Below are 144,179 nucleotides of genomic sequence, written 5' to 3' on the forward strand. Positions count from 1 at the left end.
ATTTAAAGAATTTGATATAAAATAGAATGAAAACATTGCATTAATATCTTTATATTAATTACGTGTTGGAATGATAATATTGGCTGGCAATACGCTGTCTCTGACACTCCTCAAATTGCTGCAAAGTTACACAACTCAGCTCACATCCCTCCCAACAGCATTGTAGAGTAGAACACAAATGAGGGCCCTATTTGGAAACCCATTGCCCTTTCCCTAAAGCCTTATCTTCTTTGCTGGAAACCTGTCCCCCACTCTGGAACTTGATCCCCTGTTCTGGAAATCTATCTACCTATCTCTCTCTCTTTCTGTCTCTCTGTCTCTGTCTCTCTCTCCCTGGTACAGGCTCTCCCTTACATGCTTCATGCTCAACCATGAAGAAATAAAAAATTGGAAGTATAAACACACACACACATGCATGTGCAACAGGAATGAATGTTTGGCTCTTTTTTCCCCTCTCACATCCTGCATCCTCAATCTTTCCTTATCATATCTGATATGTGCCATTTCATATGGCCTGAATTTTCTCTTCACCTTTTTCTTGAGCCAGAGATCCCCTAGCTTCACAGTCTTTCCACCCACTCGGATCAATACCCCACTGTATGCTTGTGACATTGGTGGAAATCCAGGTGGCATTTGTGGAAAGCCCATATCTCCTCTTTCTTTACCTCACTGTCTCTGTGAATGGGAAGACAGAGACTCAGAGATGGTTTATTGGCTTTAGACCATCTGCCCACTACACTCTACTCAAGTGTGTTTTTAAAATTCTCTAAACTGGAGTCATTTGTAACAAGCAGGGGAAAAAAATCCTTACATATTTTTCATTAACATATACTGTTAACTACGCCAGTAAATTATGGATAATTTAATTTAATTTAGATTTAATGGCAACATTTTTCCTCACTAATGAAATGGTTATTTGTTTTTAGGAAAATATTTATTGAAGTGGAATTGTGTGATCTCTCACATCACTATTAAACCTTGTTAAACCTTTTTTTTTAATTTCAATTTGCGTTTAATTAAGATTCATTAAGCATTTTATTAAATCTAAATTAAATTCTAATGGAAACGGGGTTTGCCAAGGAAAGACAGTTGTGCCCTTCCTTCCCTCTCAGTTCTTTTAAAGTGACACAGTTACAGGAGGACTTGGGATGAAGTGGGGTCCATTGTTATTGGTAGAATAGGAAGAATGAAGGGTTTGTCACAGATTGATCATGGTACAGCTGTCGCTGACTCACCATGAGACCTTGGATAAGTCATCTCATTTTCACGGTGATCGGCTTACTCCTTTATAAGTTCAGAATTACAATAGTAGAGTGATTGTAGAGATGGAAGGGCAAGGATCAAATACCAACCAAATGAATATTTATGTCTCCTTTTCCTGTCTCAAGTATCTATAACTCCTTAGAAAATGGAATTAAATAAATATATTCTTTGAATAAGAAAACTGAGGAAACTAATTGTCACTTTTTTTTTAATTGTCACTTTTAAAAGCAGCTATATATGTGGAGTCATCCATCTAAAGCCTGGGTTCAAAAGAGGATGTAGGTGGGGGGATGTAGGTGGAGTAAAAGCAGGGGAGTATGTTAGAACTTAATGATCTGGGCCTTGGAAAAGGCTGGAACAAGGATACAGGAGCTGTGGGTAAATCCAAGTCAAATGTGGTGAATTGTGTCCACCTGAAAACTCATAAGAGAAATAGCCTCCCCTTGGGTCTGAAGTAAACTCATGACCCCAACCTTGTGGAGCAGTTGGCTAAAGTGAAGCCTGTATTATGTATTCCAACTTAGTGGAACCCAGAGGTAAACCTTAGTGCAATGTAAAGTCCTTGAAATGGACAAATATCATTCATCCAGTAGATTAAAGCTGAGAACCACCTATGTGCTAAGCTATAGGTGTTAGGGATATAGTGGTCAACAAGACCTTCCTGACCTAATGATAGAGACATGCTAACAACACACCCCAAAGTATAAGTGCTACCATTAGGTTATGGATAATGTGCTGTGTTAAAAAGATTCAATATGCCAACTATGAAATACCTACTCTGTAGGACTTACCAACTTAGCATCTCTTTCAGAGTTTCTGTATTCCACCTTAGGTCTCTATTGAGCTTTTGACTCAACCCAGTCCTTGATTTCATTCTCGCCCAAAGCTCCGAGAAAAAGTCTTTTTCCCTAATGCCCCATTAGTTGGATAAGGCTCTATCATCCGCTCAGGTGTGGTGGTTAGGATTAATAGAAGGATTCACCTTTGATTTGACTTTTATTTCTCCTGGAATGAGTTCTTTAGAGGCAGGATTAAGTCTTTCTTTTTGATGTAGCTCATCCCGGAGATTGTAAACATTTGCCATCTTGTTATCTGAAGATAGCTTTCCACACATATGATCCCAGAGGAGATTCCCACTTCTCAGTACTCTGCCCAGTTCTTCAAACACTCAGCAATTAGAATTAGAAGAAAACAAGATACTCAGTAACCAATATAGGCCAAACAGAACAAGAGGTAGCCCCTGAATGACTCCTCCCTTAAAGCAAAATCAAGTTTCTTTTCATCAGCCTAGCACACACTCATGCGCATACATGAATGCATATGTGAGCACAGAAGTTTATGTACCTGCATTCTCGCTTTGCTGGGTAACTTCTATTTGGCCTTCCTGATCCACTTTCCACCCATTCCTACTGTGACACAGAAGTTTGACCAATATTGACCAACCCAACGGGTTTTCTTGACTTCTGGCTTCTGGTTGGGGCAGCCAATGGGGAGCTCCAGCAGGACAGTTCAGAGAAGAATAAGAGTGAGGTGAAAGCTTGTATTCTCTCATCTCTCTTACTGTGAGTACCGAGCTCGCCACCTCTGTTCACTAAGATTGCAGCTCCTGTCACATGGCCGTTTCCCTCCAGGGTGCTGTTCCCAACCCCTTCCCTTCAGGACCACAGCAGGTAACAGAGCTCTGCTGCTGCTATCCACAGAACACTGTCCCGCCCTTTGTGATTTGTCCACAGCCTGCCTACACCTTTGTAAATCATCCTTGTATTAAACTCATTTTAAGTTGTCCAATTTAAACAGTGTGCCATTTGCTTTCTTCCATGATCCCGACTGATAGACACACATAGAAGCGCTCAGATTGAAGGTCCCTACTCAGTGCATAACTGGAGAGCCTTAACGGAAACCAGGAAAACTAATTGTCCTAGTGGCCAGTCAAGTTACCTCCAACTGTGTTACTAGTTGACCTGAGATATAATAAAAGTGCTGGAAAGATCGGCAGATGTGATTTAGTCCTTGGTCATGCCTTTCTGTTCCCAGAAGCAAGCCAGATTCTGTACGTTTCTAATACCTTCCTTTGTCTTCATTCCAGAAATGGAGACGACCAAGTGGCCCAGATGGAAAGCAGAAATGCAGACAGAGCGTTGTGGAAGAGGAAACTTAAAATAACAGAACAACTTAAAGAAAACAAGTGAGGATTTATTGGAAACAACTGCCTTAAAAGAGAGAGAGAGGAAAAAAAAAAAACCCAACACTCCCGGCATAAGAAGAAAGAAGATGAGACGACACAAAAGCAAGCCAGATGAGAATCACAGCAAGGAAAACAAGGAAGAAGGAAGAAAGAAGAAAGGGCATAATTATGCACAAAGTGGGTCAGGAGAATGAAAGTCTGTGGTATCCTAGCCTCTGTCTTTCTTTTACCCAGGAATGGGGCCATTGCAAGTTGTATGTACCTGAGTGTGTGTTTTGGTACTAAATAACTCCTAACAGTAGGATGGGGGGTAACAGAGAATGCTGTGAACCTCTCCTTACCAGTGTGAATTGGCAGGAAAACCAGGCCATCGCTCCCTGGGGTGGGATCATGACTTTGTGAAGACAATCACTAAGTCCAGCCTGACACCCTGCATCACACTCACTCCTAGGACCAGCCTGGGAGAATGTACCAGGAGGCCTGGTCAGCAGTTCCACTTCTCACACTTACTAGCTATGAGACGGGAGAAGTTGTCGCATTTGTTTGTCTCAATTTCTTTATATGAAAAATGGCAGACAACTCATAAGGTAGTTCTGAGGATTAAAAAACAATAATGATGTAAAAAAAGCATTGTATTTTTATCAAGTATAAAATTAGGACTTAAGGGCTTCCCTGGTGGCGCAGTGGTTGAGAGTCCGCCTGCCGATGCAGGGGACATGGGTTCGTGCCCTGGTCCAGGAAGATCGCACATGCTGCAGAGTGGCTGGGCCAGTAAGCCAAGGCTGCTGTGCCTGTGCGTCCAGAGCCTGTGCTCCGCAACGGGAGAGGCCACAACAGTGAGAGGCCCGCGTACTGAAAAAAAAAAAAAAAAAATTAGGACTTAAAAAAATAGTTTCCCTCCTTCCATCACCTCCTTTTCTTCCCTTTTACTTCCTTCCTTCTTCCCTGCTGTTCTTCTTCCCTGGGTCTGGTGTTAAACCTCCATCTAGATAGTTGATGCTATTGCTGTTTTTGTTGTTGGTATCATTATTTTTTAGTCACCATGATTGTTGCTGGTGATGTCGTTATGCAGTTTTCTCCTTTCTTTTTTCAGAAAACTCCTGCCCTGAACTCCGAGGATACCTACCTCTCTCCCAAGGACCTCGTTTAGGGAATATTCCCCCATCAAAAACCCTGCCCTGTTTCCTCTACCTATATCCTGTATGGGTAGGGTTGATCGGGGCACTGGTCATTTTCCCAATGATTACAATGTTATTTCTTTCCAGGAGGTGCACCCAAATGAGAACACCGAGGCTCTCTCCAGGCTTTTTCACTCCTCCTGGAGTCTTGGGACAGGGTCTTGGGTTTTAATATACTGTTTTGCCCTAGTTTTAAGCCAAATCCATTAAAGGTGGATCAAGCAGCAGAAGAAAAGAATCCAAGGTAATATCCCCAAAGATAAGGTTTAATTTAGTTTTGTTTGTTGATGGTGTGTGTTCTTGCTAATCAGTCTGTCCATGTCTGGAGCTCAGGTTGAATTTCACTGACAATCTGACTATGGATAGCAAAGACCATCTTTTCACAGCAACCCAACCTGAGATGGCATCCCCCCCTCTAGCTGACTGGATGAGGTGATGAACTTAGAGGCTCCAAAAGGAACTCTTTCAGCCAAGTTGGACACATTATTTCTTTTTCCAGCCCAGATGAACACTCTCATCTCTCCACTCTGATGATAAGCCCTATTAAGGCTCAAGCTTTCATCTGCCTGTGTGGTATCAGGATTTGGGGGACATGAGGCCTCAGTCCTTGTGTTTGGGTGGCATGTGCCTGTGAGACTCTGCTGATGTAAACAGGTTTTATAAAATAGACAATGATGACAATAAAGATAAAAATATAAAAACAAGTTGTATAGGGCATCTACTCTGTCAGCATAAGGGATTCTGGAGAGATGATGTCTAATTCTCCTAATACCCATGGTAGTTAGGGAGTGTTATCTCATTTCTTAGATAAAGAAAGAGGCCCAGGGAGGCTGAACATCTTACCCAAAGTCAAACATTCAACAGCTAGTGAGAAACAGAACTAAGGTTTTCTTTACATTTTGTGTTTGTCTCTATCAATTAAAATATTTTCAGGCGGTATTATTCTCCTTACCATACATTAAGTACCTGTCAAGGCTCCAAGAGAAGGGAGAAAAGACAAAAAGACAAGGGACCCAGGGGAGCAGAATGCTCACTAGTCTTGCAGGGACTGTCCACTCCAGTGGAAATGAAAGGAAGACCTACAGGAGATAGCACTCAGCTCCGCCGTGTGATAAGATATCTTCCTGCCACCTGATTTGCAGGGCAGAGGTTTGATCTCCAGTCCATACGCTTCATCCGTCTCCACCATGTCTCTAAAGATAACCTGGAGCCTTCCTCTTGGAGAGTTTTTCTGTCCTTTCCAGATCTTGCCTGGTGAGAGGCACATGATAGGAGGGTAGAATAGGGAGATGGGGATTTTGGACCTTCTCTTACTCTTTCCACTATTTCTGCACTCAAAAGTTAGGTGTACTCAGTTTATAACTGTCATCACTGCTCAGTTCATTTTTTTCTTTTTAATTCAATGGTGGTGACAAGTCCTTTATTTATTTATTCTCTCCCTGTGCTTTCACATAGATCCACAGCTTTCACCTCACTCTCTAACAAGGGTTGGAATGATCTCACATGGTCTAGACATAGGATCCAGAGTGCAGTATCATTGAGATTACTAGGCACTCATCCCCCAAAGTTGTCCATCCATTCTTTCATTCATTAATTCATTCAGTAAATATCTATTGAGGGTGAAGTGATTGAAAACCTAGACTTTGGAATCAGATTGGCTGAGAGTGTATTCTAGCCCTGCCACTTTATAAATAATATAAACCTTGCATAAGTTAATAAACTTCTGTAGGCTCTCTTTACCCCTTTGGTAAAACAGGGTTAATACCAGATACGTGTTAGAATTAAATGCCTGTCAAGCACTTAGTACACTTGCCTGGCCCACATTTCGTCAAGTCAGAGATGGTTTCACCTCTGGGGAAGGCGTGTGTGTATGTATGCATGTGTGCACGTATCTGAGGGAAACAGGGAAAAAGTGGAATTTCTATGTGGCTCCACCTCTGTATGGCTCCTCATATATATTTATGTAGCCTTGGACAAGTCCTCTAGACTTGCTGAGCCTCAGTTTCCTCATTTCATGGGATGAGACTTCAGTTAAGTGTGTAAAACTTTCTAAACCATTCTTTTTTTTTTTTTGCAGTACGCGGGCCTCTCACTGTTGTGGCCTCTCCCGCTGCGGAGCACAGGCTCCAGAGGTGCAGGCTCAGCGGCCATGGCTCATGGGCCCAGCCGCTTCGCGGCACGTGGGATCCTCCCGGACCAGGGCACGAACCCGTGTCCCCTGCATCGGCAGACGGACTCTCAACCACTGCACCACCAGGGAAGCCCTCTAAACCATTCTTGAATCAGTGTCATTGCTTAATGAAATACTGTATCTACCTCTTGTCTTAGCCATCAGGGCTGGAGATCCAGGGACCTGCATCAGGTTTTCCAGAAGCCATTATGAATTCTCTCAACTACAGCCAGGAACATTGTTCAGTGGAGACAATGTGTGAGGGGGAGAGGAGGTATAGTCATAAGACATTCATTGACTTTTCTGAGAAAAATGAGCTCAGGGAAAGCAAATGCTGGACATTTTTCCCTTCTGACACCTCATCTTTCTTTCAGATTAAGCTAAACTGGCGACCAGGCTTTGGCCTGGAACAGACCCCTCCTCTGCTAAGCCAGATTTAGAGGAATGAGAAAATCATCCAGGATAAGGCAGCAAGAGTGACTCTCATGCTGGCTTCATCCAGGGAGAAGGAATTCAGATCTTCCATCCTTTCCAGGTATCACCCAGAAAGCTAAAAATTAAAGACATGGCTTTAAGTCTAAGTGAGTCCATTATGGAAAGTTCTCCAAAGTCCAAAGAGATCTATTCGATTTTTTTTAAAAAAAATTTTTAAATTTTGGAAAACCATAGATTTACAGAAATGTCTCAGAGCTAATATAGAGAGTTCCTGTATATCTTTCACTCCACTTACCCTAATATTAACAACTTCCACAACCATGGTGCACATGGCAGAACAAACAAACCAACATTGGTAAATTACTATTAACTAAACTCCAGACTCTATTTATATTTCACCAGTTTTTCCACTATTGTCATGTTTTGTTTTGCTTTGTTTTGTTTGCAGGTGGACTCTCAACCAGTGAGCCACCAGGGAAGCCCTATGGTCATGCTTTGTTCCAGGATCCAATCCAGGGTGCCACATTGCATTTAGTCTATTTGATTTTTAATGTATCAGTATTTATCTTTTGACTTAGAGAGTTATGTGTCTACTAAAATAGTCTGAAATTTGAGCTCTAACTTTAACATCCTCTTTTCTAGAACAGTCTATTCCTAGAACAGCTTTATCCCAGGGATGTGGTCAGGATGCTCAGATTCTACCTGATATTCTTATAAGATACTGTTCTGACTTTTTACTCCTCAGGTAGGTGGTTAACTAGTGAATTTCCTTGCCTGAGGAATGCTTTAGCTGTGTGCCAGGCAGCATGTTAAGTGCTTGTACAAACTATCTAATTCAACTTTCATAGCATCCCTTAGAAGTTGGTACTATTATGATTATTATTTTCCAGATGAAAAGATTAGGTTCCAAATGGGTAATAACTTGCCCAAGAGAAAACATTTAGTAAATGGTAGGACCAGGATTGAACCCAGTCTTCTGCTTGGAAGACACATTTGCTTTCTCTGATGTTTCCATTTTAAGGCCTCTGCTTTGCAGAGCTCTGCCCTAGAACTCTTATAGTTTCTCTTATGTGTATATGGAATGGTTAACAAGACTCACATACGGTACCCTTAGATAGAATTAGCTCAGGATTAAACGCTTCAAAGTCTCAGGAGGAAAATGTCAGTGGATCCAGGTGATGGATCTAAAATAGCAAGTAGATCTTGAAGTGATCCAGAATGCAGGGTGTAAGAGCTTATCTGCATGAGATCCCTCCCTCCACATATACATAGTTATAGAAGCCTGACATTTTACTTCCTGAATGAACAGAGGGCTATGAACACGTTTCCCCCAGTGGCTGGTAGGTATTTCTTTGGGAAGAGAAAAAGCACAAATAACTGGCAAAGGGAAGATCAGAATCAGGGTGTAGAAAATCTGAGCTGAGCACAGAGTGTAGGACAGCAGCACTCAAGGAAAAACCAGGGAGATTGCACAATCAGGCTCAAGATATTTAATCAATTTTGGTAGAAGGTGTGTGTGTGTGTGTGTGTGTGTGTGTGTGTGTGTGTGTGTGTGTAGCTGTGCACAAGACCAGTTTGAAGAGACAGAAGTAGGTCAGATATAAACATAGCTCTTTAGACATTTACAGGCACTAATCAATTCATTCACTCATTCATAGAACAAACATTTATTAAATACCTTTGATGTGTCAGGTCCTGTGCCAACACAGATTTCTGGTCTTGGTCTGCTTTTCAAAACTTTAACTAGACCCCCCCTTGAGTGCATTTATACATGAGGCCCCAAAAATTTCATCTCTCTGAAAAATAATAACTATTTTTTCATTTCTGTTAAAGGAAAGGAGAAGCTAGTTTCTAGGGGACACACAGTATCAGGGAAATCAGTGGAGAGCGTTTGCAGGGAAGTTCCAGTCCTAATAGTAGGAAGAAAACACAGCACTGCCATCTTTCAGTGTCCAGGACTCTTCAGGGTGGAGCACGTGTAGGAGTTCCAGATCATTGGCGGTGTCCATTACTGCATCTTCTCTCTTCCTTCTTGACTATCACAATAATTAAGTTGAAAATGAGAACTGCACATCTAAGCGTCAGGGTAAAGTGAGGGATGGGCTTGGTGTCTGCTGGGTAGACACATGATGAACATTGTCAGGAAGATCCAGAGCAGGTGTGCTCTGCCGAGCATGGACTATCACCGCTAACATGGACAGCGCTAGTACAGAAAAAGGACGGAACTATGGGGCCACAGACAGGAAGGGCACATACTCTTGGGAAATACCCACTGCAGCAGTCAAGAAGGGAATAGAGTCACCCAAGAAAGCTTGGATGGTGAGGGACACGCAGAACACAGGATCCACACTGTTTCATTAGACCCTCCAGAAACAAAAGATGTGCCCCAAATTCCACTGGCCTGTGGATTGTGTACAGAGATGGGCACCTCAAACTGCTCCCTGGGCAGAATGGTTGGGGAGGCTATAAAGAGAGAATCTTTTCAGCATCTGAAAGTCAGGTATGACTTGAAGGAAGGTGAGAAGAAGAAATGATCATGGCAGAGACAGAGATGCTGCGTGGTGCAGGGAGAGAACATCTGCAGTGAGTCTGCTCTTGGCTTAGAAGGATGCTCTGACAGGGCCCACACCGGGAAGGTTTAGATGTATCTGGAGTTTTCTGCTTGGCTCCATGAGATGGAATTGGTATCAAGGAGAGAACTGTTCAGCTGGAAGTCAAAAAATGTTTCCGTCTCAGGAAAGGAAATTTGAGCAGGGCTTGGTATTCACAGGAAGCAACTTATGCCCTGTAATTTGTATAAAAAGGGAGAGTTGGCTGGGGGTGTGAGTGTCCGGCTGCAATTGCCTTTGTCTGTGAGTCGTGGTAAACCTGGGAAGGAGCCAGCATGGATTCAGCTGGGCTCCGGGGTCAGGGGATCAGACTGATTGATCAGTGATGTCAAGATCAGTGACCCTAGCACATTTCTTGATCAGGAATTTACAAGAAAATTGATCTGATATGGCTTTTGATTTTTGATGATCTTGGCCATTCCTTGACCAGAATCTCTGTGGCTACAATGGGGCCTGCTGGGTTCAGCACTGGAATATGACCAGTAAACTGGCCGACAGACAAAACTGAGCAGAGGGTATAGCAAAAGACAGCAGCTGCAGAGATTCATCACGTGTGTTATTTCTCACCATTCCAGCAACTCTGCCAGACTTTGCTGATCCATTGTGGTCTTTCTACTGAACCCAGGCATCACCTGATGATCCTTATTAAGACAAAGCTCAAGAGAGACACCATGTATTATTCATGGTAGGCTGTGAAGATGAAACCTGTTAGCCATCTGGGGGACAGACGCAGGTAGGGATAATGGGACACTGCCATGCAGCAGGGGACATTCATTCATTCATTCATTCATCTCTGTATTGATTAGTTTAGAAAATAATTACTAAGAATCTATGATTCTACTACTGGGCTATCTACTGGGCTTCCTGCTAGATACTGGGGACTATAAAGATAAAAAAGCTTGGGACTTCCCTGGTGATGTAGTGATTAAGAATCCACCTGCCAATGCAGGGGACACGGGTTCGATCCCTGGTCTGGGAAGATCCCACATGCCGTGGAGCAACTCAGCCTGTGCACCACAACTACTGAGCCTGCACTCTAGAGCCTGCAAGCCACAACTACAGAGTCTGTGTGCCACAACTACTGAGCCCCTGCTCTGCAATAAGAGAAGCCACCACAGTGAGAAGCCCGCGCACTGCAATGAAGAGTAGCCCCCGCTCACTGCAACTGGAGAAAGCCCGCACAACAATGAAGACCCAATGCAGCCAAAAATAAATAGTATAATAAAATAAAAACTTTTTAAAAAAGTTATCTATCATATCTATTGTAAATAATTCACTATTGTGGGAAAGAGAGAAAGAAAGCACAGATCATTTCAAATAGGATTTCAAACATGTTGCAGGAACACAGAGGAAAGTGTGGCCAACACCACACAGGGCTTCTTTGAGGTGGTGACATTTGAGCTTGGTCATAAATGAGTGAAAAAATGAATGAATGGGAGATGAATAAATAGTATAGTTTGTGTAGTTGGCAGTCTAGAGGAGAGATAGTCAAGGATATTACTTCTTTTTGAAGATTTCATAGGCTACATTTGTTCAGATTAGATAATCTGTTCATTCTTAAGGTAAACAGACTGACTGATAAACACAAATGACAATCTAGTGAGAAAGGAGGAGATAATGATCCAAGGAAAGAGGAGAAGAGAGGAAGATAATTTATTTTATGAAAACATCTCAAAATGGCCAAAGAAGGAGTTAATTCAAAGTTGCCCTCTGTTGGAAAAAATTAGGAAGGGAGAAATATTTTTTCCACATTAGGAAGAGAAGCCATCTGTTGATTTTTTCTCTCTAGTGTCCTCCCGGTGTCCATTCACTCTTCTTATAGAAATTCTACCAAGATTGCTTCCTGGGGAACCAGTTCCTCACCACTCTAAGCTCATGTGCTTTGGCTCCAACTCTTATTTAAGATGTGACCTAGGTCTGACTGAATCAGGATATTGGCATTAGTTATGTCTTACTTTTTTATCCAGCCTGACAATCTCAGCATTTTAATTGGAGTGTATAAATCATGTACATTTATAGTGTTTATTTATATGATTCATTAAATCTACTACCTTGTTCTTTGTTTTCTGTCTTATCTCATTGTTCTGATTTTTTTTTCTGCTTTCTTTTGAGATAACTAAGTATTCTTTATGACTCCATTTTGTTTCCTTTAGGTATAAATATCTTTTTATTATTTTATTTTAGTAGTTGTTTTGGGGTTTACAGTATACATCCTTAACAAAAGTGATATTATACACGTCATGTATATTATAAGAACCTTAAATGTAAGTGTACTTAGATTTCATGCATTTATAAGGCATGTCTCCTTTATATAAGTTATAAACCATGTACTGCATGGTTATTTTGTTTTAACAGTCAATTGTATTTTAAGGATTTACATAATAAGAACAAAATCATATATGTTTATCCACATAGTCGCTGTTTCCTATACTATTATACTTATTTCTTTGTTTAAATTATGTGCGGTAGGCAGAATAATGCCGATTCCCTCCCCCCCAAAAAAGATGTCCATGTCCTAATTCTTAGAACCTATCAATATTTTTCTTCCATGGTAAAAGGACTTTGCAGATGTGATTAAGTTTAGGGACCTTGGGATGAGAACATTATCCTGGATTATTTGGATGGATGCATTCTAATCACATGATTCCCTGAAAGTTAAGAACTTTTCCTGGCTTAATTCAGAGGCTGAGGTCAGAGGTAGGTATGATTATAACAGAATAGTCAGAGGGTTGTAGCATTAATGCCTTAAAGATGAAAGAGGAGATCACGAGCCAAGAAATGTAGGTGACCGTTAAAAGCTAGAAGAGACAAGGAAGCAGATTCTTCTCTTGAGGCTTCTGAAAGGAGCACAGCCCTGCCGAAATCTTGATTTTAGTCTAGTGAGACCTATTCAGATTTCTGATTTACAGAATTGTAAGTTAACACATTTGTGTTGCCTTAAGCCACTAAGTTTGTGGTAAATTTTTTTACAGCACCAACAGAAAAGTGAAACATCATGTATTATCAGTGGAGATGATACTGCCTCCAAGTGGATGAAACTGATTTTGGGGGGTGGGGGCAAAAAATATTGCTTTTAATGTAGAAAGCCAAGATATACATGCAGTGCATGAACAAGTATACATTGTATCTGTGGTATTAAAATGTTATGAGGTGGCAATTAGGGAAAAAATGTTCAAAAGACTCCTTAGGGGGATGATAATGAAAAACAGTTGAGAAACACTGGTTTAGATGCATATTTCCATCTGGCGTCACATTTCTTCTGCCTGAAGTCTTTCTTTTATCATTTCTTGTAGTATAACTACCATTTTCAGGTGACAAATTATTTCAGTGCTTGTATGTTAAAAAAAACCCTTTCATTTTCCTTCGTGTTTGAAAGACGTTTTTGCTGGGTAGAGAATTCTACACTGATGGGTTTTTCTTTTTCTCTTTTTCCTTTCAGTACTTCAAAATGCTGCTCCACTGTTTTTTTTTGTTTCTGACATGAAATCTGCTGCAATACTTATGTTTGCTCTTTTGTGGTTAACATGACCTTTTTCTTTGGCTACTTTACAGTTTTCCCTTAATCACTGGTTTTGAGAAATTTGATTATGCTGTGCTTTGGTGTAGCTTTCTCTGTATTTCTATGTTTAGGATGCATAGAACTTCTCAGTTTGGGTATTTATACTTTTAATAAAATTTGTCATTATTTCCTCAAATATTTTTTCTCTACCCTCTCTCCTCTGTTGAGTACTCTGTATCAATGTATATTAGGTCACTTGAATTTTTCATACAGCTCACACATGCTCTTTTCATTTTTTAAGACTTTTTAATCTGTCTATTTTGGGGACATCATTTCTATTTCTTCAAATTTACTATTTTTTTTTTTCAGTTACATTCAATCTGCAGACACTGTAGAATTTTCTCTCAAACATTTTAGATTAAATGACAAATTTGATTTGGTTTATATTTATATCTTACCTGTCTCTATGTAATTTTTTTAAAGGTATGAAGTAGAGTTATAATAACTTTTAATGTCCTTGTCTACTAATTCTCACCTCTGTGTCAGTTCTAGTAAGTTTCAATGGATTGATTTTTCTCCTCATTATTTTATGTTTTGTTTGCATGTCTGTTAATTCTTAATTGAATGGCAGGCATTATGAAGTTTACTATTGTTGAATGTTTGATCTGTGTGTATTCAAGTAGGTAGGTAGATAGATCTTTTGAATCTTGCTTTTAAGATATGTTAGACATGACCACAGCAGTGTTTATTGTAGGGCTAATCTTGCCTCATTTCTGAGGCAAGACCCTATGTTGAGAAGAAAACTGAGGACCTCTTTGAGTTCAGCAAGGAAGAGTGCTATAACTTATCAGCTGCATTTGTTATGCATAGAGGATGGGAATGGCAGGACATTTACTCATTATTTGTAACTCATACTATAGAAATTAATGTGCTAAAGAACAAAGAATGAAGTACCAGACAAAAATGAATACCTTGAAATTTCCCCAAGAAGCTGGAATACTCCCACTAGGATGAGAGCAGGAAGGATGACTGAAGATATTATCCACATTTTAAAGAAAGTGAGGTTCAACAATGTTAAATGACTTGTTTAAAGTCAATAAGATTTAAATGAAAAACCAAAGTTTGCATCACATTTAGACTGATGTTAACTCCATTTTAAAAAATTGCCAATGTAGTAAGAGAGATGGCAGAAAAATGACTGAGTTACTGGGTTATTTGTAGCCTTACAGGAGTTTTTCACTGTCCCCCAACTACATTATGTGGGTCACTGCTTCATTCAACCATTCTAGGTTAGGGCCAGACCTGGAAAAGGGAAGCTGAGAAGGTAAGAGATCAGCAATGTATGGGTCTGATGGGTGTGTCAGGACTTATAAAAGATAAAGACATAAAGGAGATGCATAGGCACTATTTTTAAAGGTACATCAGAGCTCAACAGGAAGGAGTGTGCTGAAAAATTATCAGTATATGCTTTGAGCATGGTGAAAGGGAAATGAAGGAGTGTAAATAGAGGTCACAATGCCAACAACTTTCCAAGGATCATGACTAAGACCTTGGTGGTATGAAATCCTGCTGGGCATATTTTTTGTTGTTGTTTGTTTGTTTTAAGTCTAGAATCTCTAGGTGAAACCATTCTTCCCACAATCTGAGTGTTCTTAGTGAGACTGTTGATGTCAGTCCCTCACTCCCTTGTAAGTGTGATTAGTCCGTGAGATGAGCATATCTTCATAAAACCAAGCAGAACCTTTCCCTGGAGTGGATATACAGATGCAGAGGGATAGAGGACCATCTCCATCTAGATCTAAGGTCAACCCAAGGCAGAACATGGGGTCCTGGAAGAAAGGAACATTCCTACATTCAAACCACACACATTGTCATCTCACTTTTTGTAGGGGTCTTTCTTAAGAGCTCCCAAATTTGAGAGCCATTTGGGGAAATGTGATTGTGGAGCACATTCCCATAACCTTGCCCCAGACTTTGCCAACACTACAACTGACATTAGAGCACACGTCAAATCAGAGACAATATAATGTAGCCTATAAGAGTTGGGGGTATACTGTTTAAATGCTCTTTGGTCTTTGATAAGTTTGCTTATTTAAAAAACTTGTTTTTAAGTATCTACTATATTTCGGGGACCATTTTAGATACCTGAGATAAAACGATGAACAGGACAGATAATCTCAGCTCTCAAGGAACGTCTATTCTGGTTGGAGAGGCAGAAGTCATGTAAAAAATTCATTAATTCAACAGTTACACATCTCTGTGCCTTGTTTTCCTCCCTCATCTGTGAAATGGAGGCAGTGACAACATCCACCTTTTTCATAAGAGTCAGATGTCCTAAAATGGAATTAGTTGGAGAGATACCAGCTCATTTATCACTGCTTACCATTGTTCCCCATGTACACTCTCCTTAAGAAAGGCAGGATTCTAGTGGTCCAGTTCAATGAGTCACTGGATCTCAACATGCCTGTGTCAAAGAGTCCTGCCAGAGACTGGCACAGGACAAGGCATCCTTCCTGTACTCTGAACACAGACCCCAAGCCGGGTGTACCTAGTTATGGTCCTCCACGCAGTCCTCCTTCATTTTTTTTTTTTTTTTTTTTTTTGCGGTACGCGGACCTCTCACTGTTGTGGCCTCTCCCGCTGCAGAGCACAGGCTCCGGACGCGCAGGCTCAGCGGCCATGGCTCATGGGCCCAGCTGCTCTAAGGCATGTGGGATCTTCCCAGACCGGGGCACAAACCCGTGTCCCCTGCATCGGCAGGTGGACTCTCAACCACTGCGCCACCAGGGAAGCCCCCCTCCTTCATTTTTGACTTGCATATCAGAGAAGGCGAGAGACACCCTGGGCATCAACCTTGCCATTCAGCCCCAGCTCATTTGCTGGTACTGCTTTCCTATGTCCCTTACCTGGAGGGCCTGGGAGCATTGTCTGCAGTGCCTAGAGGTGTCTAGATGTACCTCCAGGTTCAGACATTACTATCCCTGCTTTTCTGGTTTTCATTTCCTTTTCTTGTCTGCTAGGCTTTTGAAATACATATTGCAGCCACTTGTTGCCCTGTTTTCTAAGCTGCCTTGAACTGCTGCCAGGAGCAGTTGCCAGAGGAGCAAATGACTAAGTCACTCTCCTTTCAGCCTCTGGCAGGACTGGGAATTCACTTGGAGATGGGGGTGGGTAGCAAAGGCCCAGCCATCCTGAACCAATCAGGAAACCACAATAAAAGTCCCGACCAGGGACTCAGTCACTCACTCTCAAAGCCCAGAGCTGAGCTCAGCCTGCAGGTGACGACCAGTCTGGGATGCTCTGGTTTGCTCCTGCGGAACCACATAAGAGGCAGAGAAATTGGGCAGAAAGGCAGACCCATCAAAGCCGCCTTCAGGGGATCCCAGGGTCAGCAGGGAAGAGATACTCACTGTGTTTATGAGCCAGGAAAGACCACAGAAGAGCAGAAAAACAACAGGATATGAATCAGAGAAGGCAAGGCCAGGTGAACTAGATTATAAATAATAATAATAAAATAGCTAATGCCAACAGAAAACTTACTTTGTGCTGGACCCTATCCTAAGCACTTTAAAAGGACTAATTTATTCAGTCCTTCCAATAACCTTATCTGGTAGGCTCTATTATTCCCATTTTCAGAAAAGGAAACAGGCAGAGGGAGATTTTAGTTGGTGTACTTGGTGATGGCCCAATGTTTCCCCACTGATCCTCTCTTACCTAGACCTTTACAACGTCCGCCTCCTTGGTCATCCTGCTTTCTATATGCTTTTCCCAGATGGTTCATTGGTTGATATGTACCCAGAACTTGTACTGAGTTTTACCACTAATTACATGAGGTTGGAAGTGGATCCTTCCCTGATGCAGCCACCAGATGAAATCTCAACCCTGGCTGACACTTTTGATTGTACTTTGAGACGCCATGAAGCCAAGGACCCATCTAAGTTGTGCACAGATTCCTGACTTTTATCCGAATGCACCTCCATCAACATTTAGAAGGAAATAAAGGGGAGATGCTGTACTCATACTAGATAGCCTTGATCATTTTGTAAAAGCAAGTGCTCAGGTTATTTGCTGAAAGTGAGATAGGAAGAGGCTTCCTGGAGTGCCAATACTGTCAAAGGCAATGAATCATCAGTAGCTTTACATGGATCTTCTCCTTGTGAGAGCTTTTTATTTCTATCTGTATTTACAGATAAAGATTAAAATGGTCAGAGAGTTGAATTTACCAGCTGATTGTCACTTAGGTCAAACATGGCAGAATTCGGAAGCTGACCCAGGTCCTAGAGTCACACTGATGTTCTGGAAGCTTTTTTGGCAGATGGCACAGGGAAGATGCGTTCTCTGCCAGAGCTGTTTTGCTACTTTGTATCAAGAGTGCTTTAGAGACTCTTGTAGGGGGCATGGTGGGTCTAGCCTCAGAGGAGGAGAGGAGGGAGTGGGATATAGACACAGGCAGAAGAAGAAATGTTCTTTTGCTGAAAGGAACTGAAATAAACTAGTGTAGTCAAGGGAAATCTTTCAGGAGGTGGAAGACACCCAATGTACAAATGTTGTAGCTACTGGAGCATCTGCACACAAGAAACCATGGGCTTCCCAGAGACTTCAAAACAGACAGCTCAGTAGAGAGAGTGGTAATGATGGGGGATGAATGACTGTCTCCAACTACAAGGCAGATCATGGAGTAAGATGGTGAACAGGCATATGTAGGCCAGGGATATGGGAAACCTGCCCAATGTACTCCAACAAGCTTAATGTAAATGTTCATAGATTGACAAAATCTTTGTGACTTCTGCATAAGGCATCACCAGCCCTGAAAGAAGAGCCTTCATTTACGCTTCCATCTTTATGAGCCAAGCGGTTGATACCAAGTTTTCAGGAAGAATTTAGGCTTTGAGTTCATTGTTACCACTGCTAGCTCAATGCCTACAGCGATCCCAAGCTAAAATGGTATGATGCCTAATGGTTCAGAATTTGCACATCCGTCACAGGGGTCTACCAGGAAGGGTGCAAGAGTTTCTTAACTTTCAGCTGAAGAGTGATGGTGTGCTCACCTTTACTTTCCAGGTCTGGGTAGGTAGGCTGGTAGGGTACCACCCCTCTATGATACTAACAGACTGCTAAGAAGGCAGCAAGTATACTTCTTTTATCATTTTTTTCCTTCTCAATGCCTGGCTGTGTGCTTGGCAACTAGCAGGTGCTTTATGAACATATGTTGAGTAAATGAATGCGTGTGGGTTTGATCATGCTTGTTCCATGGTTCAGTCGCCTTGCAGTCTCTTGTAGATAAACACACATTTCGAATTAGACAGCACATACGCATTTCAGAGACGAACGGTCTCGGAAGTCCAACCTCCACACATACACCCTCCTCTCTCCTGGCTTCACTCCCCACTCACAGAGGAAACCAACCTCCTCTCCTACTCCCCCCTCACACAGGAGGGAGGCCAGCTCTAACGGCCTTGGCCCCAGTTTGCTTGTATAATTAATGTGGGATTTTTCCTTCTCTAGTAAAAAATGACCTTGTCAAGCCAGAGATGACAAAATCTTGGTTACTGAGCGATTGTGGGCTCCCTGCTGGGATGGCATCCCGGGCCCTGCAAAGAGAAATCTAATAAAATCTGTGTCAGGGGCTCCCTGGGTGCCAGGTCCCCTGCTGCCTGACCCCACGATCCCAATTTATTAGCCAAACCCAAGAAAGCAGACAAACCTCACTGGCTCCAGACAGGAGACTTCCAAGTGGGAGCTAGTGTGGCAGCTGGGACTAGGTTTCAGCAAAAATGACAAGGGAAATGACAGGAGGTGCCAGCCCGGCCGGGGAGTCTGGGGAAGCCCTATTCAGAGCATCCTGCTGTCTTGACAGGGCCGATTTTAACCTGGTGGAAGAATGTGTTAGAATGGCCCATTGGGAAAGGAGGTAGTTTCTTCTCTTTGCACTGTTATTGACTGGGCCATGGACCACATGTTTTGCGTTAGTCATGTTCCTGGGAGTCAGCAGGCGTCAGTAGAGGAATAGCCAAATAATACTATTTGCAAAGGGAGTTTCCATTTTGTAGATTGAGCACTTCTTCGTATGCCAGGGAGTTTTAAATATACTGTCGCTACTTACCCCCCTGCACAGTCAAAATTCCCTGTGGTGGGAGATACTGTTTATCATCACCCACTAGCTTCACCCCTTATTAGTTGAATGATCTTGGCTCAGTTAACTAACTTCACCTACAAAATGGGATAAGAGTATCACTCTCGTAAGTCTGCTTGTGAGGATTACAATATAAGAAAGCAGAATCAATCCACAAAAAACAATAGCCTTTCTCTATAGTAGCAAAAATCAACTAGATGAAAAGAAAAAAATAAAAAAAGAAGAAAGAAGAGTCTATTCCAAATAGCCATGAGACACATGAAGTATGTCTAGACACACATGAAGTGTCTAGAAATTAGCTTAACAAAGAATGCACAGAACATCTGGAGAAAATGTTAAAACTCTATTAAAGGATATAAAAGATGATTTGAGGGATATTCCATACTTATGAAGGAGATGTCTTAATATTGAACAGATATCAATTATCTTCAAATTGAACTGTGAATTCAGTGTAGTCTCAATAAAAATTCCAGCTAGATATTTTTAAGGATCTAGAGACAAGATGAATGCATACAATTGTATATGGAAATATAAAAGTCCATATATAGCTAAGTGAGTTTTGGAAAAGAAGAGCAAATAGGAGAGATATGCTGTACCAAATATTGAAATATATTACCAAGCCATAGAAAGAAAAACAATATGGTGGAGGCCCCCCAAATGGATACATACATGGGTGGAACAGAAGAGAAAGCTCTCAGTTCCCCATCCAGGGATTGAACCCAGGCCACGGCAGTGAAAGCCCAGAATGCTAACCACTAGGCCACTACGGAACTCCCAAGCAGGTAAAGTTTTATCCATCAGGTTTGACTGATGGTTCTGGAAAACCTGACTCACTATATGGATTAGAGTGGATATGCCTTCACTATAAATAAAAGGGTCCCCAAGACGGATTAAAGGCCACAAGATAAAAGGCCAAACTCTAAGGTTAATCACAGAAAATACTGTTATTGTGACCTAGGAGTGTCGACAGATTTCTTAACCAAGTCTTAAAAAGCCCAAATCATATACTGTCAAAAATTAAGAATTCCTGAGTATAACACATGACTGACATGATTAACAGACAGTTAACAGATTGAAAGAGATTACTTGAAAATTGCTTGCAAGTTTTAAAACTGAAAAAGGGCTAATGTGTAGACTATACAAGAAACTCCCACACATATCCAGAAATAGAGAACAAAGGCAAAAGTCATGAACAGGCAATACATAGAAAAGGCAGTGCTAATGACCAATTAATACATAAAGAGATATTGAAAGTCTTTAATATATAAAGAGATATTGAAAGAGATATTGAAGTTAATATATAAAGAGATATTGAGTGAAAAAAGCAACAAGATACTATTTTACCCCATCATAACGACAAAAATTAAGATAGCTGGGTCATGTTGGGAAGGATGTGGGTAAACACCTTTTGTTTCTATAAACTGTTGTCAGAAGAATAGACTGATGCAGCCATTCAGAATAAAACTCCAGCAATTCTTTGTCTACTCCATTAGGCTGCAATCTCACTCTTGTTTTTACAGTATATTTGAGAGAAAATGTGACACAAGTCCACAAGGGGACATACAGAAGATGTTCATCACAGCCTTGTTTGAAGCAGGACTTGTCAAACTATGGCCCTTGGGCCAAGTTTGGCCACACCCATTTATTTGTGTACTGTCTGTGGATGCTTTGACGCTACTGCAGCAGAGTTGAATACTTGCAACTAAGACCTTAAGGACCACAAAGCCAAAAATATTTATTATCTGAATCTTTGTAGAAAAAGTTTGCCAACCTTCAGATTAAAGTATCAGGGAACTATTACAGGCCACCTGGGAGTCCCACTGCTGAGGGAAAAGTTAAGTAAAATATAGTGGACACGTACTATGGAATACTATGTGGCTCTTATAAGCCATAAACTGTGTGAGTGTATACCTACACACATGGAAAGATCTTATAAAAATGATGCTGCTTGTATGAAAGCAAGAACCAAGTTCACAGTACTTTAATTTTTATGCATTAAAAAATACCTGTGTAACAATAACATTACACCTTTTTTAAAGACATACACAAGATCGAGATATAATATCAAAGACATTATGATTGCTAAAATGAGGAGTGGGGACACATGAATAAAACAGAGCACTCTTTGCATGAGTCTGATGATATAGGTGTGCTATGAAATGAGAAACATGATTTGTTTATGCTCCCTGTCTAAGATCCAGGAAAGTAAATGTGAAAAGTGCTTAGCACACCATGAATTTTCAGGAAACATTCATTGTCATCATCACCATCATCATCATCATCATCATCATCATCATCATCATCATCATCATTTTATTATTAATCTTTTAAAAGTCAAATTCTAACCATGGAGATAAAATTAGTGAAGAGCATGCATAAGACAATCCTGTCTCATCAGTGAATCCAGAACTAATAGACAGACAGTAGCTCCTTTTAGAGGAACCCTTTAGTGGTTACAAGGAATCCAGTTTATGGCTAAAACTCATGAATTGATGGGGAGGGAGAAAAGAGCTTGTTTACTATTGTGGTCATTGTTTCTGCTCACCAGCTATTTCTAGCTCTTTGCCTTCCAGATTGCATGTTCTTGACTTTTTTTTTTTTTTTCTTGTCTTCATTTTGGTTAGTTGGAGCCATGCAACCAGTTCTGGCTGAGGAGTTGTTCGTGTAAGTGACATGTGCCACCTTTGGGCCAGGCATAATTGTTCTTTCTAGACCCTCCAGAACTCTCTTTCCCACTGGCAGAGTGGCTAGCTGCATTTGAGATGGTGGTTGCTTCATAGTCCTTGGGAGGCTACAATGATTAGAGCCCCCCTGCAGTCCCACAATGAATATGTTGATTGAAGCTACTGAGGTTCTTGGAGTTGTTTGTTACCCAGCATAGCATAGCCTATCCTGACTGATACACCTTCCAAATCCTCAACATGTGTTGAGGCACTCACAAAGATCTAGACACATAGAGTTGGAAAGACTCAGAGGTAGGTGATCCATCTCCCCAGCATGGGTTGAGTGGGTAAATGTGTAGAAGAGGGGACCCAATATCAATAAAGAAGAGCCCACATCCCCCACAAAAGCTCCTATCATCTTAATTCACCTCTTATTGTTTCTGAGATTCTTCTGTTTGGGGCCAAATTCTCCATTCTTGCCACGTCCACCCCTTTGTATTAGTTCTGCCCTTATCACTCTTTCACATAATAATCCTTTAGGTAGGGAAGTATGGCAGGCAGAATAATGGTGTCACAAATATGTTCCCATCCTAATCCCCAAGACTTGTGAATGTGTTACATTACATGATAAGAGGGATATTGCAGATGTGATTATATTAAAGACCTTGAGATGGAAGTGTACCCTGGATATGTAACCACAAGCGTCCTCGTGAGAGGGAGGCGGGAGGGTCAGAGTCAGACAAGGGGATGTGATGACAAAAGCAGATGTTGCAGTGATGCGATTGCTGGGAGGAGGCCTGGAGCCAACGAACCCAAGCAGCCTCTGGAAGCTGGAAAAGACAAGGGACTGATTTCCCCCTAGAAACTCCAGGAGTTCATCCCCACCAATACTTTGATTTTAGCCTATAAACCTATTTCAGACTTCTAACATCCAGAATTCTAAGACATAGATGTGCAATGTTTTAAGCCACTAACTTTGTAGTAATTTGTCACAGCAGAAACAGGAAAATAATAGTGAGATTAATTACATTATTTCTTTGCATTTTCTGTTTCCAAATGAATTGCTTTTTGCTACACCTGGCTTCATTTTTAGCATGCTTTCCTGATACTTTAAAAACTTGGTTTCACTATCTAGTTTGTAATAAATGGGATCCCTGCAACTTTGGCTTCATTTTTATTCTGGGTGTGACCTAACAAAGGAAATATATAGCAAAATTAGCCCTACCCAGAGGTCACTGTGCAGACCAAAGCCACATGGACTGTGGGCAGCTTATTGATTTTGGGGCTTACACAGACTCTAAATCCTTTTCAGAGTTGATTTGGGGACTATTTGGATCCATCTTCCCAATCCCATAGTTGTTCAGTTGCTTCTTTTGGAATTAAATAAAGATTTTACCAATTCCTTCAGATTACTAAGTATGAATTTGTTAACTCATGAGTTGTGTAATTTGGTCAAAATGAACTACATGTAATAGTCTATGTTTCTGCTCTAATGAGAACTTTGACAAAACTTACCAGATTTGAGAAATGCAATGGCCTTCCCTTTCAGAGTTGACAACCAAAACATATGAATATCTAATTTTTCTTTATTGATTGGTATGTTCCAGGCCCTTTGCTGAGAACCAAGCAGTTATTGCCTTGTTTAATTCTCAAAACAGTCCTATGAAGAAGGGAATATTATTATTGATGTTTTATCGTGGAGAAAATGGCATTAAGAGATGCGTAAGCATCTCACAGCTAGAGGGTGAAGGAGCTGGGCTGAAACCTAGGTGTCTGAGTCTGCAGATGGTGTCTTAAGTTCATGCTGCAGTATCACCCATGAAGATATCTGTATGGCCCTCACTGGCCTCTGGCTTGGATTTGTCTGATTCCAGGTCCAGGGGCAGCCTGGAATGTGTGGACACTGTCCTTGGAAATGAAAGGGCTTGTCAGCTCATTTTTGATGGATCACATTTCTTAGAATAAGCATAAAATAAATATTTTCCATTTGCTGAGTGATATTATCATGCCTCTCTGGGCTAAGCTTCGGAGGGGAGAGAGGAAACAGGTTTCATGGTTAGAGCCTGAGAAATACCTCTCAGGCAGTCATGGGTGAGGGGTTAGTAATGGGTGATTTCGGCCCCTATTCATGCTTACCTGGCACAGGAAGCTCTGGTGGTTTGGCTCAAACTCTTAACAACAAGCTCCTCATGTGTCCCCTTGAGTTGCTGGTCTGGTGGAGAATTTGTCTGAGAGAATTTGTTCCAGGAGAGACCCAGCTGCCCTTGACAGGAAAGGGAGAAAAGAAAGACAGAAGCATAAATCTCTGGCTTTCTGCCTCTTTCTTCGGGATCTGTTCTCTTCAGCCCAGATGTGTGGAAATGAGTAACTAGTGAGTTTCAAAGCCTGGATGAATATCATGCCCCTAAGCAGACACGTGGGACCCCCTGAAGAGAGAACTGTCCCTTTGGGTGGCAACTATCCATATCCAATATTAAAAATTACATGAGCCATTATCACATGAAAAAATGCTCAACATCATTAGTCATCCGGGAAATGCAAATCAAAACCACACTGAGATAGCACTTCACACCAATTAGGTTGGCTATAATCAAAAAGACATTCAATAACAAGTGTTGGTGAGAATGTAAAGAAATTGGAACCCTTATACACTGCTGGTGGAAATGTAAAATGATGCAGCTGCTTTGAAAAACAGTCTTGCAGTTCCACAAACTGATAAACGTGGATTTACCGTATGACTCAACAATTCTACCCCTAGGAATATGCCCAAGAGAATTAAAAGGGGTTGGTTAGATGTAGTCTCTTGGGAAGTCTCAGTCATCTTGATAATCAGTGTCCCCTGTAACCCTCTGCCCTACCCCTGTTTATTTTATGCTGTATTCCCTAGTGATAAAACTCTAAGATGAACTACCAGATGCCCACCTCCTACCCCCTTCCCGCTTGGGCTCCCTTATCTAGTTGTTCTGTCTGCCTGGCCCCTGAAAGCATTTGCATTTGTGACTAACTCCTCCAATCAGAGAGAAGCATTTTGTGGGACATAACAGAGGGAAGAGGGTGCACTGACTGAAGCAAACGCACCTAGAGTTGGCAGCTCTCAGATCTGGCATGGTCCTCAAGACAGAGTCAAGAGTCACGAGCTATGAATGGCAGGTGAAACACTGGGAAACAAATTTCAGAGAGCAATAGTGGAGGCAAAAAAACAAACAAAAAAACAAACAAAAAACCCAAAAAACAAATGTTTCCAGCATAAAAGAGAGAAGAGTCTAACCCTCTGGGCCCAATCAACAATGAACCTTGGTGGAAGAGAGCTGTGAGTTCTAGGAATAGCAAAGTATGAAACCTCATACTCTTGAGTCTTGGGATTTAAACACTGGGACTTCTGAATGGGTTTTGATTCCTTGGAGGGCCTTAGGAAAAGTGGCAATTCTCTTTAAGGGTTTTCTCTATTTGTAATTATTACCTTCAAGTAGAGTGTTTATAGTCAGCCAAGAGGTGGTTCCAAGCAATTCATCAGACTTGTCTGCCTGGGTCTGAAATTAACTCACAGGCAGAGCTAAAATTCTGTCCCGTGGGAATGCTGGATCGCATATTTATCAACCTGAAAGTATCAGTGAAGAGTTAGTGGGTATCCTCTAATTCCACATGCTGATGTGTCTGACTGAAAGAATTCGTTCTAGTTGTTTTATTCCTTTAAGCTTTGTTTTCTTTGATAAATGCCCTCTCATAACCAAAGGCAGCTAGTATTCTGCAATTTTTTCTCCTTCCTAACCATTTAATAGTATTTCTAAGACTTACTACATACATTGTTTATTTGTGTGTAGGGGATGAGTTTTAAATTTATATCAATCTGATAGATTTGAACCTGTTTTATTGTTTTCTATTTATAATGCATTTTCTTTGTGTGCCTCTGCTCCCATTTGATTTCCTATTTTCTCTTAGAATATTCTAGCTTTTCCCCCTTTTTCTCGTTACTCTTTTGGAAGTTATATATTGCTTATTATTTTAGTATTTATCCTTAAAGTTTTTAACATTCCTGATTATCTTAACAAAGTCTCATGTTAGGCAACTTAACTCTTTTCTTGGCATCAAAAAGACCTGTGAAACTCTTTAACTGGGGTTTTTCCATCTTCATCTTCTATGCTACTTGTTCCCAGTATTTTACTTTCTCCCCATTATCAGCTAACCCCTAAAAAAAGGCATTATTATTACAATTATTAGATTTTAAAACAAATTTTAAAAGATTTCCATTAAGTTTACCAGTTTCTTTCTTAACATTGCTTTTTACACTCTACTTCTTCCTTGTTGAATCAACTTCCATTTTTCTGAATCATGAACTAGTAGAAGAAAGAAACAATTTATGATCTGTGCTAAACACATAATAATCATCCCCTGTAATTGTATCAGCATTTCTGCAGAATATGGATTATTATCCCCATTTTACAGATGAAAAAAGAAGGACATGAGAGGAAGTTGACATGCTTAACAAAAATCACAGAACTGGTACATTTTAGATGCAACCAGATGTTCTGTTCAAATACATCAAAGGAAGCAGCATATTTGCAGTCAAAATGAAATATCTTAGACTAATCAAGAAACAGTTATGGGGTTTGGAGTACTTGTAGGCAGACCAGGGTACTTAAAATGAAGTGATTTGTACAAGAAACTTACAAATGGTCCATTATCCCTGAAAACTTCATCAGCAGAGTGTTTTCCAAGCCTGAGGGTTAGATCCAGGCTGTAATTAATCTGGAGCGGAGAAGGGTGCTGTGATAGGGGAAGGGGAGGTAATGGTATTAAAATGGCCAGCTTGACTTTACACTTAACAAGTATCTGAATCTTACAAATAAGGAGAAAATGTTTGGGGGTAATCTTTTAAAATTCTTAGCTACATAGTTTTTTTTTTAAGAATTCTTTTAGAGAAGTTTTAGGCTTACAACAAAATTAAGAGGAAGGCACAGAGATTTCCCATATATCCCCTGCCCCTACACATGCATAGCCTCCCCCCATGATCAATATCACACACCAGAATGGGACACTTCTTTTTTACCAGAGATGAGCCTACACTGACCCATCATAATCACCCAAAGTCCCTAGTTTCCATTAGGGTTCACTCTCAATGTTGTACAATCTATGGGTTTGGACAAATGTATAATGACATATGCCCAACATTATAATACCATATAGAGTATTTTCACTGCTCTAAAATTCTTCTGTGTTCATCGTATTCATCTTTCTCCTCTTCTCACTGCACAGGTTTTTATTTTAAGTTTTTCAAAACATATCTGTGTCGGAGTGTAGGAAAAACACGTTACACCAAAGCTCGTTCAGGGTGGATACATGTTGGCTGGTGATGCTTGCGCAGATAACATTATGAAATTAGTGAAGAACAGAAAGAAGACATTAATAATTTGTCATCGTCTGTCATTGCCTTTGGTGGTGTTTGTTTGTGACTTGAAGCCTTTTGGGGGTAATTATAATAATAATTTTAAAAATTCAGCCAAATCAATGCTAAACAAGCAGTTCATAAACCAAACCCCACCAACTGTTAGACACGCAGCACTCAAGAAAACATGCTCAATCTGTTTATGGAATCCACACTTCTCAAAAGCATGAGGTTCACTTCTGCAATTAAAGCTAAATCATTAAAACTGCAGCCTGTTGCTGGTGACACCTTTTGCAGCTCAAATCCTCTTTAAAACAAAACTTGCAGTCATTAGAATGTTGACAACGTGCTGAAAACACCCACATCCACCCTCCCTTGGTGCCCTATTCTTTCTGGCTTGCACTTCAGCAAGTTGACACCTGGCTTTACAGGCAATTTTAGGAGGCTGTTGATTCTGGCAACCACCCATCCTCGGGTGAGCTCTAGCAGAGATTTTCTTCTTCCAAATGAAACATATATCTTACCTAATTCAAGTGGCTTATGTGTGGAAGTTTCAACATCTGGGGGGTACTGCTGCTCAGGCCCTTGAATGGTATGAGAATACCAGAGTCAAGAGCATTGCCATCACTGAAGGACCAGACCACACTGTGCTCCTAATTCTGGCCAACGTGTGACCTTGGTGACACGACTCAATCTTTCTCTATCTTGGTTTGTTCATCTGTAAAGTGGAATCGTAATACCTACCCCATGAAACTGTTACACAAGTTCAGGGAAGACAAGTGAAGCTCTTACTGAATGATCAGTAGATGTTAATTATCACCTAGTTTCTAGTAGGTGAATTAGCCCGCAGTTGAGGTCAGCATCAGATGGGTCAATGTCAAGGCAAGGTCAGGGCAAGTGGGTAAATGTTTCAGTACCAGAGACTCTTGTCACTGGAGTTTTTTTAGAACAGAATTGACTTATTCTCATCATATTAGTACTTTACTACCTTTACTACCAATGGTGATTGATAATATTATAATATTGATAATGTTAATAATTCTAAGAAATAACCGACTAGCTGCAATATTAAAATTTAAACAAAGTTAGGAGTAAATGTGCCCACTTGCTCATTTAATTTTACCCTCCATAGCAACACTCTCAGTTTATGGTGCCTCATCTCCCTGACTTTACAGACATAGCCATAGCTTCATCTATCCCCACGTCTATATCTACATAACTCATCTACATCTTTAAACATACAATTTGCCAAGGATCATGCAATACACAGTGACCTATAATTTGCTTATCTGGTAACATCATGAGCATCTTAACCTACTGTACACACAGATCTTCCTCATTATTGCTAATGATTGAACACTAGCTTTATCTTAATCTGAACTTTCACCTGGCAATATTTTTTTTCTCTGTGGCTTAATTACATTTGTATGGTGGTCACAAGAAAGTTGCAAATGAAAGAAGCATCAAAATATCTACTTCTTAAATGAAATGTGTTCATCGGTTTCACGAAGGTGAGAAAACTAAGCTGCTTTCTGTTGCTCAGGTTTTTGGTGTCCAAGCTTCTCCTTCGAGGTAGATTAATGCTCTGGTCTGCTGGGCCAGTGTGGACAATGCTAATGGACTTGGGAATGATGTCTGGGAATGAAGCTCCTCAGGTGAAAGCTCATCTAGGCTAAAGTTTCAGGCTGTCCATATTCAAAGGTTTGGGAGAACTCAGTGTGGCAGAGCTTAAACTTCTGTAAGTCCCAAAGACACTATAACAATCTACCCTTTCCAGAGTTTGCAAAATATGCTTACATTCAGAAATTCACTCTTATGTTCCCTTTATTTTACTTGAACTTGACAGATCCTGACTTCACATTTGGGAGTTGAAAAATATGGACCTAGTATACATTATGACTAATTCCCACTGAGGATTCTAGAGAGGGAATGCATGCACCAAAGTTAATATATGCTATCTTTGGAAAGGCATGAACAATAGCAACCAGAAGGTCTATTACACTGATGACTCATGAGGCAATGAGGAGGAGGAAGAAGAGGAGGAAGAAGACAGGAAATGGGATGGATCCTTCTAGGGCACTGTGCCGTCCAATATGAGAGCTGCTAGTCCTGTGTGGCTAGGAGACACTTGAAATGTCGCTGGTCTGTATTGAAATGGGCTATAAGAGCAAAATCCATACAATGATTTCAAAGACTTAGTATGAGAAAAGGAATGTCAAATATATCAATAATGTTTATATTGATGTCATATCGATATGATTATATTTTGCATCTAGTGGGTTAAATAAATGATACTATTAAAATTAACTTTACCTGTTATTTTCACTTTTTAAATGTGGCTACTATAACATTTAAAATTACACATGTGTTACAATAGCCAAGACATGAAAGGAACCTAAATGTCCATCAACAGATGAATGGATAAAGAAGATGTGGAATACTACTCAGACATAAAAATGAATGAAATAGTGCCATTTGCAGCATCATGGATGAACCTAGAGATTATCATACTAAATAAGTCAGACAGAGAAACACAAACACCATGTGGTATCACTTATATGTGGAATCTAAAATATGACACAGATTAACTTATTTACAAAAGAGAAACAGACTCATAGACATAGAAAACACTTATGGTTACCAAAGGGGAAAGGGGGGTGGGGGAGGGATAAGTTAGGAGTTTGGGATTAACAAAGATAAACTACTACATATAAAATAGATATACAACAAGGTCCTACTGTACAGCACAGGGAACTATAGTCAATACCCTGTAATAAACCATAATAGAAAAGAATAAGAAAAGAATATACCGAACATATATATATATATATATATATATATTTATATATATATATGTATAACTGAATCACTTTGCTGTACACCAGAAACTAACACACCATTGTAAATCAACTGTACTTCAGTAAAAAATTAAAATGTAAAATAAAATAAAATTACATATGTGGCTTACATTATATTTCTATGGGCAGTGCTGCTCTATAGCCTTCTTTCATGAAGAGATAAGGACAGTTTCCTACTTGTATGTAAATAGCATCTTTAGTAGAATAAGAATAGTTTATGCATTACTTATTTAAATATGTCTCCTAAAATATCAATTTCCCCCAAAGCTTTCCTCATATAGCCTTGCCCCTGCTACACACTCACGAATTATGAATTAGTGGATTCTAAATGGAATTAGGCTCGCCCCTTAGAGCATGTGAGATGAAGGGAAATTAATGTGACTCATCTGTAAGATTAAGTTTGATTTAGAAAACCAATGATTAACATGACAGTCCCCCTCTCTAAATATACAAAGTGGAAAATCAGACTAAACAATCTAAACGGATAGAACCTATCATTCAGAGAGGTCTTGGGTATTGATGGAACTGTGGCTGCTGTTACCACTCTGGCACTTGTAAGTGTACACATGTGTTATGGTTTTTCCATCCTAGATGCTTCCTTCACCCCCATGAGATGGTTCAATGGTAGGGACCAGTGGAGCTCTCTCCAGGTACAACTGCAAGAGCACATAGACTGCGTGGAAGTGACTGGGTTCCTTAGGTCAGGCCCGATTAAGTTGCCTGCCTCCAAGCTCCCCATCACCCCAGTCCATTGAGAACCTAGTCAAAGGACACTCTCTTCCCCGATCTTGTGGATCCTGAGCTTATTCTGTGGGTCCCCTTCATGCCTACACCTCTGTGTACATAGCAGTGACCGAGAAGCCTGGCTGTATGGTGTTTGGGGAGGGAGACACTCGGCTTAATGACATCCACAGCCTATTGCCAACTACTAAATTGCAGCACTGTGGGCCAAGACTGAGGATACCTGTTACCGTAAGACCTCTTAACAAGAGAAGGCACACCAACGACACATCTCTTGGTCAGAAACTACAACCAGAGGCAAGTCAATAGTTGTGGCAAGAGGGGAAGGTTCCAGGGCCCTAAAGACAGGTATGTTATTGCACAGACTTATCTTTAAATACTCAGGAAAGTAATATGCAATGTTCCCGAAAGCATAAATATGATGGTCCTGGGAGTCAGAGGCAGAGATTATAAAGGGCTGAAGCAGTATGTATGCTGGTGAAGTGGAAAGGTGAGCCTTGAGAGGGGTTCAAGCAAGGAAAGGAAGGTGGAGGTAGGAGGCAGTGCTATCAAAATAACATTGACAGCAACCACTGGACTACCGTGTCCATACTTTGCGTCAGAGACTATAACTGCTTCACATGTGCACATTGGCTTATATATTCTTTGGAACCACTCTGCTATTGTTCTCTCCATTTGAGAGACAAGGGTTCTGTGGCTCCAGGTGGTTGAATGAGTTGCCCACTATCAGAGGTAGTATGTAGTAGACCCGGGATGCAAACACAAGCCCGCTTGATTCCAAAGTCTCTGAATTTTGCACTATGCCAAGAGGGCAAGCCATGAACACAACCTGTTCTCTTACTCTTCACAAGGTCAAGGATTATGTGAATGCTGTCCACGTAATTACTGTAAAATCGCTTTTGGCTGAACTATGGTGAATAGCAAGTTGATTTTCACTTTGTAAATCTAGATCAGTGGCTCTCAACTTGAGACAATTTTGCCCCCCTCCCCCAGGGGACATTTGGCAATGTCTAGAGACATTTTTGATTGCCACCACTGGGGTGCGAGGTGCTACTGGCATCAAATCAGTGGAGGTCCAGGGAGTTGCTAAACATCCTACAATGCATAGGACAGTCCCTGCACCAAAGAGCATTACCCAGTCCCCAATGTCAGTAGCATGGAAGTTGAGAAACTCTGCTATAGAGGAATGGCTTGGCTATCTATGTAATCACCTGCCTGGTCCTGTCCCACCCAGGCCACTTTACAGCTTAGCTGGCCATTTATTCGTTCAACATATATTTATTAAGCATGAACTAAATGGCCAACACTATATTGGTTTCTATAGATATACATTATTTAAAAGACCAAATGATTTGATTCAATATTTGTCAAAAGAGTAGTTGAAACCCATAAGCTACACGTTTAAGGGGTGTGTAACGGAGAAACTTTCTGTGATGAAGTAGCTAACACACCAGTATTTTTGAGAATGCAATACATTGGGTTAACCTTTCAATGTCTGTAGAAAGATAAGGAAGAAGATTAAAGAATATGTCCATATCAGTTACTAAATTTGTATTTGCAGTTAAATCCACACTTACTCTGTATCCTGTCACTGTAATGTTTTTTGTCTAAGCAAATTTACTAGAAGGTATGAGAGCTTTCCTATAACATTGAGGGATTTGTTTGAAATGTATCTGCAAAAAATATTGACTTGTAACCTTCAGATTTCTGTGTTAGCTATTGAAAATGATATTTATATGTTGGCTGGAGTGTTTGTTACAGAGAATTGCATTTATTTACTTATAATTTAAATACTGCTCGTCATGAGTTGAAGTGTGTTCACCTATCTTGTGTTTGTCAACCCATTGACTAAGACATCACTAAGTTTGTGAGAAACAGTGGTATTAGACTAGCAATACTTTTCAAGGCTTTCCTCCCTGCATCCATTTATACAAGTAAATATTCAAAAATACCATAAGGAGATTAATTTTTAAGGTATCTCATAATCTTCCACAGCACTAGGGATTCAATGGTTAGTAGAAATCAGACGTGGTTCTGAACCCAAATGTCTGACAAGGGGAGACAAAAATCAAGGAAATACTCCCGCAAAGAACTAAGACTACAACTGTCATAGATGTAATGACAAGGAGATCCAGAGCACAATGAATGAATAAAATTGAGAGCATGGTCCCATCTGAAGGGTCAGGGGAAGCTTCTCTGAGGAAGTGGCAGGTGAACTGAGAACTCATCAAAGTGGGCAGTAGTTACCCCAGGCAGAGGAAAGAGCTTGTGTAAAGGCCAGGGGTCAGGGAGAGTTTGGTGGACGGTGTGTCAGGAGCTAAGAGAGTACAGATGAGCGAGGAAGTGTGTGATGGGCAGATAGGGGATGCTCATTTGGGGTCCAGGCAGGCCATGTTACTGAGTTTATGTTTTCATCTTGCCATCAGTGTGGAATCACTAAAATGTCAGCATCGGGGGGGCAAAGAGAGAAGTGTGCATTTTGAGAAGCTCTCTCCAGCCATGGGGTGGTGAATGGATCATCATAGGAGCAAAGTGAAGGCAAAGAGTCCGTTCGGGAGATAACTGTGTCAGTCAGTAGAGAGATGCTGATGATTGGGAATAGGGTGGTGGCAATAGAAATGGAGAAGAGTATGTGAATTTGAGAAAGGTTTGGGAGGTAAAATCCACAGGGCTTTATCTATAATGGTTAGGCTATGATGGGGGCAGATGAGGGAGATGGTGGTGTGGAGGACTTGCTCCTGAATTTGGGGTTTTTAGCTCATACACTGGCGGCATTAGAAACTATGGTTGATGATTCAGTGGATGAGTTCTGATGCACCTGAACTTTCTCCTATGAAAAGGAAAGGGGGAAAGACCTATTTCCCTATAATGGTGTACTTTCTTGCCAGGTGCTTGTTACGGCCTTTAATACAGAGGAAAACAGCCATCAGCTCTGAAACAGTAGGGGAAATCTGGGACATTTAAATATTTAACTCAAAGAATTTGAGCCCTGCCAAGTCTTAATCACAATGCCAACCTTTATGCCCCTATCTCCTTCTGTGCCAATAATGACATTTGAAACAGGAAGGAGAAATCTACTGAAAATCAAGATCACCCTAAGTGAGCACACTGGACAGTGCTTGCTGGGCTGTCTGCTTCAGCTGTTAATTTGCACAGGAATAGCTTCTGGGCTGATTCTGTGACGGGTCTGTTGCCAAGATCGGCCATTTAAAGCTTACGTGCGTATTTCTGCTTTCTGCACATGACTTATCACAAGGCCAAGAATGAGTGAATAGGTGCAGAAACCATAGCCCAAAGAAGGAGATGGGATGATTGCCAGAGGCCAAGGAAAGGAGTAGGGATGACTAGAGGAGAGGTGAGGGGCAGAGTCCTCTTAGATGGAGGCAAGGTCTCAGTGTGAAGCCTAGGCGAAGGGCAGCAGCACACCAAGGGGCTGCAACCTGGGTCTCTAAAAGAACGTTGGAGTCTAGCCTGGGTTCAAATTCCAGCTCTGCAAGTTCTGAGCCTTAAGATAAGTCACTTCACCCTCTGAACCTGTTTCTTTTGAAATCATAATGTGTACCTTGCATGGTTATGAGAATGGCATGATTTTGCCATAGATGTTGGGAAACCCCACACTTGCCTCCACGTCTGTTTAGCAAACATCTAGTTTTAAGGAATGAAAGAGTTCATATGAGAGCTTTCCTCTAGGTCCTTTTCTGGACCAAAACGATATGGGCCCCTAGATGTCCACAGTCTTGGGTTCAATGTGTTAGCTAATTTAGTAACTTTCTCTCTTGACTAAACACAAAGCAGCTGAGGTCGATATTTAGATGAATCTTCCAGTCTAACACACTCATCTTTCTGAATCAGCCGGGTGAGGTAATGGGGTGTTAGTCACATGCACACTGAGTAGTGAGGGGGTTTTAAGCTACATCATTTCAATTTTTATTATTTCATCTGTTAAAATTAGGTTTTCTCCTGGAATAGCTTAGTGACAATATTGCTGGCCTTTCTTCCCAAAACCATAAAGATGGCCTCTTAAATTTAGAAAACGCTGAAATTGTTGGAAAGTTTTATTAAACTGTTTAGAATTTAAGACAGCAGCTTACAGCAAAGCAGTTAAGAAATAAACAGCTTCTCAGGGTGTTTTCCAGTCCCTTCATGAAGCAATAACTCAAAGTCTTGTCACATTTGGAAAAGGAGACAGATCAGGTGTCTAAACATCCTAAGTGTCTTTAAGGAAAACACTTTTCCCTCTGGAACCATGAATCCAATGTTAACAACATGGTTGCTTGGTGAATTGTATCATAGCATTTTAGACCTGGAAAATACTTTGTAAGTCATCTCTCAGTCATTTTCCCAAGTCAACAAAATTTTTCTTTAGTTTATATAAACAATATATAGTTTATATAAACAATATATAGTTTATATTTACAAGTTTCCCTTGTAAAAATGTTAAAGGCTAATTGCATCCATTGCAATTAGTGAACCATAGTCTGTGTTTTGTTTCCAGTCTGCACTCCTATCTGTGTCTGTCTTGCCCAGGTATCTGAAAAGACAACCACTTTCTCACCGGAAAAGATCTTTCTTTCTCTCTGACAGGATTAGAGTCTCTCTTCTGCCAAAGTTTATCTTTCTTATAATGTCCTCAGTGAGAATTTTTCCTCACCTTTGGCAAAACCATATTCTTACCTGTACTGGGTAATCTTGTGACAGTGACCATACTTTTTCCTCTTCAGTATATTTCCTTTTGAATGAATTCTTCAGTCTGAGGTCATATTTTGGGGGGGGCGTTAAGTGGACCATCAAGGCTGGCCATTAACAAAATAGTACTGTAAGGTACCAAAGAGCTACTGTTAAGGAAACCTCACCTTACAGATGAGATAACCAGGGTTGAGAGAGGAGACACCATTTATCCAAGAACATGTAGGTACGTAATAGCATAACCGAAGTCCAAACCAGACCTCCTGATTCTCAGTCCAGCTTTTCCTCACTTAGGATGACATGTAAGCAAGTCTGCAATTGACCACCTTTTGTAAAAGAACATGGCTCTTGGTTCACAATAGACATTCACTGAAGTCTTATTGAGTGAATGAATGGATGCTGAATGAGTAAACAAGACTATTTTCTTAGGCATTTGATTTTAAGTAAAATATTCATGCCATGTCACATGGCAGCACTCATGATCAGCAGTCATTGGTCATATATGATTTTTGTGGAAGTTATCAGGGATAAAAATAAGGGCCTCTTCCTGGAACTGACTAGAGATAGGTCAGTGCAAATCAGGAAACATCTGATTCTGCTTTGATTCCAAATCTTGTTTGCCACGTTATCTAGTTGTGAATTTGGAAGTTAATTAATTTACTAACTCAGTCAAGGCCAATGATTCTGGAAAAAGTAAAACAGTGGTATTGGATTGAAGATAAGAAGACATATCTTCAATTTTCCTGCACTCAGTGGCTCCAGCTTGGCGGGGGCTTTCTATTCCTGCCCAGGAAACTGGGAAACTCTCTTTGTCACCTCCCAAAATTTCTCTCCTCTTTGGCTTCTGAATATCCATTGTTCCCACTGATAGTCAGGGGTATTAATACTCCTTTACATCCATGCACTCAGTGAAATCACTTGGAAATATTTTCCTTTATTTACAGAGGCACCTGCTTTAATACCTATAGACCCCTACTTCTCTCTCCGTAGAAAACAGGGGGCACACAACTGGATTTGTTAGAACAAAGTTAAATGAGGTTGAGGACTCCTCCATGGAAACTTATCCATATGGTATACTTCAAAACTACTAACAGAGGAGAACTCTTAAAAATACTTGGATCTTTGCTAACAAAGAAAGAGATGTGCAGTGTTGCTGTAAGTTGGGTGTAAAATGGCTTAATAAATGTTCACAGTCTGAGGGAGCCAATTATGGATAAATGGCTATGTTACTAGATAGATAAATGGATGGACTCTTGGGCAGAGTGATCTGTAAGCTAAAACATTTCTTATAACAACATAGAGCAACTGACTTGGCTTTTCAAAATGATAAGCCTGAACATTTTTCTTAAGGGCTAGGAAGGCAATGAGTTTGCCTAACTGAAACGTAATGTCTTTCCTAGAAAATGTCTGTTCTCTTTTACTTCTAGAAATTATATCCCATCCTCTTTGCCTGCCCTGTAGTTTACTGAACTATGTTTATCTCTTTATGGTGACTTGCCCATCTGTCCCCATGAGGCTATGAGATACTTGGTGGCAGAGACCATGTCTTCTTTTACATACTTTCTATTTTTATTTTCACTTTTTGTTTTGAAATGATTTCAGACTTACAGAAAAGTTTAAAGAAGTGTATAAGTAATTTCCATATGACCTTCACCTAGATTATTTGCAAATATTAAAAGCTGACATTTCCTTTATTATTCTATCAATCATTCTATCCTATCTATCTATCTACCTTTCTATTTATTTATTTCCCTTTCTATATCTATCTATCTATCCATCCATGCACACACACACACACACACACACACACACACACACACTTTATTTTGAAATGTTTGAATAAAGGATACCTCTTTGCCTCTAAATACTTCAGTGTGAGTTATCTAAGATCAAAGGCATTTTCTTACATAGTTCAATTATCAAAATCAGGAAATGATCATTCATTCAATACTATCATCTAACCTGCAGCCTTATTCCAAGTTCAACAGTCATCTCACTAAATCCTGGGACCAATTCAGTACCTAATCTGGGCGCGCATAGTTGCATTTAGTTGTCCTGTCCCTTTAATCTGTCTTGTCCCTTTGTTCTCCTTTAATTTGGAACAGTTCCTTAGCTTTTCTTTGTCTTTCATAATCTTGACATATTGGAACCGTACAAATTAGTTATTCAGTAGGATATCCCTTAATATGGGTTTGTCTGAGGTTTCCTCATAATTAGATTCAGGCTATGCAATTTTGGTAGGAAAACCACAGAAGTGATGTTATGTACTTCTTAGGACTTCATATCACGAGACAAATGATGTTGATTTGACACCCCCCTCCCCCATCTTTTGGTGATGTTTACTTTCATTGCTTTATTTAAGTGCTGTCTGCCAGACTTCTCCACTGTAAAGTTACTATTATTCTTTTTGTAATTAATTAGTATCTTGGGGGGAAATACTCTGAGACTATGTAAATATCTTGTTTCTCATAGTACTTACACCCACTAATTTTAGCATCCATGAATGATCCTTGCCTGAAACCATTATTATTGTAGTGGTAGCCAAGGGGTGATTTTCTAATTCCATCTTTTCTTCTCCATTTATTAGTTGGAATTCTGGCATGTCGTCTTCATCTATGTCCTCTTTGCCTAGTTCAGTCTGGTCCAAAGAAGGCTTTATTTTGTGAGTTGTTTTAGTAGTTACTTACTTGGTGTTATCATTAAAATATTTGAAGCAAGGACATTGTTTTAAAGAGGAAATTCTGCCAACATAATAGGATGTGCTGTTCAATAAATTTTAAATGGATTGCAAGTTAAGTGGGTCTTTAAAAAATTAGCACAGATAAAGGCATTTTGCAAAATTTGTCAAAATAAACTGGTCCAAGACCCCTTTCCAAACTCAGTAAAGGGTTCAGGGTCAAGTCTTCATTGTCTCATCTCTCAGTGGGAGGGTGTTGACTCTGTCAGAGATGGAAGACTGAGTCACATCAGGCACCATTTTTTGCTCATATGTCAGTAAACTGCCCATGTGATACTTGACACTGTGATGACACAGTTGAGGAAGAGTGGGCAATCGTCACAGACAATTCCTACTAATTCTCTTTTTCCTTTAAGTTCGTGGTTTTGTTTGTTTTTTTCTCCCTGATCCTTATACAATGGAGTTGATCTATATGCTGCCCCATTATCCTTTTACAACATATTGTCACATTCAGGCATACATAATGGGGGCCACAAGAGGGGTTAAGTAAAGCCATTTATATAGATGATGCAACTAACTCAGAGTCGCACCAATGCCTTCTTGCCTGCCCTCCCTCTCTTTTCTCAAGTTACTTGGACAGTGCTCCATTGTCCCAAACTTGACCCTAGCTGCTAACCAGTTTCCCCCATGACTCAGTCCAAACACTGCCCAAGCCTTTACCTTCACCCCTCTGGGGTTTTGCATCTGGGCAAGTGGCTCTTGTTCCTGGCCAGCCTTTGATCTTATTTCCTGGAATCCTCCACTGCCACATCTGTCAGTCTGAGGTCTCTGACCCCATCTGGCTTCTCTTCTGGGCCACTGGCCCTTTCCCAAAGACAGCCAGTTAATGAGTTAGGGTCACATTGCTTCCCTGTCTATCCTGACTTAAAAGGGGGGAAAATCCATTTCCCATTTGGTTCTTCAAAAGGGACTAGAATTTCTCAAAAAGAATCTCCACTGAGAAATAAGGATAAAACAGAGACCAAAAGATTAAACAAGTAAACATTTTTTTTTTCCTTAATGAATTTATTTATTTATTTTTGGCTGTGTTGTATCTTTGTTGCTGCTCACGGGCTTTCTCTAGTTGCGGCGAGCGGGGGCTACTCTTCATTGCGGTGCGCAGGCTTCTCATTGTGGTGCCTTCTCTTGTTGTGGAGCATGGGCTCTAGGCCCGCGGGTCTCAGTAGTTGTGGCACACGGGCTCAGTAGTTGTGGCTCGCGGGCTCTAGAGCACAGAGTCAGTAGTTGTGGTGCACGGTCTAGTTGCTTTGAGGCATGTGAGATCTTCCCAGACCAGGGATCAAACCTGTGTCCCCTGCACTGGCAGGTGGATTCTTAACCACTGTGCCACCAGGGAAGCCCCAAGTAAATAGTTTAAAGAGACCCCAAGTTTCACACCAAGTTTAATTTTGAACACAGGTTATATTAAGTGGCCCAAGTTAGAAAACAGGGACCCATAGTACTGATGACTACACCATTCTTCAATTTTATCTTTTAGGGAAAGCCTTTGGTGGGGGATGTCTTTTTGAATTATTGAATGTTTTCTTGTCTCAACTTCTAGGAAAGGGACAAAAGTGTAGCCTCACAATCTCACAGTCTCAATGAGAGCTAAGGATAGGCCTGTGGTGGTCAAAGACAAATCACCTGGGGCTCATACAAAGTCTGGAATACAGTAGGTGACCCAGTGAATGTGCACTTGAATTTTCTTAGAACATCCTCCTCAAAACTTTCGTAGATCCCTGAATTTCCAGTATTTAGGCATTGGGACTATAGCTTCCAAATTGGAGGACTAGAAAATAAAGTTATATGCAAATAGGCAGCTTTCAGTTGGCATTAGAAACTTATACCAACCTAGGTCCACATCAGGCAGCCTGGTGTCTACCCAGTACATTCCTTTCTAGGTGGCTGGAAGGACTCAGGGCACTTTATAGCTTTTTTTTTTTTTTTTTTTTTTTTTTTTTTACTTTATAGCTTTTTGTGCATAAATTCCTAAGACCTGAGATTGCCAAAGGGTTTTGAAAAGGCAAGTGGAAATATGGAAGCAGGGTTAATGTGGTGTGTAGTTGTCTCTGGTAAGCTTTCCAATGGCCACATCATTTTCCAGAAAGAAATCAAGCCTTTAATTACTGCCTGATTTCCACATTAATGTGTATTTTCTCTTATTTTCAAACAAAAACTTGGAGTCATCAGTTAGACTTACCGACACTGAAACCTTGGGGGAATTGTTCAATTGCTGAAGAGTTTCTTCATCTGTAAAATGGGATCATGGCTTATCATAAAATGTTGTTATAAAGATTAAGCAAAAAAGAAGGGACCTTGCAGGGAACCAGCTTGAAATAACTTGTAAGTGGTTTCATTCCAGAGTCTCAGGATAAGAACCCAGCCCAATTGACACACTGACTTCAACCTTGTGAGATGTTCAGCAGAGAACCAATCAAGCCCACCTGGACTTCCAAACTTACAGAACCATGAGATAAATGAGTCTTGTTTTAAGACATTAAAGCTTGTCATAAACCAGCACACATTCCTTCCTTCCTTTTTCTTTCACTTGTAAACATTTATTCTTGGCATAGTCTGTGTTGGGTACTGCTTCAGGCACCCTATAAAAATTGGGGCATTTAATGCACAGAACACTGCTAAGGAAGTGCGTTTCCACATCCCCATTTCCACAAGGATGACTGTAGGGTTATAGAATTTTGGAAACTATCTGGTCTCTCACCCAAAGCCTTCTGCAACACCATGTTATCTCCACTTTTCCCTCTTCCCTATAAGATTTGGATTTTCCTCTGCCCACATGGCTGAGTGGGGTTGAAGAATCTGAGGGCAGGGGAGGAGTGGGGAACATTACTTCTGAGGTTACCATGGAGATAACACAGCATCGAGATGGAAGCAGCACTTGGCGACTTCTGAAAACCTTGGATTATTGTCCAGCTTGCTTTCATCATCTTCCTCTTAGCTCTTCAGAACTGTATTTGGCAGAGTCAGCCGGAAGTCCTGCTTCTGATTTGGAGCTCAGGAGAAGAGATTGTGATAGCAATAACAACTAACACTTAAAACATTTATTCTGTTGCAAGAATCAATTAATCTTCAAATCTATCCTCTGCCTTGCCCAGAGGACTGCCATGCCAAGTCATATTGGAACCTGAGACAGAAGCCAATATGTGTGTCCTGGATTCAATGAAAGCAAACACATCAACAATGTTTTCAAAATTGACTTCATTGCTTGTCTCATTTTCAGTTGAGAGAGTGCCATGTTGATGATTTTTCTTCACCAAGTGACAATCTTACACAACTTTTAGTTAACTTAAGCTGAAGTAAAATGATCATAAATTATAATTTGGTATCAGTAAAACACTTAATCTGAAAATAACGTCAGTTTTAGTCCACTTACACTTCAAGTTTCAAGATTTTCCCAAATATTTTAATGTTCCGCAAAAAAATTAGCCACTAATAAAATATATAAAAACATGTGTATAGAGACACACATTTTTCCTGTTACCTCAAGCTCCATATGACTCAACAGAGAAATGGTCTTTATTTAAAATATTGATATTTGTTCATCATTGATGTGTTTGGATAATTCTGATTTCTTAAAAAGATATTACATTAAATTATTATTTATCTTGAATACTGATTTCTTGGCATCCCCTTAAATTTGACACCTGAGGTGAGTACCTCACTTGCCTCACCCTAGTCCTGGCCCTTGCTCAGGGCACACACACAGCTTCTAGAGAAACATCTCTAGACTTTTCTGTATGTTGAAGAAAATCCTGATATTGGCTGTCTTATTCTTCAGGGATGTATTGACAGAGTTTGACATTTCAAAACTCTCAAAGTGTTATTGCCTTCTTGGTAACTTCAGTCTATCCTAGGCTAGATTAGAAAAACACAGGGCTTTGCAAAGATTCGGTGTGAAAAAAAAAAAATCTTGCAAAGACCATAGTTGCACTAGTGTAGCTGGACTTGTAACTTTAGTCTGAGACACACTCAAACTAATATTTAAGGGGATCCAGAAGACTGCTGAGGGCCAGTTTACAAGCCGAGTAAATGAGCCTCCTAGGAAAGAGAGAAGGCAGGTGTTCAATTTTCCACAATGTTAATTATTTGACCAATGGTGTTTTTATTGTTTTAATAATAATAGTAAAAAAGCATCAGTGCAAATATATTCTGGGTCATAGAGACAACTACTCTCTACTTATATATTACTAGACACTAGATACCTTTATTTCCCTATACTCCCATTTGTGTTTTTATCAAAAAAAAAAAAAAAAAAAAGATGAGAGGAGATTTAACTGCATAACTGAGGTGTCCATTTTCAACTGAAGGTCAATTAATGTCTGCAATCCATTTGTAAGAACAAAGCTTCAGTAACAGCTCAAACAGGCAAACGATGTGAGAGAGTGGGATGGATATTGACTCATCACACAGTGCATTGTAGTATCAGCTTGCCGGAACCGAAAAGATGCTGTCGAAACAGAGCAATCAGTGTGCCATGTTTAGATTTCAAATGGCAATTTAGTTTCAGGAGCACAATACAAGATGCACATTGAATTAATATTTTAATTCAAATGTAATGGCTATTGTTGTTTTGCTTCTGTTCCAGTTGTGAATGGGTTTTGTATTATAGTTGTATATGAGACATGAGGATAAACAGTTAATACAAAGCTTTATGTTTGTATACATTGAAGATATATTGTGATAGAAATTATATCAGAACTTGGCATACGTGCAATTTTTTTCTTCCTTCAGACAAAGGCCGTTATGTTACCCAAGTGTAAAATTCTGAGGCTGAAAGCAATGTCTTGGCTTCATAGTGAATACTTGGGAAGGAGAGAGAAGGTGGTTCTTAATCCAGATGAGCTAATAGCTTGTGACACACAGACTTTCAGCCATGATGGAAGAGACATTTGGGGGCTCTGAGTCTCCTGGACCCCCTTCAACCATAGCTGCAGCCTTTGCTTAAGGAGGAAACGGGTCTGAGCAGCTCTGTAGCTTGTTCACAAAGTGCTAGAGCGAAGTTAGAAGGGCTCTTGCTTCCTCCTTACACCAAACAGCCTAATGAGATTGTTAACAGCATTGTGAGAATCCATTATCACCGTTACATTTTAGCAAGAGGGTGTGTACATGCGGGGGTCAGGGGGGATGCAGCAAGCACACGTGTGGGCAGAGTGCAGAATTGTCACTGCCGCTACATTTCCAAATCCCAGAGCTGTGAATTTGGCTGGTCAGGGTCTGGGCTTCCAGCCAACTGCTAAGCTGTCCAGGTAGATGACAAACTAATTAGGGAACTGTGAACCAATTAGCACTTGGGCTGGGTTGGCTGGTCTGTCTTAAAGATTTCTTCACCGAATGTTTGGCAATAAGACCCATCTCCATGGCCCCTCCTCCCGCTGTCTAGATGGGTCATCCAATCTGTCTTGGAAAGGGGAGTGCTTTAGCCCTAGAGACATTATTAATGTTCCAAGCAAAGTTTCAGTCCTACAATGTTAGCTTTCCTTTGAAGGTGACAATTGTCTCCCGAGAGATGACCATCATGCTTTAGGGCAGGTGGACTGGGCCAACCCTTCCACAGTGAAGAGGCAAAACAAAGCAAGCCCTCCTGGGAGACTGGAAAGTAAGAATCTCCCTGACCAACATATTAAGAGGTCACTGTCACCTCTGATACAGATTCCAGAAATGGGTTTATTTTCTTATCTTCTGAAGCATCCTTGACCTCCCCTTCTGTAGATCATAGACACCTGACCTTGCTGCTCTCCTCCCTGGAAAGCTTTGCCTTTTGCCGTCACTAGTGCAGGTCCCCTACACCCATCCTGCCCTGTTGGCTTCTGTTGTCCTATGGCTGAGGAGGAGAGGGACTCCCCAGAGGGACATCTTCTGCTTAATTAATGTTTCCTGTTATATTTTAAGAGCTAATTCAATGCATCTGAGGAAATGGCTTACTTCTGATCAGTAACAACAAATAGTCAAGAAACACGTTTCTCATTTTTTTAGCAAGTATGTTATTTTGTTAGTATATAATACCCACTGAGTGGCAATAAAAAATGGGACAAAGGAACAAGGGACTCTTTCCACCACTAGAATCTTTAATAGGAATGAGTGATTCCTAGGAATCACCTCTGTGTGCCTGAATCTAGATGTTCTCCTGAGTGTGCACCATGGGGGGTTTGTCTGTGTGTGCCTGAGTGTGTAACCTAGGACCACAGTCTTACTTATGGCATGTCAGCCATTCCATCCTAAATGGAGTCTGACCCCTCCCATTCATAAGAAAAGGTGATTTTAAGAGACCTCCTCTTTGAGAATAGACTTACCATGGCGCTCAGGACAGTGTTTCCTTGGTTCATGGTCTGCGTGCATGATAATATGTTTGACCTCCCTTATTCTAGAAGAAACAAATAAACAAAAAATGATGTGTATGGTTCAAATGGTAATTCTCGCACACCTTTGTATCAGCAGCCTCTGCTGTTCTCATCTTAGCACCTTGACATGTCTAGACAAGCCAGGAGAGATTTGCATGATGGGGAACGGGACATTGGATTGAAGACAAAGAAGCCTCTTGGGATAGGATTTATTCAAAAGGTGGTTCCTTTTTTCTCCAGATCCAATCAGTTTACTGTGGAGCACTGTGCTGAGAGAAGGTCTGAAGTGTGTTCCAGACCCTCCATCAAGCATGCGTGACTCTGTGCACCACAACTGTCTTGGAGGTAGGAGGTGGGGATGGTGACATTTGTAATCTCTGCCTTAAGGACAAGAGAGTCAATATAAAAATAAAAGATTGGGCTTCCCTGGTGGCGCAGTGGTTGAGAGTCTGCCTGCCAATGCAGGGAACACATGTTTGAGCCCTGGTCTGGGAAGATACCGCATGCCACGGAGCAACTAAGCCCGTGAGCTACAACTACTGAGCCTGCGCGTCTGGAGCCTGTGCTCCGCAACAGGAGAGGCCGCGATAGTGAGAGGCCCGCGCACTGTGGTGAAGAGTGGCCCCCACTTGCCACAACTAGAGAAAGCCCTCGCACAGAAACGAAGACCCAACACAACCAAAAATATAAATAAATAAAGTAATTAATTTAAAAAAGATGCCTCTTTCTCTTTTTTTTTGCGGTACGAGGGCCTCTCACTGCTGTGGCCTCTCCCGTTGCGGAGCTCAGGCTCCGGACGCGCAGGCTCAGCGGCCATGGCTCACAGGCCCAGCCGCTCCAGAGCATGTGGGATCTTCCCGGACCGGGGCACGAACCTGCGTCCCCTGCATTGGCAGGCAGACTCTCAACCACTGCACCACCAGGGAAGCCCAAGATGCCTCTCTTTGAAAAAAATAAAATAAAATAAAATAAAATAAAATAAAATAAAATAAAAATAAAAGATTGATTAATGGGTTAGATCTCATTATAGTTCTTATTCATCACCATTCCCTGCATCCACACGTGCACATGCCGTGGCCTTATCATAGGTGGAGTACATTCCTCTTACCCTTGACTTTGGACTTGACCAAGTGATTTGGTCTGACCAATGACATGTGGGTGGAAGTGAGAGCTGGCTGATTCTGAGACTAGGACTTAAAAAGCCTTAACTATTTCTACTTGCCCTAGTCTGTCTCTGCCCCCACCATGGATGACACATGCCTTGGCTAACACCCTGGTCCCATGAGGAGGTTGAGAGATAGAACAGAGCTTCCCCAGCCAAGCTTCTCTAGCCAAGCCTAACCAGATCAGCTGAACTCCAACCACTCTGAGGCATGTAAGTCTTGATAGTTTGTTACACAACAGGAGTCATCAAGACAATCCACAAATAAAAACCTTGGTTACAAAATGAAAGTGTGACTCTGAGTACAGAAGAGTATCATTTCCCCAGTCTAGCATCAAGTGACTTACATCTGAGTCTCAGGGCAAGGGGACTGAAAACAAATACTTGCCAGTAAAATGGCAAGAGGTGTTTCATTAATAAATCATAATAAAGACTCGGAACCTGCTAATGCCAGGCAAAGCACGGTTTTAGCCCATATTGAAGAATGTAATACTTATGGGGCTGGGTGTAAGGGTGTGGTGCTTTCAAAATATGTCTGTAAATTCTTGACACTCTTACCACCAAAAGGTAGAGTCTAATTCCCTGCTCCCTTGATTACATGACAGTCTTAGTATTTAGAAGTGACTTGCTTCTAATAAATATTATATGTTGCTGTGACACCATGTGGCTTCCAAGGCTAGGTCATACAGTTCCATCTCCCTCTCTGTCTCTCTTCCTCTTTCTCCCCCACTGCAGTTACCCCTGCCCTTAGAACCCAGATACCAGGCCATGGGGAAGCCAACCAGCTACATACAAAGACCACATCCAGGTGGTCCAGCCCTAGCTCCAGAGAAAGTTCTATCTAATCCTCAACATTAATTGCCAGAGATGGATGTGAATGACTTTCCAGATGATCCCAGCCCCCTGTGATGCTGAGTGGATCTGAGGTGACCTGTTCTCTGAGCCCTGCTCAAACTGCAGAATCACGAGCAACATGAATGTCATTGCTTAAGTAGCTAGGTGTGATGCCAGAAACTCCAACTCTGTGCACCAGTGCCGAATCAAATCTCAGAGACAGAATTTTGAGTGAAGTAGAAAAGAATAGCTTTATTGCTTTGCCAGGCAAAAGAGGTCACAGTGGGCTTGTGCCCTCAAACACTGTCCCAACCCAGGGAGATTTGGTGAGGAGTTTTATGGCACTGGTTCAAGGCCGGGGTTGCTGACAAGGATCAGGGTGTGTGCAGGGCCTGAATTCCTTTAATCTGGCCTCAGGTGGTCTCCTGATGGGCTTTTGTGGTTCTCGAGGTTATCAAACTGTTATCTTCTCTCTGGAATGAAGAATGCTTCATTAAGTAGTTAACATCTCCATTTTGGGGGGGGGGGTTTAGTTCTGTAGAAGAGCTCAAAGATACTGATATATGTACACCTTGAGGAGGAACCAGGACCCTGTTCCAAGGCTACACTCTTGTTTCTTGACTGCTCCTGCCTTGTCTCTGCATCTACTCCCTTCCCTGGTTAGCAACTGTTTGAATCTGCCCTTTGGAACTCAGGGAAGGTCATGGAGACTGAAGCCTATTTCCTACAACCAAGAAATGGGGGGACACAGAAAGGCTTCCATGCCTAGGAGGGAAGACCCACAGGGTCTTGTTCAGTTTCGGGTTTGTGGGGTGATATTTTATGCAGCCACAGGTAACCAGAATGAGGGTGTTTCTTTTTGAGGGATAATATTGTCCTGTGGAGGACACAGCTGTATAAACCAGCAAGATCCATGATTGGACCAAGAGAAAATTACTTTCCAAGGGCTTGAGGAGGAGGTGGCCCTGGCAGCTTCAGCATGGACAGGAGATGCACCCATATTTCCCCATGACTTGAAGGCACCATGAGCCTGAGCAATGAGAACAAATGCTGTGGAGTAACAGAGAAGTCCATGTGTGTAAGAATCCAAAGACACCCTGGGGGGTCACCCCCAAGTGTGTGTACGGGCTGGTCTGCCCATACTCTGGACTGATGTAGTTCCGTGTGTGTGACCTGCTTTTCCTTCTGGGCCGCCTTGGCCTGGAAAGCCAAGCTTGCACATTTGTTATGACACTCTTGTTTCCCAAAGCCCTCACATACATCATCTGTTTAAGTGCTCACATTAACACCTGTGAGGTAGGTATTCTCATTCCCAGGTCTTGCAGCCTGTAAATGGCAACTCTGTCAGGAAATCAAGTCTTGGTTCACTCTCTGGACCATAGCTGCCCTGGCAAATCAAATCTTATTTTTAATGTAAGTCCAGAGAAGTCTTCTTAAATTAGCTCTGGGATGAATTTTAACCCTTACCCTAAACCCTCAATGATTCACCCATCCTGTGAGCTCAGAGCACTGCATAGTAAAATCCCATGAATTCAATTTCCATGAACGTAGTCTTTGGGGTGGGAACCAGATGGATGGTCTCTCCTTGATAACATAGACACACTTAGTCTGGCCCGTTGAACCAAAGGTTTTGTGTTAAGGCCCTTCTTCAAAATAATCTCTAAGGCATGCACTTTATAAATGGAGGCCACATAAGCCTAAGGCTTGGTGGTGGGTCTGCCTTGGTCTTGCAGGTGTCACCTTCATACCTGCCTGAGGAGCAGGCCTGCCTACAGGTGCTTAAGGTCCTTCTAACTTGGCCCCTTGACTCTTTTGCACTGTGTGCAAGGCCTTGGTTTGAGCACATTTATTCCTTCTCATTGGCCTTTCCCACCTTGGAATCTTGCTTCATAGGCAGATCAGCATCTTGGCTGATACAGATTCTGTCTCTAAGGTTCAGGAGAGCTCACACCATGCCTTAATGGCATTGACCACAGACCTAGGTCCCAGATATCTGCCAGGCAGCATGGGTCAATGGTTGACCCTGGCTTAGCCTTTCCATAATTATACACCCTGAAGAACTCCTGCAGTCAGTCTACAAGTTGGATTGTTTATTAAATAATCACTATTCTACTGGTGAAATGGTGCCTCTGCAGAAGCTGAACTTGTGGTGGCAAAGAGCAACCCCCATTCCATACCTCCAAATCCTCCTTCCTTAGTATAAGTGTTGTCACTTGAAATTGATGATACACAGTTCAGGGGATTGTCCTTAACTATTTGGAGTGTGAATTGGAGGCAGTTTACCAACATCTATCATTTTTTTAAAATGCACATAAACTTTGTTCCAGCAGCTAGATTTTCAGAAATGTATCCTACATCTGGGTGTCATGAAACATCTGAGGAGTCTTATTGTAACTTTGCTTGCAATGATCAAGTATTGGTAACAACCTAGATACCCATCAATGGAAACTAGTTGAATAATTGGTTTCATCAATACATGGGAATGTGCTCAGTCTTTACAGAGAATTAGGTGAAGCTTTACCAATATTTTCAAGTAAACACAAAGAACAAATGAAAAGAACAATGACATGATTCAGAAAAGTGTGTAAAGTAAAGCACAAAGAGCACACACACAGACATACATGTCAGTCCCACAGAGAAGATTTTGGAAAGATAAAAGAGAAACAACTGTAATAGTTACATCTGACATTCTGGAATGGGAAGAAAATTTACTTTCAGGATACTCTTCTTGATGTTTGAAGTTTTATTTAATTTCTTTCTTTCTTTTTTCATGTACGTGCATTAATTTTTTAAATTAAAAGAAACCAAAAGCTGAAAACAATATTGACATAGACAAGTTGGTTCAGGATTGTCAATATGTAAGGTATGAAAGCACAGATTTTTCAAAACTGAATCACAGGAAAGTCGAGGGATATTCACACTTTGGAAAACAAATTGCGTCCCAGTCCAGGGCATAGGGTTAGGAGTAGGTGGATGAGCTTGATTTGAAGACTTGAGGCCTGAGAATTTTGCTGCAAAATCGTTCTTTATATCTTAAGTTGGTCATGGTCCTTGGGTTGACCATATTCAATATTTTATCAAAGCACCTTTTCTTATATTATAGAGAAATGCTATATAGCACTATTTCCAAATCAGATTTGGGCCACTTTGTTCCAGCTGGTGAAAGCCAAGCTCAAACTGGCATACATGGTGCTGCCTGCTGGTCCATAGCTTTATTTCAGAATGTTTCCCACTTTCATGAAAAATACCATCTTTGTTTTCATTTACTTTTTTTGAGACTATGATTGGAATTTTACGGCTCAAAATTTTCCAGGGTGAAAATTTAGGTGTAGTCCAGGGGAAGGGAGCAGCTGCCAAGATCCTTGCCTCCTCCCTCCCCACAACCCCATCTTCTTCCAGGACGCCCCTGCTTACTCCTCCCACTTCAGTTGGAAAAATTTAACATTTTACCTACCTTGGGATTTGGGGTAAATTTTTATTTGAAAGATTGAATGCCGCTACTCAAACACATTTGGAAAATAGTCTTTTATTGAAGTTTGCACACAATGTTGTTTCAAAATAAATAGAACCCAGACAAATTCAGAAGCTAACGCTAGCGCTGAAAATGAGACGTTCCTAAATGTAATATAATTGAGATAAAGATGGCAATCTTTGGGCTTGAAAAGAGGTGACAATTTGAACAGAAGAAATATGAGGTAGGGTTGAGCACAGGGTTTCTAGAGCCAGAATGTCTGGGTTTGGATTCAGTGCTGCTAATTACTAGTGATGGGACCTTAGGAAATCACTTACACTTTCTGCCCTCTCGTTCTCAAATATACAACATAGAAATGATCATTGTGGTAGCGACAACCGTAGCTTTGTTGTGTAATTAAGTCAAATACCTGAAGGGCTTAGGCAATGCCCCACGCACAGTAAGGGTTATATAAACATTAGCTCTTGTCCTTTACCTTCTTCATTTGGCTTAATGCCATGTTCAAGTGTGAATCTGCATGAAATATTGGAAACATTTAATTATTTGGAGTTTTGTGATATGTTTTGGCTTTGGGGGAATGCAATCACTCTTAGGATATGGAAACAGATTATTCAACTTCTAAACATTTGAATCCCATACAGATTGTTCAGGAACACACTAAACAAGACAGATGAAGCCGTTCTGTCCAAATATCTTGGTAAGTTTTTTAAAATTTATTTACTTATTTATGGCTGCTTTGGGTCCTTGTTGCTGCGCGCAGGCTTTCTCTAGCTGCCGCGAGCGGGAGCTACTCTTCCTTGCAGTGTGAGTGCTTCTCATTGCGGTGGCTTCCCTTGTTGCAAAGCATGGGCTCTAGATGTGCGGGCTTCAGTAGTTGTGGCACGTGGGCTCAGTAGTTGTGGCTCGTGGGCTCTAGAGCGCAGGCTCAGTCGTTGTGGCTCATGGGCTTAGTTGCTCTGCGGCATGTGGGATCTTCCCAGACCAGGGCTTGAACCCATGTCCCCTGCATTGGCAGGTGGATTCTCAACCACTGCACCACCAGGGAAGCCCTCTTGGTAAACTTTAGATGTAACCGACATGCAGTGAGGTCTACAAATCAACTGTTCAGATTGATGAAATTTTACATATGCAGACACCTGTGTAACCACCACTCGGACCACAATGGAGAATGTTTCTAGCAGCCCCAAAACACCTGCTCCTTCCCAATCAATACCATCCATACAGGGAACTCTCTGACCTCTAGCCATATTTAGCCTTCTCTGTTCTTAAACTTCATCTAAATGAAGCATTCAGTGTGCTGTCTTTTTGTCTGGCTCCTTTCGCTCAGCACATCTGTGAGGCTCGCCTATGTCAGTGTGTGTCTCGACTGGTCCATGGTGTGGGTATACCACAATAATTTCATCTGTTCTGTGGTCGACCTTAGGGTTGTTTCCAGTTTTGGGCTTTTTGAATTAAATGGTTTTGAGTATTCTCATTTGTGTTTTTGGTGAACCTCAGCCCTCATCTTTCTTGGGTATATTTCTAGGAATGGAATTGCTGGGCCATGGGAAGGCTTTTGTTTGGTTCAATATATAGAGCTGACCAATTTTTTCTTAGCATCTCCTAAAGCAAGTTAGGCCATTCTCATCCCAGAATGGAGGCCAACCTTCCTGCAGCATCATGGCATGATGGGCTGTTCTGTGGATAAATTCACTGAGCAAAGAATCCTTAAGCACCCAGGGGAGCATTGCACTAACCGACGGAGGGGGTCCAAGAACAGACATCTGAGCTGGAGACCCTCAGACCTCAGGCTTCACTTCTGCAGTTTCTATGGAGCAAGGCTTCTTCTGGCAGGCCAGGACCCCTGCCTTCAGAGACGCCTCAGGCAGTGAGGGTGCACCTCTCCTTCCTGGCAAGGTGAAGTTCCGCATTTCTGAGCCAGACAGATGAATCATTTGTGAATTTATGACAGAAAATATATTCTTTAGACAGAGTCTTCCCTGATTATTGGAGCAAACTTGACTACTAGAAACTGCTTCTCTACATCAGCTCCTTGGTAACAGAGGTAAAAGTTTCTCGCTTTGCCTAACCCCCGATGGTCGAGTTTCTTGCTCTACAAGGGACTGGACAAATGCATGGTGAGTGCAGTGGAAGTGATTGCTCCTCCTTTTAAAGGTCTCCTCAATACTGCTTGTCATCCACACAGTGCAGACTTAGGATCATCCTCTCTCCTCCTACCTAATCCTCATGGCTTTTTTCCTCTATTCATCTTGTTTGGAACTAGACACATGGTATGGAATAAGAATAATAATGGTTAAAGCACAAATTCAGGGGCCATATACCCACATTCAAAACCCTGTTTTGGGCTTCCCTGGTGGCGTAGTGGTTGAGAGTCTGCCTGCCGATGCAGGGGCCATGGGTTCGTGCCCCGGTCCGGGAAGATCCCACATGCCACCGGAGTGGCTGGGCCCGTGAGCCATGGCCGCTGAGCCTGCGCATCCAGAGCCTGTGCTCCGCAACGGGAGAGGCCACAACAGTGAAAGGCCCATGTACCGCCAAAAAAAAAAAAAAAAAAAATTAAAAAATAAATAAGTAAAAAGTGTGTTTAAAAAAAATAACAACAAAAAAACAAAACCCTGTGTCTGTTCCTTAGTAGCCATGGGGTCGTCATCACATACCTGCACTGTATGTAAGTTTCCTTGTGTGAATAAATAGGTTAATATGCATAGAAGTGCTCAAACCCATGCTAGGCTAAGTCCTATATAATTAGGACTAATTATTATTTAAGAGCTCAGAGAGGACGCAGTGTTCCCTCCACAGGCCTGCACTGGTAAGCAACATGAAAAACTAACAAAAATTCTTTCTTACTCTGATAAAAAACTTATAATCTACTTTAATTTGCATTCATTTATGAACAATAAGATTAAACATGTTCATGATCTTTGTTTTTTTAAAATTTTATATTGGAGTATAGTTGATACACAATGTTGTGTTAGTTTCAGGTATACAGCAAAGTGATTCAATTTTACATATTTATATTGTTTTTCAGATTCTTTTCCATTATAGGTTATTATGAGATATTGAGTATAGTTCCCTTGCTATACAGTAGGTCTTTGTTTGTTATCTATTTTATATATAGTAGTATGTATAAATTAATCTCAAACTCCTAATTTATCTCCACGCTTCTTCCCCTTTGGTAACCATAAGTTTGTCTTCTATGTCTGTGAATCTATTTCTGTTTTGTAAATAAGTTTATTTGTAACATCTTTTCAGATTCCACATGTAAGCGATATCATATGATATTTGTCTTTCTCTGTCTGACTTACTTCATTTAGTATGATAATCTCTAGGTCCATCCATGTTGCTGCAAACGGCATTATTTCCTTCCTTCTTATGCCTGAGTAATATATATATGTACACAGTGGAATGTTATTCATTTTGTTTTTTATTTTAACTTTTAAAGCCATATAGAATTTATATTATTTTATGGCAAAAGTTAGGAAGAAAACTTATATTTTTTTAATTGTTTAGCCAGTTGCTCTCTGAATTGTGGTGAAGATCCAGAGATATAAAACCTCACCAGTTCTTTGAACAGTGGTGCACATGGCTTATCTCAGCGTGGTCCACTTTCTCTTTCTTCTTCCCTCCTGTCACTCTCATCCCTTCCTCCTGGGGTCTATCTTCATGCAACTCTCTTCCATTCCTGGGGCTTGTTTAGATCTTTACACCATTGTACACACCTGCAATGACTTCCTTCACTCTCCACCCTCATCCAACACTTTCTGCTAGGAAAATGAGACATCTTTTAAGATCCAGGGAAGGCACCACCTCTGTTGTGCATCCTTTAATGCTGTAGAAAATAACCTCCTCTTTGGGCTGCAAGCTCTTCATGAGCAGTGGTCCAATCATGATCATTTCTGTATCTTCAGCTCCTATGGTAAAAGGCAGATGCTAGAATAAAGTCCCCTCAATAAATGAATTAATGATTGATATCTAAGCAAAACATCATGCCTGTAGAGGTAAGCTACAGCAGGGACATTTATTGGTTCTCTTCCCAGCACTCAGGACTGGCTTCTCCTCCTAGAGTGCACTGATTGCCAACAGGAAACTCACCCTTCTCCCGTCCCCCCACTGTGCATTTGTGATGAGATTGACAGTCAGCCCAGAATGTGTAATTGACTTAGGACAACCAGCCCACTCTGGCCACAATGATAACTTCAGGACCCAGCATGTAACTTGGCCAGCATCCTTAGCCCAAGGGGACATGTTCTGAGGTCGCAAGGAGAGGACAGCCTGTTTTTTCAGAGGACGAAATCGAAAGGTGCCTTCCTCCTTCCCCCCCAACACACACTGGATGTGAAAGAGGAAAGAGGTAAACCTCAGAAGCTGTTGGTGGTCTTCATCAGACCTCAATAAGAGCTTTTCAGAAAATGTTGCCCAGCCAAGCACAGCCAAGAAATGATGAGATAGAACCCTATTCTTTAATATAACATTTAAATCCTGGATGGTACTGCAGCGAAAGTGGACTCCCTTGAACCACTGAGTTACATGAGCCTTTGAATTCCCCTTGTCATTTAAGCTACCCTGAGCAGAGGTTTATCTTAATTGTAACCATCAAAGCAAGATATGGTCAATTAATGCTGTAAGGACTAAAGCTAACCATCACCAACCATGGAAACTAACATTTCTAGACAGCTTTCTAGATACCAGGTCACTGTTAGCAAAGCAATTACCCATGTATTTTATTAGTTGTTTCTATAGATTAAATGTTTGTGTCCCCCCCAAATTCATAAGTTGAAACCTAACCCCCAAGGTGATGATATCAGAAAGTGGGGCCTTTGGGAGCTGATTAGGTCATGAAGATGGAGCCCTCATGAATAGGATTAAATCGTGTTCTTTTATAAAAGAGATCCCACAGAGCTCCTTAGCCCCTTCGACCAAATGAGGACACTGAGAAGGCACCTTCTACAAACTCCAAAATGGGTTCTCACCAGACACTGAATCTTGCACTTCCCAGCCTCTAGAAGTGTGAGAAATAATGTTCCTTTTTGCTGATTATAAGCCATCCAGGTTATAGTTATTGTTATAGCAGTCTGAAGAGTCTAAGATAGTTGCTTTGAATTCTGTGACATTCCTAGCCTAGTTCATGGCACAGAGTAGCCCTCAATAAACAATAATTTCCATAACTTCACTTTTACCCGATACACTTCAGGCAAAAAATCAACAATTTGATTTAGGATAATATTATAAATAACCACTTACAAGCATGAACTCTTATCCTTAACTTTAGAGAATTCATGGAGTTTAAGAAGGCATCAGATGGAAGCTATAAAAAAGTCGCATACTCCAGCTGGATGAAAACGTTAAACACCAAGTGATCCTTTTTGGAGAAATACAAGTAGTCACAGCCCTGGGAGATAGAGCACAGTCAGAGGAAACACAGCCACATCTCACCAATGGTGGTCCAGCCCATACCTGACCTGGAGAGATAGTGCTGGAAAGTCAATCATTAGACCTGGCCTTGTGGGCCTTCTATTCTAGTGGAGAAACCAAACAATGATGCTAAATGTGGTCATTTAACTTGTAATAAACTGTGTGCTTAGGGATGCTTCAGTAGAGAGGGTCATAGGAGGCCTCTCACAATGGATGGTTTGTCAGTTGAGATATAAGGTGTGAGAAAGGGTCAGCCAGGCAGAGGACACGAGGAAGAAGAGTCCAGGCGTCTGGGCCAACATGTATAAAGGCTTCAACTGAGACATGGAATAAAGAGACACACAAAATTCCATTGGCCTCCAGAGAGGACAGACATGGCAGTTTACAACTTGCGAGAGCCAGGATGTGGCTATGGAGAGGCTTGTGAAAGATCAAAGGTGGGGACCCCCAAGGACAGGGGTGTAGCTGGTACTGACGAATGCCTTTAAACCTGTGCCAGCGGTGACCACAGAGAGGGCTGAGGCCACTGACACCAGCATGACCCTGGCTTGGCAGATACTGACATTCCTTTACTATGTGGTTCCCACAGTGCTGGGGCTATTCATTAGGAATGAGCATTATTAGTGACCAGACTCAGGGGAGGGAAGAGGCCACATATGCAGAAAGTGGGAGGAAATAAGGCAAGTGGGAGAACAGGAGGGCAGACCACATCACGGTGCTAGGGTCGCAGGGTCAAGGGTGCAGTGTCCTCTGGTTCAGAGGCATTGAGTTAAACCATGGGTGCTTGAACCTAGGGACCCACTGTTGCTCCTAAGAAAGGAAGTGTTGGGATAATGGGGCAGGGGACATTGGGTTGGGGTCATTTCTTATGGTGAGGGCCTCACTTGCCTCCTCTGAGAGGTGCAGACAGTGTTTAGGGGTACCACCTCAGCCTGGGTATGATACTGGTCCCCAGAGAACTAAGTACCTTTCAATTACACTAATACTTTGCAAGAAGCTACTGTGTTCCAGGTACTGCAGCAAACAGTGCCTCTATATTGAGTGAGTACATAATGTGTTATCAAACATGGGATATTTTTTTTCTTTCTTTCTTTCTTTTTGGCCATGCCACATGTGGGATCTTCTCAGTTCCCCAACCAGGGTTTGAGCCCGTGCCCCCTGCAGTGGAAGCATGGATTCTTAACCACTGGACCGACAGGGAAGTCCCGAACCTGGGACTTTTAAGAATGATAGGAGGTGGGATAATTTCTAAACCCACTGGAGTTCCGGGACAACTGGCCATTACTAGGTAAACGGGTGAATGGTGGCCTTGTATGTATCTCCCTGCCCTTAGGGTGGTGTTTGTTGAAGGACTTAATGTGTGATGGGTATTAAAAATTGTTTGCTATCATCTTGTCCGTTAAGAGGTGAGCAAATGGCAGAACTGGAGAGTCAAGAATATACTGGGGGGCCTAGACTTAGATACTCCTTGATTCATATTCTGCCACCACTGTTTACTCTGAGTTGTTTCACCTCTCTGAGCCTCAGTTTCTCCATGTGTAAAATGGGAATATTGATTTTGATACCTCCTTTGCCAGGTGTTATGAGTCTGAAATGAAATAATGTGTACAAAGGGGTTAACATGGTGCCTGGTACATAATAAGCAGCAATAAATGTTAATTTACAGGATTAATTCTCAGGAATGGAGAGTGACCAATAAAAAGTTGCATCAAGACTGTCAAACACACCTTCAACAGACCTGTGTCGCCCATCCCTAGGACCTGGTAGATACTCTCATTTACAAACGACATGCACACACACACATACATCCCTCCCCAGAGCATTTTCCCCCCTGTTCCCCAGGGGAGAAGTCCTGATCCACTTTCCCTCCTAGGAGGCTGAGTGGAGAAGGCAAGGGGAGACCCGAGGTATACATAGCTCCAATTCAATCTTTCCAATCACTAGGGATTACTCACCACCAAGTGACAGATGAGAAGAACTTAGTAATTTGAAGGGCTGGGCAAAGAACACATATTCTAACATGTTGCCATCACTGGCTGGGAATTACTGAGCATTGCTCATTTCAGCATTCAGTGAATTGTGCTGTCCTGAACTGGGGTTGGCAGTTCTGAGGAAGTCCTGAGATTCACCCAGAGACTGAGACTCAACCCCAGAGATTCATACCTTAGCTGGGTTTTGGATCATGGCCGTTGGCTTCTGAGCTCTTCCAGCACCTATATAGCCATTCCCTACCTATTTCCTGTCTTCAGTACTTAGCATAGTTTCTGTTTCTTGGTCCAACCACAGAATGGAATAAATATAACAAGAGTGCTAGGCAGGAGGTACATGAAACACTGGAAGGGGCACAAGATGTTTTCTTTGGGTACCAGCAGATCAGCGGAAGCTAAACTGAAAAGAGGTGACATGCAAATAAGACCTTGGAGGATGAGTATGAGCAGGGAGTTTAAGGAACAGAGAGAAGGAGGGGCATTAAAACCATAGGAATGATATGAACACATGTATGGAGACAAGGTGTGTCTGGCAGATAGACCAGTGTGTATACATGGGTAACTTTTTTTTTTAATTTTTAATTTTATATTGGAGTATAGTTGATTTACAATGTGTTAGTTTCAGGTGTACAGCAAAGTGACTCAGTTATACATATACATATATCTATTCTTTTTTCAAATTCTTTTCCCGTTTAGGTTATTACAGAATATTGAGTAGCATTCCCTGGGCTATACAGTAGGTCCCTGTTGGTTATCTGTTTTAAATATAGTAGTGTGTATAAGTTAATGCCAAACTCCTGATTTATTCCTCCCCCCACCTTTTGCCTTTGGTAACCATAAGTTTGTTTTCTAAGTCTGTGAGTCTGTTTCTGCTTTGTAAATAAGTTCGTGTGTATCATTTTTTTAGATTCCACATGTAAGCAATATCATATGATATTTGTCTTTCTCTGTCTGACTTCCTTTGCTCATGCAGCTCAATATCAAGAAAACAAACAACTCAATCAAGAAACGGGCAGAAGGGCTTCCCTGGTGGCACAGTGGTTGAGAGTCCACCTGCCGATGCAGGGGACACAGGTTCGTGCCCCGGTCCGAGAAGATCCCATATGCCGCCGGAGCGGCTGGGCCTGTGAGCCATGGCCACTGAGCCTGCACATCCAGAGCCTGTTGCTCCGCAATGGGAGAGGCCACAACAGTGTGAGACCCGCGAACCACAAAAAAAGAAACGGGCAGAAGACCTAAAGAGACATTTCTCCAAAGAAGACATACAGATGGCCAAGAGGTACATGAAAAGATGTGTAACCAGTAGGAGGCTGTCAAAATTAGAGTAGCCCTTTTATAGTGAGGTTATAAAATACTGCTTGTACTTGACTCTCTCTTAGCCCACTAGCTGTGGAGAAACCAACAGCCCCACCATGAGGACACTTGACAGCCCCATGGAGAGGGCCGCTGGCTGAGGAACAGAGACCTCCTGCCAATAACCAGCACTAACTTGTGAGCAGGTAAGGGAAACACTTTGGAAGTGGATTTCCCAACCTAGTCAAGTCCTTAGATGAAGGCAGCCATGAACAGTAGCCTAATTGCTACTTTGGCAGCCAGAATCACCTAGCTAACCCTCTCTTGGATTCACAGAAACAGTGTGAGATAATGAGTGTTTAATGTTTAAAGATGCTATGTTTTGGGATAATTTGTTATGCAGCATAGGTAACTAATACATAGACCACCAAATTTACCTCTGTGTAACAGGGAAGAAAAAAATATGACTCTATGTTGGATCTGTTTCTTTTACTTTGACCTTTGCTTTCCATTGCTTTTGTTCTGTTTATAACTATAAGCATACATAGTGGTCTTCCTTGGGGAACCCTGCTTCTCTGCCTGAATATTAAACTAGAGTGCCTTTGTTCAGCTCACAGGGAAACACCCTGACCCTGCCCACCTGTGAATGACTGCAGAAAAGAAGAAATTAACACACCCCCTCTCTGAGGCTGGCCCAAATCAGGAGATATTTTGTAAGACTTATGACTTTTTACTTTACTTCCTCACCTCCTCCCCCCTCCATTCTATGAAAGAAATTAGCATCCAGACCCTGATAAGATGGTACTCTAGGGTGCTAGTCCACCATCTTCTCGGATGCCTGGCTTCCCAAATAAAGCTGCTATTCCTTGCGTCAACACCTCGTCTCCTGATTTATTGGCCTGTTGTGCTGCCAGCAGAGCGAGAGCTTGGACACGGTAACATCTACTTTGAACGTTAAATCAGAATAGTCCTATGCTATGTTTTTTAGTTTAGAGCTGCCACACAAAGGGACCTTCACCACGGATGACATTGCTGCAATAAATACAAGAACCCCCAAAGTGGCATATTCGAGGGACATGTGTCATGAGGCAACCTGGACCCTAGATGTTTGTCAATGTGACTCCACATCTTTGCTTTTCTCTACACAGACTACACCCTCCTCTGTGCAGGCCACTTCCTTTGGAAGGCTATAGGTTTCTTCTTCCTTATAACTCTAGTTGGCATACGGTTTGTATAGCAACACTGGCTCTAGCCTTGTATGACCTTATTGATTGAGAGTCAGTACCAATCTTATAGCATATTTCATGAGGCTCAATTCATTTCCCAAGAGTAAAGCTGATTGGCTCCACCTGAGTCAGGTATCTGCCCATGAACTTTGCAGTTGGGACCCAGAAGCAGAGTCGCCCAGTACTATCATGGCTATCCTGGTCTCTCTTTTAGGATGGAATAGGAGATCCATTTCCAAACGTGGTTATGGAATCTGGCAAGTACTTCAAATGTGTCTAGCATATGTAGCCCCAATTAAGAGCTTCTGAGAAAGCCTGCTGTGAGATGAAGATCACACACTCTCTCCATTTTTATTAACTCACTGGGGTGTGAAACACTCTCTTCTGAATGAGAAGAGACAGGAAACATCCTCCTCCACATGACAAAAGCCTGTTGGCAACAAGACATTAGGCTTCATGACTCAAGCCCATAGTTCTACAAAAGCAATTCCAAACTCTCCAAAGCAATTATACATCATATGATATCATCAGAATAAAATAAATATAAATCCCGGGATTAATATGAAGGCATAAACAACTGCTGACAGCCTATAAATTGTATTAGGAATACTTTGATAAACTCCTAGTTTTCTGTACTTCCTTCATCCTCATGACAATAGCTGTTGAGATTCAGCACATACTGGGGACATATGTGGTAAGTGTCTTGGTGGCAGGGGGGAGTAAGGAAGGTTGGGCATTAGAAAAAAAAAAAAGAAAAGAAAAAAGAAAAAGAAACAGAAAGCAGGAGAAGTGGATGGATGAATAATTACATTAAGGCAGTGGGGCAGGGGGCCCTGAAGAAGAAGTCCATCTCCAGAGGCCAGGGAACCCCCTTTTTCCCTTATGACCTCTCTATAAAAGGAGGTGGCTGGCAGTGTCTCCATGACTTTGTTCTTTGTGCTTCCCTCCAGCCCTCAGCCAAAAGGAGGCAATTCTGAATGGGTTATTTCTTTCAGAAACATTCACTGAACATCCATGGGCTGAAGGGTCACGATCTTGTGCAACTCAAAGACCAATGCAGGAGATAGTTGAGCAGGCAAAGTTCAATGAGACCATTGCTATATAATGAGTATTTTTAGGAAAAATTAAATGTGTGCCCAGGGATGTGGGGAGAGCTCTCAACTCTGTTGTTTTGACTCATGGAAGGGGCATTGTTAAGGGCATTGAATTGTGTCCCCCTAAATTCATAGTTGAAGTCCCAAACCCCAGTACCTCACAAGGTGACCTATTTGGAAATAGGGTCATTGCAGGTATAATCAGTTAAAATGAAGTCATTAGGATGGAGCCTAATCCGATGTGACTGAAGTCTTTATATAAAGGGGGAAATTTGGACACAGTGACTTGTATACGGGGAGGACACCGTGTGAAGGTGAAGGCAGAGATCAGGGTGCTGCTTCTGCAAGTCAAGGTGTGCCAAACATTGCCAGCGAACCACCAGAAGCTAGGGGAGAGATATGGATCATATTCTTCCTTAACCTTCAGAAAAAAACCCAGCCCTGCTGACAGAAGACCTTGATTTTGAACTCTATCCTCCAAAATGGTGAGAGAATAAATTTCTGTTGTTTCAGCCAACCGATTTGTGGTAATTTGTTATGGCAGCCCTAGCAAACTAACATAAGCTTTTTATAGGTTCTAAAGATTAAAAGAGGGAAGGTCCTCCAGGCTTAGAGGCCAGAATAGGGATGCAGTTGCTTGGAGAAAATCAGCTTTCAGGAACATGGCAAGATGCCTTGTGTTGCTGAAGGGAATGGTAGACAGTGGTATGAAGTATGGCTGTAGAGAAACACCAGGGGGTTGTAAAGTGACGCTTTCTGAGTTTGCAACACATTATTATAAAACCTGATGTAGAGAGAGGGATGGAGGCATTGGAATAGTTTGAGGGCTGCCCTTAGATGTGTCCACCTCATGCCTGGTATTAACAGATATTCAAAAGCTATTTGTTAGTGAATAGGCAAGCTTTGGATACTTCAGTGCAAATAAGCAAGACTTGGAACCCTGGCATATCCAGCCTCTGTCTCCATCCAGGTAGCCTCCTAAATGAATGTTGCTTTTGATTCCTAATCCCCAAATGAAAGAAGAGCCCTAAAAGTAGAACCCTACAATTATTCCTGGAATGAAACAGCCAATGTTAGCGCAGGAGGGTGTGGGTCCCTCTGCTCTGTTTCTCCCACGCTCCTCTGCCTTTCAACCTCACCCATTGGAACTATGGGTTGTCCAAGTTCACTCTAATCTCAATCATATGTTTTGGCACTTAGAGAAAAGTGTAGGTTGTGTTGAGAAGCCAGAAATGGTAACTAGAAGGGGGGAAAAGAGTGACCAGCAACTCGGAACTGCTCTCTCACAAGGATTGGATTTCTCCACCAATAGCATTGTGGTGGGAGCCAGAGGGGGGCAGCCTTGTAGCAAAATGCCCCGAGTTAAATGCATTCACTTCTTTCCCTGGCAACTTAGAAGGCAGCTAATTTACACGCTACCTCCTATTAGTTTTGGGGAAAAAACATAGCTAACAATAAGGAAGAGAATGCCATCTCTTTCTTCAGCTTAAACATGCCTGCTTCGGTGGTGAATGGTTGATCTCTAAGCTTACTGTTTTCAGGCTATAAAAGCTGTTGATGTCACTCTATAAAAGAACATTTGAACTTATTTACCTATCTAAGTTGAAATGTTTGGGGGAAATTAAAATGCAATGGGAATTAACAAAGTGAAGCTGTAACCTGATCGGTGAGGGCTGCAGGGTTTGCATAGAAACTTACTTCATTAGGAATCCCTCCTTCCTGCACCCCATGCACCCAGAGCAGCCCCCATGCACAGGAGATGTATGAGCTAGGCAGCACTCCAATAGCAGCCATCATTTCAGCAAAGCTCTCCCAGTCACTCATTTCTCGTGCACTGTTGTGATCCACATTCACTGGGACCCTTTGGCTCTTAAAAAGCTGCAGCTGCCCAGAGGAGGTGACAAGACATTGACAAATCTGTGTTGTTTTCCTCCTAAAAACTGTGTTTGTGGAGTGCCCTAGGTAGAAATGTGCTTCCCCCGCATCCAGTGTGCCTCTGTTTTGCTTGCTCTGAGACTGTGAGGCCCGAAGTTCTGACAGATTAGCTAAGTACCCATGCTGCCTTCTCCCTCAGGAGTGCTCACCCCACTGGAAAGGTTAAAGCATCTTCGAGACAGGCTGACCATGGATGAATTTGCCCAGCACAGTATCCTCTTGGCGTACTTTTAATGGTGTCCCCTTCATGCTCCAGAATGTCCTGGTTTAGATCCTATATCATATGATCGATCTATTCAAAGAAGTCTGTTCATGCTTTTTCGGATGCATTTTGTGCCCAACTTGGGGGGATATGGGAGCTTAGGGACTCAGAGGAGTTTGAGTGAAGCGTTCTCTTGGTTTAGGTTCCCATAAGGGCAGAACTGAGTCAAGGAATTGGGTGCAAGTGGTGTATTTAGGAGGTGCAGAAAACACCTGTAGGGGAAAAAGGGAGTAAGAAAAAGGGACAGCAGCCAAAAAAGGTGTGCTAGCAAACCACACTGTAGGCACCTGGAGCTTAATACTCTTGAAGACATGCTGGCAGACAATGAATGCCTCAGAATTCTTCCATGCGTGGGGGAAGAAGGCTCCCAGTGGTGTTTTTCTTGCACATCTTGTCTGCCTTCAGGAGGGCAAGGCAGCCTTCAGCTGCTTTGGAGAAAATCCATGAGCAGAGTTACAGACACTGGTGCATATTCTGAGCAAACTGAAGGGATATGGCTCAAGGCATACGGGCAGGCACTGATATTATTGGCTACAGGAAGAAAAGATGAAATAGAGGAAAAAACCACGAATGTTGTGGAGTACCCACATTCTTCCTGATGCTTCAGAATTTAGCTTGATAGACACATACACTCCTTTAGTGGCTCTTTCATCCTAATAGTGACATTATTTTAAGTACAATGTGTCATGTATGTCTCTTCTACAAAGCTGTGATCTCCATAAGGAGACCACATTCATTGTCCTCACCATGTTCCTTCAATGTAGAGTGATAATATTTGCTAAATGAATTAATAAATGAATGAATTGTGCTCATTTATTTCATATACTTTATCACTCTATATTTTCCACTCTATTTAGGAGGTATACATTATTATCTCCAACTTGTGGGTAAGGAAACAAGAAGAAACTTTCCCCAATATCACATTGCTAAGAAGTTCAAATCCAGGTTTGTCTAACCGCTAAGCTCTCCCTCTTCCAGCATAATCTTCCCATAAAGGGGAAATATTGATACACTAAGTCCCCTACATATGAACGTTCAAGTTGCAAACTTTCAAAGATGGGAACGCGTGTTCACATGTCCAATCACGTAAGTTAGTTCACACGTCTGCCTACATTGTCACGTGCATGCATCTTCTACAAGTGGTTGTGCTTTTGTGTTCTTTACTGTATGGTACTGTAGAGAGTGCAGTAGTACAGTGTCTTTATGTCAAGCCGAGGATGTCCAGAAGCAAGCGTAAAAGCAGAGGTGATGTACTTTTCAAGGCATTGTACTATAAGATTAAACATGTTTTCTTTCTTTTTTGTGTTTGTTTGCATTTTACGTATTATTTGTGTGAAAAGTATTATAAACCTATTACAGTACAGTACCATATAGCTGATTGTGTTAGTTGGGTACCTAGGCTAACTTTGTTGGACGTACGAACAAATTGGACTTATGAATGCACTCTCGGAACAGAACTCGTTCATATGTAGGGGACTTATCATACATAAAGATCTTCCCGCTTCTGCTGGCCTCTGTATTTCAGCAAGCTGTGTAACAAATCCCCAGATACTGCCTAATCCTGGTTCCCATTGCCTCCCATTCTCTTGGCCCCTCATTCAATTTATCCTCCTATTTCAGAATATGCCAGACTCAAGCTTGCTCTAACTACTTGAAGTCTTAGCCTGGAAAAGCAACATTTTTTTGTTTAAACCTTCAGGTAAGTGAAAAAAAGCCAAAGTTTCAGAAGCTAATGCCTACCTTTCCCTTGAGTGATTCTCCTCATCAAAGAAGTGAAGGCATTTCAGGATGTGTGACATCATTATTTTTTTTTCTTCATTGTTCAAAGTCTGGTCATGATTCAATGGGGAGGGAAGACCACAGTGTTGGGCTGATAAATGTTCAATAACCAGCTTTCTTGGAAAACCTAACCAACCAACCAACCAACCTTTATTTGCAGCATATGCAAATTTCCATGGTGTTGATATTCCCACTATGGCCAATTTCAAACTACCCACATGAAGTCATTGAATGTCTATGTCGGGAATAGATGAACAGCAGTACATTATTTTATAGTATTTCCACCACATGAATACAATAGATGTAAATAACCTTACATGCATAAATAATGGTAAAACATAGTGAATAATTAGAAAGCAATGAATTTTGAGTATTTATTATCTTTATTTTTAATGCAACTTATTTCATTGTGCTTTATTAATTTAATTTTTAATAATGGCTGTGTCTAACAACTGGTACCAAAAAATCTGAAAGTTTAACAAGCAGCTCTCATGACCTGGTGTAAGCTGACTACAGCACATCATTTTGGAGACTCTTTCTTGAACAGGTACTTCCTTTTGTAGACCCTGCTCAGATCTTTTTCCTAAGTCCATAAGAGGAAGGGGAAATTGGTCAATGACATAATTTAAGATTCTGGCTGAACAGCTAGAGTGAGAACCAACTATCTTCTTGATGTTATCAAAGTCTGAGAACCTTTTTGTATAAGTTAATGTTTGCCACGACCCTCATCCCTGCCCTGCCCTTTGGTATCCTGTGTGTCCAGAGGCTGACACCTGAGTACTGTTCATGTTGTCTTGCTTCTGCTTGAGCTCAGCCTAAAGGATGCAAGACAAATGAAGGCAGAAGAAGAGAAAATTAGGAAGATAGTGTATATACATATAACCACTCTCTTTCTGCCTCATGGCAGTTCGGACATGAGCCTTATATGACTCCTCTTGGGCAACCATTTCCCATGGCTCTCCCTGGACCAGTCCCAGCTTCCTCCTCTTGGCTTCCTCTGTAGCCATGACTGTTCCTGGGTTGCTTCATCAACCCTCAGTCCACATCTGTGTAAATAGTTCTTTTATTAAACTATTTTCAGCTAACTCCTTTGCAGTGTGCCTTGTATGTTACCCGCACTCTATATGATATACTAAGTACATTTATCCAGTGATATATCCTGCTGCGTTGGTCTGTAGGAAACCTAGTAGCCTGATTCCTCATATGGGGAAACACTTTTCTATGTGATATTCTCATTGTGACCACCCCATCACATCCAGGAGTTCCTGAATATCATTCTCTCTGCCCAGTTACCAGCCATAAGTAGGGAAAAGGGGGTGGAGTCAACTACCTTCTCCAAAATAGAGTTTCCTTTGTCCCCACATGCAACTTCATCCACTCAGGTGGGTGTACCATCAAGTCACCTTGGCTCATTAGCTGAACATGACTCATGCTTTGCTCTGAGAGCCAGGCCTCAGCTCCAGTGTCAGATACAGTCTGTCCTACGGGACCTGTAGAGAAACTGGGCACATGCTAAGGGCATTTCATAGTTCCTATCCTGTTCTTCTGGCACCACTATTCTCTCTGGGTCCTTGCCTTGCCCTTATGCACAACTTTCTCCAGCCTGACATCTTTCTTGGCCCAATGTCCCATCCCCATGCATGAATTTGGTTGTCAGAACTTCCTAGAATCAATAATAGGTCATCAGACTGATATGAATTGAGTGTGTACCATGCACCATACACTGTGCTAAGGATTTCACATGTACAGACATCTCTACCATGGAAACAATTCAATGATACTGGCCCCTTCATTATCTCACCCTTCCAATCTATCACTTACCAATCATGCAGGCCATTTGTCTGTTTACACTCAGATGCATTCCCTACCCTTTTCTCCACCTGCTCTGTGTTACAGGGAACTACATTTCCAGGCTTCCTTGACTGCTAGCTTCTGGAAAGGCACTGCCAATGAAAGAACTTGGCAGGATATAGAAGGACAGGAAAAAGGTAAAGTTCTCCCTCTCTCCACTTGGGGCCTCATCTCTGCAGCAATTGTGCTTCTGTTGTGGCACCAGCTCCCTCTGGACAGTCCGGTCCTTAATGGTCCCAGCAAGCCTGCCTCAGTTCCAGCTTCTCCAGGGTTCCTGGGATTCCTTCCTTTGTCTCTCCAGCCCTAGATGAGACAGTGGCTTTCTACAGTTGCTAATCTCTGTATTTCCCTTATCATCTCTTTGCTATTTTGACTCTTTTTTTTATTATTGTTTAACTTTATTTATTTTTTATACAGCAGGTTCTTATTACTTATCTATTTTATACATATTGATGTATACATGTCAATGCCAATCTCCCAATTCATCCCAAGACCACTCCCCATCCCCCACTTCCCCCCTTGGTGTCCGTACATTTGTTCTCTACATCTGTGTCTCTATTTCTGCCTTGCAAATGGGTTCATCTATACCATTTTTCTGGATTCCACATATACGCATTAATATACGATATTTGTTTTTCTCTTTCTGACTTACTTCACTCTGTATGACATTCTCTAGGTCCATCCACGTCTCTACAAATGACCCAATTTCATTCCTTTTTATGGCTGAGTAATATTCCATTGTATATATGTACACATCTTCTTTAACCATTTGTCTGTTGATGGACATTTAGGTTGCTTCCATGACCTGGCTATTGTAAAGAGTGCTGCAATGAACATTGCTGCAATGAACATTGTGTGTGTCTTTTTGAATTATGGCTTTCTCTGGGTATATGCCCAGTAATGGGATTGCTGGGTCATATGGTATTTCTATTTTTAGTTTTTTAAGGAACCTCCGTACCATTCTCCATAGTGGCTGTATCAATTTATATTCCCACTAACAGTACAAAATGGTTCCCTTTTCTCCACACCTTCTCCAGCATTTGTTGTTTGTAGATTTTCTGATGATGCCAATTCTAACCAGTGTGAGGTGATACCTCATTGTAGTTTTGATTTGTATTTCTGTAATAATTAGTGATGTTGAACAGCTTTTCATGTGCCTCTTGGCCATCTGTATGTCTTCTTTGGAGAAATGTCTATTTAGGTCTTCTGCCCATTTTTTGATTGGCTTGTTTATTTTTTTAATATTGAGCTGCATGAGCTGTTTATATATTCTGGAGATTAATCCTTTGTCCACTGATTCATTTGCAAATATTTTCTTGCATTCTGAGGATTGTCTTTTCATCTTGTTTATAGTTTCCTTTGATGTGAAAAGCTTTTAAATTTCATTAGGTCCCATTTGTTTATTTTTGTTTTTATTTCCATTACTCTAGGAGGTGGGTTAAAAAAGATCTTGCTGTGATTTATGTCAAATAGTGTTCTTCCTGTTTTCCTCTAAGAGTTTTATAGTGTCTGGTCTTACATTTAGGTCTTTAATCCATTTTGAATTTATTTTTGTGTACTGTGTTAGGGAGTGTTATAATTTTTATTTTACATGTAGCTATCCAGTTTTCCCAGCACCACTTATTTAAGGTACTGTCTTTTGTCCATTGTATACCCTTGCCTCCTTTGTCATAGATTAGTTGACCATAGGTGTGTGGGTTTATCTCTGGGCTTTCTATCCTGTTCCATCGATCTGTATTTCTGTTTTTGTGCCAGTACCATACTGTCTTGATTACTGTAGCTTTGTAGTACAGTCTGAAGTCAGGAGCCTCATTCCTCCAGCTCTGTATTTTTTCCCTCAAGATTGCTTTGGCTATTCAGGGTCTTTTGTGTCTCCATACAAATTTTAAGACTTTTTTGTTCTAGTTCTGTAAAAAATGCCAGTGGTAGTTTGATAGGGATTGCATTGAATCTGTAGATTGCTTTGGGTAGTATGGTCATTTTAACAATGTTGATTCTTCCAATCCATAAACATGGTATATCTCTCCATTTGTTTGTGCCATCTTTGATTTCTTTCATCAGGGTCTTATAGCTTTCTGAGTACAGGTCTTTGACCTCCTTAGGTAGGTTTATTCCTAGGTATTTTAATCTCTTTGTTGCAATGATGACTGAAATTTTTTCCTTAATTTCTCTTTCTGATCTTTCTTTGTTAGTGTATAGGAATGCAAGCGATTTCTGTGCATTAATTTTGTATCTTTACCAAATTCAGCTCTAGTAGTTTTCTGGTGGCATCTTTAGGACTATCTAAGTATAGTATCATGCCATATGCAAACAGTGACAGTTTTACTTCTTCTTTTCCAATTTGTATTCTTCTTATTTCTTTTTCTGCTCTGATTTCAGTGGCCAGGACATCCAAAATTATGTTGAATAATAGTGGTGAGAGTGGACATCCTTGTCTTATTCCTGACCTTAGAGGAAATGCTTTCAGTTTTTCACCATTGAGAATGATGTTTGCTGTGGGTTTGTTATTTATGGTCCTTATTATGTTTAGGTAAGTTCCTTCTATGCTCACTTTCTGGAGAGTTTTTATCACAATTGGTTTTGAATTTTGTCAAAACCTTTTTCTGCATCTATTGAGATGATTATATGGATTTTATTCTTCAATTTGTTAATATGGTGTATCATACTGATTGATTTGTGTATATTGAAGAAACCTTGCATCCCTGAGATAAATCCCAGTTGATCATGGTGTATGAACCTTTTAATGTGTTGTTGGATTCTGTTTGCTAGTATTTTGTTGAGGATTTTTGCATCTATATTCATCAGTGATATTGGTCTGTGATTTTCTTTTTTTTGCAGTATCTTTGTCTGGTTTTGGTATCAGTGTGATGGTGGCCCCCTAGAATGAGTTTGAGAGTGTCCCTTCCTCTGTAATTTTTTGGAAGAGTTTGAGAAGGATGGGTGTTAGCTCTTCTCTAAACGTTTGATAGCATTCACCTGTGAAGCCATCTGATCCTGGACTTTTGTTTTTTGGAAGATTTTAAATCACAGTTTCAATTTCATTACTTGTGATTGGTCTGTTCATATTTTCTATTTCTTCCTGGTTCAGTCTTGAAAGGTTATACCTTTCTAAGAATTTGTCTATTTCTTCCAGGTTGTCCACTTTATTGGCATAGACTACTACTGTAGTAGTCTCTTAGGATTCTTTATAGTTCTGTGGTGTCCATTATAACTTCTCCTTTTTCGTTTCTAATTTTATTGATTTGAGTCTTCTCCCTCTTTTTCTTGATGAATCTGGCTAAAGGTTTATCAATTTTGTTTATCTTCTCAAAGAACCAGCATTTAGTTTTATTGATCTTTGCTATTGTTTTTTTTGTTTGTTTGTTTGTTTCTATTTCATTTATTTCTGCTCTGATCTTTATGATTTCTTTCCTTCTACCAACTTTGGGTTTTGTTTGTTGTTCTTTCTCTAGTTCCTTTAGATGTAAGGTTAGAATGTTTATTTGAGTTATTCTTGTTTCTTGAGGTAGGATTGTATTGGTATAAACTTCCCTCTTAGAACTGCTTTTATGGCATCCCATAAGTTTTGGATCATCATGTTTTCATTGTCATTTTTCTCTAGGTATTTCTTTTTGATTTCCTCAGTGATCTCTTGATTATTTAGTAACATATTGTTTAGCCTCCATGTGTTTGTGTTTTTTATGGGTTTTTTCCCCCTGTAACTCATTTCTAATCTCATAGCATTGTGGTCAGAAAAGATGCTTGATATGATTTCAATTTTCTTAAATTTACTGAGGCTTGATTTGTGACCCAAGATGTGATCTATCCTGGAGAATGTTCCATGTACACTTGAGAAGAAAGTGCAATCTGCTGTTTTTGGATGGAATGTCCTATAAATATCAATTAAATCTATCTCGGCTATTGTGTCATTTAAAGCTTCTATTTCCTTATTTATTTTCATTTTGGATGATCTGTCCATTGGCATAAGTGAGGTGTTAAAGTCCCCCACTATTATTGTGTTACTGTCGATTTCCTCTTTTATAGCTGTTAGCAGTTGTCTTATGTATTGAGGTGCTCCTATGTTGGGTGCATATGTATTTATAATTATTATATCTTCTTCTTGGAAAAATCCCTTGATCATTATGTAGAGTCCTTCCTTGTCTATTGTAACATTCTTTATTTTAAAGTCTGTTTTATCTGATATGAGTATTGGTACTCCAGCTTTCCTTTGATTTCCATTTGCACAGAATATCTTTGTCCATCCCCTCACTTGCAGTCTATATGTGTCCCTAGGTCTGAAGTGGCCCTCTTGTAGACAGCATATATATGGTTCTTGTTTTTGTATCCATTCAGCCACTCTATGTCTTTTGGTTGGAACATTTAATCCATTCATGTTTAAGGTAATTATTGATATGTATGTTCCTATGACCATTTTCTTAATTGTTTTGGGTTTGTTTTTGTAGGTCCTTTTCTTCTCTTGTGTTTCCCACTTAGAGAAGTTCTTTTAGCATTTGTTGTAGAGCTGGTTTGGTGGTACTGAATTCTCTTAGCTTTTGCTTGTCTGTAAACCTTTTGACTTCTCTGTAGAATCTGAATGAGATCCTTGCTGGATAGAGTAATCTTGGTTGTAGGTTCTTCCCCTCCATCACTTTAAATATATCATGCCACTCCCTTCTGGCTTGTAGAGTTTCTGCTGAGAAATCAGCTGTTAACCTTATAGGAGTTCCCTTGTATGTTATTTGTTGTTTTTCCCTTGTTGCTTTTTAATAATTTTTCTTTGTCTCTAATTTTTGTCAGTTTGATTACTATGTGTCTCGGTGTGTTTCTCCTTGGGTTGATTCTGCCTGGGACTCTCTGTGATTCCTGGACTTGGGTAGCTATTTCCGTTCTCATGTTATCGAAGCTTCCAACTATAATCTCTTCAAATATTTTCTTGGGTCCTTTCTCTCTCTCTTCTCCTTTTGGGACCCCTAAAATGCAAATGTTGGTGTATTTAATGTTGTCCCAGAGGTTTCTTAAGCTGTCTTCATTTTTTTCATTCTTTTTTCTTTATTCTGTTCTGCAGCAGTGAATTCCACTATTCTGTCTTCCAGGTCACTTACCCATTCTTCTGCCTCAGTTATTCGGCTATTGATTCCTTCTAGTGTATTTTTCATTTCAGTTTTTGTATTGTTCATCTCTGTTTGTTTGTTTTTTAATTCTTCTAGGTCTTTGTTAAACATTTGTTGCATCTTCTTGATCTTTGCCTCCATTCTTTTTCTGAGATCCTGGATCATCTTCACTATCATTATTCTGAATTCTTTTTCTGGAGGATTGCCTGTGTCCACTTCATATAGTTGTTTTTCTGGGTTTTATCTTGTTCCTTCATCTAGTACATAGTCTTCTGCCTTTTCATTTTGTCTATCTTTCTGTGAATGTGGTTTTTGTTCCACAGGCTGCAGGATTGTAGTTCTTCTTGCTTCTGCTGTCTGCCTTCTCCATATAGGCTTTTTTAAAATTGGCTTTGCTGGAACTTTTTATAAGGAGTCTCAGACTGAACTTTTAAAAGGGCCAGGAAAACCATGACAATGGCTTGTCACAGATCTCAGAGATTTATGTGAATTCCTCCCCTTTCCAGGTCTCCCATATTACTTGAGATTCCTGCACCTGTTAGGAGGTGACCCTTCTAATTTATCTGGTAAAGCTTCTGGAAACCTAAGAGTTTCCAGTCTCCAAATTCATCTGGAGTCTCTGAGGAGGCAGATGGACAAAAGGGTCCTCTGCTGGTACCAAAGCTCTTGTTCTTCGTAGAGTTCAGGCAAAGCACAGAAGTCTTCTCTGGATCGCTTAGTTGCTGCTGGTGTTGGAGGGTCTCCTGCAGAGGCAGGGGGCTGCTGTGGCTCACCACAGGAACAAGGACACCAGCAGCAGAATTTCTGGGAAGTACTCCTTGTTTTGACTCTTCTTATATCTTGAAACTAATTCCCTGTATTGAATTCTATTGAAATACCTGACCTGTAATTTTCTTTCCTGGCTGTACCTTGACTGATATACTTCTCTACTTCTTTTCTTCTACACTCACACCTCTATATGTGTGTATGTGTGTGTTTACCTTATTGAAAACATCCTCTCCCATAATGATTTGTTCCCTTTATAGCATTAACTAGAAACCACTAGCTATAACTAGTCATAGTAATAACTATTTTTTCCCATTTCCTTGTTACTGTCTGCCTTCTCTGATAGGCTGTATGCTTTGTGAAGGCAGGCATCTTACCTATTTTATTCATTGCTGTATTTCTAATATTCCAGTAGATGCTTGGTTCATGGGCACTCATGTCCAATAAATGAATGAAAAAAAATTAATGAATCTTCATTTTAAGTATAAAGACACTCAAACTTAGAGTGATGAATTAATTTTTCAGGTCACTTGATTTTTGAGCTGCCAACCAGCCCAGGGCACTGCCTTCCTCATGCCAACTGATGTTTTTCTTATGGAGTTTAGAATTGTGACCCAGATTCCTCATGGAAGAAGCCAACCTATTTCATCTTAGACCTCCCACTCATTATTTCCCTAGCACTGTGTGAAGCCTTTATACAGTGTGTATTAGGCTTTTGAGCCCTCCTTCCACAGCATCCTGAGCCTTATTCCCCATTATCACTCCCATCCCTTGGGTGGGCCAAATTTCATTCCAGCCTTGATCCCCACCCCTTTGAAACTGACTCCCAAGATTCTCAAACAGTGAATAGTGTCTGGGAGAACTGAAGTATTCAGATACAGGCCCAAAAGAAGTTGTCTCCCCAAATGGCCAATTATCAGAATCTCCCAAAGAGATTTTAAAAAGCAGACTCGCAGGTCCAATCCCAGACTTACTTGTTAGGTGAGAACTGGGTAATCTGTTTTTAAGAGAGTCCCTTGTATTCTGTGAGTCATCTAGGCTTTGGAACAACTGTCACTGCTACCACAGGAGAACCAATGTAAGAGAAATCACTGGGTACGAGTGCATATAGAAACAAAACAAAATAAAACAAACAAGAGTTTTAGGTAAATGCGAGGAATGGGACAGTTTGATTCTCAAATATTGTGATTCTCTGGATCAGAAGGGAGGGATTGCCTGTGCCCAGGATTGCTAACCAATCATGTCCTGGGACTGCTTCCTGTCCCTGGTGTCCATCCTTGCCTCCTCAGCACTCTGTGTAGTGGAGCCCTGACAGTAACCAGGAAACACTAGAGTGTTGTCTAACCTCCCTGTTAAGTTTGTCAGATAAGTTATGGAATATCCAGTTAAGTTTGAATTTCAGATGAACAATGAACAGCCAATAGTATATATAAAGTGTGTGTGTGTGTGTGTGTGTGTGTGTGTGTGTGTATATATATATATATATCATATATATTACATTTAATTTGAAATTCAGTTTTAAATGGTTGACTTGTATTTTTGATTGCTACACCTGGCAATCCTATTCTCTACAGTGGTCAAACATTAGGCAGGTTGAAGCATTAACCAAGACCATACTCCTTTCTAAGAGGACATTTTGAACTGTTTTTGTGAGTCACTCATGGAGCCAGTTATGAGGAAGTCCCCTTTAATAAACATGGCCTCTGCTAGCCTTAGCACTGGTAGATTCCATTTTGTACACAATTTTTTAGTATATATGGCTGGCTGTTCTAAGAGCCCCAGGTCCACCCCAAAGATCTTGGAGGCAAATACTTAGTGCTCTGGAATGACTTGGGAGAGAAACTCCATCCATTTCAGAAAAGCAGTGTCAATTCAGCTAAACCAGCTCACTTGTTTTAGTTGTCCAATTTGTCTTTTCCATTTTTGGTTACTGAAAAGAAGTTTAACAAATTTGTCTAAGGGCATATCCCACCTTATTTTACCTTTCTCATAAATGTGTATCAAGCATTGAACATTTTCATGGGTGATGGGATTATTTTCTATTCTTGGAGAAGCCTCTGTATTTGTCATTTATTTATTCATTCAACAAAAAATTTTTTTGAGAGTATATTATGTGCCACGTGCTGTTCTAGGTGTTAGGAATGTTGAAGTGAAAAAACAAACATAGTCTTAAGGAATTTGTGCTATGGAGAAAATAAGGAAGGAAGGGGGATAGAGTGTGCCTCTGGGGAGGTAATGGGGTTACAATTTTAAAATATTGATTAGGGGCTATCTCACTGAAAGGTGACATTTAAGCAACAATCTAAAGGAAAGCTACTTTTAGGATTCTAAGAACTCTTTAGTGGGTTTGTTTAACCTTTATTCACTTTAAAATGTGTACATTTACCTAAAAAGAAGTACTTCACAAAATTTCTATCACTTACTAAGATATCAAATTTGTAAAATGATATTGGAATCCAATGCATTTAATGTAAATATCCACTTTTCCATTTCAAATGGACCAACTCAGGAATATATAGTGAATTACAGTTATTTCTGATTAATGTTTGACCAGGCAGTGTAGTATTTAACATGCACACTCTGGAGTGGGACCACGGGATTTCAAATCCTGTCCCCACCACTTAATAATGTTATTATATATAACAATTTGCTTTAGCTTTCTCTGCCTCCGTTTCCTAATCTTAAAATGAAATAATGATAGTAGTTACCTCAGAGTATAGTGAGGATTAAATAAGATAATGCAAGATCCTCTCACATAGAAAGTTCTTAATAATGTGCTGATAAGCTGACTCTCCAGAAAAAAAAAAAAATCCCTGATATGTAGCATTTGCCACTTTCCTTGATGTAAATATTCTTATCATGGTCAGTTTCAAGCTACCAACATTGTCGTTGTGGAGTTGGGGAGAGATGCACACAGGAGGCTCTAATGAGCTGGTGCAAGCTGACTGTAATGCACCACACAAATGACTCATGCTGCCGTATTATCAATGGTATTTATTTCTAGAAATACAGTAGTCTGAAGAAAGTATCTTTATGTACACTTATTGATGGCCTTAGAATAGTTTCTCAATCTTGGCATTTTGACATTTAGGGCTGGATATCTTTTTTTATTGTGGAGGGCTGTTTTGTGCATCACAGCATGTTTAACAGAATCTCTAACCTCTACCTATGAAACACTGGGAAATACCCTCCTGCCCCAGTTGTGAGACCCAAGAATGTCTCTGGGTATTGCCAAATATCCCCTAAGGGACAAAATGTCCCTGATTGAGAAGCATTGCTTCAGAGAAATATAAACATAAGCTAGAAAAATATATTTCTAGAGGAAATATTTTTAAAAGAAGACAAAATTAAAATGCCCATGTGGGGCATTTTATATGGCTGCAAATGCAGCAAAAAGAGGATTGGTTTCAGGTAACTATTGGTTAGACAAATTGAGACTTTGGTTATTATCAGGAGAAAAGATGGGCTCAGACGTTATAGTTGGGAAACAGCACGGCAGACTGGCTGGAGCACTGGAGGTGGATGGTTGTGTGATGCCCCCACTTCAGTAGCCTGTTGATATCATAAAGGTCTCAGCTCCTGCCTAGACTCTGTACCTTATTAGCTGTGTGATTCTGGGCAAGTCACTTAGGCACTCTGAGCCTCAGAGCCCATCATTAATGAAAAAATGATGAAGACTGACTTAAATGGGTTGTGAAAATAATAGTCAAATCTTATAAATACTTTTGAAGGAGGAAAGACAAGAGCCTTGTTAGCTCTGGGTTTTGGGGATTAGCAGTTCTCGGGTGGGGACTGATGGAGACAGGAAGGTCAATGGGAGAGGTGGGCTGGGAAAGCCAGTTGATAAAGTACCTGCCCTGTCACACATGGCTGCAGGTCGCTGCTTGGAAATGTGAGAGCAAAATGGGACCCCAAGCTAATGACTTTCAGGTGTGCTGGCCTGGCTGTCTGGCCACTGGGGAATCATGTCAAGGCCAAGGCTAATGCTCAGGACTGCCAAGGCTAACATCCAGGCCCAGGGTAAACCCACCAGAGCCTGGGTCCTGGGGCCTCCCACTAGACTGCGGCTCCTGATACCCACACCTGCCCACTTGTAGACACAGCAGGTGCTGCCCAACTGCCCTTGCTCCCAGAAGCTCCCATTCCCTGTCACCTGCCCAGCCCAGGAGTGGTGTCATTGTTCTTCCCTTCTCAATCCCAATCTGGTCCCCAGGGAAAGCCCTGCTGGCTGGAGTTAGGCACGTAGACAGAGAATCTCTCCATCCTCCTTCCTCAAGACCCTTGCTCTATTCTTTACACCTTACACCCTGGTCCATACCTCATCAGGATTCCGTGGTGTTCCTTTCTCCCTTTCATCAATCATCTATGGAGATGGACCCAACCCAAGCCGCATTGTAACCAAGCTCTTCTTACACAACAGCCTCTGATGGGCTGCATAGCAAAACTGAATGTCACAGATGCAGCATTCAAGACTCCCAAGGGCACGATGGAAGGTAGCCAGAAAGGTAGGCATGCAGACGGGCAGAGTCAGCTCAGTTCACAGATGCTTGCTGATACCACGTAAATTCCACCTGACCCCAGGCTTCCAGGAGGATCTGCTCTGACTCCACAAGTAAGACTATTGTGAAAGCGTTTTTGTTCTGAGCCCTACAGACATGTATCAGAATCAAGACAACACTGCTTATTTCTTAGCTGTGTAAGCATGAGATTTTTAACCACTCTGTGTATCAGTTTCCTCATCTATTAAGCTGTAATGGTATATTTTTTCACATGATTATTAGGAGGATTGATGCTCCCTCAGCATCGGAGCTCCCACTTTGGAGAGGTGAAACCCCAGGGCCATTTTGATGGAAGGCACAGTTTCAATACACTCACACAAATGAAGCAAACTCACAAGGTTTATTACTTACAGATCCCAGTACAGGGGTGCAAAGAACTGGGGGAAAGGCAGTCCTCCATCCCAGGTCATGAGTGAGCAGGAAATAGAGAGGAGAGTAGCAAGAACCTAGGGCGGTGGTCACTAATATTTAGTGGGCTCAATTCTACGTGATTATTTTAAAAGCTGTCCTCGGAAAATCAAAGCGAGAATTTGTAGGGGGAATCGTAAACTCCAGTCCTTATCTAAATGGCCAGATTCTGGATGTGAGCAGGGTTGCTATACTGTAACATGCCTGGGCAGCAACCCAGAATGGCTGTTTTCTCATCAAACCCTTTTGGCAAGATTGGAATTGACGTGGAACCTAGAACCTAATTTTAGTTTTAAAAATTAGGAAAGCACCAGACACACAAAAGATGCTCAGTGTTTTCCCAACGTCATCTCTCCCCTACATCGATCTATGAGGGATACAGAGAAACCTTGAAGGGAATAGTCTATTCTACTGAACACAGCTGGTCCCACAGTCCCCTTAAACCAGGTGAGGGCATTATGACAGGTGAGACCTGGGGTAACTGGTGGTGTTTGGACTAGATCACTCCATGGACTGTGCATTTCAGTATCAGTGTGTAACTCAAAGAAATGTTTGCCCCTTCCCAGAATTCAGCCAAGGCCAGTCAGCTCCAGTCCAGCCGTCCACCCCATTTTGAAATTCTCCATTCCAAATATGCTGTCCCCCAAAGTGTTGATGAATTTGGCCTTGATTACCCCAGATCAAATCTCATTCTGTCCCAGTTACAGTAAATAAACCAGAGCCTGTTTAAATGGATTTTTACTGCAGGGTGATCTTTTGCAGAGACTTTTTATTGAAATAGCATCACTGCTTTGAAGAAGGCCGGAGTTTCATAGAAGAAACTTGTGGCAATTTCTCCCCTGCACTGTTGACAGTCTTGGAAGAAAGAAGAGGATGAATGCTGAACTAAAATGAGGGAGGCTGAAAAACTCAGTGGAATCAACAATACTGATTCTTTCTCCAGTTCCTCATGCATGTCCAGGGTGTTGAAGAGATCATATTCTAAGAGAAATTAAAGAGTCATGGCAACTTCTGTTGTTGTTGAAATGCATTTTTTAATGGTATTTCAGAAATGAATGCGCACAATCACTGTGGTATGGAGGCAAGGTGTGAGGTAGGGATGTGTGTATGTGTGTGTGTGTGTGGATGGTAATGGAGTGATTATGAACTCCAGGAAATGACCCCTTAGGTCATCCCCCTTGTAAATGGCATTAGAATTCACTCCTGATTTGGGGGCCTCATTACATACCACCCACAGCATCTGTCCCTTAATTAATCCCTGTGCCTCAAAGCTCACTCATGTCCAATCTACCCAAAGATTTCATCAGCAAAATCTTTCTAATATTGTAGAAATTGTACAACACATTCTCTTGCTCAAAACCCCTTCAGGATAAGCTAGTGTCCAACAGAATAATATTCCAACTCTTAAACCTGGTATTTATAAGTCCTCCCAAACAGCTTTTCTTTACTTCATCCCCTGAACCCCAGCCTTCGACGTTTCAGCTAGAGGAGATCTCCAGGGCCTGCCGTATCTTTTATCTTCACTGTTGAACATGTCTATTTGCCAAAGACCTAGTTGCCCTGCTGAGAGGTTGCCCTGAAAATATTTTCTACTGAAAAAATATAGGGACTATGAAGGAAGTACACAAATACAAACATTTGTTTATGTTCTCTCCTTTTTATCCTTTGCTTTCCTGTGGTTCCAACATTTTCAAGAATACATAACTTCTCTGATGGAATCCACGAGCATGTAAGTCCAGGTTAGAGTGAGGGACATTGAAAGTGAGGATAATCCAAGTTTACTTCTCATTTCAGGGTCAAGTATTCTTAGAGACAAGGCTCATGCCTTATAAAGAGAGGACTGTGCCATCTTTGGGAAAGTATCAAATAGCTAATCAAGAGACTCAGGCTGAATGAGGGTGAAGAAGACCTAGCCTGACCCAGCTAGGAAGAGAGGGAGGGTCGCTGGTGTTCTCATCCCCACAGATCTGCTCCTGGAGTCACAACTAGCCTCCATGAACCTGTTCCTCTTTCAGAGAAAACCTTTGATGACAGCCTACTCTTGACAATGGCTGGCTGGCAGTACATGTTGAGTCCCAGTAAAAATCCAGCCCAGATAACCAGCATCTCTGCACTGACTGCAAAGGAAAATACTGCCATTTCAGAGAACCAGGACAATGACAAGCTGTAAATTGTCTGCTCATTGCAGAACTTTTTCCCCTAGCTCTAGGAGACAAAATAAGCCTTTTACCTGAAGTGAATCTTTTGGAAAGTATCTGTCCTGTGTTGAAATTAATTGGATCCTCGGTTATCTGAGATGCACTAAAGTCATTAGTTTCACTAGAATATGGAAATAACTGAGACCCACCCGTGATTCTGAGGGGTCACAAAACAACAGATGCCACCACACACCAGCCCTAGATTCTGAGAGCTGTTTCAAGGGCTGGGCATATCTCAGAACCCAGCCAAACACGGGGAACCTAGCCACAATGGGCTAGATCCTTAGAAGGAAGCCAGAACTCTGTCTAATCACTGAGCTGGGCCACTCACTTGGAAACCAAGAACAGGAAGATCCAGCTATGGGTGTCTGGATAGAGTCAGAGTGTGAATTCAGGTTTTCTTACCTTCAAAGCAACACGTACACATCCTACACTGTGGTCTCTACCTTAATTCTACAGTGCTACTGCTGTACCATGTGAGGCCATACCTAGAGGAATCCTTCACGCCCTAAGTCTGGTCCACAATACATACAGAATCATGACTCTGGAGGCTGTGTCTCTCTGCCTTTGGTTGATTTTAATATGATATGAGGTTCTGGAAGTCCCTGTTATTCATTTTATTTATTTATTTTAATAGCCTAAGTTCAACTCCACTAAGCAAATCAATTCAGCACCAAGGCTGAAATTTACAATATAGCCACCAATACTTAGGTTCAGCAAGGTGCATTAAGAGGCTAGTTAAACACCAAATGCAGTATAAATCTCAGGCTTATAGGTGTGCTGAAAACGTAAATAGCTTCCGAAGAGCTTCGATCAATACCAAGATATATGTGCTGACTCAAAGTGTGCGAATAATTTACATTTTAAATCAGCTCCGCCTTAGGACCCCTACCCACCCCCTTTCCTGGGCTCTGCTGTTTCTGTTAATGGCACCAAATTTCTAGTATCTAAATACTGAATTTTGGACGTCTATTAAGATATCAAAACCGAGACTGAGGTGGCATCAGGGTCTGCGTGTTGGTTGGAATCCAGAGATAGAAATGAGAAAGATCTGAAGAAGGGGATCACAGGAGATGAGATAAAGGTGGGACCACAGAGCATCACGGAAGGTATAAATAGGTAGCATAGAAAAAAGGGCAAGTAGCAGGTTGGTACTGAGAAATCTGGAAGCAGGTAGAAGGTGCCTAGTCATACCAAAAAAAAGATGTCTTGGCAATGCTTAACTGGGGCTAGACTGGACTTGCTCTAGAAGATCATGGATTCTGAGCACCAGCACAAAGTAAGGGTCTCACCGTGGGAACACCAGACATGGCCACAAGACTTGAGGTGGCGTGAGAAACAAGGCAGACCCAACGCTCACTGCCAAGCCAGGAAGTCATTGTTTGCTTTATGCTGGTCTTGGCTTTGAGGCTGAGGTGGGGCTGAGCTCACAGGTGAGTCAGGGACGCAGGGCTGAGGATATACAGAGAATCTGCAATCTCTCTTCTCCTGGAGCAATTTTTGCAGCCCCTGCCTTCCCTAGGTTGTGGGACAGAAGTATTTTCATGATTTTTCCCCCAAAGGAATTCACTCCGTACACAGCCCAGATTGCAAATACCTGGGCATGAAACTATTCTTTACCTGGATTATTCAGGGATAGGAGACCTTCACTGATCCTCATTTTCTTCCAGATGTTTGGCATTGATCACCTTACCTAATGGACCAGAGAATCTGACCATCTGGGCTGCAATCCCTGCTCTCCTGCCCACTAGCATTGCCACACCAAGCAAATCATCCAACCCCTGAAAACTTCCCTTTCCTCATTTACAGAATAGGAGTAACAGTGGAAGCTCCCTCAACGAGTTGATAGAAGGATTAAATAAAATAAAGGCATTGAGCTTGGCCCATAATAATTTCTCCACTCACTCTTATATTCAGTAGTATTTATTGGACAAACTCTACAAGCCAGACACTTTTTTACCCTTGAGAATACAGAGAAGAAGCACAACGAACCCTTGCCTTCATAAACTTACATTCTAGTTGGGGAGGCAGAGAATCAACAGTGAACAAAAGGACACGTGGTATGTCAGGTGGTGAGTGTTACAATGAAAAGATAAAACAGTGTAAGGCAGTAGAAAGCAGTGCTCTCTTAGCTAAAACTGTCAGAGAAGTCCTCTCCCAAGAGACTTTTGAGCAAATATGTGAACGAAATGAGAGAGCAAGCTATGCTGAGTTGTGCAGGAAGAAGGTTCCAAGCAGAGGAAACAGATGTGCAAAGGACCTGAGGCTTTCAGTCTAAAGAGCAGCAGGGTGGCTAGAGGGACTGGAGCAGAGTGAGCAAAGGAGCGAGGGGTGGAGACAAGTGAGCACGGGTGGCCTTGACATCTCCGGTAGAGACTCTGGTTGTTATTCTAAAGAAGATGGGAAGTAATGGGAGGATTCTGAGAAAGGCAGCTTCGTGATGTGATTTACAGATTGAGAGGGTAGCTGTGGCCGCTCTATGGAAAGTGATGTGGGGACCTCTTAGGACTTCCTTGCAGTTATTCAGGGGAAAGTTGATAAGGATGGGAATGTTCCTGCCTCGTAGCATTGTCTGGTACATTGTCTGATACAGGTTAAGACCACAAAAAAATGCTATCTATCTTTATTTTATTCTCATTAACTTCCCCTTAGGTGTATGTGTGTGTGTCTCTCTCTCTCATTTTGCCTCTGTGGCATAGGCAGGACCCCTGCCCCAGTCTTGCCAGTCCTTCTATCTGAGAGCATTCTCTTGCCCACCCCCTGTGGAGACAGTGATGCTGGAACATCAGAGAATTAGCCCAGTCTTAGGGAGCATCCTTGGACCCCGTGTGCTTTGCTAATGACAGGAGATACACATTGAAAAGCATAGATTTTCCTGGCAGGCTTAAGCCTCAGTGCAAAGCTATGGATCATCTTTCTCCCCATTTTCCTTGCTGCTCCCTTGACCCACTGGATGACCAGGCTAAACTATGAGTGGCCTGGAGTTCCAGGGAGAGGTCAGCAGGCAGAGGGCCTTTCCAGTGGACATCAATTACTGTAACTGCTGGGTCCTGAGGCCTCACTCCCACTACCCAAAGGAGATGTCATGGTCAAAGTAACAACCAAAGGAAAAAAGTGGGAATGGATGCATCCCAAAGACAATATTGTCAGGGAAGATGGTCTAGCGGGATGTGGATTGTTCCATTAGTCTGAAGTGCCAAACCCCTTTGAACTCATACGTCAGGTCATAAGCTGGCCCTACCTTCCTGGGCTTGATGCAATGGGGAAGGGCTTATTCCAGCTTCCTCAGCTCCTCCTGGAACTGACAAACAGCTGACAGGGATATGAGCACAGGTCCGTTCTGATTCGTTTCACTAAGTTTGGTGGCTGCTCCAAGAAACCTCCTTCATGCAGATGTCTGCTCCGCCACCTGTTTACCAAGCCTTTCCATGAGCCTTCCAAATAGTCCTCTGGCTCTTCTCCCTCTACCCCAACGTCCTGCTGCAGCTGAGTCTGTATTGTCTCCAGAATGGGTGAATACACCAGCTTCTTGAATGTTCCACCTGCTGTCACTCTTGCCCTGTTTCTAACGCAAACCTGGCCAAGCAACACCCCCCCAACTCCTGACTTCTTTGGTTCTCCAAGGGCCTCACAAGAAGGTACAATCATCTCTCGATATCCATAGGGGGTTGGTTCCCAGACCCCCACAGATATCAAAATCTGCACATGCTTACGCTCCCTGCAGTTGGTGCTCAGTATCCACAGGTTCCCCATCCAACTGTACAACCAAGTCTATGTGACTCATCTTGCACCTGTCACGACTCCACCCCTAGGCACTGTAAAGCACAGCCTGAATCCTCAGCCCCCAGGGAGGATGCAGTCCCCTCACACACTTCTGTGCCTGTACACACACCCTCCTTCCTGTCGTTTTCCTGACCTTGCATCCAGCTCAAAAGCCACATTCCCCATGAAGCTTTCCACGACGAGCCCAAGAAATGAGACTGCTCATTTCCTCATTCCTCTGGGTACTTCACACATTTTCCTACCTTTATTTAAAATTTCCCAGATTGTTTTCCAATTATCTGTGCATGTGGCGTTCTCTTGTATAAGTGTATCAACTCTCCGAAGGCAGTGGCAGTTTTATGTTGTCATGCACAGAGCATTTGTACTGTTGGTCGCAGAGAGTCCTATGAAGTAGATTTAGGCAAAATGGATGAGTGAAGAGTATAATAACCCAGTGAGTCACAGCTACAGTGGGGAAAATCCCAAGACACATTATAATAATATTAGCAATTTTTTTCCCATTATTGACTCATTTACTCTTCACATAAATCTCATGAGAGAGGTATTTTTATCCCCATTTTGCAGACATCAAACTGAGACTAAGTTAGGTTAATTGAATTGTCCGAGGTCTGACAAGTAACTTGTGGTGTGGAAACCAGAATTTAAAGCCCACTCCATCTAGCTTTGACACGTGAGCTCTTATCCTCAGCTGAAAATCACCCCATTAACAGAACGATATGGATGGTAACTCTGAAGTCATCTGCAGTCACCAAAGCTTCTGTTTCAGGTTTGCGATGAGCAGGGGACCAGGGCAGTGTCTCTAGCACCAGGGCCAACTTTTTTTAACACATTACTTAGAGAAGCAAGCAATTTCATATGAAAATGCTGAGTTCTCTTTATATGGCATTCTGTGCTTCAAAAACAGAAAAGTCTCTTGGAAGAGGTGACTTCAAGGTGTATACAATGCCAGCTGATAAAGAGGAGAAAGATGTACATTCGGGATTGAAGAAATAAGCTCCTTAGATTTAGAAGTGTGTATCAATTGGTCCATGCACATGTGGAGATAAGCCAGATTGGAGAAGGTTTGGGCTGGAAAGAAGTCAAGGTCAGAGACATGAAGTTCAAAGGCCAACGATAGGGTGCCTTGAAAGCCAGGTCTGAGCATGTTCATCTTGCACTTCCACTCTGGCCTCTCTCTGCTTTCTTGAGTGTGAATGGGACTTGTTCCCCATCCCCCTTACAGGACATTTCACAGCTAAACTCCATTCTTTCAACCATCTTGGCAGGTACAATTATTCCCATTTACTGGATAAAGAGACCAAGACTCTGGAATTAACTGAGTGGTGGTGAAGCATCATTCAGACTCATGTCCCACGTGTGTCCGCAAAGCTACACCACAGCTCCATCCTTTTCTTCCCTGCATCCTGCTTCATCTCTGTGTGCAGCTCAGCCTCTTTGTGCCTTCGAATCTCAGCCCAGTTAGGTACCACGATCATCCCATCAGTACACGTAAGCAAACTGAGGTTCAGGCATGTTACATCAGTCCTCTAATGTTGCACTGCTAGGAAGTGGCAAACACGTTATTCAAACCCAGAGGTTCTGCTCCTAAGAGCACACTCCTTGCCCCCCAGGACCCAGTAGCTGTGACTGTCAGATAATTATTATTGTTCTTAGTAATGAATGATTGCTCCGGGTGATGTCGGAAGTGCAGCAGCGAGTAGGCAAGAAAGATGCTGAGGCGGCCAGTCTGCCTGGGAGCTGCTGGGGCACCAGGGACTCTCGGGAGCCTCGGAGCTGTCAGCACAGCTCTCACTAGGGAGTGAGCACCACCCCGGCTTTCTCAGGCCTCTCTGAAATCCAGCCAAGGAGCAGGCCCTGAGCAAATGCTCAGACAGCTCCCCCAGCCTCCAGTCTCGGGCACGGTGCCCTTGCCCCTGGAGATGGAAACAGCCAGGCCCCTCTGACTCCAAGATGCCTCATTGCTCCTGACACCTTGGACTTCAAACCCACCATCACTGTCATTCAGCATCTACCCGAAGGGGCACGATGTAGGGACGGAGGGGGGAGAGGAAAGGGAAGGGACCTCGAGGCAGCAAAGGCAGGAGGGGGAGAGAGGCCGGTGGAAAGAATTAAGGACCCACTTGTGGGAACACTTGGCGTGCTGGGCTAAAAGCCCAGCTGTGTGGGATCAAAGGGGAGCCCCCAGCACAGCCCAGGGCCAGAGGATCAGCACCTTGCAGGGCTTGTTATGCCTTAATCTTCCTTCCTCTAAGCCTTTAAGGGTGAACTGCAGCCCCTGCCTGACAAGATGCTGCCCCGGGAGACAGGTCTCCAATCCGGGGTTTCCAACGAGAGGCCCCTAAGGGGAGTGTCGCAAATCTGGATTCTTCCACCAATCGTGAGGTGAACTCACATCAAGAAAAAAGAAGTCATTCCCTTTTCAATTCTCTTTCCTTCCCGAGATTACCTTAAAGGCAATGCATCAAATTAGTTCTAGAGTGTCTAGAACACTTAACTCCTTTCAAAGCTTTCGTTTAAACAAAGAAAGAGCCAGGTCTCTGGTAGGCAAGGGTGTCCAGGTAAAACATAATATCGTTGTCGAGTTTTCATTGTACTTGGACAGTTAATAGCTGCTCAGAACAGGAAGCATGCCTTGTCTCTCTCCAGTCATGATATAAAGTTTGTTTAAATCCTTATACTGGACGTTTTGAAAAGTGGAAGAAAATAATAGCTCAGGCTTTTGCAGATATTCTGAATGCCTTAAGGAGACTCAGGGCTAACTGAAGACAGGGAAATAGGACCCAGGATGGCAATCCTGGACAGCTGGCCTCCCAGGGCTCCGGGAATGTCCTGGAGACAGGACAGCCAGTCCCGGGGCTGCCTGGTGGAAAGCCAGCTCCTGGCAGCCAAGGGGGCCCCCTGAGCCCCTTTTCTCTCAGCAAACATCCATCTCTCTCCTCTTTGTCCTTAATGACCACAGCCAGAGGGGAGCGGCTTTGACTCCCAAGGAGGCTGTTTGTATCCAGCCTGTGAGGAGAGGCCCAAATTGGCATTCCACATCATAATAAAAAAATTCCCAGCAATTATTAAAAGATTCTTATCTCTTGCTCCCTACGTGGATAATGAGGTCCTTCTCTGCTGGACTGAGACAGGCTGTCTCGGCTCTCATTTAATGAAACAGGACCAAGTTTGCAAATGAGCCTGCCTGGCTCTCCCCCCTTAACCTCTGCTTGTCGACTTGTACATCAAACCTCCTGGCTTCTGTCCTTCCTTATTAACAGACTGTAATCTTAGCAGGGCCCTTGCCTTGGCACTTCCTCTTTGCCTGTACAGATCTGGTTTTCCCTGGACATAACTTGGGGGGGGGGTGGTTGGGAGGACAGGGTGTTGCTTTTGTCTTTCTGGGACTGAGGTTTCAGGGGCTCTGGGTGCTCCTGGTTTCATCCAACAAGAAGAGGGGTGGGCAGAAAGAGAGAGAAAGCTTTATCTGGAAAATCATTAGCACTTTTCTCCTGGGAGCCATTGGTGCTAAAAGCTGGGTTTGGTAATGCTTCTGATTGAAAACCTCTACCTGCAGCTGTGGGTTTCAGGGGTTCATTGTTATTGTGTTTTTTTTTCCCCAGACCCGGTCTACTCCTGAGGGTGGGATTAAGTCAGCTGAGTCATCAGGCTAAGAGTCATTGTGTTCTACTTTCCCAAGTCACTGTGTCTTGGTCTTCCAGGGACTTTCCTTTATTTTGACCCCATTTCAACAAAAATCTTTGAAATAGAAAAAACTCTTCTAAGTGGAATGCTTGACAGCGTTTTCTTAAAGGCTCACGCCCTGCTGGGGAAGGGGCAGTTTCACCGACTGGATTGATCCATTGGTCTCTTATGGATATCAGCTACTGTTGTCCCAACATGGGAACTGATGGTGTCTCTGCTCCCAGAAGGTGCCAACTCTCTCTGTCTGGTCAAGTGTGGCCAACACTATAGCTCTTGAGATAGATGGCATTTGGAATAATAGCCACCCACCATTCTAGGAGGGCTTCACTCAGCTTCTTCGAGATTCTGTTCCAGTTGTCTTGCTAGCTAACCAAGTATGCCAAAACTTAGTGACTTTGAACAAAAATAATCTTATTGTATGTACCTCATGATTTTGTGGGTCAGGAATTCAAGCAGGGCTCCATGGGCCTATTCTGCTGCTGCTTGTGGCGTTGCCTGGGTTCTCTAGGTGACATTCAGCCAGTGGCTGGCTTAGTCTGAAAATCCCAGGTGGATCCACATCTGGAGGAGGACAGGTTCTCTTAGCAGCCTGCTCATCTCACCTGGGCTCCTTTCCCTCATCATGCTTCCCAGGGACTCTCCAGTGGTCTCTCCAGAAGAGCACTGGATTCCTTACACAATTGCCCAGGGATCTAAGAGCAAGTATTTCTAGAGACAGGAAGTAGAAGCTGCTGGCTTCTTATAACCTGAACCTGGACCCTGGCTTTACATCACTCCCAAGTCATCCTGTTGGTCCCAGCTCCCATAGACTCTGCCTCGATTCCAGGGAAAGGAAGATACTTTAAGAGTAAGAGCTGGGCTCCCAGGCCGATGCCTTCAGAAGAAGGTACCGGCAACACACAGAAATGCCTGGAAAAGATACTGGACGTGGCCTCTTGATGGACATGACTGAAGGAGCAGCGGGAATGGGGCCAGCCTGCCAGTCCTTATATGAACTGAAGCTTAGAAAGTGGCAATCACAGGAGTATGATTCCCAGTATCTAAAGATGTTAGGGGAAGGACTTCCCTGGTGGTCCAGTGGTTAGGACTCCTTGCTTCCACTGCAGGGGGTACAGGTTCTATCCCTGGTTGGGGAACTAAGATCCTACATGCCACATGGTGCAACCAAAAAAAAAAAAATGTTAAGGGAAACCAAGAATCTAGGTAGATGGAGAGCCTGAGACCTAGGTTTCATCTTCCAAAGGAACTCAGAGCAAAGAGCTTAAATGAATGCCAATCTTTATACCAGTTATCCCCACAGATGGCCCCTCACAGCTTGGGAAATAGGGTAACCCAGAGTCAAAGCTGACACTCACAGCCAAGAGAGTCGAGCCGTGAGCTGCTGTCTTCCTTTTCTGCATCATGAGTCTCCTAGGGAGTCACCCAAAGCTAATGTCATCACTGCCTCAATCAAATGAGGTCCTTTTCAGGAAGTTGGGGTGTGGCATTGCATTGCCATTGGAGGTCTTTTCTGCTTATGTAAACATTACTAGAATCTCAGTACTTACTATGTGAGTCTTGTGGGGATCCAGAAACAGTAGCTTCCTACCAAGGCAGGAATACCATCTCCTCTTCATGTCTGTGCCCCTGCCCCTACTACTGTCATCCATTCTGCCGGCCACAAGCACTCCTGAGAGATAAACTTGAGATATATACACTGATTCTTCCGTATTTTTCCCAGCTCAACACCGAGAGCTCCCCATTCCACTTGATTATCCTCAGAGGCACACAAGAGGGGAGGAGATTTCAACGGTACCCAAACCTAGCTGTGCCTAAAAATAACCTGGGAAATTTCAGAAAAATATACAGAGTCCTGGGATTTCCTTAAAGAGATTCTAATACAGGAGGCCTGGGTTGGGACTCAGGAATCTGTAGGTCCCCAACTTCTCCCTGGTGATTTTGATTTGGGCCTGTGCCCTTCTAAATACATTTTATTAACTCCCAGCTATGCTGGGTCTTCATTCCAAAGGGATAGAGCCAATTAGCCCTCTCTGTTGTTGAGACCAGCTTGGTTATTGAGGAGACAAAGGCACAGGGTGTGTTTTCTATAGCTAGAGCCTGACCTATGACCTTAGCCAGCTGCCTTGCAAATGCCATTGGTCACCAGGGCAACCCAAACATAGACAGTTAATGGTTCAGAGCAAATGCATCTTCACTATTGGCGTGGGAGGAGGGAGGGAAAGACAACCCTCTACTAAGAACAGGCCATACGGAATCTGTCACTTCTGAACAGCATTATCATCTTTTATTCTGAACATATATGATGGAACTAAACACCTCCTTGGCACTTAGCTTGAGGTTTAAGACTGTCTGCCATCTCAGCATAGAGTCTCACACCTACCCCTTTCTTCCAAGGAGGTCTTTGTTTAAACCAAGATAAAATAATACATCCATGTTATATAGTGGTCCAGACACAGGCTCTGGATTTAAAGACATGGGATGGAATCTTGGCTTTAGTATTTGTGAGTGGTATGTGGACAAGCAAGAAAAGTCACCTCTGTGCCTCAGTTTACTTATTCTGCAAATTTCTGGTAAAATTAATACCTATCTTGTTCTTAAGATGAAGTATGAGATAGTACTTGTAAATAATAAATTTGGCACAGTGCCTGCTGCATGGTAAGGTCTCAAGAAATATTCACTCTTGATAAACCCCTTTCTCATACGTGGCTCTCCTTCTGGTCCCCAACCACAGTAAAAGCCACCTTGATACCCCAATTGGTCAAGGCATAATGGAGCAGTCTTCTTCTTCTCCCTTCTCTCTCCAGCTACCATTCAAATTTCTCTGATCTAGCCCATTCTTCTTATTACCCATAAAATGTCCAACTTTGCCTTCATCACCTCTGCTTTCACGACTGACATCGGCCCAAGCTTGTCTCCCTACCAACAGTTTCTCTTCCTGGTGATCATTCCCCAACTTGGTCCAGAAAGATCCTTCTAATAGTTGAATCTTTTACTTTTAAATAGTTTTTTTTTTTTTTTTTTTTTTTTTTTTTTTTTTTTTTTTTCGGTACCTGGGCCTCTCACTGTTGTGGCCTCTCCCATTGCGGAGCACAGGCTCCGGATGCGTAGGATCAGTGGCCATGGTTCACGGGCCCAGCTGCTCCGCAGCACATGGGATCGTCCCGGACCGGGGCACGAACCCGTGTCCCCTGCATCGGCAGGCGGACTCTCAACCACTGCGCCACCAGGGAAGCCCCTAAGAGTTGAATCTTAATAGCTCATTCTGCTTGAAGAATTTACTGGTTTACTTTTCCCATGACAAGTCCTTTGCTCGGTATACCAAGCCCTTCACACCTTGTCCCAAATCTCCCCTCCAGACCACCCACGTTGCTTTCCTCTGTATCAGTTAGAATTCTACGACTATATAGATGTTCTTCTGTGTTTCTCTCTACAATATCTTTCCTTCTGGCCAAGACATCCATCACCTTCTTTTCTCCATGGTAAGCCTCAAGTCATGCTTAAAAACCCAGTCTCAGTGTCAGAGGTCCCTCTTTGATGCCCTTGGTGGAATCAGTCTCTTTGTTACCATACCTTGTTTCCTTACTCATCTCAAAGTGGGGACTCATCTCAAAGGACTTATTTAAGGACATATATCAAAGCTATATTGCAAGCACCTGAGGTTCAAGCTAATATGATTAAGAGCTCAGGCTCTGAGGGCACATACTTCTGGGTTTAACTCAAGTCCTAACCTAGCTGTGCCTCAATTTCTCCTCTACAAAATAAGCATAATAAAAATACTTTTTTTCCTGAGTTATTGTAAAAATTAAATGAAATCGTGCAAGAAGAGTATGTAGTATAGCATACTAGTACTAAATAAATGCTGGCTACTTTTTGTTTGCTTTTCCTTGCCGGTAGGCTGGTCTTCCATGTGAGTCGAGAGCAGAGCCCTGGTCTTTTACAGCTTTGTATTATGAGCTCTCAAGGCAAGGTCTAGCACTTAATAGCTACTCAATGAATGTTGAAAAAAGAATGAATTAATCCCAATCCTGAGTTTATTATTAACATATCATCTGATTATTCTACTATCTGAAATGTGATGAGCCCTAAGCTCAGATATGAAGGGCCTAGCTCTCTCTCTATTCCTTGCTCCCAACCTTCATTCCTTTTTCCCTCCCTCCCTCATTCTCTTCCCTCCCTTCCTCCCTCTTTTTCTTCCTCTCTGCCATCCTGTAGTCCTTCCTTTTCTTCTTAGCTGCTAATATGATAATTTATTAATTTACAATGAAAAATAGATCTGTTGTAAGAACAAGGAACACTTTTATCCTAATGATAAGCCATCATATTACCATTTTCAAGCTGTTCGAGAGCCCAGATCATAATTTAAAATTACTTGTCTTACTTGGTGAGGAACTAATGCCCCCCACCAACAGGCACATAAGTAAATTGAGAGTTAATTCTCCAGCTCCAGTTCAAAGCCTGAGGAGATGATAGTCCCAGCTGACAGCTTGACTGAGGCCTTATAAGAGCCAGACTCGCCCAGCTGAACTTCTGGACCTGTAAACCTCAGAAACTATGTGAGATAATAAATCTTTGTTGTTGAATATAAATTGCTAAGTTTTGGGTCATTTGTTACACAGCAGTAGATAAGTAATATATTCCTTGCCAGCAATGCCTTCTCTACTTGCAGACAAGGAGAAAATACTTGGAATTTAGAAGTTATTCAAGAAAGAATTATTTTGCATAAAAGGGAATGTGATAATAAAGTGACTGACAGGGGTTATTTTTGAAAACAAAAAGTATTATTAATATGGTTAAGACAAATGTTAGTAGTACAAATTCAAATAGTGTAAATAGAAAATAAAATTTGAACTCCTCTTCATTCCCCAGTCCTATGCCCCAAAACCAATAATATCATTTTATCTTAGAATATATATAGTCATATACAAGTAGACATACAATAGTATCATACCCTGCATCAATGGATTTTGAAGTTTGGTCCCAAGACCAACAGCATCAGCTTCACCTGGGAACTTTTTAAAAATGCAAAATTTCAGATTTTGCCCCAGACCTATTGAATCAGAAATTCTAAGGTGGGTGATTTAACAAAACCTTCAGATGATTCTGATATATCATAAAATTTGATTCTATGTACCATTCTGTAGCTTACTTCTTCCGCTTGGTAGACTTTGGACACCTTTATGTGTCATTAAATATCTATATATCTGATGTATTCTTTAAATTGCCACCCAGGAATTTATCATAAGTATACATCACACTTCATTAAACAATTCCACATCAATGTTTCTTTCCAAGTTTCTTTAGTATCATAAGCAAGGTTAAAATAAAAAGGCTTGTGTTATGTTTATATATGGTAGATAGATAGGTAGGTAGATAGATAATAAACTTTATGAACATTCTTTAGGAGAAATTCTTAGAAGTAGTAGAGTTGGGTCAAAAATAAATGCATTTTGACTTTGGACAAATTTGATAGGTTCTCTTAAAAAATATTACATTGATGTTTATTAGTAGGTCTAACTCTTGAAATCTACTTCTATATTGGGCATTGCTATAAACGTTTAAATTTCACTTTCATGGGTTAAAATCACTACTCCCTTTATACTGCATTTCTTAATTTATGAGTAATATTAAGCACTTTTCATAGTTTTACTGACTTTCCCCTGCTATGAACTGCCTTTTTCAGATCATTTTTTTCCAAAATGAAGATTTCAGCAAAGACGTTATTCTGACTTCTTTTGGAGTCTTTTTGAAGGAAAACTGCATTATTAGCATCCTGCCTGCAGGCTGGGGGAATGATGCCCATGGACTGGTTGGTGTTTTCCTACCTCACTAGCTGCATGCTGCACCCCGGTACACTGTTCTACCAATGAGGTGTGTTAATTTCAAGGCCCATGATGATAAAATTATGGATGGTTCAGGGCAAATCCAGCTCTATCGCACAAGCAAAGCTCATAGTGCACCTGCATAGAATGGATCTGAAAAATTTGACATTATGAGCTGATTTCGTTCAGGTTCAGTAAACATTTTTGGTAAAGGGCAAGATAGTAAATATTTTTGCCTCTGTGGGCCATATGGTCTCTGTCATAACTACTCAATTCTGAGATCATATCTCATAGACAACATATAATTGAGTGTGCATGGCTGTGTTCCAACAAAACTTTATTTACATCAACAGACTGTGTGCCAGATTTGACCCATTGGCCTATAGTGTCCTGACCCTTGATTTAGACACTCTTAGTAGATGAAGAGTTTGTGCTCATATCTGTGATTAAAAATGATTTTTCCTGGTTCTCCCCTTTTCCCATCTCTACTTCTCCTCATTTTTCTCCTCTGCTTTTACTTCTTCTTTCTCTTCCTTCCTTCTTTTCTCACCTCTTCCTTCCCCCTCCCCACCCTCTTCCTCTCCTCCTCCTTCTTCTTCTTCTCAATAACATAGTAATGTAAAGCCAGTTTCTTCAAGTCTCTGTATCTCAGTTTCCAAATCTATAAAATGGTAATGACAATAGGACTATATGAAAAGGTCATTGTGAAGAATAAATTAAGAATTCTAGAAAGTTCTTTGAGAGATATACACATCTATATCTATGCGTGTATATGCAATATCTCAAGATAGGGAAGAGTTATAAGCAAGAAATAATTATAATTCTGAAATGAAATATTTAGCTTTCAGACAAGCATATCTTTTAATGTGTTTTCTTGTCAAATTTCAATATTTTATATATTGTACAAACTGTCAGTAGAGCTAGAGTGCCTTTCCCCTCCTTGTGTTCTGGTTCTGCCTGGTGGACGAGGAGCTCTTCAGAGCTCCATTCATTTTACCTGGAGCCAGAGCATCTTCTACTGACCCATTTCTATTCACTAGCTGGGGCTCAAGTCTGTCCAGACCATTTATCAAGGATGGTACAAGTACGCACTAGTCATGTCACAATCTTTTGCCAGGCTCAGCTTACTAAATTGGAATGCTTTGAATAGGTAGAGTAATTGGAATCAAACTTGATTTTGCAATATCATTTTGAGCACTTTCTGTTGAACAGTGAGTGGCCTCTGCACTTACCCAGCAATTCTAGTTATATGTGTTGTCCCAACCTCTGATTCTGGCTTTTCCCCATCTTCACCAGCCCTTACTCCTTAAGTGTCAACATGACAACATGGGGCCTCTGGAAGGAAGTATGACCAGGCAGTCAGAAGAAGTTTTGTTTTTTTTAAAATTTTATTGAAGTATAGTTGATTTATAGTGTTGTGTTAATTTCTGCTATACAGCAAAGTGATTCAGTTATACATATATAGTATATTCTTTTTCATATTCTCTTCCATTATGATTTATTATAGGATATTGAATTTAGTTCCCTGTGCTATACAATAGGAACTTTTTGTTTATACATCCTATATATAATAGTTTGCATCTACTAACCCCAAATTCCCAATCCTTCCCTCTCCCTACCCCACCGGCAACCACAAGTCTGTTCTCTATGTCTGTGAGTCTGTTTCTGTTTTGTAGATAAGTTCATTGAAGGAAGTTGAATGTGCTGCTCCTTCAAAAAATACATGGTTATAAATATAGAGGTCTAATATTAAGTATAGTAAATGTTATACTTTTTGTTATGGATTAAATTGTGTTCACTCAAAATTTATATGTTGAAGTCCTAATCCCTAGTGCTTCAGAATGTGGCTTTATTTGGAAACCCTGGAAACAGGGTCATTGCAGATATAATTAAAGTTAAGATGAGATCATACTGGAGTAGGATGGGCCCCTAACCCAATATGACTCATGTCCTTATAAAAAAGGGAAATTTGGAAACAGGCACAGACACAGGGATATGAAAGCATGTGGCGATGAAAGCAAAGATCACAGAAGCATCTACAAGTCATGAAACACCAAAGATAGCCAGCACATCACCAGAAGCTAGGAGAGAGGCATGGACCAGACTCTGCCTCGCAGCCTTCAGATGGAAGCAACTCTGCAGTGTGATTTTGAACTTCCAGCCTCCAGAACTGAGACAATAACTTCTTTGTTTAAACCACCAATTCGGACGTTTTTATCGCAGCTCTAGCAAATGAATTCACTTGTAATTTATACTCAATAATACTAATAGTAGTAGTAATAATAATAACAAAACTCTGCATTGAACAATAATTATCCTCCAGCCTTGTGCTAGGTCTTATTTTATGTGCAATATTTCATTTTGTCCTCCCAAATACCCCTATGAGGTAGGCGTAATTATTAGCCCCCTTACATGGATAAACAAACAGAGGCTTTTAGAGATTTTGAGAAGCATTTCCAAGATTACATAGATGGAAAGAGGTGCATCAAGGATTTGAACCCCCTAATGCCAAATCCTGTGGCCTGATTCACTTTGTAATACTATGGAAACTCAGGAGAGTCCCTCCGAGGAGCGATCACTTCCCATCAGCCTTGGTAAATGAGAAGTAATAAGAGATACGGAAAGTAGGATGTTGACAATGCAGCAATTAAGCGGCAGAGAGAAGCCCAAATGGACAGGGGGTTATTTGTGGGTGTTGCTGATTTAGATCTCAGCTTGCAGATCTGAGTCATCTGTTTGTCCTCCGATGTTCTGTGCTCGAAAGCAATCGAGGTGTTGGTCCTGGATCAGCCTCCCTGAGTTTGAGCGCTCTCCCTGTAATCACTGGCGTATTTTCCCGCACAACAATCCTGGTTATGAATCCAATTGGTACTTTCCTCATCAGGACCCCAGGGAAGCTGCTGGAAACACACGTCACACTAGTTTTGGGGCCTGGGTTCATCATGCTGAGAGTCAACAGATTGGGCCAGAACTAAGTTCAGAGGTTAATTGGAATCAAAACTTTGGAAACTGTAAAGTTACTCAATTAATTACATGTGACTCCTCCCTGTCTTCCCCTTTTTTGCCTTCACACCTGAGAAATGTCCAGGGAGCAAAGGGCACTTTCCTCACACAGGTGTTCACCTTTGTCCCAAGAGGTCAGTAGTGTCTTTTCATCATGTGGGCACCCTAGAAAATACAAATACACATTCTCAGAGCTCTTACAGATGGTGCTTCAGAGATGAGAGAGCTTGTGACATAACCTTAATTCCCTCCTGAATCTAGAGGATTCCACACTGTGGCAGGAAGCTGGGTAAGTTATCTGGAGGCAGAAAATTGATGCTTTACTCACTCCCAGTGTGGCTACAAGCAGAGGCTAGAAAAGCAGACCAGCCTGGGTTTTCTTCCTGTCTCTGCACTCGCAAGCTGTGTGCCATGGAGAAATTTCATATCTTCTCTAGCCTCATATGCTTGATCCACAAAATGGGAGTGATGCACAGATCTGGTGGTGGTTGTGAAAAACAAGTGAAATTTTGCATCTAAATCACTTAACACAGAACTTGGAGATGTAGCAATTACTGAGTCAAGGCGAACTCCATGGGGATGCTTTGCTGTTGCCAACCCAACACTTACCCTCTCCCATCTCCTTGTTCCTCTCTGTGTGACAAACTGGCAGACAGTGGCTCCATGTCCTGACTGATCCCTTGTGTATGAATGGCCCTGACTCCTAAGACAGCTTCCCAGATGGTAAGACTTCAGCGTGAATTGCTGGCTTGGACTTTACTCTTTCCAGAAAGACGGGTCCAGGATGAGATGGATTTCAGCTTCCAGAATTCACCATGGGGCCCCTTTCCTGCTTGTTTACTAGGTGGGCTCCTCTTGGTGTGAGGGAGGTAATATGTTTCACAGTGTGTTTTTTAGATTGCCTCTGCCCAGATGTTCCTCTGTGTGGGTTCCCTGAGCAATGTGGGAGGGAAGGAACACCCTGGTGTCAATGGAATTTCAGCCAAGAGGGGTTGCACCGCCTTGCTCAAGTCCATCCACCTCCTTTGTTGCTCTCAGGGAGAAAGATTGTATTTCAGACTGAAGGCTCAGAGGCAGTGGTCCTGAGACCACTTTTGATATATTCTCCCCTTTCATTAGGTCCATACCAATGACTGCTTATTTGATGAAACAGGCATTAGTGCCTGAGCCATCTTTGAAGAAAGGAGCCCAGTTATAGATTGATCTATAGGTAATAGGTATTCCCCAAAGTGACCATGCAAGTGGTAATGTGTGATGGCCAGAGGGACTATAGCTCTTTGTTTGATAGTGCCAGCCCCATCCAGTCCTGTCCATTGTCCTAGTCAGCATCTCTTTCCTCTACCCAGTTTGAATCTGGAAGTATATAAACATTCTAGCTATGGCTCAGAGTCAAGGCATCTTGCCTGGAGGTCCAGGGTAGACATATGATCTTCATAGGGAGGCATCATCATCCCCAAATCAAAGGATGAAGGGCAGTGGTAGAAAGTTATCATCAAGAGGTCAGCTACTTAACCAGGCAGGATTGATAGCTACCCAGAAAACAGAGAATGAAGGACTTGGGACAGGATTAGAAAAGGAAATATTGGAGTGACTGTGCTTCTCTCCCTTGATTAAAGAGCTTAGATTCTAAAATCAAACCCACATTGAGGGTGCTGACCAGGTGCTGGGCATGGTGGAAGATGATGATGAAGCCCCTGCCTCCCCCACCGTCTTGCCTTGCAAAGAATAGACTTCATCAAAGACAAGAGGTTTGGGTTTCCAGACCACACTGGCCTCGAGAGGATGATCTTTAGATGGGGGTTAGGAGTAAAGGGACAGGGACAGCAATGTCATAATAACATGACAATAACAAGAAACACAGAAAGAATGGGAAGATAGAATAGCCCCTTTATTTATTTTTTTGATTTCCCATGAATCTCTAATGACAGTAATTGTAAATGAAGTATTCTGCTTCCCTTAAGGGAGTGGAGTTGGGAAAGGGTGGAAGAATGAAGAGGGTTAATCACTGAGGCTATGACTTCTAACTTAAAGCTAGGTTTGCGTTCATAGGGAGAATTGTCCCTTTAATGGGATGCTTAGTACATGCAAGTTGTGCTAACTTCTTCATACGCATTGTCATGTTTCATTATCTCACAGCCAACTGAACTAGGGCCTACTATTACAGATGAGAAAATGGATCTTAGAGGAAAGGAAATTATTTGCTCAAGGTCACTCAGTCAGGAAGTGGCAAAGCCAATTCTTGAATCCAGGAGTCCCAAAGCCTGAGCACTTAACCATCATGTCACCTGTCCTTTTGGGGTTCTTAGTCTTCCAATTTCCTCCCTTTCCAGGAAACTTCTTTCCCAAAGTCAGCTGAGCTAAGTCTCTGCTCTGTGTTGCTGTTGCACCAATTAAACTCTTCCCAGTTTTGCTGTAGTCATGCTTTCTTCTCTAAAGCTACATCATTCTAAGGTTGTGTGTTTGGCTGTCATTTTGCTCAAAAAGTAGGAAGCATGGGAAAAACCTTCCTTGCAAAAGAGCTAAAATAATTCTATCATAATGTCAAATGAGCATCAATAAATTACTGATATTAGTGGAAATGTTGGTTGTCATAATAATAAAAAAGTATGGCAGTTATAACAATTACAACAACACAACCATACCCCATTTTTAATGAACACTTACTATGTATCAATTCCTACTATGAGTGCTTTATATGTAAGAACTCATTCAATCCTCACCATGATTCTCATGGCCTGGACTAAGATGAGGTGAGTAAGGTCCTTTGGGACAAAGTGTAAGGAGATGCTCACTGTCAGGGTTGTGAAGAAGGATGCCTTTTTAAATGAGGCATCCTGGGTGCCCCACTTGCTTCACCCTCGTCTTAACCCTGCCCTAGGAGGGCTGTGGGACTGAAACATTCACAGTCACATGAACCTTTACAAAGTAATCAACTTGAACTTAAATAGAGTTGGTATTTTGGAATCCCAGGCAAGGTGGTTCTTTGGGACACTAACAAAGTCACTATTCCTTAGCCCAGCAACCCATCTCTTGATTTATTGACCTGTATGAGCTTGGACTCAGTAATGGAAGGAAGGAAGGAAGGAAGGAAGGAAGGAAGGAAGGAAGGAAGGAAGGAAGGAAGGAAGGGAGGGAGGAAGGGAGGAAGGGAGAGAGGGAGGGAGGAAGGAAGGAGGGAGGGAAGAGAGGTAGGGAGGAAGGAAGGAAGGAAAGAAGGGAGAGAGGAAGGTCAAGACTTGTTTAGAAGCCAATGTGAAGTGCTACATTGTCCCTGCCTGTGTATTAGGCAGGACATTTTTTTGTTCACATGACAGAAACCCAGTTCACACTACTTAGGCAAAATGTGGAATGTATTTTTAAAATGTAAGATTGTAGTATGTAATAAAAGAATAACTAAGAGCCAACTACAGGTAAAGCACAGATATTGTGGCTTCAGGATTAACTGAAAATAGAGAATTGAACTCTATTATCAGCATAATCTTTTCTACAAGGCTTGTGGGGTTTCTGCTCAAATAGAAACTCAGGCAACCTCAGCTGAGATCCCACACTGGAATTCTCATGGTAGATATGCAGATGGGGCCTCATTACCTGTGTAGTGACAATCATATTACCAGAAAGAATATGATAAGGACACATATTTCTGTGCTGTAGCATTGCTAGGAATAGAAAATTAAAATCTGGTGATCAATCAGAAAGAAGAAACATCATGAAATATGACATGATAGGATGGGTGGGATTTTGACAAGTGAAAGCATAAAACCAGGACTTTGAGGGGGAGGGAATGGTATTGACAAATGCCTGAAACAAGATTTCAGAGCATGACCAGCCATGGTGTTTGGCTGGATTGTAGATTATAAACCATGGTATCATGGGGTTTAGGCAGAAAAAGGAAGTGAAAATATTGTGGTGGAGAACTTTGAATATATGAATGAGGAATTGTATGTATTTAATGATGTTCATTTGTTCATTTATTTATTCATTAATAAATATTTATAGGGCTTTTGTTAGACACCTACTAAGTCTCTAGGTGCAAAGATAATTCTGAAACACAAATACTTTCCAGTGAAGAGAAACTGCTCATGTGAAAGGGAGCTGTGAGTAGCTGAGGGCATCTCTTATTGTTCAGATGGTGTTAAACAGTCCTTCTTATTTGGGGGCTTTATAGAATATTGCCGTGGCGACAAGGCAAAGGTCCCTAACTTACCTCTGGCTTTTAATGAAAAGACCATTGTGTGAAGGAATCAAAGAAGCTCTGAAGCTTTTTAAACAGAGGAATGACATGGTCGGGGTTTCCCTTTAATAAGATGGTACAAGTGGGTGTTGCAAGGGGAGATTGGAATTGGGAGATTCTGGAGCAGAAAGAACAGTGTGTGTGTGTGTGTGTGTGTGTGTGTGTGTGTGTGTGTGTGTGTGTTGGTGGGCTTGTTACAAGAGTTTGGGTAGGAGAAAATAACAATTTAATAAATACAAAGCCTGAATTTCAAAACAGAAGGAGAAAATGGAAGGACATTTTAGAGGACTCCATAGTCCCCTGAGTATGCTGGCCATTGAGGGATACTGAGGATTCTGTTGTCTGGGTGGATGGTGGTTCCCCTGCACTAAAGAGAAAGATCAAAATTAGGAGTAAGTGTGAGCAGGGAAAGGGAGGGGAAAGTTTAGGACACGTGGACTGTCTGGTACCATAGACTTACTAGGAGAAGCTGGACATTGGTTCAACAGCCTTGAAGGTCAGTACGGAGGTTGAGGATGCAGATATTAACTTGAGATCTTCAGTCTAGAGCCACCTTTCTAAACCAGGGTTCCAAAAGAATTAAACCCTAATGTCCTAAGGAATCCATTGTACATAATGGATTGACTTTCCTCCTGTGCATGGAGAATATTAATTATGTGCCATCCATGAGAGAAGTGAGAAATGTTATTCAAAGCATCAAATGATCCCACTTGAGAAAGGCTAGTTTAGAAGTAATGGCTGCTAGAACTGGGGATTAGTGAGAGCATTAGGAAAAATAATATAACTCATGCATGGGCTTCCCTGGTGGCGCAGTGGTTGAGAGTCTGCCTGCCGATGCAGGGGACGCGGGTTCGTGTCCCGGTCCAGGAAGATCCCACATGCCGCAGAGTGACTGGGCCCGTGAGCCATGGCCGCTGAGCTTGCGCGTCTGGAGCCTGCGCGTCCTGAGCCTGTGTTCCACAACGGGAGAGGCCCGCGTACTACAAAAAAAAGTAATAATAATAATATAACTTATGCAAAAGGGAACCTAGGTAAAAAAAATTAGTTAGATCTAATGTTTAGGAAGTAAGAGGGGAAAATAAAGGAACTGGTATGTCAGTAAGGATAGGAATTTCGAGAAAAGTAAGAGAAGACATATCCTCCGTTGCTGTTGTTCACAACGTACCCACTGTCTGGAAAACTCTCTATCCACTTCTTTTCCTGTTGACTCCTATGCATGTTTCAAAGGTCAGAGCAGGAACCGAATGCTTCAGGAAGCATTCACTGCCACACCTTTATCACCCAAGTATGTCAAAATGCCGCTTCAGAACACCCAGAGCACCCTCTAAATATCTTTGACACATTTACTATATTATTTTGAAATTTACAGTTTGAATAATCACTTCTCTTACTAGATCTTGAATCAAAGACCATGTTACATTCTTATAGTCCCCTTTGGTGGGAATAGAATTGTGCCACCCAGATTGTCCTTTATAGAAGAGCTTAGCTGTCAGCTCCTTCAAGTTTTGCCTCAGCTGCAGAGCTCCATCTTACCCAAGGAGATTCCTTTCCTATGGCAGACCTTAACCAATGATGGATCAAGCCCAATGTGAGACAACACCAAGGGTCCATACACACTCCAGAGCTTCCCATACGGTTTCCCCAGTCTTTGTCAGGCTTCCACCACAAGCTGATTTATTTGTCGTCCTGATCCTACTTTTTGCCTCACCCTTCCAAAAATATTCACCCCTAATGTAACAGTGTATATCAAATTCTATGTCAGCATCTGCTTGTGAAGGGCTTAGCCAGTGACTCTCCAGTATCTAGAACATAGTCTAACGTCAAGTGAGATCAATGCCTTTTTGTGCAGAGAAGTTGAATATCACCAAAGTTGCATATTGTATTCATCCATTCAATAAAACTTAAGTATCTATCTAGTGTGTGCCAGACTCTGCTCTAGTCACTAGATTTTGACATAGATTTCATTGAACTTTGGTGTCTTTGAGAGCAGTGAATCAGGGAGGGGGGCAGAGATAATACAAAATTGTAAAATGTTAAGGAGAATGAAAGTTGAGGTGGGTCAATGCTATGTTAAATGTAACACACTCTACAGAGGTTAGTCAGTTTTGTTTTTCTTTCAAGAGTGATAAAAGGGAAAAATCAGAAAGAGATGAGGTGTTTCTTGAAATTGCATGGTTGAGACTGATGGTGCTAGTAACATCTGGGGTCTCCTCTACCCCTTGGCACTCTACCTGACTACATACCACAACCTTCTTTCATAAGTGGGACGAAATAATTATTTCTGGCCAACCTAATGTGAGCAGAAGAGATGTGCATATTTTACAATCTGGGGCCATAAAGCTGTCCACTGAAGGGTCTCTATTTTATCTTCACCCATACTGCAGAAGAATGGAGAGGAACCCAGGAACTAAGAACATAGCAGAACCGTGAGATTTAAGAATTAGCCATGAGCCTTAATTCTTGCATGACTACATGGCACAGACACTCTCCACATTGACTTACTCTGGACTCTGATGCAAGCCAGAAGTATAAACACATTATTACTGTTTAAAAACCACAGAGATTTTGGAACTCTTTGGTAAGGCAGGTTGTCTACGCTAACTAATATATATGGTATATAATTTAAGGGAAACTTTCTTCTTAGAATGGGAAAGGCTGGACTATGTTTAGAGGCTGAGGGGATGAGAAAGCAAATGAGAGAGTGGATAATCATTAAGGCAATTCCCTGCAGCACAGAAGGAAGCGACCCAGAACGGGGTCCTCTGTTCTCCTAGGTTTTGTTGTCAAGAATGAAAAGAATATTGGTCATTTTTATATCAGTGGTTTTACTACTAATTATTAACTAGAAAGAAATTATGAGAAAGGAACAAGGATCACAAACATATGGAAGTAACAAAGGTTCAAGAATCTTTTCATGTTGTTACACACAGTGTGTGTTACAGTAAAAAAAAAAAATCATAGTAATGCAAACATGAATTTAAATGTTGGCTTTGCCATATCCTAGGTATAAAGCATGAAAATGATTTATTCTAAGATCATTTATTCAGTTCAGCTGTAACACAGGTAAATTGGCGAACACCTCACATGGATTATTACTTTTTTTTTAGTGTGTGAAGACATAATGAAATGTAATGTAAATTGCAAAGGAAAATGTTTGGTAAATTTTGAAAATCATGCGATAGCTAATCTTTATTGAACACTTGCTCTGTGTCAGGCACTGCTCTAAGCAAAATATAAGCATTAAATCATTTATTTCTCATAACAAATCATTGAGGTATGTTCTTTTATTACCATCAATTTTATAGATAAATCCATTCGAAAAGCATTAGCTGCTAATACTTGTTCTTGGGTAGAGAGATTGTGGGTATGTATTTTTTTATATTTTCATATATTATAAGAGGTGCATATTTTACTTTTATAATAAGAAAATAAAATGAATGTGATTTTTAAAGCAATGAAAATATTCGGTTTAATTCCTTTTGGGAAAACAAGAAGTATGGTTCTTGAATGTGATGTTTACCAAACCCCAGCCTTACTGAACCTTTTGCCAGGGTCCTAAGGCTATTCTCCCAGATACCCTTATGGCATATAGACCTGTATGGAGAATCAACAAAGCTAGAGCAGGGGCTGTTCTTAGCTCTTCGATCCTCCAGTTTGGGTGGTACCCAAGCGAGTATACCTCTAACCCTCTGGGCTTCTCCCCACAGAATGTCTCATGGGTGGTTTTATTCCCAGTGGACAGCTGAGTGTTCTTGGAACATGACTCTTAATATCCCCCAGTGATCTCACTGGGGACTCTCTGAGAATCTGTATAGAACCATCTCAGAATTGTCCTGCTGAGGGGCAAGGAAGTTGGGACATTTATTCACCAATGTCTATCCCTGATTACTCTTGGTGGTGTTCTGCAGTGGGACAAAGTTCTCCTGTGGCCAGAGGACATCATATGGCAGAGAAACATTGTTCCCTTTTGGTATCATTGGAGATTGTTGGCTGGTGACCTCTGAGGTAAGCTGCGGTGTCAGTATCAGGCACCAACATGATCCACTACAGATGTTGAAAAGATACATAAAATAATAAATTAAAAAGATAAATAGCAGGCACCAACAGAGTCTGTTACAGATGTTAAAAAGATAAATGAAATCACATGGTAAAAGCTCAATAAACGCTAGCTGCCATAATTAAAATTATAACATTAGCATTATCATAACTAGTGCAGAACTCGCATTGAAATCCAAGTCTCTTAGGAGTCCAAGTTTCAGAGTATTTTAATTAACAAGAGGATCTTCAGGTTTATTTTTGGTTGTTCTCCTTACCCCTTCCAACACTTATGGCTGCTTGGACTAATTTTTAATTCCTCATTCTCTGGGTAGGAATAATTAAATGGGAAGCATTTTTATAGACTACATTTTCCATCTCTGAAATTTTGGGCTTTGCTTCACAAAAACCCCCAAACTAGCATTAGCCTCTATTGTTGTTTTTATTTCTCTAAGCTCTGCCACTTATGGCTCTGGGGTCAGGTGACAGACATCTTGTTTGTATGAAGGTTCCCAAGGGGTGAACTACAGTCAAACCATGTTACTCTGGAAGAGTTTAAGCCATTTTAGCTGCTCAGTGGAGATCGCATCCCAGGATGTAGGCAGGTTTCCAGGACAACTGGCATTTGATGGTTCATTGAAGGATGGCCAAAGCAGCTACATATTGGTGCTTTGGAAGTCTCAAGCTTTTGGTTCAGGAAATCCAAAACATATTTGCTACAAACATTTTTCTCCTCAATTTTTAATCACATATATATTGTAAGGGAAATGTATCCCATCTGTTTTTTTTTTTACTCATTTATACTTATATCATCCAAATAAAATTTTGAAATTTATTTGATGTTCCACATTAAAAAAAAATACTACAATGGAAGAACATACAGTATTTGGGAAAAGAGTGCTTCTGCCCCTCATGCTGATAGTGACTGTGGGTCACTGAAATGGCCTCAGAGTCAACACAGTGAATTGGCCATGCCCTGGATTCCTTTGAGGGAAGGTTTCAACTCTCTCAGTGGCAAACACAAGGCAACAAAGGGCTCATCTAATTCTATTCATCACAGAAACTTGGCAAAGAGAAGAGCAATGTCAAAAGAGGTTAAAGGACCTCAGATATCAACGAGTCCAACCTCACTGTTATTTTAGAGCTGAGGAAACTGAGCCCTAGAGGGAAGAAATTCTTTGCCTGATGACACATGGTTAATTAAAGGCAGATTTGGGGTCATAAACTCAGGTCTCTTGAGCCTAGAAGTAGTGGTTCTTTCTACTGTTTCTGTTGTAAAGCATCAAAGCACAAATGCAAAATCAGGCTGTAAAACCCAAATCATAAGAGCATTCAAAAGTCACAGACCGTTATGAATTTGGGGGGAAAAGGGAAAAAGCCTGTTTTAAAAGCAGGCTTCCTCCCTCAGAGCGCAGGCTCTGGGGTTAGATAGGTTGGTTTCTTGTTGCAATTTACTTCCTTGATGATAATGACCTTGGGAATGTTACTTAACAACTCTGAGCCTCTATTTCCTAATCTGCAAAATAGGTTAAAATTAGCATTCATGCATTGGACGTTTGTGAAAATTAGATAAAAGACTGGGTGTAAAAGCACTTGATGTGGTAGCTACCACAGAGCAAATTTTCTAAAAACAATAGTGTTTTTCTTAGTATTACTATTATCATGATTACTCAGTGGTCTTCCTTTCTAGAACAGTGTTCTGCTCAACTGTGTTTTGTGGAACACTATTTTCAGCAGATGTGAACTGTCTTATGAAAAAATAATGTGAGGAAATATCCCATATTTTCAAATGTTTTGAAAGTATTATATACTCCACCATTTTCTTGGAGATTCTTAATGCATAATATGCACTCGATAAAGTCTCTGAGAAGGCGTGCAGGAGAGAAAACTGTCAAATTTTGTTGAAGGCAAACATTACCAAAGATTGCTGAACCTTATTCTAAGAACACACATTAATTAGCACTCTGTGGAATAGCTTTCTGTCGCACATCAGTTTGGGGAACGAAGGTACGGGAGAGAAAACAGGTAGATGCAAAATTGTAACGCATAGCAGCTCACAATCCATCATGACAAAGGTGCAAAATTGCGAGCTGAAGATCATCTTGCAGAAAGACACTGTGAAGGGGATATCAAAGCAGGAGAGGGTCAGTTGGAGATTACAGTGAGGAAGTGTCTGAACGCAGAGTCAAGAAAGTGCTGAGGAAATTCTGGAGAACAGCAAAAATCTCACTTTACACCTTCAGCAGTGGGCTGGAGTAGGAAGAAGCTCTGGCTGGAGATTTGGGGACCAGCTTATCTTCTTTTTTTTCCCCCAAGGGCAGGAAGCATCCTGGGCTCATTTTTACATTTACAACATCTAGCACAGAGCCTGGGATGAAGTAGGGACTCAATAAATGTGCACTGGGTTGAGACCAGATCTAAGTGGATGTGAAAAGCCGTGGTTAAGGAATCTGGACGTTATTTGGCAGACAACGGGGAGCCGTCGAAGCTTGTTGCTCGGAGGAGTGACATGTTCCGAAGGGCACTTTAGAGAGATTGGTTTGGCAGCATGTCGGGGATGCAACCAAGGAGAGAGAAACTGGAGGCAAGAGTCAACCAAGAATTCATTTACCATTTCGAACAAGAAAAATCTGAACTCAGGGAAGGGCTGTAGGGATGGCGATGCAGTTGTAAAAGCAGCTGCAGAGGTAGAAAGTTCATGCAACTTTCTATCATGATAATTACTTTTTTTAAGTTAAAAAGAGGAAAATTAATAAGGATTATAAGTGATTTCATGTTGTGCAAAGGGAAAGAAATAGATCTGGAGGTTCTGTTTCGCCCCCTGGAAAACTAAAAGAATGATGGTGTTGTGGGTAGATGAGAGGAAGTGGAGAAGGTGGACTAGACTAAATTGGGGAGAAAGCTAAATGTTGGCCTGGAGGCAAATTTGAGCTGCCAGCAGGGCACCAGAAGGTGCACAACCAGAAAGCATTCAGGAATGTGCAATGGAGACGTGCAAGCTTGTTCCCTGCCCTCTCATGAATGAAGATGCTACCAGCAGTCCCATCTTGGTCCAGTCCCTGAGTCAACCCTGTAGAACTGACTTAGCTCCTCCCACAGGTAGTGTCTGGACATGACCATGCTCTTTGTGGGAGAAGCCCCAGACACTCACCTACCCACTCAATTAAATTCTTTTCCTGTCTCATTGGTTTTCTTAAGAATACAGCCTCTGGAATCAGACTGTTTGGATTTGAATCTCAGCACTAAAAGAGAAGAGTTTTTCATCCTCTGTCTTCTCTTCCATTTTTCTGCACATTTAGAATAAATAGAGCGTATATGTGATACAGTTTTGTTAAGAAGAGTAAATGCAAAACATTTAGAAACTTCTCAACATACAGTAAGAGCTCAATATACAGCATTTTGGCTATTTATTATTATTTCTTTTATCATACCAGTCATTTGTACCCATTTGCTGATGACTGAGCTTGTGCCTCTGTTTCCCGACAATGATTCAAAACCTGCCAGGAAGCAGAATCTAAAGTACTTAGTTGAACTTGTGCTAAGCACCTCCTGAGTCGAGCTCCTGTTCACCCTCCCTCTTCTCTCCAGAGAGCACTACTCACATCATCACTCACATCATCACAGCAGTCTGGGGATATCAGCTGCTACCTCTTTCCCATCACTCACTCATTCATTTATTTATTGAATCATCTATTCAATTAATATTTATTGAGCATCCACTTTGTGCTAGATACTCTCTCCACAGCCACCAGATAACACTACCTCATGTCTCTGTCTTTCTGGATACTGTGCTGCTGACTTCCCGCTGAAGCCACTGAGACAGCAGCAAGAATTAGAACCCTGCCCTCACATGAATTTCTAGTGTGTTTTGAGGTTGCGCCATCAAACTCCTCCAGTAAAGTAACCGTGCTTTCTTGCACTTCCCCAGACTCACAGAGCAAATGGTGGGCACAGGATAAAAACCCAGTAAATTCATGCTGATGACTTGGGAAAATACACAAAAAGGTCAGCATGGCTTTTACTCCATGATGAGTCAGGCTAGAAGACATCCGTTCTCCCATATCTGTTCACATCTGCCCTAATACCTCATAAAACCTCACCCCAGATAGTCATTAACGAGGTGGCAACATGGATATCAGGGGCCCAGGGAGAGGCGTTTTGTTTGATGTTCTGGAAGAAGGAAACACAGAATTGCTCTTTGTGAAAGCATGGGGGCTCTCTCTGAACCCCTGCTTGACAGTTGCTCTCTGTAAGCTCAGACATGAAGTCAGGGGAATACAGTAATATGGGGGAAGCACAGCCGTGAAGTGTCAGGGTAGGGGGATTTGGGGGCTCAAGGGCAAGAGTGAAAGAATAAAAACAGATGCAGGAGCTCTGTGTGTGGCTAACATGAAATGACAAATCAGACCCACATCAACAGAACACTCCCTAGTCTGTGTTTTAGTGAGTTGTATTGTCGTTGTATGTGCCTCCCTGTTTCTGTGCATACATCCAAACTTCTGACCTACAGTGAAGGATGGGAAGGGGCCGGACACTTTTCTTGCAGTAAACTGATATCCATGTGTAATTGCACATGTATTTTTCTCTTCTGTTCTTGTGTAACACTTAGCGTCATGCCTGGTATGTGGTGAGTGCTGAGAAAATTGTTGAATGAATGAATGAGTGAACGATCAAAGAGTGGGGCTCCTTAGCAGGGAGAAGGGAACGAACAAATCAGTTTCTGTTTTCTGTCCATGACCCTATCCCCCATCCAGAGATGTAGAATGGGGAAGAGGCCCAGGAACTTCATTCTAGGAGACCCCCACTTGTCAATGGCTCTAACTCCCGCCCGTCCTAGAAAGGTGACTTTCTGTGGCCACAGATGGATAAGCCCCCTGCACAAGGCAATGTACAGAAGCCAGACCTCATTCCTCAGCCCAGGTGTGGCAGTCCTTCTGGGGCCCCCTCCCCAACTTACACACACACACCCAGCGGCGGGGGACAGACCTGGCTTTGGAATGGGGAAGGACGCTTTGTCCTACCCACGGGGGACCATCTAAATCAGAGCAACCACAGCCCGGCTGGCACATCCACACGCACCTTAGGGTTCTCCTGTATGTATTAGGAACCAGGCATTTCTTTACTCTCTAGAAACCAACTACACTTCAGTGGAAAGGTCATTGATGCTGTGATAGCAATAGGAAATAGCCTTTGAACATTTATTTTCATGGGGCAATTTTTAAAAATATCTTTTACATTCATTACCTCACTTGGTCAATCACCACCATCCAAGAGACAGAGACTGGCATCTTTCTTATTTAACAAATGGGCAATAAGGCCCAGAGAGGTAAGCTAACTTGCCTGAGATTCCAAGCAAGTCAGTGGCAGAGCTGGGACGGCATCCAGGCAGGGACCCTCCTGAACACACTCTTAAACCTTGCATTCAATAATTAGACCTGTGTTTACGTCTAACTTTGGCACTAGTTACTTTGTGACTTTAGGTCTGTCCCATGCCTTAGACCCATTAGTTTTCTCATCTATAAAATGAGAAACAAAAATCTTGTGTTGCACAGTCGTAAGGGTGGGGAAGGCTGTATGCCTGGCGAGCAGTACAGTGTCTGGTATGTAGGACGTTGCTTTTCTCTCCACCATCTCTGTCATTAAGACAAGCTCATGAGGATTGCTTCTGTCACAAGTTCTGCCGAGCCTACCTCTCCCTGGATCTGAGCCTCTTTCTCCCTGGCAAGGGGAGAGCTGTTGGGAAGCAGTTGCCTCTCTGGATAAGGGAGAAAACATCTTCAAGTGTGCCCAAGGCAAACTCATTCATAAAACAAACATTTATGGATCTTCAGCGAGAAGCCAGGCGGCGGCAGCAGCCCAGCATCAGGGTCTCCTCTGTTGGTTCATTACAAGCTGAAGTCCCCCTGGAGGCCGGTAGGGAGTGGGGCTGGAGGCGGGAGCCGTGCAAAGGCCAGCTGGCTCTCAGGCAACAAAGTCAACATTGCCCCAGATGTCTGCCCTGGGGTTGAGGCCATTAGCTCCAGTTTACCTGCTCACTTCATTTTTCAAAATTAACCACAAAAGCTTCCCATGGAAACACAATGGGCAGCATTTCTCAGCAGGGGTAGAAAGAAAAGCTCTATCTTTTCCATGCGCTTGTTTGGAGTTTCTGATTGTCCCCCAGAGCCCTGGAGGCTTGGCAGGCACGTTCCTGATTGCTCCCACATGGATGTCTGTGTGAGCCCCACTTTTCTTTCTGCTCCCAGATGTGCCTCAGCTGAGGCCAGACTTCTGTCCTTTCCCTGTAGCCAGCCTTGCCAGGGCACCCCAATACTGAGCCCAGCAAGGCCCTGACTTTCTCATTTTCTTGCTTCTGTTCCTGGGGGATAATATTACAGTTTAAATTCCTGGACTCACTTTGAGGGTTGCTTAGAGACGGGGTATGAGCTTTCATCCACCTGATTTAATTTCTTTTCTCACTCCCACCTTCCCCCCATGGCTGCCCTGACAAGGCAGAGGGCAAAGGGGAGAGGTGAGGAGGTTAAACGCTTGTCTGCAGTGACATCTTTTCATCAGGTTGTGCCGAGAGCAGGGCCAGACAGGAGTGCCTGGCGCGTTGGTGGGCCTGCGATAGGTTGTCTATGTCCTGGCTGCCTGTGAGCTTCACTGGGAGAAATAGGGTGACTGAGGGCAGAGTGAACATACTTATGAAAGACAAACAAAACTATAAACACCAAAATAGAAGGCTGTGCAGTGGAAGCTGTCTGGTGCAAACCCTAGGAAAAGGATTTCTAATCTACAAAGCAATAGCAATGCAACAGCCTACTATATGCTTAAAAAACATCCCCCAAATGAAAATGAATCGGAAATACTGTAAGAGAAGAGCCAAATGCAACCCAGGTGATGAGAGAACTCCCAGCAATGACTTAATAGTTGCTAGTTTCAATTTTCGGGGAGTCAAGGAAACGGGAGTGATGCCAGAAGATTGGAAACGGGGCCAGTGGACTGTTTTTATTTACACATAATTTAGGTATTCATCAGGTGTATTGTTAATTGTCTCCCAGCTGGAATGAAAGCCCCACCAGGGCTAGAACTTTTTTTTTCATCTTCTCTGTTGATGTATCCCAGCACATAGAACTGTGTCTGACTCATAGTAGGTTCTGAATGACATTTGCTGACTTATTTAAAAAAGGAGAAAGAAGGATGAGCCCACAGCTCTCCCCTTGACTGGGCTCTTCAGGATTACAGTTTGTGGTCCAGGTGATTGTGAGTGTCCCTGTGTGACTCAAGCATCCACTCAGATTCTGGACCTCTCTCCTCACTGTGTCTGTATGTTTGTGTGTATGTAAAATATATTTTCTTCTCCTCACTAAAAAAGTGAATGAGAGATCTTAGTCTTCCCCTAACTCACCATCCTCCCAATTTCAAGACATCTTTCCTTCTACATAGTCTGTGACTCTGGAGCTCCACTCAAGCCATTTTGGATAGTGTCGTAGGCTAAAAAATCAGCTTCCAAAGATATTGGATACCAAGACTTTCCTTAAAGGTTACCTTGTAAGGAAAAGTGTCTTTGCAGATGCGATTAAGTTATAGATCTTGACTTGGGGGGGATATCTTGTATTAACCAGGTGGGGCCTCAATTTATCAGATGTCTTTATAAGAGAGAAGCAGAGGAGATTTGATAAACACAGAGGAGAAGTCAATTTGATGATGGAGGTGGAGATTTGAGTGATGCAGCCTGAGCCAAGGAAGGCTAGAAACCACTGAAAGCCAGAAGAGGCAAGGAACTGAGTCTCCCCTAGAGGCTCCAGGGAAAGTGTGTCCCTATTACCATTTTGATTTGGGCCCAATGAAACTGATGTTGAACCTATGACCTCCAGAACTGTGAGGGAATACATTTCTGCTGTTTTAAGCCAAGCAGTTTGTGGTCATTTTTTATGGCAGCCCTAGGAGATAAATATAGGGGGCAATGCGCTTATCTCTTAGAACAGATGTTAGGACTTGGCCTGGGTAAGGCTCATTAGACCAGGAGAGAGGCTAGGACAGGGGACAAGGTGTAGTAAATTAAATCCAGCTGTATGTAAGACATAAACTATGAAATCTTAATGTCCTAACCCTGTAGACATTCATATCTTGCTCTTATAAAATCCTGTTGGCAGTAATGGTGAGGGTGAGGTCTCTGTCCTATGAGAAGAACTCAACTGATAGAGGCTCAGCCGTCTTTAATGCATAATTTCTGAGGCCTCCTTGGGTACCCACTCCAGGTGTCAGGTGGACAGAGGTCAAGATTTCAAATGGGGTCTTTTACAGGTCAAGATTTTACGTGGCATTTATTACTTCTGCCCCTGTCCCATAGGGTGTAAATTAGTCATGTTACCCAAAGAAGGCCAGGAATTCTGGTTCCTGATTGGGTAGCCACATTTCAACAACTCTATTATGGAGAGAGAGCATGAATTCTTAGTGGATAGCAAACTAAGGCCTTAACGAAAATAGAAAAAATAACTGTAAAGGTAAAGAGATGAAAATAAAAATTAGGCAATATAACTCAAAATATAAAACCATCTTATTTTCATTTTAAAACTGACTCAAAATATTATGAATTAAACCATAAAATTTATATCAGTTTTTAAGATAGGATAAAAGGCTTGCCTTTAGTATGCCTTTTTGGGGAAGACCTCTGATCAGGCTAACGTGTCCACTCCCCTCTGACGTGCACTATTTGGAAAATAAACAAACTCTGGAATCAGAAAGAACAAGGTTTAAGTTCTAGCTCCTCTACCTACCTGTGTGACCTAGAAAAATGATTTTATTCTTCTGAGCCTAGTTTCTTTATATTTGGAAATGGGCTAGTTTCTGTAGGTTACACAGTCTTCAGGATACAAAGACAAAATAAAAAGAAGAAAACTGCCTAGTGTGTTTATTCCTGCACCTGCAAGAGTGGGATGAACCAAGGTCACACTTGAAGTCTGATCAAACATAGCAGAGTGAACAAGGAAAACTGCAATGCACATTCCTCATTTACTGATGAGGGGGCCTCCCTTTCCCTATGAAGGGTGATAGGAAGAAGCATTTGTAGTCTGGTGAGTGCCACCTAGGGGACGCACTGGGGAAGAGTCTGTGGTGCAGCCAAAGGGAAGAGATCATTTCTGTTCCTAAGAATTAACTTGAAGCTATATGCATGAAAGAGCTTCTGGGTACCATTTATTTGTTGTTCATCCTACTATCTCAAGAAGATGTAAGCAATTAATCATAAAGTTGCATATCTATGTTCTATCCCTGTTCAACTCATGCATGTGACTGAACAGAAGGAATTGTGGTGTAATAAAATGAAAAAAAAAAAAAAAAAAGAAAAACACCAAAAACCTTGCTCTCCATGAGAAGGACTGGAAGTACCTAGGTGGTCTGCTGCCTGTACATATATTGCTTTCCCTGTCCTTTATACCATCCAGAAGGGGTGTGTTTCTACTAAGGGGCTGCCCAGATGGGGAACAGAACCAGGAGTCAGCCTAAACATTTATAAGGGAGAGTGAGTCAACACACACACACACACACACTAATAACTCGAAGGATTAAAGATAATTTGACAATTAGAAAATGTCTGCAAACTAAAATTTTTGTTAAATGTGATTAAGGACTAAACGACATCATAGAAAACAATGTGAAAATATGGTATACAAAATAAGCATATTTGTAAAAGGACCAAATAATACTTCTAGAAAATAGTAAAGAAAATATATAGAAATAAAAAATATGCCTTAACAAACAACTGAAACACCAGCATAGACACAGCTGAAGAGAGAATCCATGAACAGGAAAATAGATCTGAATTCAGCAGTGAGAGATGAGAAGATGATTGGTGCCTAATGTCAAGTTCAAACGGCAAAAGGTGACTGACACTGGTGAAACAGCAATCTGCTAAGAAGCTTGAGAGATGCACTGAGTGAGATATGAGGTTTGGTTTGGGACAAGATGTTCAACACTAGGGCTGTGAATGCGAGTGAGAGCTGGAGCTTTGTTTATATGTTGTTGCTTAGCAATGGCATTCCCCATCCCCAGTTCTTTTTCCTCTACTATGTAGTCTGTCACAGAATTACTTTGACTGGTGGTGTTGTTGAGGGAGATGGAAATTGGAATTTTGTATTCACTTAAGTTTTCTTGAAATGTAGATCTTCAAATTGTTTTAAAACAAAACTATATTAATAATAAAAGTATATTTTACATGCTTTCCTAACAGGCGTTCAGTAATGTCAGGCTTAGGATAAAATGTTTAAAATTGAGTAGCAACCTAGTAGAAACTATAATATAATTATGGTTATAATTAACAATGGAAACTTTATAAACCTCTCCATCCCTCATTCCTGCAGCTGGAGAGCCCTCTCAGGGGGCTCCAGATTGGTGGGGAAAGGGATAAAACACATTTATCTCCAGGATCAGGTCCTAGAAGAGAAGTCAAGGTACAGTCCTACTCACCTCCTGGTGGGTATTTCCTTGAATATAGAAAAGTTGATATGTGAGAGGTAAGTTCTTGGTCACCAGTACTTCAACCAGACACTTCCTGCTGAAAATCTCAGAAGCCCCTCATTCCTACCTCACACTATCAAGGCTAGTATTTCCAGCCCTCAGGCTGTGTTATTTGCCTTCATGCCTCAGAAGGCAGAGAATTCATAGCTGAAGCTTGAGCTGACAAATGGTAATAAAACTGAAGAACTCCCAAGCAGAATTTTGAGCTTGACCTCAGAGCTAGTGGTCAAGCTGGAGATGATATATTTTTAATGTAAATATTCCTGGTAACATGAGCTTGGGACTCATGCCAGCAAAGCTTCTGAGGGGCCTTTTCTCACCCTGTGTTCTATGCATATGTTTCTCCTTCTTAAAGCCTTTTCTTCTCTTTAGGAGAAAACTTTGTTTTATGATCCCTGAAGCAGTTACCAATCTGATGAGTTTTCCAAAGCCAAGGCTGAAAGACCATAAAACAGGTTTCAGAGATTGAGTTGAAGCCCTTAGGAAACAGTTTCTGGTCTAGATTTGACAAATGTTTGTGAAAATTTGGTTCTAGACTGTTGCGTATGCATAATGCATTCTAAAATGAACTTGAGCTGGCTAAAACAAATGGCATGTAAGAAAGAGCATTAGAGATTTGTTCATAAGGATTCAGAGTCTTTGAAGAATTAAATAAATATGTTAGACTTAAGAGTAATGTAGTTGTTATGATTAATAATATATTTGAGCCTCCTGGTGGTCAGGGTTAAAAGAAAAGCCTATCCAAAAGGAGGAAATAGATTGATTCCTAGGGAGAAGTAATAGGCTCTATTTCATTCTATGTATTTTGCTACATTTTAAAAGAAATATGTTACATGAACACTTCTTAAGGGGGCATTAATAGGTACAATAGAAAGTGCCCTTACAGCAACATTAAAACCAAGACAAGGGGTTTTAAAATGGTCATTTGGTTAAAACAGCTGCGATGAATACTAAGGGTAAAAACTTCAAGCAAGATTTGGGTGAAGAATGCCTTCTAAGGGGCTGAGCTCACATGGGCTAAGTATGCGATTTCCCAGTGACAGTATCTTATAAAATAAAGAATAGAGTTTAGACTATTCAGAGTGACGAATGAATAGGCTACCTGTTGGTTTATATTTCCTCAATTTTTTTTTTCTCTCTTAGAGACCCTTTTAAAAGAAATGCTGAGCATACAATACGAACCCAAACTCTTGGTTTACAAAAGGTCTCATCTTCCTCCTATTTTTATTTCTCCCCTTCCTTCTCCTTTCCTCTTCATCATATCTAAGATTTACTGATTTCTTATATACATCAATCACTATGCTTCGTGGTTTTCATGCATTATCTTGATCACTCTTCACAATAAATCTTATGAAAGAAGCGACGCTAAGTCCCGTTTATTGGATGTAAAAATTGAGGCAACAAGAGATTAAGTAACCTGCCAAAGGTCACAGTGTTAATAAATGTCAGCACTGAGGTTTTCACAATGATCAGTTGATCAGACACCTCCAAACTCAATGGATCAAAATGATAAGCATTCATTGCCAGTGAGTTTCAGGGTAGGCTGTGTTCTTCTGGTCTTGCCTGCCTCACTCATGTTACTGCTGTCAACCATGAGCTAGAGAGGGGGTTTTGCTCATTTTGGCTGATATCTCTGACATCTGGGGGGAAGAGGTCAGCTAGCTGTCTGTCCAGTGTTCTAGGATGACCTTGACTTTCCTCGATGTATCTCTCACATCTTTCCAGGAGGTTAGAATAACACATTCTCATGGCAAGGAAGAAGTGTAAGAATGAAAAAGCCCAGGTTGGCAAGAGAGCTAGGAAAAACATGCATGTGCTTTTCAAGACACTGCTTACATCATGTTTGCAAACAACTCGGTGGCCAAGGAAATCATGTGGTTGAACCCAGAGTTAGCATGGGAAGGGACTATCAAATAAAGGACAAAGGATGTGGATACAGTCAGGCCATAATGCAATCAGTACACTTTAGGAAGATTCCAAAGTTCCAGCTTTTAACAACTATGCCTGTTGCCCATCGAAATGAACAATCCTCTGAATCTCAAGATTGCTGCAAGAACCATAGTCCAATGGCATTCTAACTGAGCTATTTTGCCACTCTATACCCAGGTAGGGATATGGGAGTCCAAAAATTTTTTTGTTTTCCTGAATAGAAAGTGAAATGGCTTGGGGATGAAGACATCTAGTGGGTGCTTATTTCTTAATTTATTGTTTGAGGTATAAGAGTAAGTAATAGTATCTGTAATACAAACAACTGCCCTATCTTAGAGGCTTAAACTAATGGAATTTATTTCTTACCCAAAAGCCAAGTGCGTATTTGGAAGGTAGTTTTACATTCAGTTCTAGGGTCTCAAGAGTCCTCCACTAGATCTCCTGTATCATGCCAGAAGACAAGCAAAGAGGAGGAATTTCCTGGCAGTCCAGTGTTTAGGACTCCATGCTTCCACTGCAAGGGGCCCGGGTTCGATCTCCGGTCGAGGGACTAAGATCCTACAAGCCCTGTGGTGTGGTCAAAAAGAAAAAAAAAAAAAAGACAAGCGAAAAGGGAATGAGCTTGAGATTGGAGGACTGCATGGGGCCAGACCGATTCACCTGTATTTCACTGGTAAGAGCTCAGTCACAGGGCTATATGTCCTGGAAGAAGAAGAAACAGGATGCAGTAAACATCTAGCAGTCTGTATCAGTTTAGTTTAGTCTTTCAACATTGGATTCACCCACCTTCTTGTGGCAATGGCAACCTGATCTTGCTTTAGATGTAACTCACCTCCCCCTTACAATTATATATATACATTATTTTATATGAAAAATATTTTTATTGAAGTATAGTTGATTTACAGTATTATATTCATTTCAGGTGTACAACAGTTATTCAACATTTTTATAGGTTACACTCCATTTAAAGTTATTATAAAATATTGGCTATATTCCATGGGCTGTACAATATATCCTTGAAGTTTATTTATTTTATACATAGTAGTTTGTACTTCTTAATCCCCTACAACTATTCTGCCTCTCTCCTCTTTCCTCTCCCCACTGGTAACCACTAGTTTGTTTTCTAGATACCATATATTTTCAGTGAAGCAAATTCTATCCCTGGATCTAGGGGCAGAGGGATTCTATAGAGAAAAGATATTTAAGCCAAACCTTAAGAATTAGCCAGGTTAACAATCTTGGATAAGAGAATCCCAGCAAGTGAAAAGCTCATGTGGCACAATCCTGATAGAGTTCTGTCTCTGGGAGGAAATGAGAAAAAGCCTATTGTTTCATAGAATGGGAGATGGGAATGAGAATGAAGATGTCAGAAAGAGCTAGAGCACATGGGTGCCATGTTACAAATGTTGGATTTAATATCAGCCTTTGATTCTAAGAACAATGGAAAGCTGCTGAAGGGTCCTGAGATGCCAGTGGTATTAATGATTTGTGTTTATACAATTCACATTTTTTATACTGTGAAGAATGCATTTGGCTGTCAGAGGGTAGTGGAGCCAGTTGGGAGCTTCACTGTGATTGGCAAGACCAGTTACACAGATATTACACTAATCCAGGAAGAAAGGAGGAAGTTCTGGAATATGGATTAGAGACTAGTGATAGAATCAGTAGAAATTTAAGAAGACTTTGGCACTGACTAGACCTCAGAAGAGAGGCCAGTTTTAGACAGAGAAGGATCTAATTTTTATGTGGCCTGAAGATTATACAACTTGGGGGCCCTCTTTCAGAAAAAATAAAGAGAATTACAAGCTTAGGTATAAAAGGTAATTATTTATTTAGGGTTGGAAAAGAAGTTGGAACAAATTATTGGCATCTTGAAGATTCAGCTTCTTTTTTTTCTGAGATTTTTTTAGGCATCTTACCAGGGATGTTTATGTTGAGATGCTCCCTGATCATAACTGGTACTTCGCTCTATATCTGGAATATTCTACCATTCCTAGAATCTCCCAACACTCACAGAGGTCCGTGAACTGAGGGGTCTGACATAAATATAACAGGCTCTCTTAGCTTTACAATAAACCTATCTCTGGGTTTTAATTAATTAGTTTTAGCATCATTAGAATCTGGTGGTGACCAAAACAATGGGAATTAATAATTTTAAAAATCAGCTATGAATAAAATAGAATACACACAAATGAGCGCCAAAGAAATAAAGAAAAATAATACAAAATAATACAAAGAAAATTAATGAAAAATCTTGAGGGACTCTGGTATTGAGTAAAGAAAAAAGGCAAACAAAAAAAAGAGATGATAAAAAGAAAAAAATCATCCAGAGATAGAAGAAAAGCAGGAGAGTCTCAGGTCACAGGAGCCAAGATTGTTCCAAACAAGGAATTATCTAGTTAAATGAACTCTGTTGAGTTATCCCTCACTGATACAGAATATGCAACTTTACTTTTAAAATATATAATCTGTAACCCTACACTAGAATGGTAAACTCCAAAAGAACAGAGGTTCATGTCAGTTTGTTCATTGCTGTATCCCCGATTCCTAGAAATGAACTTGGGTACATAGCAGGCATTCAATAAATACTTGAATGAATGAATGATTGCATGAATGAACTAATGAGTGAAAGAAAGAAAAAGAAATTGAAGTGTCCATTGTATTGGGCTGGCCAAAAAGTTCGTTTGGGTTTTTCTGTAAGATGTTATGGAAATCTAGAAACAATAAATGCTGGAGAGGGTGTGGAGAAAAGGGGACACTCTTGCACTGCTGGTGGGAATGTGAATTGGTTCAGCCACTATGGAGAACAGTATGGAGGTTCCTTAAAAAACTACAAATAGAATTACCATATGACCCAGCAATCCCACTACTGGGCATATACCCTGAGAAAACCAAAATTCAAAAAGAGTCATGTACCAAAATGTTCATTGCAGCTCTATTTACAATAGCCCGGAGATGGAAAGAACCTAAGCGCCCATCATCGGACGAATGGATAAAGAAGATGTGGCACATATACACAATGGAATATTACTCAGCCTTAAAAAGAAATGAAATTGAGATATTTGTAATGAGATGGATAGACCTAGAGTCTGTCATACAGAGTGAAGTAAGTCAGAAAGACAAAGACAAATACCGTATGCTAACACATATATATGGAATTTAAGGGGAAAAAATGTCATGAAGAACCTAGGGATAAGACAGGAATAGAGGCGCAGACCTACTGGAGAACGGACTTGAGGATATGGGGAGGGGGAAGGGTGAGTTTTGACAGGGCGAGAGAGAGTCATGGACATATACACACTAACAAACGTAGTAAGGTAGATAGCTAGGGGGAAGCAGCCGCAAGGCACAGGGATATAAGCTCGGGGCTTTGGGACAGCCTGGAGGGGTGGGAGGGGGAGAGTGGGAGGGAGGGAGACGCAAGAGGGAAGACACATGGGAGCACATGTATATGTATAGCTGATTCACTTTGTTATAAATCAGAAACTAACACACCATTGTAAAGCAATTATACCCCAATAAAGATGTTAAAAAAAAAAAAAAAAAGATGTTATGGAAATACCTGAACCGACTTTTTGACCAGCCCAAATATTTAGTGATGTGGCAGCCTTTCATGGTGTTGAAAACAAACTATTTCCTGGAGATCCAAACAAAGCATGTTTGGAGAAATGAGTACACTTGTAGAAAATGGATATAGGAGTGTGGACAACTTTTTGATCAATGTTAAAAGAGGGCATGCAGAAAAAGAGTTAAGGGGAAGTAAAATCAAAGATTTTTTTCTTCAGAATGGAGAGAGTTGAGCAAATGATATTCTGGAAGGATCTACAGTCCAGAGAGTGCAAAGTTATTGAAAAAGCAGAAATAAATGATATCTAGGGCGTAGGTGAAGCAACTGCCTCGGGTAGAAATATAGAAGCTCTTAGAATTGCTTTCAATCTGGGTTTGATAGAATTACCAACATTATATGCCCACCAATGTGTGGACAATGATATGATTTTTTTTTTTTTGCATGAGTGATACTAGGCTCTGCTTTGAGATACCACGGGGCAAAAGCAGGGAAGAACAGCTCATAATTTTCTCCCCACCCTGCTTCTAATAAGACCATTTTCTATTACCCACAAACAGTCAAGTGATTTACAACGAAGACATTCTCCTCTTTGAGTAAAAATAAATTATAATAACATTTCTGGAAAAAAGCATGTTCCAAACGAGGTGATCCTCTTTGGGCTTGGGTTTATGTGTTCTCATACATTTGCTGAAAGCCAATAACCTCAGAGAGTCCTTGAGAATGGTATTGGTTATCTGCTCAAAGACATCATTGCTCTGAATTCTTTAGAAGGTAATCCAAATATCGTGTCTTTTATGTTTTGGGATATAAGTTGAAGGAAAACCACAATATACAAAAAGCATGAGTGAGAACAAAGAAGAAAACTTTTATAGTATTAATAGGAATAAAACATAGCAACAGGCTCAACTGCTTAAGATCTCTCACTTCATGATAAAATTGGCTGCCATCATCCCTCACCTAAATAGTTTTTTAATTAGGAAATTGATATTATTTCAAACAGCAAAAAGACACTTCATCATATAAAATTGAATTGTAGTTAAATCCAAACTGGATCATTGAAAATGTATACTTTTTCTGTACATACACATACATACATATACACACAGAGACTCCACTGGTTAAGCTTCACTAGTACTATTGTTACCAAAATAATACAAAACAAAGATTAACGACTGATTAATGTTTTCAGTACTGATCCATACATTCCGTTCCATGTAACCTATGGAAAATTTCCCAGTTTCGGATCACAAACTCCCCTGGGTAATGGCAGCAGTGAAATTCTCCCCTGTTTAGCTTCAATGTCTAGGCAAAAGCAGAAGGTGCTCAAAGGGATCATTTTGTATAAACGCTCTTCTTTCTTGAGCTGCTGTGGTCAGTCTATCTCCATTCATAGCTCATTTTAGGAGTGTCATTCCTGTAGTCCTTGGAACAATGCACAGACAGGTAAATAGGGGAAGCTGCTTACAGCAGAGAAGAGCCTTTATCTTACAAAAGGACGGCTGTGTTGGGCTCCTCTCCCCTCCTGTGCATCTGAAACCCTGAAATTGAAATCTAATGGAGCATGTTGCTCAGAGGAAGCCTGGTGAAACCCTTCTTATTTAACCTACCTGCCTTTGAGCAACCTAAAGTCAGGAATCAGAAGAAAATCTTTTTCCTGGTTAAAAAAGTTAAGAAAGAAGACTGGAGAGGAAGCTGCGCACAGGTGGTACAGGCGTGCTAGGTACGCGTGTATGTGAACACAGGTGGGATGTGACTTAGAGATGAGTAGCAATGTAATTGGAAAGTGGCAGAAATTCCTACCTCAGGGCTTCTCCTTCAGTTTGCTCTGGGAGACCCATAAATCCGTGAACTTATGTTACCAGAATACAAGCTCCTTGGAATACCTTAAACCCCAGTGTTTTCTAAGAGCCTGGCACTTAGTAGGTGCTCAGCAGGGGGCAGTGTGACACAGTGGTTCAGGGCATGGACAGTATGTTCTCCCTGGGCCTCCTCTTCCTTATCTGTAACATGGGGACCATCAGTCTTTTCATGGAGTCCTGCACAGATTAAATTAAATAATAGATGATTAGCCTTGGCACAGAGGAAATAGTCAATGAATGGTTGTTCATTATTTATATATTTTAAAATACACCCCCCCTTCCAGCCTAGAGCTCTCATCCAAAGTCCAGAGCTGCATATCTTTGTTTGGAAGGTCAGGGAAAGCTTCCAACTCAAAATGCCCAAAATACAGCTCATGACCACCCCACCCTCCCAACCTGGTATTTGCCCAGCCCTCTCTGCTTCAGGCAAGAAAATAGCATCCAAGAAGTTTTGTAAACTATTATCCTTAACACCTCCCTCTCCCCTGCTGCTGCCCACCAAGCTAATCCGAATTCTTCCAATTTTAATATCTACCTATCTCTTGGGACAACCCACCTCTAGTCATTGCCCCCAGCACCTTCACCATCCGAGCACCATGCTCCCTGCCTTGGGGACGGCACTGCAACCCTAACTGGTCTGCTCCCCACATCCTCCTTTGCTTCCCTCCGATCTGTTCTCTACATTGGTAGAAGGACTATTCTCTTAGGAACACGTCTATGGCCTTGTTGTCCCCTACTTGAAAGCCTCCATTGCTTCCCAGTGCTCTTAGAAGGAAGACCAAACACTCCCACCACCACTCCAGACTCAGCTTTTCTGTCCTCCTTCCCCCTCCTCCCTTCTCTGGGCTCCTCTCACTCCAGTTTGTTTCAGTTCCTCAAAGGGCATCAATTCCCCCCGTTCACGTGACTTAGCACCAGCTGGGAAGACTCCCCGTCACACCCGCCTTGGCCTGGTTAACACTACCCACCCTTCAGTTTTGTTGCTTCTTCAGTGAAAGCTTCCTGAACAGACCTGTCTCCTTTTTCGTGTTCTCATAGCACTTGTACCTCTCTTTTATGACCACTGTTAGGATAGAACATATATTTTTGTGGTTATTTGGTTCATATCTGTTTCTCTTCAAGGTGTAAGCCCCACAAGGGTGAGGGATGAGAGGTGGTGACGGGACTCAGTTTTGTTGATCTTTTTTGATTCTCCAGCACTGATAGATGCTCAGTGTGTGTTTGTGTGTGTGTGTGCGTGCGTACACGTAAGTATAACAGACACCTATTACACTCCAAGATTTACTCCAGGTTTTTATTCACTGACTTCTCTCTGTCTTTTCTCCAGCTGTTTGAAATACAGTGAAATCAGGGATTTCATTATGCTTTGATGACAGTGTAAAGCCAAATGATAATTGGGGCAAACTAGTCTCTGACTTTGCTTTGGAGATTTTTTGTTGTTGTTCAGTGAAAGCCTTTAGCACATATTACCAGAGGCCAGACTTCTCTTTGTTTTCAATTTGAATCCAGGCTCCAACAGTCACTAACTTCCTGAAGATGACAGGATTCTGGAGTGAAAAATCAGAGGGCGGTGACATCAACCATTGAGAAAGGCTGGAACAGCCAATGGCTGACTCTCTTTCTGTGACTAGAATAAGCAACTGGTCTTGAGACTCCCCATTAAGAAAAACATCATATGCTATGTCCCAACAAGGACCAGGATCCAACCAGAAAATGACTCAAATGCTAAACCAGTGCTACAGGAAGTGGAGAGGTGGAGAGAAGCTGATTTAGAGGAATTCGATTCAAGGAGGGGATGTTAAGAACTTATCTAGGCATCAACCCAATTGTGTAGGTGGCAGGTTGAAATTTGCTTTTTGAAAACTTCACAAACCTTGGGTATGGATTCTTCTTCATGAAGAACAATGCTTCTCAAACCTAACGTACACACCAGTCACCCAGGGATTTTGTTCACTTTCGGATTCAGTGGGTCTGAGGTAAGACCAGTGACTTTGTAGTTCTAACAGGTTCCCAGGTGATCTCAGTGCTGCTGGTCTGGGGACTGTAGTTTGGCCAGCAAGTATGTAGAACACTTTTACCAATCTTGGAGCAGCTCCTTAAATGATCCATACTGGCCAGAAGATTCCAGTGCTGATATAAGCCATAATCCAGGCTGGCAAGCTTGCTGTCATCTCTTCTAATGGCTTTGCCACTGGAGACCCATGTCTGCCCCAATGCTCTGTAAATACGAGTTATTCTTAATTATTAAAAAAGCAAACTGGGCCACCATCATCCTGAAATGTACCCAGGTTAGAAAAGGGTTTCTTGATAGATCCTGGTGTCTGGGACCTTGGATTCCACCTATAGCCAGGACAGTGCTCGGCACTCTTTGATACTTGCTGAAAGGTTGAGACAAAGTGGATAGATGGAGATTGGGTAAGAATAGAAGATACCTATTAAAGTGAGCTATCTAGAACAAATACTGAACAAGTATTCTGCTCTCTCCACATTTATCTAAATCAATCTATTTTATCTAAATGTTATTATAGCTTTATAAGAAAGGAACTTTTATTTTAGCTCCATTATATAGATGTGGGAACTGAGGCCCAAGGAGATTAAGGAACTTTCCCAAAGTTGTGCAGCTGGTTACTGAGGTAGCCCAGATTCTGACCTATAAAAACCCATTTTTAATCTGTTCTTAATCTGACTGCACATTAGAATTTCCTGAGGAGCTTTCAGAAAATATCAATTTCTTATCCCTCAAGAATTCTCATTTCACTTCTATTATTAAAAACAACAACAATAACAACTCTTCAGTGAATTTAATGTACATGCAGGGCTAAGTATGATTGTCTAGCTCTGACTCTTAGTCACTAGGATTTACTCCCTTCGGAAAGTAATTCAACATTCAATACAAAGAACGAGGAAGGCTTGATGGGGTATTTTGAGGAGGCTGCTTTTGGTCAAATCGTGGCCAGTCCTAACGCCCAGCCTACAGTGCACTTATGTTACGACTGCAGGACAACTCCCAGACTCAATTTGCTGAGATTCTATGTGGTAATAGCTGCAGAGTGTTTACCATGTGCCAGGAGACACTATCCTGAGACTTTATATACAATGTTTCTTATAATCTTTCAAGAATGCCTTAAGGTAGATACCTAGTAATCTTCTTATTGTACAGATGAGAAAACTAAGACTCAGAGAGGTTAAGTGCCTTGCTTTGTTACAAGTGGACCCAGGATTCAAACTCAAGCACTTCAGCCCAAGTCCATGGGGCAACCCACTTTGCTGTACTGTCATTTCACGGGCTGGACTTATTTCTCACAGGCTCAGATCATGCTTGTTTTCACTACCCGACATGTAGTAAGAGCGCACTGGAGCTGAAAAAGATTAATTTTGTGAGGGAAAGGAACCCACATGAGAGAACAGGGCTTGATGCAGGGAATTTGGGGAAAGAGCGTTCCACTTAAAACCAGGAATGAGTTTTATCTGACAAAAATATCCAGCAAAGGAAAGAGTTACTTTGGGCAAGAATGAATCCCTCCATCACCAGGATATCAAATATTTCCTAAGTACCTACTTGGTGGTGATGTTATTATAAGGGTTCAGAGATCGAATGTGGAGATGGCATGGATGCCATCAGAGGTCTCCCTTTAGTCACTGTGATCCTGTGATCTGACTTTAGTCCCCAAACACTCAATCAGCAAGCGAGGGATTGATCATTTACAGTTACACGGTAAAATGTTTCCAGGAATGATTTCCCTGTAGCATTTTAATAAGTACTCTATAAATAATAATTTATCTGAGTTGACTACTACATTAGAAAAATAATATATTAAAGAAGCCCAGCTAATTGAAGCTAGCAGTTAAATTCCTTGAATCAAAACCAATTGGTTTATCTACATGACTCTAAAGATTTGGGATGAAAACGGCTCATTATATCCTGACATTCTAATACCTAAAGATCCAGATGTTTCACAATATATTGACACGGCCTTCCAGGAAACCTAGGTGTAACACTGAGCTGAAAATATTCTGAGACAAAAAAAAAAAAAAAAAAAAAATATTCTGAGACAATTAAAAATAAATGGGGAGGTGGGGCTTCCCTGGTGGCGCAGTGGTTGGGAGTCCGCCTGCCGATGCAGGGGACACGGGTTCGTGCCCCGGTCCGGGAGGATCTCACATGCCGCGGAGCGGCTGGGCCCGTGAGCCATGGCCGCTGAGCCTGCGCGTCCGGAGCCTGTACTCCACAACGGGAGAGGCCACAACAGTGAGAGGCCCCTGTACCAAAATAAATAAATAAATAAATAAATAAATAAATAAATAAAAGGGGGGGACTTCCCTGGTGGTGCAGTGGTTAAGAATCTGCCTGCCAATGCAGGGGACACAGGTTCGATCCCTGGTCCGGGAAGATCCCACATGCCGTGGAGCAACTAAGCCCGTGTGCCACAACTACTGAACCTGCATGCTGCAACTACTCAGGTCTGCATGCCTAAAGCCCATGCTCCACAACAAGAGAAGCCACTGCAATGAGAAGCCCACGCACTGCATCAAAGAGTAGCCCCTGCTCACCGCAACTAGGGAAAGCCCGTGCGCAGCAGCAAAGACCCAAAGCAGCCAAAAATTAATTAATTAAAAATAAATAAATAAATAGGATCAGAAAGAGCCTGTAGTCTTCTTTGTCTGGGGGCTGAAGGAACTTGAAAGAAGCTGAAACCTGTGAGATTCAAGTCAGCAAGATTGCTGGTTCTGACCTGTATGACCACACAGCTTGAGTTACCAGCAACTGTCCAATTATACCTGTGGTCCTGGTGTAATATTTAACAGAACACCCTTTCCCTCCCCAAAGTGTCTGGGTTTGGACAATAAATTACATAGTCAGTATAATCATCCAAGTTATTCCTCAGGGAGAGAGACTGGATGGGGCATGGTTTAGTGGGGGCAAAACAGGCACTAAGGAAGACCCAGTTTCAGGTGGTGAGAGGGAATACAGACCAGAAGGCAGAATGGAGGCTCAGGAAAGAGCAACTTCTCCCCATTCCTCAAATATTCTTTACCCTTGGGTGACTCAGTAATTTCACATAACTTCTTCCTTCAGCTCAACTTTTGCATGTGTGTATGGATATCCTTTTTTTTTCCTTTAAGTTTTTTTTTTCCAAGTTGTATTATTGTAGGCTGGCTAAGGACAAAGACACTAGGATGAGACATAAGATATACAAAATCCTCTGAAGATTTTGTCTTAACTGGGAGAAAATTAGTGTGAATCAGCCTTGACAATTTAGTCTCTCTAGTCTTTCCTCAGGATTTTATCATAAGAACTAACATTTTGAGCATGTGGCTGAGTTAATCACAAGTATTATTTTTAAGAGTCCTGTAAGTCCTATAGGACAGGTGTTATCACTCTTCCCATTTGATGGTTGAAGAAAATGACACTGGAAGAGATGGAGCAACTTATCCAAGATACCACATCAAGCAGGTGATACTGTCAAGATTCTAACACAGAGAGTCTGAGCCATGCTCCTCCTGATTAATACTCTCTTGAGCATGCCATTATGCACAGTTCATAAACAAATAGTTACTGAGTTGAATGGAGCAAGGAAAAGGATAGGAGACAGTTCTGAAGCTCATAGTGTCTGGGGTGGGGTGGGATGTCGCAAGTCCAACCAGCACAAGTGTGAGGTAGAATACAGAAGTGTTCTGAGAGGTACACGCACCTGTGAAGAGATGTGTGTCCACTCAAGGAAATTGTCAAATGTTTCTGGAGAAGTGAAATTTGGGATTGGTTTTGAGGGGGTAAGAAAATGTTAAAAAGATAGAAATGAGAAAAGGATTATGCCTGACAGAGGGAACAGCCTGGCAAATGGTGTTGGTGAGGAATAAATGGTGAGTCTGGGTTCTCAGTTAATCCATTTGGGCTGGACTGTTATAAAGTTCAAATGCCTTATTATGAATTATAGGGACTCCCCACCATGACCTCTGCTCCCTACTTCCCATCACATAATTCTTTCCCTGTGTTTTACTCTCCAGATGCAGCTTTTTGTACATTATACTTCTATCTCCCATATAGCTGTTTCAACTCAATGATACAACTCATGATTTTCTTTCACACTAGAATACCCTTCTTATGGATGCTTTCTTCATCTAGTTCACTGTTGTTGACCTCAACTTTGCTTCTACAAAAGAGCCTTCCCTGATAACTTGGTCGGGTAATTTTTGTCTACCCTATACTTCAATAGCTCCCTAGTATGTATCAACTACTATGCACAGTGCTTAGTACAGAGTAGGAGCTTAACAATAAAAATAAACAAAATAAAGTCAACTGGAAAGAGATGCAATTGGAGACATGCAACTTTCAGGCAGGGGTCAAGTTCAAAAACTGCTTCTACAGTGGTTCTAGTAAGAACTAGGGAAGTGTCTGAGAGAATAGCAGAGGGGTATGAGGAAGAAGAATTGCTGAGACATCATCTTGGCATGTGTACAAGAATCTTCCAAACAATTTGGGAGGACATAGAATCTCAGACTCCAAGAGATGGGAGGAAGTTGAAGTCCATCTAATCCAATAAATCTCTTCCCCGTGCTTCTCAAACTTTCCTTGCAAATATTTAGCCATTTCTTCATCTCCTGTTATTGGAAAATCTGTGTTGGAAATTGCCGTCAGTCAGTCGGTCATTCATTCATCAAATGAGCATGTGTAAAATACTGTGTAAACTTGTTGGTATAGCACCAGGAGCCAGGGATGAGCAAGGCTTCTTTCCTATCCTAGAAAAGATGAGAGATTATTGGAGGAGACAGATGCTTGGAACAGAGGATAAAACCTCTTTAAGTACTGAGTCTCCTCTTCTCATTGGCTTCTGACAGTAGAGTTGAAGACTCAAGTCAGCCTCCTTTTATGTTAAAACATCTATTATGTCTCCCCAAAGATTTGCCAGCATGTCATTCTGATATGAGGCAATTATAGAATGTCAACTTGTTCTTCCAAGTGTACTTAGTAGATGGCTTCTTTAGATACATGCTCTTTTTGGTGTTCTTGGACCTAATCTTGTGTTCTTCATTACATGTGGGGGTCCCTCCATACCTCCAGCAAAGCAATTCTCCAGACACCATGTGGTTATCCTACAATTCAATTCTGACACTCTCTACCCAGAAATAACATCAGATACCCCAGGGTAAGGGCTCAGTCCATAAAACTTCACCCTGCCTCCATCACACCCATTCAGATGCTAATCACAAGTCCAGGTAGTTATACGTATGCTTCTTATCAGTTGGCTATAAATCCAAAGTTCCCACCACCCCCTCCTTCCTTGGGTTTATTTGCTAGAGCAAATCACAGAACTCAGGCAACATTTTACTTACTACATCATTGATTTAGTATAAAAGGATATAACTCAGGAACAGCCAGATGGAAGAGATGCATAGGACAAGGTGTGGGGAAGGGGCAAGGAGCTTCCACGCCCTCTCCAGGTGTAGCACTTTCCCAATACTTCCATGTATTTACCAGCCCAGAAGCAATCTGAGCCATATCCTTTTGGGTTCTTTTGGGTTTTTATGGAGGCTTCATTACACGAACATGATTGACTAAATCATTGGCCATGTGTGATTGATTCAACCTCCAGTCCCTCTTTTCTCTGCAAGGTCAGTGAGGTGGGACTGAAAGTTTCAACCCTCTAATCACAGGATTGGTTCTCCTGGCAACCAGACTCCATCCTTGGGTGGGGTCTAAAAGTCACTTCACATAACAGGAGACATGTTGATCCCTCTCATAATTCAGGAAATTCCAAGGGTTCGGAGAGCTCTGTGCCAGGAACTGGATTGAAGACCAAATGTATATTTCTTATTATAAATCACAATATCATGTATGTGTTGAAGTAGTCGTTATGCAGAGGGTGTGTAATAAACACACGCAATAGGAAATTCAGTAAGAACATACAGGACCATTCATGTTTCTCAATTGTAAGTTAGAAGGCAAAACCTTGGGCACTGGATTTTCTTAACTTTGGGGTAAGTGTGACATAATAATCCTCATTCCTTCTTGCTTAAGAAATGAAGAGAAATGAGTGCTTTGTTCAGTTCTTGATATAAAAAAGTCAACTTTAAAGCAATATTTTATTAGAACCATAAGTTTTGCTTAAAAATTTTTTAAATCCGGAGTTTATTTTCCCTTGGTATTGCCACAGAGCGTCAACGGGAATTGAGATAATTTTTTTCTTGTATTTGTACCCACTTATTAAACACACATGTGAGCTAGATTCCTTGCATAGGTGCAAAAGGGATTAGAAGAAGGGGAAAAAGGTGCAATTTGGTCCATTGACCTGTTTCCCTGCCCTCAGGACTCTTTCACACAGCTGTGAGAAAAAGGGAGAGGAGGAAGGAGGTAATTTAGCAGCTCATATCCAGATGTTCGTTTCAAACACACCCTGAACAACTTTTGCATGGTTTATTTCATTTTCTGAAACCATTTTTCACAAGCCTGTTTTCTCAGCTGGGAAACTTCTGGTGTAGTCTTTTCAAACAAATATTGCATTTGGCATTACAAAAAAAAAGAGCTTTTGAGACATTCAAAGGACAATATGTTTGCCTTGGTCTGCAGAAGCAGGACTACAGGAATGTAGGCATTCTGTACCACCCAAAGTATAGGTGGAGTAATGTTCCACTCTTACATTCCATTTACATGGAATCTTAAGAGCTCCTTTAACTTGATCATTGTAATGCTCTGCCATCTTTTAGGTTAGCTTGAAGTGTCAGAGCCAAGAAACCTTACTAAAGACAAGCAAGGCCAGTGGAAGAATCCACCAGGGTTAACACTAAGCCAGAAACTTCTACATGGCACTTCAAACAAAGTAGTCCATTTTCATAAAACTCTGTGCTATTCTAGTTCTACTCACTTTCTTAAGTAAAATAAGAAGAACAAGAGGAATAACAGTTCTGAATGCCAATGACTCTCTTATGCAGAATCCCGTAGGATAACATCCCCATGGCTGGTTCCATTCTTCTCAAGGTCCAGTTCCTGACAACAGATTATTCCACCAGAGTCATAGGAGTTGGGGTCTAAGAAAACCCCTTCCCTCACCAGAGCGGAGCTGTTCTCCTGGCCAACTATAGGAGATAAACCATTCCTCCTTCATAGTTTCTTTAGGTTGAATAAAACCTAGGGATAGATGCAGGAAAGAATGGACAGCCCAATAATGAGTCCAAATGGAAGACTAAGTTCTGTCTCTTTGAAGAAAGGAAATCAGACCACAAAGATAAAGGAAAGAAACAATAGAGCAAAGTTTTGATGTTGGAGACATTAAAAATGGAACGTTTTAAAACCTAAACTGAGTCTTGGATAGTTTCTTAACCTTCCTGAGACTCAGTTTTCCCACTTTTAGAATTGGGCACCTAAGTCCTTACACCAGAGGATTAAAATGAAGATTGAGTATGAAAATGCCTTGTGCAGTGTCCTCATTATTGGCTAGCTCTCGGCACCACATTCCCTTGACTTAAAGAGAATAGTGAAAGAATGTTAGAAGCCTTTATTTCTGTAGTTGTTTCTGTTGAGGATCTGTGTGTCTCTGAGATATTAAAGAAGATATCCAGGGGATGTGGTCGAAGAAGGAGACATAGGAAGATCATGAACTCACTTCCTCCCATGGACACAGCAAATCCACAGATATATATGGGACAATTTCCTTTGATAAAGACTTGAGAACTGGTTAAGCTGCTTCATCAAATTGGGAAAACAGAGGAAGGTAATAGAGGCCGAAATAAATCTTGCCAAACCTCACTCCTCTCCGGGTGACTCACAATTGGAAGGGAACTTGCAAACCCGGAACTCCTCCCTGAGGAGCAAAGGGTTCGTACCCCACGTCAGGCACCCCAACTTTCAAGACTTTCACCTGAGAGATGAACACCAAAAACATCTGACTTTGAAAACCAAGGGGCTCACAAGACCCAAACCATGAATGGCAAATTGAGAAATGTCTTTTAAGGTGCTCGACTGTGGACTCACTCAACTCAGTGTCCAGTGCAGAAACAGCCATTTGAAAAGCACAAGACTTTATGTGAAAGTGATTTATTTACTAACTTCAGAGCATTGGCCTGAGGGACAGGGGCCTTTTGGGATAATCTCCAGGGACAGAGGCACTGGTGGGTGACATTTTCATTTTCGTGCTCTCTCTCTACCTTGCTAAAGCTGGCAGTGACTTTTTTCTTTTTTTTTCTCTTTCTCTTTTTTTCCCTCTTTTTTTCCCCCTCCCTTTTCTCTCTCTCCTTTCCATTTTTTCTCCATGGGTGCCATCTTTATCCTTCACCTGACAGGTGTCATCTTTTTGGGCTCCTTCTGCCTCTTATAGCTGGGGCCCTGATTTTTGCTACTATCCCCCAGGGGACACCTCCAGATCTGGGACCAGCAAGGGTTATGCTTGCCATCTCACAGGACTGTATATATTTGCATACTTTAAAAGTTTCTGCCTGAGGGTCTGGCTTCGAATCAGCCTGAATCTGGGTACTAACTAAAATCTTGCCCTTTGGGACAAGGTCTTGGCACACCCTTAGCAACAGGGAGCTACTAAAAATGAAATAGGATGGTATTTGTCTTTCTCTTTCTGACTTATTTCACTTAGTATGATGATCTCTAGGTCCAGCCATGTTGCTGCCAATGGCATTATTGCATTCTTTTCTATGGCTGAGTAGTATTCCACTTATATATATCCCACATCTTCTTTATCCATTCATCTATTGATGGATATTTAGGTTCTTTCCATGTCACTGAGTCACTTTTCTGTACAGCAGAAATTAACACAACATTGTAAATCAAGTATACTTCAATAAAAATAATAAATAAATAAATAAATTTTTAAAAATATGAAATAGGCTGCTTGGAGAATCCAAAATGTTCAAAGAGACACCAAGAGTTAGGATAAGATTGAAAAATAATGTTCATCTCCTATCTAAGGCCACTCCTTCAAGACTGGGAAAAGATATCCAGTAAGCTGTTGGTTATAAAAATCTAAATGTCAGGAGAGACATTTACTTTGAGGATAGAGATTCAGTCTTCATAAGCACAAAAGTGATGACCAGATGCTTAAGAGTACATGAGAAAACCGAAGAGACTATCGAGATTGGAAGGGATAAAGGACATAGAACAGAGATGGGGACGTTGCCGTTTGAGGAATGGCCACATAGGAAGACCCTGCAAAGACAATGGAAAAGAAATTTGAACAAGTACATTTAAAGTGGAAATTGATGAGAACAAGGCCAAGAATATTTTTTTAAAGAAACAAGAGGGAAGATTTTCTAAATTTTAAAATAAATATACATATTACACTCTGAAATACTGGGACGTGGGAGAAGGAATGAAAAAATAAAATGTGCTAACTTTCTTCATTGAAATAAGATAGAGTCAAAAGCTATTGTTTTTTCTTGACCTTAATAATTAGAGAAGTAGCAGATCAAGTATGTTCTTTTGCAAAATTTAGTAGAAACAAAAACAGGATGATTCCTCCCAAATTACTGGAGGAGCTTAAAGAAATCAAAGCAGAGTTCAACTAGCAAAAGACAGGAAATATGGGAAATGATAGGAAAGCATGAAATACAGAAAACAAAATAAGATCACAGAAGGAAGTGCAAATTTATTTCTTATGACAGTAAATATAAATGATTTTAATACCACAATATTTAGAAACCATCAGTTCAAGTGAGAAACAAAAATATACCTCTTGGAAGATATACTTTTTTAAAGTGTCTTGGAAACTTTAACCATAAAGTATCTGGAAAATGTGCATCAGGAAAGTGCAAATAAGAATGACATAGATATTCAGTTTATATTTATTTATATTTATTATCAGATGGAGTAGAATCCTACTTTATATTCAGTTTATATTTATTTATATTTATTATCAGATGGAGTAGAATCCTGGGTTAAAAAAAATACAAACAGGAAAAGAGTTAATTTACTTGGAGTTATATTCCATTATGAATAAATGATTGTTATATACTTTTCTCAATAATAAAGTATTAAATAAATATGTAAATTAATCTTTTAGAAATTGAAAGGCAAATTTTTGTTTGGAATATCAGTTGTCCCTCAGTATCCATGAAGGATTAGTTCCAGGGCCCCTCCGAGATTGTACAGATGCTCAACTCCTTTATACAAAATGACATAATATTTGCACATAACCTAGGCAGGTATATCCTCCTATATACTTTAAATATATCCAAATTACTTATAATACCTAATACAATATAAATGTTATGTAAATAGTTGTAAGTACAATGTACATGCTATACATATAGTTGCCAGTATAAGGCAAATTCAAGTTTTGCTTTTTGAAACTTTCTGGAAATTTTTTTTCTAAAATATTTTTGATACAAAGTTGGTTGAATCCATGGATGTAAAACCCACATGTAGGGAGGGTCAACTGTGTGTGTGTGTGTGTGTTTGTGTGTGTGTGTGTAAAATTCTCAACTAGATACATCAAATAGACCAAAATAACTAAGGATAGATAAGGTTTTATTAATATAGTAATATAAAAAACATGTACATTACCCCTACAGAATGAATACTCATCATCAATGTTTTAGATGTTTTCCCTCTGAATTTCAGTGAAGTCTTCCTAGAACCAGCTTCATTTGCCTTTAGGATGTGATTTCCATAAGAATATGAAGTTATTTCTCCATTGTGCTCTACCATATGGTCACACTTCTCTGATGATGTTCTGGACCCCGTAGCTTAGATGTGCTCCTACATGCAAGTACCCAACCTTTTCTAGAAAGATCTTAAACTCATTCTCTAGGAATGAGCTCTTGAGAGACGGATTGACTCTCTAAGCTCTTACTTTACAGGTAAACTTCTGAGAATATTAGTTTAATTTACCTTCACAAAAAGCTCTCTTCCTTTAAATTACTTTTCTGATGAATGTCTTTCCAAGACTTAACTTCTGCACAGACTTTAGAGGAACCCATTCACATCACCCACATTAGAAGTAGCATGAAACAAAAAAAGTAGCATGTGAGGGTATAGTCATCTCTTACTGCAGTGTCTTATGGGTACATTTGAATTGCTTTATATTTTTTTAAATTCAATTTTATTTTTTTATACAGCAGGTTCTTATTTGTTATCTATTTTATACATATTAGTGTATATATGTCAATCCCAATCTCCCACTTCATCCCACCTCACCCCCCCCACTTTCCCCTCTTGGTGTCCATACGTTTATTCTCTACATCTGTGTCTCTGTTCCTGCCTTGCAAACCGGTTCATCTGTACCATTTTTCTAGCTTCCACATATATGCGTTAATATACGATATTTGTTTTTCCCTTTCTGACTTACTTCACTCTGTGTGACAGTCTCTAGATCCATCCATGTCTGTATTGCTTTATGATGAATTGTATCTAACACCAGAAATTGGGCTGATAATCCAGATGGACACTTGGACAAGTCCTCAAAATTGCAAGCTTCATTTTTTTTCCTGACCACAATAATCTTAAAATACCTTTGGATTGTGAGAATAGTGATAAAATAGCCCTCCCCTGGCTCATTACTAACATGCCAGCATGGGGATAACCCTACTCAAGACTTTCCTACCCTGATGAGAACGGAGTATTTCTGGTAAATTTTACACCATGTTCTCCTCTTCTTATCATTATCATCATCATCGTTATCATCACCATGATGTTTACTATAAAATAACACATTAGCAACCATGTACAACCCTTTGCGTATGTTATATTGGGTTGGCCATAAAGTTTAACATCTTACAGAAAAAAAAAAGAATGCACTTTTTGGCCACCCCAATATTATTTAACCTGATAATAATGTTCACGGTGGATATTATTAAAATTTCCACTTTACTGATGAATAAACTGAGTCTTATGTCCAAGGCCACAAAGCATGTATGTAGCAGAGATGGTATTTTTAACACAACTTTTCATCACAGGAAACATCTCCCTTCTCCAGTCACCCTTCAAGTGGATTCCTTTTCAATCTCTACTTACATGGGCTCACAGGTCATTTCAGCGATGTCTCCTTTGATGGCTTCCAGAATATGTTTGTAGCTTCTCCTTATTTCTGTACTTCAATGTTCTCAAGTGGCCAAGCTGCTAATGAGAGAAATCACCCCACAGCCTCTCATTACATGTTATTGGGGAATAGACCTAAAGCAAGGATATTCAGTGTTGTCACAGAGATTTGTGATGTTTTTTTACTTGACATTGTTTTCTTACAGTTTGTTGTCACTAGTTCTTATGGGCATGGGTAGAAAAAAATGCCATTTTAAGAACTCAACATGCTGTGTTTTATTCAAAATGTCCTCTCTTTTTCAAAGAAAACCAATTTTACTGGGTCAAACTTGCAAGCTTTTAGTTCTTTGTCGTTCATTCATTCACTCATTTATTCCATACATATACATTGTTTGTGTTCTATGGGTCAGATCCTCTGTTGGGTATGGGATGAATGTTAATAAATTAAACATCCATGAAGACCTCAGTGAATTTTGCATTTGGGAAAGAACCAAAAGGCAAATTAAGACCTGCAACAAAATAATAAAGTTACTCTAAATGGGCTATGAGCCAGATAGGAAAGAGATTCATAGGTTGGAATTCTAATCAAGAAGCTCCTAGGCTAATATCCAGTTTGCCTGGCTAAACTTCCAGGCATGCCTGGACATGTCTGATGTCCAGGATGTATACATTGGGTCCCCACTCAAGGACCCTGCTAGACTGGTAATGTTACCAAGCTTGTCTTGGTTGGTATTGTGGTCTGAGTGTGAGAAAGAGAAAGTTCTATATCTGGCAGAATAGAGATTTTTATCCTCATCTCTTTACCTTCTTCCTGGGACAAAGTACTGACCAGACCACCTCTTACCTTTCGAAGCTGGAGTTCACACTAAGCTAGAATTAGAGAAGAGTGTTACTGGAAAAATTGGACAAAAGGGAGACAGCAACCCTGTTAGAATAAAAATACAAGGGAATTTTAGTCTAAGAAGAGGTCAATGTTGGCAGGATTTGCTAATCTTATAAGATATGTTTGTGTGAGATTGGTAAGGAAAGTTCATTCCCTTCAGGAGGACTTCAACCTTTTGAGTTCCTGACTTGGTCTCTACTCCTACCAATGTGATATGGCCCCTGGAGTGGAAAATAGTGACAACCAGAGCCAATTTTTGGATTTGATGCTTGACTGAGCACTTATGTTGAAGACCATACTAAGCATTTACCTGTATTATTTCACTGAATTCTAAAAATAACACTGTGAGGAAGGTACTATTAGCATGCCCGTTTTATAAGGCAAAGGAGATATAAAAAAGAAAAGCAGGGCTTTCCCGGTGACGCAGCGGTTGAGAGTCTGCCTGACAATTCAGGGGACACGGGTTCGTGCCCCGGTCTGGGAAGATCCCACATGCTGTGGAATGTCTGGGCCCATGAGCCATGGCCACTGAGCCTGCGCATCCGGAGCCTGTGCTCCACAACGGAAGAGGCCACAACAGTGAGAGGCCCGCCTACTGCAAAAAAAAAAAAAAAAGAAAAAGCAGCTTACCCAAGGGCTCACAGTGAGTAAAAGGTGAAAGTAGAATTTGGAGTCCAGAGTGTCATGCTCTTATATACTACAGCCAACGGAATGAACAGCATTCTATATTATTGAATATCTAATTTTATTTTAAAATCTCTAGTAATAGGCTGTACTCTACCTCTGTGCACTTCTAAGGTACTAACAAAAATACCAAATAGAAAAAAAGTGTCATGATGGGGGCCATCCACCGTGAGGCATATTATTGAAGGTGCATCTTTAAAAAATTTTGCCTCAGAGGAAACTGTAATAATTATAGTACAAGGCAAATAAATTAAATCACAAAAAAGTGCGGATATATAAGTGTTGAGGTTTTTTTTTTGTATTTAGGATGGAGCTTCATCCCAGAGAAAGAATTTATGCCGTTGTGGCACTGGCCAGTCCATAAATTTAAATAAAGGCCCACAATGTGCCTTAGGAGGCAGGAAAACATAGTAGTTAAGAGCAGAGAGTCTGGAGGTGAATTGGCTGGACCTGAATCCTGGAACTACCACCAACTGTGCCAAATCGGGAAACTCAAACATTCAGCACTGTCAAATGGGGGTAATGACAGTATCTGCAATGTTGTGCTGAGAAGCGTTCAGAACAAGCATGTTTTGTGTGATTATTAAACATGTTTTAATTATCAGGACATAGTGCCAGCTATTAAACAGAACATGAATGTGAACAGGGAGATACTCAGACATAGGTGCAAGAGAGAAATAGGGTGTTGACACAGACATTGGTGAGGTTTAAAGAAAGGTCTCAGAGGAAGTATAAAGTTGAATCCTCAAACACGCGCAAATGTGTTTTTGATGGGGGTGCGTGGAGAAGGACATTATTAGCAAAGGGAACCTCCATGAAAATGATGAGAGCATGGCCAAGCATGGCAGTCTTAGAGGACTGTAAAAGGTGGGGTATGACTGGATTTAGAATCCTAATTCTAAATTAGGATTGTTAGAGGGCAAGACTGGGGAGAAAGTGGGTATTGTAAAAGAGGGCCTTTAAGAATTCAGACTTCATTCTGTGGGCAATCAGGATCCATGAAAATGTTTCAAGAACAGTAAGTCATATTACCATTTGTCTCTTTTGTTGTTGTTCATTTGATTTTTTTTTTTTTAACTTTACTTTTTAAATGAAAGGAACTTTTCAAAATATCCTTCCAGCAGGTGAAATATTGTATAATCATTGTAAAGATATTAATCTATAGAAAATTATAAATAATAGTTTAAAATTACCTAAGATCCCACAAACTTGCGGAAAGAAAACACTGACATTTCACTGAATATCTCTCAGAATGCATACATACAACTTCAATGAACTGATTAATATTATTTCAGAAATGTTTTAATCAATAATATGTTATGGGGCTTCCCTGGTGGCGCAGTGGTTGAGAGTCCGCCTGCCGATGCAGGGGACACGGGTTCGTGCCCCGGTCTGGGAGGATCCCGCATGCCGAGGAGCGGCTGGGCCCGTGAGCCATGGCCGCTGAGCCTGCGCGTCCGGAGCCTGTCCTCCGCAACGGGAGAGGCCACAACAGTGAGAGGCCCGCGTAACGCATAAAAAAAAAAAAATAATAATAATATGTTATGACAACGTTTCCGTATCAATAAATAAAAGCATGCATTAACATTTTAATGATGGCAGAGTTCTCCGTTTTGTGGAGGTAATGCAGTTTATCTACCCAGATTTTATTGATAAAAAAAAAAGTTTCTCTAATTCCTGACACTTCAACAGTTAGTTAGAACACTGCAACAAAACTCCAAAGTCATCAACAGATTAGAAAACATAACAAACAGATGCTTGAAAATTAAAACAAACAAAACTCACTCCTTTAACCTGCTGCAGAGCAAGAAGAGAAGGGAAGGTCTTGTCCAGTAACTTGGGTAGAAGTTTATTTTTTCAGTAATTCAGCTCTTCATCTCTTTTTTATTGATCATCAACAATGTGTCTGGTCCTGTTCTAATAATGGGATAAAATGACAAGCAAGTAATTGAATGTCACCTTTATTACAACTTACATTATAGTAGGGGAGACAGATGATAAACTAATAAACAAGAGCATATTAGATAGCCAGGAACTCTATACAAGGAATTAACATAGGGTGGTATACAGAGTAGGAGACTATTTTATGGATTATCTAGGACACCTTCTCCAAGGAGCAGTCATTAAGACTGAGAAATAAATGACCAAAGGACACAGGCAGGTGACAATCATGAAAGGGAAATTCAAGGAAGAAGCAGCTAGTACAAAGGCCCAAGTGGGAAGTGAGCTCAGCAAGTTCAAGGCAGAGGAAGATCAAGAGGCCAATGTAGCTTGTAGATATTCAACAAGAAGAAAGGTGGCATGAAGTGAGAAGCACAGATAGGTCAGGAAGCACCTTATAGGCCACATAGGAGATCAGTTGTTACTCTTACTTACAATGAGAGGAGTTTGGAGAACTTCAACCAGAGCAGAAACTGGATCTAAGGCTTTTTTTGTTGTTGTTGTTTGTGGTATGCGGGCCTCTCACTGTTGTGGCCTCTCCCGCTGCGGAGCACAGGCTTCAGACGCGCAGGCTCAGCGGCCATGGCTCACGGGCCCAGCCGCTCCGCGGCATGTGGGATCTTCCCGGACCGGGGCATGAACCCGTGTCCCCTGCATCGGCAGGCGGGCTCTCAAACACTGCGCCACCAGAGAAGCCCTGGATCTAAGTTTTAAAAGACTGCTTTGGCTTCTTAAACCATAAGCTCTTAAGGATAAGTTTCTGTCTTCTCTGGCTCTACAGTCACAAGACTTAGAAAATACTTGGTACATAGGAGATGTTACATCAACGTCATGAAGAATCAACAAACATTAAGTATGGAATCCAACACAGGGAAAATGAGAGTGGAAGCAGGGATTCTTTTATTAATATTTATTTAGCATTTAAAGGTACTATAATAGGTGCTGTGGTCATAGTGATAAATACATGTGTGATTATTTTACTTCAATTGTATGTTGGAGACTTACATTTGTTGGAAGAAAGGGCATGTCTTTTCTTGACACTCCAGCCTAGGATCTATTCATTTTTGGGTTGGAGACAGACTATATCTGGTAGCCTCTATTTTTTTTTTTTAAGGAGAAATCCAGGTCTTCTACTTGACCAGAAAGTCTAAGAAGAAAGGGAGATTTAGGGTAAATGATCAGTTTATATTGGAATCTGTTGGATTCTTAGAATATGTTTGGCTTTGTGGGTGCAAATGAGCAGTGGAAGTTAGACATGGTGATGTGACAAGAGACTTGGAGATGAGATCATGGCTGTGTAGAGACAAAGCAATGCATAGAGAAAAATACAGTGTGTGAAATAATTGTCATCATTTGCCCTCTCTGTCTCAGTCAGATTTATTGCTCCTTTACCAGTTCCTTAGAGAACCATGATAGCTTTTAAAGAATATGCAATTTGTAGCTGGACTGCTTGGTTGAGCATCAAAGCAGCATCACCAGTAGGACACTTGTGAGCCAATTTTCCAAACTTTCTGGGCTCCAGTTTCCTCATCAGTAAAATGTGGATACAGTAACCCCTATTTCATACAGTTGATTAAATTCTTTAATATACTTCCAGTCCCTGAGCTATATTCAGGACATAATAGATGTTATCTAATATCTTTATTATAATCAATTGAAAATAATAATTACAAGGCTGTAACTCCTCTAGACCATCATTCACTGTGATCATCTCTATATTACCAATGGCCACTGCAGTATTGTGTGAAAGGTGTGCTTGATAAAATGTTCTTTGTATTTATCTTACTGGGGTCTCTGCTTATCTAAAGTCTAGGAAAGCTTTTCATTGTTAAGGACGTTACACACAAAAAGGGCACAGAAGTGTAGATGGCATGCTCTTCTGTCTTGCTTCATATCGTGGATAATGTTGGGATCTAGTACATCATTTCCACAGAATGGTTCACATTGAGATTTAGACAATTTAGCTGAATCATGTGTTATCTGTGAATTCAGGGCTCAATGGAATCTCCAAATGCAAAATGTTTTAAAGCAGGGCCTATATACCATCCAGATCAGAGTCCTGTGGATCAGATGCTTATTGGAAATGAGACTCCAACCTCAACCCTCACTGATTCCCAACTTACTGGTGGTGGGTGAGGTGGGAAACAACCTCCATGGAGCTACCTTAACTATGGCTCTCTGTATGTGCCATAAAATTCTAGAAACAGAGGAAATCAAGGAGAAAAAAAAGCATATTTATATTTTTGCTGATAGAGAAATTACTTCTAGAGGTCATAACATAGGCTGGGTCAGTGAGATCCTGGAATCATTGTTTGTCTTCGTGTAACAGAGTGTTTCTTTTTTGAGAGAACATGGGAAGTGGGAAGCAGACAATGCCTCTCAGTGATCATCTAGGTTGGCAGGGAGCCCCTTCTTCTGGGCGAAACCTCTTTGGAGAGCAGAGAGTCCTCTCTCAGCTTTGACCAACTCACCTATGAGATCGGTCCTGTCTCCACTCTCCTTGAAGAGAGAGCCAATGATTGTTCTGACCTTTGGTCTCTGCCAATTACAGAGGGACGTAATTTAGTTGGATTCAAAAGAAAGACTTTCTTTCTTCTTTTCTATTTTTTTCTCTTTGTCTCATTTCCTGAGTCTCTGCCAAGGAAAACTGGTTCCAACCAATGCCAATGGGAGGCCCGAGATGGAGCCCAGTTCTCTCGAACACTTTGTACCCAAGTGAATTCTTGCTCCAAATCCATTATCCAACACTTAGTCAAATGTGGACTCCTGTAAAAGCCTTGGAAAACAGAAACACGGATCAAACACACCTTCAGTGTGCTGTCATGTTGCATTGAAAATCTATGTGCAACAAACTAGTCACAGCCACCAGGTCATGAACAGAACACCCCTGGGATCTTTCATGAAGGACCTCCCATTGGGTCCTTCCATTGAGACCTAGCCTCTGAGGGCCTTTTCCACCTTCAGAATGTTCTGGTGTTCTCCCTTGAGAAAGGGTAAGAACAGCCCCACCAGAGGCCCTTTTCCCTGGCAGCACTCTGTATCAGCAAAGTGTCTCCAGCAAGAATTTCCGTGGGAAGGTCTTCCATCTGGAGCTCGGCAGACAAGGGGAGTTTCCTTTGAGGTTCTGCCACCCTTTCCCCTCAGCTTTCCATAAGGTGTAGCTTGGAGAGGCCCCATCTGATTTTCAGGATGGGGTTGGTGCATTTCATGTAGTCAGAACTGCTCTTCTTAGTTTCCTCAGTGAGTCTGAAAGGGGCAGAGAGAAAGAATGTTGTCTGTTTTACCACCACCTCCCATCTCAGTGTGCAACAGGTCACAAGATGTGACAAGTTCATGCGCTAATTCCTTCCTTTTCAGTTAATAGAATAACACAGATGGGAATACTTATCCTAGAATCGGACATAAACTCGAGCAGTGGTCGAAGGAATATAGAGGAAGCCTGGCCCCTTCTCAGGACTTCACTAAACAGAAATCATTTTCAAAAGCATCTTTACCTTCAGCTGGGTATCCCTGAGAAGCTATTCTCTGACAGGAAGACACAGGCCTCTGGCATGAGCCCTAGTCTCTATCCACTCATCCCGCAAAAAGCTTATAGCACATTAAAGAAATAATAACACCTGCTAGGACGTCAACTTCATTGCTTCCCAGGAGTCTTTGGGCAGCAGTGCTGTGGAAGTGGTTCTAAAACCACCCTAGAGATTCTCTGTGAGGTGATAAATGGAACACTAAAGAAAGGATGTTGAGACAGAACTAGCAGAGCCATGAGCAACACCACAGGGATGCCTGTTGTCCATGTTGGATACTGTTCACCTTGAATATTCAGGTACAGAACCAGTTTCAAGTGTTACCAGATTATGACCTAAAATTTGGTTCAAAAGTGACAAAGAACTTTTTGCAATCAAATGGTTAGGGATTTGAAAGCTATGAGATTTCTTCCTGTCTCAGGCTGTCCCTGATGAGCTAGGAGTGTTTGAGCAAATTATCCTACTCTTCCTAAGCCTCTATTTCCTCACCTGTGAAAGAAATTAGGTCCATATTTTCTTTTTTACTCAATTGTTGAGGATCAAATAAAACGTCTA

This window comes from Phocoena phocoena, chromosome 15, assembly GCF_963924675.1.
Source record: "Phocoena phocoena chromosome 15, mPhoPho1.1, whole genome shotgun sequence".
Lineage (NCBI taxonomy): Eukaryota > Metazoa > Chordata > Mammalia > Artiodactyla > Phocoenidae > Phocoena > Phocoena phocoena.